Source organism: Synchiropus splendidus, chromosome 6 (assembly GCF_027744825.2).
Source record: "Synchiropus splendidus isolate RoL2022-P1 chromosome 6, RoL_Sspl_1.0, whole genome shotgun sequence".
Lineage (NCBI taxonomy): Eukaryota > Metazoa > Chordata > Actinopteri > Syngnathiformes > Callionymidae > Synchiropus > Synchiropus splendidus.
The window spans coordinates 4,826,548-4,930,995 of NC_071339.1; the positions used below are offsets into that span (position 1 = coordinate 4,826,548).

At 42.4% G+C, this 104,448-nt stretch overlaps 4 protein-coding genes across 5 annotated transcripts; 2 read left to right on the top strand and 2 right to left on the bottom strand.

The window, feature by feature from the left end:
• Window positions 1–14,283: 14,283 nt before the first annotated feature.
• On the top strand, window positions 14,284–29,624 carry mitfa (melanocyte inducing transcription factor a). Of its 2 annotated transcripts, none has more exons than XM_053868848.1 (9): window positions 14,284–14,424; window positions 26,325–26,537; window positions 26,606–26,701; window positions 26,779–26,881; window positions 27,031–27,108; window positions 27,344–27,400; window positions 27,492–27,567; window positions 27,727–27,874; window positions 28,751–29,624. In XM_053868848.1, the coding sequence occupies exons 1-9, from the start codon at window positions 14,410–14,412 to the stop codon at window positions 29,147–29,149; spliced, it is 1,185 nt and encodes a 394-aa protein (XP_053724823.1). In that variant the 5' UTR covers window positions 14,284–14,409; the 3' UTR covers window positions 29,150–29,624. The 2 variants fall into 2 exon arrangements, with proteins under 2 accessions (XP_053724823.1, XP_053724821.1); XM_053868846.1 differs by lacking the exon at window positions 14,284–14,424 and adding an exon at window positions 25,447–25,976.
• A 568-nt stretch (window positions 29,625–30,192) lies between these two features.
• Window positions 30,193–33,295, bottom strand: eevs (2-epi-5-epi-valiolone synthase). Its single transcript, XM_053867816.1, has 5 exons — window positions 33,150–33,295; window positions 31,594–32,227; window positions 31,229–31,468; window positions 30,899–31,151; window positions 30,193–30,284 (listed from the first exon to the last, which is right to left on the bottom strand). The coding sequence occupies exons 1-5, from the start codon at window positions 33,293–33,295 to the stop codon at window positions 30,193–30,195; spliced, it is 1,365 nt and encodes a 454-aa protein (XP_053723791.1).
• A 2,519-nt stretch (window positions 33,296–35,814) lies between these two features.
• zgc:113054 (uncharacterized protein LOC541322 homolog) lies at window positions 35,815–47,708 on the top strand. The gene is made up of 11 exons (XM_053868783.1): window positions 35,815–35,985; window positions 36,498–36,687; window positions 36,757–36,848; window positions 38,182–38,414; window positions 38,525–38,761; window positions 38,827–38,901; window positions 38,984–39,200; window positions 40,610–40,818; window positions 41,329–41,401; window positions 45,296–45,413; window positions 47,295–47,708. The coding sequence occupies exons 1-11, from the start codon at window positions 35,970–35,972 to the stop codon at window positions 47,488–47,490; spliced, it is 1,656 nt and encodes a 551-aa protein (XP_053724758.1). The 5' UTR covers window positions 35,815–35,969; the 3' UTR covers window positions 47,491–47,708.
• A 17,002-nt stretch (window positions 47,709–64,710) lies between these two features.
• mdfic2 (MyoD family inhibitor domain containing 2) lies at window positions 64,711–75,416 on the bottom strand. The gene is made up of 5 exons (XM_053867817.1): window positions 75,264–75,416; window positions 75,086–75,164; window positions 69,267–69,467; window positions 64,960–65,134; window positions 64,711–64,726 (listed from the first exon to the last, which is right to left on the bottom strand). Exons 1-5 carry the CDS (start codon window positions 75,345–75,347, stop codon window positions 64,711–64,713), a joined length of 555 nt encoding a protein of 184 aa, XP_053723792.1. The 5' UTR covers window positions 75,348–75,416.
• Between the last annotated feature and the right edge of the window lie 29,032 nt (window positions 75,417–104,448).

Genomic DNA, 104,448 nt, shown 5'->3' on the forward strand with positions numbered 1-104,448 from the left:
GTTTCAATGATACTTAACCTAATCTGGTTAGTCATTTTATGTTGCAAACAAAATAACCCATAAATTGATTCACGTCTGACTGACACTGAAACAAGGCACATGACCCGGACACAGATGTATTTTGGGTTACAACTTCTCCCTTTCATATATTCATAATGCGTCCTCGGCAAAAGAAAAAAAAATAGATATAATATGGAAAGCATTAGATGGAAATGTAGATGAAAAATGAAGAATGCAACAGTACATTTTGACATTGTATGAATTTCCAGAGTCTCTGTACTTGAAGGAAGGAAAGGAGTCGCCACCCTGTGTGTCTGTCACGGCTCAGCAACAATGGAAAAGCTCGCTCAGCCCAGAAAAAAAAAATGGTGAAGTGAGGAAATGGGAGGGATGAGACTGTACAGTCCGTTAAAAACATGTTTGACAGAGTGACAACCCGAAGAGCATGATCCCCACTTCCACATCATCATAACAACGAAAGCTTGTTGTTTCGCATGTGTTTTGACCAGAGCGGATTGCTTTCTATGAAACCTTAAAGACTCACTTGAGAGGGAGAGAGCCCCCTTCCCCCTTTCCCATTTGTGAGGATTTGTGTGAGCCTGTGATTAGGCTCGCCCCAGTGCCATGTGTGCACCAGGAGCCCCTCACACTCCCCCTGCTCACATCAAATCTGTGCTTGGCCTCCCACTGAGATTAGCCCTCGAGCTATTGTTCTAATGAAGCGTCATATAATCGATCGCTATTTAAATAGATTCCCTCATCTGGTGATGAGACATGGAAGTATTTACTGACTTTAATTTACAGTAAAACACATTTTACATTGACAAATAAAAATGTAATTTACATTGAAGAAATGTAATATTAGATTTAATAACAGTTTTTATGGTAAGACGCATAAAAATAAAATGAAGCAAAGGAGCTGATGGAAACCACTAGTCAAAACCTCAACAGAAATGAACAGAGGCTCATGAGTGTGAAATCCTCTTAACAGGCAGACAATAGAAAAGATCTCGTCCCTTTACCATGTGCTGGTGCATGAGTCAGTCACTCATTAAGCTGCTCAGTTATTCGCATATCACTAAGGTTTCTGGGGTACAGTCGTGAATTCAGAGAGCACACTATCAAATACATAAATGTAGAGCACAGTAATGTGATTGATAAGAATATCATCACAACAAATGCAGATGATTTATTACATCTAAAGTCCTCTTTAATCAGAAATCACCCCAATATGCCCATGAAGTGACAGGTCACTAAATCACATCATCGCCTTGAAATACAGTTTTTATGTTTACATTTTTTCTTTTCACTTGTAGTTGCAACTTTTTAGGACATTTCGACATATTATTTATAAATAATATCATAAGCATGCATAAGGTTCTATTACAAAATTCATTAAAAAACGTCCATGAAAAAGCAGAATAAATGAGAGTGTACTGACAGATGGAAAATGTAAGTCTAAAGACGGATGGAAGCACACAAATGTTCTGTATACTTCATGCCAAACAAAGAGTTCTCTGCTCACTGAGCAACTCCCACTAGATGTTTCAGCTAAACTTCAATGTGACCATACTTGTATCAAGTATTAAAACGTGATGAATGACAATAAAAAGAGATGCAAAAGATTTCTCACTATTTATTCCATCACTTAAACAGCGATGTAAAATCCTGCAGCACACCACTAGATGGCTCTGGGTTTCAAATAAAGGAAGCATGACCTGCACGGAGGAGGTGAACAGCTGACATGAGCAGAGCAGAGTCAGGGGAGGATATGAATTTGAGGTACAAAGGGATTAAGTCAGGCTCATATGACAGATGTTAACACAGATCTCTGCCCTCTGGAGACCATCCTCATGACTGAGCTGCCACCCCACACTCAACAGCAATGCTCCCCCCCCCTCCGCCTGGAATGTTAAGTCACATATTACCCCCTCCAGGCTGAATGACGCCCCACGTCCCCCTCCAGCTCTGACCTGGATGGACTTGTAATGTCATTTCCTTGTGTCCTCACATGGACCCCTGCCAACTTCCACGCTTCCATTTAAAGCAAACTTCATGCACTCATGAGCAGCCCGCCGTCGACAAAAGCCAGTTGACAATAAGTAGCATCAACAATGACAGAGGCTGACCCCCACGTGCCCTCCCCTCCCCATCTTTGGCTCGCGTCAGACCTGGAAGCAGGTCAGCTGTTGTGCCACCAGCCGCCTTTCTCTCTCAGAGACTTGGTCACTTCAGGGTTCCTTTATTGCTTTCTAGGTCAGGGCGAACCCCACTGCAGAGTGTTTCTCTGGGGGCTTACATCCACCCCCCCCCCTTTTGTTTACCCAAAGACTAAAGGCTTAATGACATGATATGACCAGAGAAATGAGTCCAGACTGACAGTATTCACCAGTTATAAGGCAAGGAAACGTCACTCTCAGCAGTGATAACTGAACTGAACAGATGGAACACAAAGTACAGTTGCTGCCCGGGTCACAGACATTACTGTTGTGTCTAAACACTTGGAACAAATGGGGTATGTTGTTATTTGAGTGATAAGATGTGTTGACCCTGCGGAACAAGCTGGTAAGATCATTGACACTGAATGTTCGAGCACACATTGAGGGACAGAGGTTATTCATTTCTGTATAAAGTGATTTTTATACAGATCATTCAACATAATTCAGAATGAAGAAGCTTCTTTCAAATAAACCTGTTAGTAGCCTTAAAATCTGCATTAATCTGAGACCTTGAATTATCATAAAGTCGGACTCTCCTGGACTCAACGACACACCGAAACATACCAGTTAAGTATGACGCAGCAACACAGATTGGAACTACAAATGAAAATGCCAAGCTGGGACACTCACATTCACTCATGGTTTCATGGGTTTTAGCCCAGGTTAAAAATGTGCGACTCATTATTTAAATCACCACTTAATGCACACAACACTCTCTGATGTCGCATGATAAATATTGACTTATGAATGACTCAAGTTGATGCATGACCACCATCAACTTCTCACGCACAACCAGCAGGCTGGGGCCATTTATGCAGCTCTGAATTGTTCCTGATAATAACATCTTTGAAATGACACATTGTAGTTTGAAAAAACAATGTGACTACATTTACAGGATCAAAAGTGGGGGTCCATCCAGCAATATCCAAAGTCTTTCACAGCAACTCAGGCAAGCTTCAACTCAGGCCTTTTCGGGTCCCCAGAGGATTAAAGTTCAGCACTATTCATGAAAAAGCAAAAACATTTTTATTCTTTGCCAATATATACTCCCTGTAAATATGGCAAGGCGTCTCAAAGTTTTTTATCATTATAAAAAGATCCGCCCCTCTGAAAGCAATAGGATGAAGGACTCGAAGCGTGGTTGTGCGATTCCTCGAGGAAACATGTCTTTCGACTCGCAGATTGGGCTAGTGATTAAAACCAGCCATGCTCTGGCACGACTGAAAATAATTTGATCATTTGTGTCTAGAAAAATAAAGGGAGGTTGTTCAGGCTGCCAGGTTCCAGTGTTGTGGCCGATAGGTCTTGTGTGTGAGTACAAATGCCTGAAGCATATCTTGTACTGCTCCTTTGTATCAATTAAACTATCTCACTGTTCATGGGAGCAAAAAAAAAGGTCAAGCAGGATGTGTGACAGAACTGCACACAGATTTCTCAAGCGTGTCTTTCTTCTTTGCCTCAGTTCACTGTCCTCACGTTATTCGAAAAGGTCTGTAACGTGATTTATTTTTTTTCTTCAGCAGAGCTGCTTGCAACATAAAAAGCATGACTGTTGGAAATCACAAAACTACGCTTATTATAACAATGAGTAAACCTCAAATTATGATACATTTATTTTTGTGGCTGGCTGAAAAAAAAAAAAAACAAGAGAAAACAAACATAAAAATAAAGAACTCCCGGCTCCAGCACTACCCCAACACTGAACAGGACTAAACGGTGGTTAACGGATCTTGGTAAATCTATCTTTCTATCATCTACAAAGAATTTGCAACAACCCCCCCGTGTGGTGTAAATGAGTCCTGCACTTGCACAGTTGCATATTAACACTTGACGACTCTGTTTAAGAGGTTATGTTTTCAACTGTTGGTGCTTCAGCCTGTCTGTCTCAGTTCAAAATAACGTGAAAGGTTATGGATGAATATGGATGCCATTTTCAGGAAATGTGTGAAAAGGGACGCGGAACAAATGACTGACCTTTCATCATTTCACGCCATCTATTCTGGCTGTTCAGTACACAAGGTACACACGCATTCAAGGTCTCCATACTACAGTGGCTTCATTCGCAGCTTCTCAGTCTAGTAGAATTATGATTTATTAAATGAGATGACCAGGATCACATTTGGCCACTCAATTTCTCAGTCAAAGCGGGAAAGCAACAACTGGAAAGACAAAGAAAGAAAGGGGGTAAATCGAGCAAACCAGTAGTCAGGTGCCTACGAGGCGTCATGAAACAGTGTCCTGATGCTTCATAGGTGGTATGAAAATGATGTGACGTGTCTCATGATAGCTGTTCAACTCCAAAGATTTTAGATTCCCTTCTCCTGGCCTCTGAAAGTGACACTGCTTCATAAAGCCTCCTAATGCCGTCACTATTTGCCAGTATAAAATGTGATTCCAGAGGATTCAATTGTGTCTCTGGACATTGTCCACTCCAGTGGATATCTCACCCTCACCTTGAAAAATGTATGGATAAAATATGTAACTGTTTTTTTTCATGCATTTAGAGGAATACCACTTTGGGACAAATTGAAGTAGGTCATCAAACATTTAAGTGTTAAAACCAGTGAGAGCAGAGGCAAACGTAATCATTGATCCGATCGCACCTAACATTCTGTGGAAGCAGTTGTTAGAAGCAGTGAAAGAACATTCACTGCCCTTGAGATCGACATAAAGCGGTGACTGAAGCATTTCATCTCACCTTTGAGTGCAGGCCTGTTTCCTCAGAATCTTGTTTTTAAGGCCATCTCAGGTTCGACTTGGCAAACACTGTTTTGCAATGTGTATAATGGTTCGGTTTGCGGAGATGAGCGAGATATTTAGATGCAAAAAAGAGGTCCAGTCGTGAAGCCCTGAGGGACACCCTGTTCCAATCACTAGCTCACCGTTTTTCAACTGTCACACACGGCTTCATACCTTAACAGTTAAACCATAACTATATGAATTGTACATTTGTATCATTTCTTGGTGATTGTAAATGTTTAAATAGTACATGGAATTGCTAAATTGAAATCATTGTTCGGTTGAAATTATGAAAGAGGACAGGATGTTTGGAGACCTTCAGCTCACATGATGAAGGTCTGTCAGTGTCTGTGACCTCCGCACTTTTCTTAGTGCTCCTGGCGCACAAGTAAGAAGAGAGAGAAGTACGTCTTAGTTGAGTGACTTAGTAGGAGGGGAGTATTCCACTCTTCACGCAGAACAAGTTTGCTGGAGTTGGTTGCCTATGATGGGACAGGATGATGCTCTGTTCTCTGAACCACATCCCTGTAACTGAGTGTTCTACTGAGACAAGGAAAGACTTGGAGCTACAGCTGCTCAGTTACAGACTAGAAAACAAACAAACAACACTGTTCTTTCTGTGTTTTAAAACATGCAAATGTAAAAGAAAACATTCTGAGGTCATAGTCACCGAAATCCTTCTCAGAGTCAAATTTTCCCTTGTTTTAGTATTTATTCTGATCTTAACAAAAGTCCCAGTGTCAACGCAATTTCCTTCCTTGGACTTGGAAATGATGCTGATTCTCGCCACCTAGCATTTCTTCTAGCAAGCCAGCATGCACGGTAGCCGGACAAGTGGCCCGTAAGAGCTAGAAATAACTATTGGTGATATCGAATTGAAAGGTAGTTCAGAGTTCACCAAACACAAGATCACCTCCAGCACACATCGTTTTGGGTTTTTCCCCAGTATTTGACTTGTCTAGTTTGGTTCTGTCCAGCACATATTTAAAGTAGAATATAGTTGCCCTCAAAATGTGATCGCCCTCCCCTTTGTTGGCTAGATATCAAATCTGGAATCCAAATGTCTGGATATTTGCTCGCCCTACAGCTGTTGGATTTTCTATTCTTGTCTGTCTGTTCCGAAAGCCGTGCAGCTACTGTGACCCGTAACCCAGTGGCTGAGACAACAACTGCCCCGAGGTGTTGCCCAAGAATAACTCCTTTTGTGATCTTTGAAACTGCACAAATCTGATATGAAACAGTCATGACTTCAAAGATGTTGGTGCGTGAGTACCACGTTTGTGAGTGAGGAGGACAGCACAAAGGAAAATGATGCAATGGAAAATGATAGGTTGTTCCTGTCGCCTCTTGTGTTACATTTACTTTACTCTTGAGTCGTGGACCATATGTATGTCGTAGCTTTGCAGCTTTGCTGCAAATCTGCTGCCTGTTTTAAAGGTGTTTCTTGATGTGCAGTACCAACCTCTTCAGTGATCAAGACTAAAGGCATTACCCTGCCGAGAGATCAGTTGACCACTTTGGTTTTGTCATCCAAAACTTCTAGACAGCATAGGCTGAATTGAGAAAGCCATCTCCTTTTCCAGCCAAAACACAGAGCAATTTTAGGCTTTAAAAATGATTGAGGGGAAAATTGGCATCTTTTCAAGTTAGTCAGGGATGTGAAGTCACTGACAATGAAGGCTTTTAAAGTGTGACATTTTCAACTTAATGTGGCGTTTCCGTGTCCTCACTCAACCTACATGGAGTCGGACAGGGCTGTAATGCTTGAACTAATTCGCATTACAGGATCCAAATCTAGCGCAAGAGGCTGCTACTCACAAACGGAATGGGATCTTCACTCAGAGCTTTTCCACAGAATTAAAAAAAAAAAAAGTACAACTGTATTTAAAGCTTAGCCAACAAATGCTATGAAAAAAATAAAACCTGCAAGACAGAAACTCATAAAGAACTTGTTTAAACAAAACGTTAATTTTACAGTGCAGCAATGAAAAAGAAAAAAAAACAAAAAAACAGACAATCATTCACTGTTCTCAGAGACGGAGATAAAGCCTCTGATACCACGCTCAAGTCTTGAGAGTCATCGGGAGTTGAAGTGGGCAGACAGAGGAACATAGCTGACGTGATAATCGCAAAAGAAATCTTGCCATGTAGTACGCTAAAAAGAATATCACCGCTATAAATAATCATTGCTGTTGCATGCAAAATATGAATGACCAAGCTTTCCACGACATGTCACGTGGTTCACGTTAAAAAGCGGATTTCAGGGAAAAACCGAGCCTGAAATCCACTTTTTAATAAAGGCATAAGAATTGATAATTGGTTTGTGTGGTAAATGGACGATTGAACAGTCATCAGTCCCCAAGACTTTGGCTCCCCTGCTAACCAACCTTGTCCGATCCATTTTTGGAAGGCTGGAATTGGGTTGGAGCTGTGAAGTGGACGAGGAAAATGCTTAATCTCATTAGCCTTGGCAGCATTTTATCAGGTTGCCCTGGAGCAAGGAGGTGACAAAATGACAAATTCAGCTTTTTTCTTTCAAGTCGACACTGCAAACACCACGTAAGCAAACAAACATGTCAAGCAAGGGACTGAGCATATCCTGCTTGTTCAACTGTGGAAAACTCTGATTTATGTCTGCTTTAGTGAGGCATGACAATGACAAAGACAAGGTTAAGGGGAGGCTGCTAGAGCTGAGTAAAGGTGGCCACACGCATAACCATCCTCTGGCTTTTTTGCTTTCCAATTGGACCCCACCAAGGATAAACATGCTCATTATTTGTGGCCAAAAAAGGAAGCACAGGGGGTTGTTTTGACATTTGCTGATTTGATGGCAATAAAAATGCTGTCCTCACAAGGTCCATTTCTTCACATATGAGGGTGGGGTACGTGCACTTTAGCTATGCATCATGTTCCAGTCGTTATGTTATGCTGTTTCTTTTGGGATTTTTACATTAAAAAAATGCACAAAATCACCATCATCCTCTGTGCGCTTCCTTGTTGCATGATGTGTTTTCAGCTTGTCGTGACGTCAAGTGGGATTTATGGCTTGGAGGACGACTTTCTCGATCAGTGCTGGGACAGAATGTTTTTTTAAACAGTGGCAGTGCAACACACAGCCAAACAAGAAGAAATCTCTTCTCTGCTCGCTCCTCTTTTTGGAAGCTTTGAAGTCAGATGTGCACGACGATATGACCCAGACAGTCCAAAACACAGCGCATGCCACTGATCTCCGGTCTCACGCAGCTGCCAGACAGCCTTCTTCGGACCAATGTGTGATAATGTGAGCAAAACTGGAAGCTGAACACATGGAAGAGCACTATGTTTAGCCATTAGAAATGAAGATGTCATGGAGAACAGTACTCTTACTGTTCATTTTGGAGTTGTGGGTCTCGAGTCCCTCAAAGTAAAAAATAAATAGATAAAAACCTGACATAGCAGACTATTTCATTCAGTGAGATATGATGAGTGATGTCCAGCTTCTTTACAGTCACAATAGGATCAGCAGGATCTATTAAACACTGACTGCATCAGCATCACAAATGGCCATTTAGGTGAGTTGTATGTGAGATGCGATAGCCCATGCCTGTCCCACCTGTGGCTCCCGAGCCACATGCCGGCTCTTTATCAACTAAAGGTATGGCTTGTGTTTCACATATTATTCATTGTCGATCGTCGGTGAAGTCTGTTTAATTCAGGGGAGAGAAGATCAGTCTGCAGTGTCGCTCACATTTAGAGGCCGGGGCGACGTCATCGGTGGCATGAGCCAAAAAATATACGTAAGTAAAATAAATGGTGCACACATTTTTATCTACACCGCTTGATATTTCGAAGCTGATCACGGTAAAATGAATGAATTTTAAAAATACATGCGGAAGAGACCTACGCCGGATGTGAACCAGCAACCTTGTGACACAGAGGGATGTGCTGTAACTGCCATACTGCCGCTAAGTCACGTGAGCAGCTGTTCAGGTGAGCCTTACATATTTGTTGGATGTGGCTCTTTTCAGCAACACAATAAAACAATGGGGCTCTTAGCCTCTGACTGCTGGGCCACCCATGCTATAGCCAGTTCAACAAAACATGCATTGTTTGTTAAGGAGGGAAAATGCTTGATGTTTCCTCATACTCCTAATATCAGTCGGTAACAGAAACACACATCAGGATTGGATGCATGATGATGATGTTTCAAATGGGCCACATATGCACTTCAAATGTGTACACATAAGCGTAGCCATCTGGTGGAAGTCCTCCTGTGTTGCTGTGATGAGCAAAGTCTTTGCCACGTCCACCACACAGAAGAATATTTTTTGGTACTTTGACCCTGTTTTTTTACATGTAGATTGTCTGTCCATCAGTGCAATCTCACAGAGTCTCCTTCATTGTGGATGTTTTGGTTATGACATCACATTGTATGATGTAATGCACCTGGAGTTTATGTTACAAAGAGTGTATATACGCAATCTACCTGTTATTTGCATCAATTCATTATTTCTGTCTGTAAGACATTAATTGACATTAATCTCTTTAAGGCCCAGTTGGACGGAAAACACCAACAATAACAAAAAAAGCCACACAAAAAACCTCAATAACTGATTGCAAAGGGTGAATCCCATAGGACACAGGACTTCCTGAGTTCATGTTACACAAATGGCTTGGTTGGAAGATACATCCTGACTTAGCCACTGGAGAAATCCATTTTACGCTCCATTCAGTTGTGGAACAGAGGCACATTGACATGGAGAGTCCCACCTTTTAGCAAACACTTGGGATGCAAAATGCGGCTAACGCTCTGTGGAACTATTTTGAGCTGTGCGACTCACGCAAAGAGAGGAAGGTGATGCAACAGCCTTCAAAGGCAAACATCAATTTACAGCAGTTTTAGTTTGGAAATTGCTGAATCACACACACATTGCTGAATCATAGTCAGTGGTTCCCAATTTTTGTCGCCGCAAAAAAAAAAAAAAAAAAGAGTCAAAGAATTACATTTTTTTCAAAGACCTTAGATAACACACTTATATATGTATATATATATATATATATATATATATATATATATATATATATATATATATATATATATATATATATATATATATATATATATATATATATATATATATATATATATATATATGGAAAGATAAAGATATTTGTCATCTCTTCAACACTGGAGTTCTTCCTTCCTTATTGCCACCCACAGAATGCATTGGGAACTATTTGTCATCACATAAACTCGGCATTGATTCACTTCCACTTCACACATCGGAAGCGTGGACACCATTTAAAAGCACAGCACAAACCTCTGTAGATATATAAAACCTTTCCTTTTGGATTTCTGTCAAGCGACTGCTGAACAGTAAGTTATTAACTCCTTTGATATTTGTATTATCAAGTGATTCTCTTTTATGACTATTTCATGCATGACTGCTGAAACACTTCCACATCTGAACAATTGGAAACACATCAAATGTGCATCTGGGCGACACATGCACAACGTTTCCCTGCATTTCATTTCTATTGAATGCTAACCAGAAAATCGTGACTGTCTGTTCAAATATTGTCCCTCTCCCATTTAAGGGGCAGATTGAGAAACACTTCACATGTAAAGAAATGCCTTTGTACACTCCTAAAATGTGATTTATCAAGACAAGCCAGAATGGTTTGCATCACTGAAGGGGGCAAAATAAGGTGTGTCAGTTCGTACTTTCACGGCAATGAATATGTAGGTATTTGGGGCGGAGGAAATTCAGATAAATCAAGTGAATACTGTATGCTTTTCACACGCCTCTGCACCAATGAATTCTGTCTTTATTTAGCTCGTTCTGAGGGTACTGTACAGGCAAGCTGTTAGTAAGCACAGCTGTGCACACATGGGTACTATGACTGTACTCCCACGTTGTCATCTAACATGTCACTGGAACCCTCGCTGTGTCTGCGTTTCGATGAGTCTTCAAATGAGCTTCTGGTTTAAATGACACGACTGACACTATTAGCAGCAGGTCAAAGGGATCACTAGGCTGCAACATGTGTGTTCTGGCTTATCAGTGGAAGCATGGAAAATCAACTAAGTCATGTGTATGATGCTTGACCCCAGATAATTCATCAGGTCTTCATTCAGCTCTGAAAAAAAAAACACAATGGGATTGAACTCAATCGTTCTTATTGAGAACTTCAATAAGAACTTCACAGAAAATGCAGTGCACTTACAAAAATACATTGTCTGGTGGACTGCCTTAGCACAGGAGGCGGCACGTCATCGACAATCATGCTATGACAAGGGACAAGCTCAATGAAAACTGTCTTAAAACAAAGATGGGCTTTTAACGTTCTTATACGATCGATAAACTATGATAGTAGTACAGTGGTACCTCGGTTCTCGACCACAATCCGTTCCAGAAGGCCGTTCGTGAAGCGATTTTTTTCCCATTACAATGAATGGAAAAAGAAATAATGTGTTCCAAGCCTTAAACTAGGCTTTTGTAGGAGTGAATGTAGAGTGTCTGCTGCAGGTGCGCTGTTCCTCTATGTGTGTGGCCGCTGCATGTGGGAGGGGTTGCCGAGTGAGTGACGTCTCTCCAGAAGTGAAGAGGTGCCCGGTGCGTGTCCAGCTCTGAATGTGCGCTTCTGTGCAGTTTGGCTGTGACAAAGTCATAAACCAAGTCACGCTCTGTCCCAGACTCGCCTCATCCCTGTCCCAGCTCCAGCCCACAACAGGACATCAAACCCTGGAGTGGAGGTGTGGAGAGCGAGCACCTCCCCTGTGACACTCTACCACGGTCCAGTGTGGAGACAGGAAAGGTTTTACACCTCAATATGAAGAAAAAACAGTCAGTAAATGTAGCTAACAGGACACGTCTGCATACAGAGGCTGCGTTATACACAATAACAAAGCGCGTCGTGGGTCAGCTGATCGGTCTGCGCACGTTATGTTTTTTCCAGCTTTTTTCAGGGGCGTTCGAGTTCTGGATTTTCATTCAAAATCCGAAGCAAAAAAATCTCAAAATTTTTGTTTGAATTCTGACAGGTTCGATACCCGAGGCACCACTGTAGTTAAAATAGTGAGGTAATTGTTAATCTAGAAGACTTCTGCAAACAGATTATATGAAACATCCAGATCCAAATGTGGACCATAAATCTTGATGAATGTCTCCACACAAACCTGAATAGAGACGACACAGTGTTGACCAGAGTTGATCCCTTCTGGGACACGCCACTGTTGAGACTACTTTATCCGTTGGGTCTGAACATGGATTTATGTATTTTTCTGATCACACTGACAGTATTCATGAACATGTACAGAATTGTATCTATGCTAGTTAGCTCCACATCATGATTCTTAACAGTTATTTCCGCTGTTTATTTTTTTTCTCCTCTGTATAAAGTTAACTTTATTTTCCGCTTTCCTGGATCAAGACAGATTTAACATGGCTGCTGTAGTTGTTCATCCATGGCTGGATAGGTATCCCTGTCAAAGCTTCACTTTGTCACCATTCAAAAACCATTTTAATGGGAGAGATGACGCAACCGTAAAGAGAAAAATGTTTACAGTGTACAGTAATTATGTACAGTGCTGGAGACTATTAAGGGCATACAATAATGCCGAGACATGAACCAAGGAGGGACAACGGATTTGCGTCAGAGACTCCGACTAAAGGGTTTAAATTTGGCTTTACAGTTCCTGTCATGGTCCGAGGCTGTGACCAATGCTCTGTGGTCAGCTGGATATGGGACATCAGCGCTAATGTTCTCCTTTAAATCCGATTATTACCCATTGTACAGAACCTTGGTCGATGGAGAACAAAAGGGTTCGAAACATTAAGGAGATTTTTTTTTCCTTTACAAGAAGCAAGGAAAAGAACGAATGAAAAGAAAAGAACAAAAGTCATCAATGACCACTGTGCTGAAAATGCAGATGTCGGAGCGCCGCCTCAGACCCAAGTCGAATTTGACATGCGAGCCTAATTAGTGCGATTATCAAACAGCTGCAGTGGCCAGAAGTATTTGAAGCGCTTTTATCAAAAGGATCATTTTGGCGTGGAATGCCTCATCCTGACAGCGTGTGCACTAAAATGATCCATCTTGGTTTGGGATGTGCCGGGGCTGTCAGCTCACATATGCTGAGGCTTGAAAGAGAAAGGTGAGACTCGGCTTGATAGTTGCCTTTTGGAAATGAGTGAAGCGCTGACCTGAGCGCATGGAATCTCCATATCCAGGCAGATCATTTGTCAGTCTGTACTTCACACAAGTTTGTCAGTATTCATCACACTTTGGAACATCAAACGCAAAGGTGGCTAAGGTACTTCAGGCAGGCATTATTTGCGCCTCAGTGAACAGGGTTTGGGCAAAGGCATCCCAACTGCAGCTTGCTCTGCACTGTTGATCACCCTTCCATTGTTGAATTATGAATGGCTCTAACATTTAGAACTCTAGCATTCAGCATATTGTTATGAATGCTGGTCAAGACAAATACATAGATTATATATATATATATATATATATATATATATATATATATATATATATATATATAGATATAGATAATATATATATACATATATGTATATATATATATAAATACATAGATAATATATATATATGCATATATGTATATATATATATAGAGAAAGAGAGAGAGATTGTATCTATATAGATTATATATAGATTATATCTCTATATATGTATATAGTCATAATCTATATAGATATAATCTCTCTCTCTCTCTCTATATATATATATATATATATATCTACATATATGTATATATATACACATATATAGAGAGAGATTATATCTATATAAATTATATCTCTATATATGTATATACACATAATCTATATAGATATAATCTCTCGCTCTCTCTCTATATATATACATATATATACATATATATTTATATATGATATATATATATACACATATATATTTCGAGAGTGAGGTTATATCTATATAGATTATATCTCTATATATGTATATAGACATAATCTATGTAGATATCACTTTATTCACAGATATAATCACTTTATTCATTGCTATCTACTATGCCGGTTATCTAGAATTTTTTGGGGATTGGCCAACACTGCACTTTTTCCTCTTCTCTCACAGAACAATATCCTATTCTCTGTGAAAGAATTCCAGGCTTTTTCCTCACCAATCGCTAAATTGTGCTCTACAACAATGCCCATCCCTGATCACCTAATGAGGTTGCCTACCAAAAATGCAACAGGCAGGGGATGAACACACGAGCAGGTTACTAAGTCTCTGCGCGCTTTGCTTCTCTTGCCCACTTTGGGTGGGCTGGGAACCTCAGCGCTCCCCTGGATTTGACGTCACTAGTCCAGCTTTGCCAGGAATTTCTTTTTCCTCACCAGGGTCAAGAGCACGGGGGACTGGGAAAATCTAAGTTCAACCATCTATGGCTCGACTCTCGACAGCTCACCTGTTCTGACCACTCATGGAAATCCTCAAGGTAAGAACACCTGCCTTCCGCACTGTACGTACAGTCAGTAACGTGGGGCACCTGGCTAAACAGCCATATTTTCAATCTATTTATTGATCAGGGGTGCAAGTAAATTCTCCCGAGTTGCATCATATATCAACTATAACCACTTACTATGGATATTAATGGGACACAAAACAAGTCTTCATGTAAACAAATAGCAAAAACGTCCACATGTGTGGTCATTACATTTTTGCTGTGAAGCACCATTGTACTTTGTTTTCTCAACTGTGATCTATTTGCAATATTCAGGGACGTTGTGTGCATCTCATAGTGGCGAACCACCAGCCATTTCAGTGAGGAAAAAGATGGATGGAATGTTAGCGCATACATACACAGAGGACTTGTGCAGCAACAGCAGCTTCATGTGACACGGGGATCTTGCATAGTTTGCAAGGTTCAGTTATAGTTATCTTTCTAGATAACTCCCATCCCAAATTGCAAAAAAACAAAACTCAACACACGCTGAGGTCTCAGGAGGTTAAGAGGTGTTTGCTCACTAGAACCAATGTGTTTCCTGTCGCTTAGTTAAATGACCTCATCGAGAGATGTAGTTAAGATAGCAGAAATGATTTTATCTGTTGTTTCAAATAGTTACAATAACTGAGGCCATGACAAATTGTAGTGACCTCAGCTGACTTCCAACATATTTATCGATTTAGAAAGCTTCAAAATTATTATTGAACGGCTGGATAAGACGCCAGACTGGACGAACCTGAGTGGAAAACTGGAGAAATTAGAACAGTCCTTTCAAAGCTGCCTGTGTTAAATCTGTAGGCAGATTACTTCTGGACAGAATTCCTGCTTCCAGACATTGGGCATTCATCACAGCTAATCCTGTTTGCTCCACTACACTGACAAATCCAATGGAATGGACGGCTGCTATGACTGAATGGAGCTGAAAAGAAAACAGAGTCTTGGTTTGCAGCAAATACAGTAGATGTGGTCACCTTGTCATAAACAATAGCATGATCACCTTCAGTGCAGTTTATCCATGTTGTGAAAGAGAATGGCAACTGTCAGATGCTTGATCGACCAGTAAGAGGTTTATCCATGAGCTCAGCTTGAGTCAAACAAATTTATCACAAATGCGCGTGCAACTGAACTTAGACCAGTGTGTCCTGCTGGGTGAATGAGACGCAGTTGTGTTCATTCCTGTGGAGTCATGAGTAATAGAGAAACACTGTGACATTGACGTTTTTGTCATTTAAAAAGCTTATCAAAAGAGAAGCAACATTTGGTCCCTGTTATTCTGGCATTAACCACACTGAAATATCAACACGTGAGCGTCCAGTCTCATGCGGATGCAAACTCTTTAACTGCCTGTAACTCATGACGAAGGTGCGCAAGCTTTTACGACTGAGATCCGATGCGCTTGTGTCGGAGTGTTTGGTCAGAGAGCAGTGAGAAATCCCACTCTTCCAGACAAACACGCTCTGACAGACTAGTCAAACCTCACTGTGGATTACCAAAGGCACCCCCCAAAAGCCAACGCACGCTCAGTAAAATTAGCTTAGAGGTTCCACTGAGAACTGCTGGACCGTGTCGGTGAAAACATAAAGCTCAGATGAGGTGATTCCAAAATGGATGGGTGGAGGGCTTAATTAGCAGCCTTACCTCTAACCCCGGTGAGAATTAAGTGGGAGAGCACAGAAAGGATTAACAAAAAAAAAAGGCAGATATCCTCAAACACTGAACCCTGACTGTCATCTTCATGTTCTCCTCACTGAAATGTAAGGTAAGGCAAAGGTAAAGTTTCATATATATATATATATATATATATATATATATATATATATATATATATATATATATATATATATACATATACATATATATATATATATATATATATATATATATATATATATATATATATATATATATATTAGGGCTGTCAATAGATTAAAAAAAATTAACTAATTAATCTCATTTTCCTTAATTAATTAATCGCGATTAATCGCGATTAAAGGTTGAAAGTCTGTGTATTCAGGCAAACACAAAACTATTAAGATATGTAGATTGAAAGAGATTAGTAAACCAGTCAAGTAATTTGTAATTTTTTTTATTTAGTTTTCTTTTATTAGGGCAAATACAAATCACAAGGGCTGTTAGCTTACAAACCAATGCTATGGCCAAAAAACATCAAAATAAAATTGAATAAATAAATAAATAAAACTAAAGAAAACCAAGAACAGACAAATCTGCTTCTTCTATGAAATGACGCAGCTTACCCATCACAACACATCCACTGGTATCTCAAACAATGAACAACTATATTGCCACAAAAAGACCATAAAGTGACCTAACAGTATATCAAGTGCCCAAAATGAACTTAAACATTCACATTGTTATTGGTATAGTGCAAAAACACTTTAACTTTAACACTTTAAACTAGGAAAATCTCTTTTGCTTTCTTCACTGAATTAGGCTTAACTTTGCTTCTCTTGCAGCCAGTTACTGAGACACACAAGCTTATTTACATCTTCTGGAGTCAATGCTGCTCTTTTCTTTTGGACAGTGTGGCCTGACAGTGAAACCTGCTGTCCGTGTGCAGTCTGTTGTGCTCTTAAATCACGAGCATTTGATGGGCTGTGTTTGAAATGTCCAACTATTTTCCGACTTTTAGCGAGGACGTTTTCAAAACCGCAGTCTTTTAGGGCGACGGTGACTGTCCGTTGCAAAATGTGAGCAGCGCAGGGTAGATCAGCATCCTCCACAATGTTAACTGGCCGACAATCGCGGCAACCCAAACCGCCAAAGCATTCGTGATTTTTTCTTTCACAGGTTTGGAGATTGACCGACTGTACTCGGGGAGCGTTGTCCGGCGGCTGGCAGAAGATGCGGTGCTTTCCGTTGGGTGTTTCGCTTTCGAATGATATCGTAGCGTGGACGTACTACGGTGGTAGCGGAACTCAGACTTACACATTGAGCACACAACTTCAGAGCGGTCTGTTGTTCCGTCACTCAGCGTTTTGAAAAAAAAAAACGTTCCATCCTCTTCCAACGTTCTCCATCGCATCCAATCTGGTGTTAGCGGCAGTAGATTAGACGCAAAACCAAGACCCGGATGTCCAAAAGTTTCCGGCTTCGGTGTCAGGAGTCGCGCATGCGCAGTGACATAAATTATGTTAACGCCGTCAAATTATTTTAATTAGTTAATCACAGTCACATTAATCTCGTAGATTAACGCGTTAACGTCGACAGCCCTAATATATATATATATATATATATATATATATATATATATGTCTGCAAATATGTGACAGAAGTGAGAGCCTGACTTTCACTACTTCTCAGCATGAAATGGCGTTACACCTGAGAGCTTGAGCCGTGTCTCTTTTGACGGTGTCAGCCAGCAGCACCCAGACCTGTTCCAAGCATTTAAAAATATTTGTTTCACTCACTGCCTAAAAACCTCTATTCTCCCGAGCCAGATGGCATATCCTTAATGCTCTGTACACAAATACACTGTTACTGACTTACTCTCAAGTTACTGCTCACAGACTGGTGATATTTGCTGGTGTTGTAGTCAAGACCACACCAACCAAGACTCAGACATTATCGAGACTGGCGCATATCAAGACAGAGGCATTTGGAGATCAAACAAAGACGAGACCAAGACATTTAGAGGTGAAAAAGCACAACAAAACTGAACCAAAAGCCAGTATCCTTGAGACCGAACTCAAGACCAAGACCAATCTTACACTAAAATGAGTACATTCATACTTTCTTACAATGAAATAATTGGAAATAAATTGTCCCGATAGACCAGACCTGGGCAAAGTGTGGCTCGGGGCCCTTTAAATCATCAGAATTGCAAATAGAAGAATTGGAAACATTGAGAATGTTCAAATGGAATGCATTTAAAAATGAAATGAAACACAACCAACCAACACATTTCGCATATATCTTCACCATATATCATCACCCGTTTTTTTTTTATACAGTTTTCCCATTGTGGCAACATTTTTCTTTTCTTGTTGCTTCCTGTCTTTGGGATTGATGGCTGCTCACATCAGTCACAGTATATAACCTGAGGAAATTTAACTGCCCAGCCTTGCAGTAGTCCGTTCATTTTGAATTATAAAACCCTCGACATCATCGCTCATCATCATGCCATTATTATGATGGATATACTTGGATACATACAAAAGCCTTCATGCATGGCACATTGGAGTGTCAAACACAAATAGCTACATTGCACTTGCAAAAGTTGCCAAATTTTTAAATATTGACGTCAAATAAAAGCAAGCCTCCGATGTCCAAAGTAATCAACAAAAAATCTACGCCAATAAAAACCACCGTGAGTCCAATGTTTACTGCTCACTCTATGAAAACGGGTACGACCTTTAAACGATCAGATTCAAGTGACGTGCAGACATCAGTGGTTAATAGTGACCTTTATTTTAAACTTCAGGCACATTTCGATGAATAATGCACCATTTTGTGCTCTTGGATTTTCAGGGTAGACTTTAAAGGTCTGAATGTTATCAGGGAGCAAGCAGAAGGAGTCTTTTGTCTTCGGACTTACTCAACCTGAGGTGATTTCCCTGTTTAAAAATGGGATGATGAGAATGATGAAGCGCTACAATAGCCTTTTTCAGAGTAGTACACCAGTCGTACTTTTTTTGTGGACGCCATCGCAGCGTGATTTTATGTGTCTGTTTCTGATATTGAAGCTCATATATTCAGCGAGGTCACACGGTTCTGATGCATGATGGAGAAAGACGAAACAAGAGCCAAAACTATTTGTTGCTCTCGTGGACGTTCATGTTTCTCACCATGCTTTCCATTTTATACTGTAAACAAAGGTGGCCTCTGTTGCAACTTCTTAAAACGAACCACAAAAAAAAAAAAACGAGTGTTAGATATTTAATCAATACGATCTGTCGTTTGAAGTTTGAGATGAAGGACTTATTTTTTGCTCCCCTCAACTGCATCAGACAAATTATAAGGGCCTTGATATTGATCAGGTACTAAATGCGTCCATGCTGCCGGGTGCCACATCCGGCAGTTGCGATCACATTCTTTATTACGCTTGAATGAGTTCATGGCACTTCAAATGAAGGATTCCATGGCACTTCCTTCTTTGCCGAAGCACTGGTCGGTTCTACATCCTGGTTCGATGATGCCGTTCATGTTTCTGTTGCTGTTTTAATTTGCCATTGCACAAAAACCAGAATCCTCCTACCTTCTGCGAAGACCTTTGCTTTGACATTCTTTAATCTAAAGTGAAAAATGTGCGTGAATGAACGAGCGTTTCATCCTTACGGAATCTGTCTGGGGTATTTCGCGATAACTGATCCCGACCCCCTGGTAGCACTCATCAGTGTTGGATCCAAATGCAAAAGATGTTGGAGATCAGGTCAGGTCAGATCAACGCCATAAGGGTGAAACACTTAATACTTGATGCACATTTTTCACTATTAATGAACATATTTTCCGTAGTGCGTTATTGCCCATTAAGAAGTCGATTCTGATTTTTGTGCATTGACAAATAAAAGCAAGAACGTGTACATGCCACAGACTTGGGAGTAGGACATATACTCGGCAAACAACTCGCCTTGGACTCGTATAACTGTTTCATGTGAGGTTCAAGTGTCATCGACTCCTTTATTGAAGTTTCATTTACTCATTCAAAGGTCTTTAAAAAACCTAATCACAACAGCCGTACGTGATGTCATCACCGATTGGCAGTCAGTCATGTGACCGGAAGTGACGGAAATGAATGGGGAAGTCTTTAAATTCTTAGTTAACAAACCCTAAACTCATTACTGTTCTAAGCAGTCGCGAGTTAAACAAGTCAATGACAAACCAAGTGGTGGTAGATTGTAAACCTTCTTTTTCTTTTTCATTTTTCAGCAGATCATTTACTAAGATCTCATTACATACCCTTTGCTATTTTAGTGTGGAGGCCTGTCAGACAGAAGATTGTGTCGTACAATGTGTAACAGGGGCGAAGTGTTTGACACACTCCGATGCAATTCACAGATTGTTTCCTGGTTAGCAATATGGCAAGGACCAAGGAACAGTTCAACAGTCCGAACAAGGGAAAATGAAATGAAACACAAAAAAACTCCTTGCTGCCTGTGGAATCTTTGAAGCCCAGCAATCCACACAATTGCATACAGATAATGTGTCAAGATATTTGCATGTAGCTCTAGAACATGGTAAAAAACAACCAAGTTAACAACAAGTTAGTTTCAGCAAAAACTGGGGCACACCTGCTGTTTTGCCTCTGCGGAAAACACAAACCATTCATGTGCTGTCTTGATAACTTTTTCAGCATGAGCGAAAAGGCTTGTGTTTTGGATAACAGTCTGAAGCAAATGGAGCCCAAGAGTAAAACATCCCCGCGCCTGAGACACAGTGTCCCTGAGGACATGATATAGTCAAAAATACACACATCATTGCATGTACAAGGTGTCAAATGGATGTTTAACATCACAATAAATGACCAAGAAACCAAGGCCAGTTAGTTAAGGGGATCTCTGTTTACCAGTCTTCTAATTTGAGCATTTTTTATTTAACACTTCAGTAACAGACGTGCACAGTCCGACACTGGGGCTGTGTCTATTTCTGAGAAAAGGACGCAAGATTCGAGCAAACATTACCCGGGGGAGACAGACGAAAGAGGAAAGATGTCTCTTTGTTCTCAGGCTCTCGTTCTCTCCGGAAAGGGCCTTATCTCTAAAGTGGCCCCTCCACTTGCTATATGACATGTTACTGAGGGCATCAGGAGAGCAGAAGCTTGAAGTTACCAAGACTTAAAATACTTTAATATTTACTCACAAAAATTGAGACTGAGAATGATTAAGCTTTTGGGGCTCACAAAGGTGAACAACCATGAATCAACAGGTAAATTTGAATGTTGTATGATGTTTCAACTGCTAAAAATACCACCAAGTAAATATATTTGCAAGAAAAATTCATACATTAAAGAAAAAAAAAGTGGTTCATTGAATTGAGATCTTGTGACTCGGAAGGCTATGAGAGAAAAGGGTTCATGAAGCTTCGTAACATGGTGTGTACTCATGTACAATGCGGTGTTTAAGCGTTTCTCAGTTGGTATTCCCCCAGACATATAACACTTCCACCAGCATCGACCGTTGACAAAAGATCCATGCTTTCATGTTGTTTATGCTGAATTCTGACCCTGCAATCTGAATTTCACAGCAGAAATCAGTTTTTTTTACAATATTCTATTGTTCAATTGTTGTGAGTATGTTCGAATTGTAGATTCTGTTTCCCTTTGTTAACTGCCAGGAATGGTCTTCTGCTCAGCCCCATCGCCTTAGGGTTTAAGGCATTGTGCTTTCAAAGGTGGTATCCAACCAATTTGGATCATGAGTGTTTGAGTGACGGCTGCTTTTCTATCAGCTTCGAACCCGACTGCCTACTCGCAGTCAACGAGACCAACTGCACCAACAAACATGCCACAAAGTCATTTAGTCAGAAAGTCACTTCATTCTGATGCTCACGTTCAACGTCACAGTTTCATTCTGCTGCCATGTGTAATTGTTTGATTTGGGTTATAAAGCCATTAAAGTGGTTGATATTCATGAAGTGATTCATCCTCAGTGCTTGTATTGTGTTTACGTTAGGAGTTTGCTGCTGTGACTCTGCCGAAATTAGCACAGTGGATGCACAGTGGTGTCCTTCCAGGCGGCTTGTGTGGTTTTGGAGTGAAGGGAGAAGAAAGAGTGGCGTTGAAGAAGTGAAATGAATGGATCTATTTCTTTCTAGGGGTCATGGTATGACGACGATCTCCGCAAATGTTTTTGGTCCTGCAGGCATTAGTCTAAAGCATGGCCCATGTGGTCTTCTTGAGAAGGTAATAAGCCTCTGTCTCACAAAGAATCCAGGAATAAAGAGGGGACTAACAGGATAATGAAACACTTCTTTTGTCAATAGTTGCCTCTTAACCAAAAGGTTTGGCTGAAGAACAGATCACCCTGATGGCAAGAGACAAAGAATGCTTTCACTGTTATATCTGACCAGACTGTCACGCCAGGGGCCACTTCCACTGCCGACGTGTTCTTGTCGTCCTTTATCGCTGTCTTTTTTTATAGACAACATTCGTTCACAACCGTTCTGAGAACTGCTTTTCGCTCATAAAATTATAATGTCAAGAATATTGTTTGCCTTGGAATCCACACGCAAGTGATGAGAAGCCACAGCAGTTTCCTATTCCTAAGACAGCTCTCACCACGGTGCATGGATTTGTAGTCATATTCAAAGAAGCAATATGCAGTATACAACATTTGAATTCATTAGAGGGAGAATATGTTTTCATGAATATTAAAACAACCAAGACTCTCCCTGATTTCCATGGAGCGAGGTACGATAAAAACTATTGCACATTACTAGCTGATGATAGTTCCTTCATATATGTTGGGAAAATACATGACACAAACTGCAGGCACATTCATCGAAAAGCTCTCCAAATGAAAGCAACTTGTACATATATTTTAGGTTTTTAAAAAAAAAATGTTTTAGTAGAACTGGACTGCTGTTTAGTACTACTTTACCTGGCACAATTCTCCACAGGTCAGACGACAGTGCCATTTACTGCGGGTGCCTCCATGGCTCTTCTCAGCAGGACAAGCTTGTAGAAGCCTGAACTCACAGCACAACAGACTCAACACGTGTCTAAGGCAGTTTAGATGTCACATTGCACATTGCACACATTATATTGCTAAAGGTCATCTATATTGGAGGCAGAACGAGTAGATGACAATGTTCTTATCAGGCAATACATAGTTTTCCTTCAAGTTATAGATAGCACACATCGATGATGAGATTTTCACGATGAAGTTTTTTGCTCATGTGCCTCCGTCGCCACTGTCGATTACTGATAAGACATCAAACACTGTTGTTCCACAAACAGCTCATTTATGATGCTGACCTAACTATTGTAGATAGTATGCAGGAGACAAGGGAAGATTCAGGACTCTAATATACAATATTTCTTGTCCACTGCTAGGACTCAATAGTATCTATTTTTCTGTTTTTCCCATTTTGTGTTTGATTTTCTAGTTTAAATTTGTGGGGACCCTTTTTTGTGAGCTTGTATTGCGTATTTTAGAGCCAAATAAAGTGTTTTTTTTGTGTGTGTAAACAACTAAAATGTATACACATTACAGAGAAATCAATCTAGATTTATTTGGATGAGAATACATTTCTCACTACTGTAACACACAGTACCATGCATCAAACAATAGCAAACACTGACAAAGAAATACAGCTGACTTTGTCTCCATGTGGCCAACAAGCGCATCGGTTTGAAAGCTCACACACACAATGGAGTGCTGCAGACATATTTTGGGACGTGGCCTCACAACCTTCACAAATACGCAGCCACAATGTCTATTGCAAACCCCGTTCATTCAAAGGGCTGTAGAGGAGACAAAAGGCAACACTGACACTGACAGCGCAGTGGCGACGGTGTGGCTTTGATACAACATAGATCCATGAAGCAAAATTGAAAATAGATCTAAATAGGATTGTGTCTGCGTCAAAGACTGTGTTACAGGGTTCATTTGGGTGAAAAAAATGTTTTGACTCAAAAGCAGTGCAGAATGTCTGGCTAGCAAAGTCAGCAGGGTTTCGATATTCCTGAACTTTACTTTTGCAGTTACGATGAACTTGCAGGGTTTTTTGGTGGCAGAATTTAAAAACATTCTATCAAGCCCATTGAACAAATATATATATTATTATTATTATAGATTATATATCTATTATAGCTAAATTATAGCCATATTAAAACTATTCATTGGTAGCATGACTTGTACAAGAGCAGCTCAGCCAACAGCAGTGTCTGAAAACCTGCTTGTCATCAACTATTTCCTCACCTGAAGTGCCTTCAAACCTTTGGGCTCTAAAAATAAGGCTATAGTCCGTAGCTGTGGTGGCAGTGTCTTAAATGAATTGGGATTTGTTTTTTTCCCCAAAGCCATTTTTAGCAACAGCTACTACGCTGTCACAATCTGTCAATGGCGCCAAGTTTATTGAAGCTTGTGTCTTGAGTTATCAAGAGAGATTCAGTTACAGTCTAGTAGCGACTAATATCCTGAAAGAGATTATCTGGTATTACATTTGAATCACAGTCACACGTGCCCATTTAACTGGGGGTAGGTGAGGTTTCGGACAGTTGCCGACACATGGACTTCCATAAATTGTGACGTCACAGATTCATGGGACGTGTGGAAGTCTTACCCTGTCTGACATATGAAATCCCATGAAGGACATGCCGGACCCAACAGCAACGGCACCCAGTGGGCAACATCAGTCCACCTTAATGTGCTTGTTTGAGCTAACACTGCAGGTCTTTCTTGACAGGGAAACGTATCTACAAATGTCCCACATTTGCATGGCTAGAGTAAGGACAGTAGTATGTGACTGCCTGTTAATAGGGAGACGATTTGTCATGGCAACCAAGAGAAATCAATTGTTTAAAGATCATTTTCACGGTGTAATTAAATTAAGACAAGCTACTGTCTATCACTGCAGATAGGACAGATGCTAATAATGATCCGTTATGTTGAACATTTTGATTTCTTTTAACTGATATTCAGACACATCCATGTGGTCTGTATTGGTTCATTTAGAGAATGGAGTGGGTTGCTAATGTTCAAGGTTCCGGTGTGTAAGGAATGGACACGCAATGCTCTTCGTGTTCCTATTGTTGGTCTACAGCACTAACATTTGGTGGATACCGTTCCTCCTCTTTGTGCTTGTATTTTGCAGTGCATGTGTAGCGTAGGCTCATTTGCTGTATGAAGCCATGAAGGCATCTTAAAGCCATTCAGATTTTTCTTGACCTTGGGATGTTAAACAGATAAATAATCTGGGTGTGGAAATGGTAGCCAGCCACTGTTAAATGGATGTAAAATACAACATTCTTTATTCTTTGTTGCTGCTGTATTAAAAACATATGGTGTAAGTCTTACAAAGTTTCTTTTCACGTTAATGCCACAATCTTAAAACTCATTTGCAACATAACAAATTCTCTTCAAACCGAATTTGTCTCTACGACTGGTGGAGTTGTTAAACACACCATACATTTTGGTGTCTGTATTGCTGAACAAAAGGTCAATTGTGCTCGTCCTACTCAAAACAAATGATGTTTTATACTGGCTGAGCATAACTAAAGCTGAAATTTTAGTTGGCCTTAAGCAAGCTTCAGTTTGCAGCCTTCTTCGCGAGTGAATGAAAGGACGTCTTTGTTCCATGAAAATGGTGACGTCAAAACGGCTCTATAAAGAAATAAATTCATACAGGACAAACACCAAAGTGGGTGGATGAGTTGAGTGTCATCCCCGGTCCTCCTTCCGCTTCATAATTTGCATAACTAATGAGCTAAAAGCCTTGATAAACGGCGATGGGCTAGCCCCTCTCTTCACATTTACACATGCTAACTTGCTGACTGGAAGGCAAAAGGGATTACACAGCGCTTGTAGGTACAGTGGCTACAAAAGCAGAACATGCTGGAGATGCTTGAATACAGCCACTATCAGGTAAGACCAGCGTCGCTTTTGCTCTCCTTTCTGTTAGATCACCAAATCACCATAGTTGTTCGGATCAAATTCCATATGTTCAAGTTGTCAACGACTCCTTATGAGCAAGTTGTCTTTTTGTCTCCACCTTTGCATAACGGAAGAATTTATGACTTGGTCATAAAGGCTTTCTTGTTGTCACTCGCAACTATTTTCCGAGCTTAAACTCAGTGACAGGAATTAAAAAGACATGACGCTGCAACTGTGTGGAACCACTGCTGGTATCGACAAGCTTTTTCCTTGAGATTTAAGGGTTTCATTTTGAAAAGCTTTTGCATGACATAATGTCCTTTACCTCATGATATCCAGGTGCAGTCCCACATTGAGAGTCCGTCCAAGTACCACGTCCAGCAGGCTCAGAGGCAACAGGTTAGGCAATATCTGTCCACCACACTGGGTGGCAAAGCCGGCAACCAGTGTCCAAGCCAGCCACCTGATCACGGCATGCCACCCGGTCCTGGCAGCAGCGCTCCCAATAGTCCCATGGCCCTCTTAACACTCACCTCCAACTGTGAAAAAGAAGTAAGCCTCATTTAGCGCCATCCAACCCATGTGTCCGTGTTTGGTGTGACACCGTTTTTCTCTTGCAGATGGACGATGTCATTGATGACATCATTAGTTTGGAGTCCAGCTACAATGAAGATGTGCTTGGGATTATGGATACAGGACTCCAAATAAACAACCCGGTAATTTCAATACAAAAATAATAAACCTACCAACAAGAAAAAAAAGGCCTGTTGTGTTGACCACGGAGTCTCTTTAGATTTCAGGGAACCTTCTCGAAGTGTACGGAAATCAAGGACTTCCACTCCCAGGCCTCACCATGAACAACTCCTGTCCCCCAAACATAAAAAGGGAATACACAGGTAAAGAGGAAAGTTGCAGCACTGTCTTCAGCTGCACTCTTTTCATACTTAATATGGCGATGAAAGCCGAATGTGAATAGCGTGTGCAATTTAGAAATGCACAAGATACTGTGAAGTCACTATTCACCAAATAATTACTGTAACTTCAGGCATGAAGAAAGTACTGGACAAGCCTGGATCCTGTGGCCAGTATGAAAACTATCAAAGGCCAGATGGCTTTCCAGTAGGTAAGCAAAGCAAAGAAACTCCACTTGAAATATTCCTACGCTCATGAGGGAACACAAACAAAACTAAGCGGCACACCACATCATTTTGTGTATTACTAAATTGCACACAATTAAAATGAAGATTTTCTCAATCCATTTACTTACATTGCAGACATTTTGTCAACTTCAAAGTGTGGTTCTATAGGAACAAAAATTATAACTACTCCTGAGCTGACGTGTTTGTTTTGACTTGTAGAAGCAGAAGTCCGTGCTCTTGCGAAGGAGCGCCAGAAAAAGGACAACCACAATCTGAGTGAGTAAGAAAATGACAAATAATGAGGTGTGTCATTTCAACTCTCTCGGTCGACGTATGTAACATATAGTTTTCGATTTCTTTATGGCAGTTGAGCGACGGCGAAGATTCAACATCAATGACCGCATTAAAGAGTTGGGCACCTTAATTCCCAAGTCGAATGATCCGTGAGTACATTCCATCTTATCAGTGCATTTTCAGTGAGCACTCGACCTCGCAGCATATAGCAAGTTGCTCCTTCAGAGGGGAAGCAGACAACTCTGTGCTGTTGTGGTCAGTCTATCAGCTGACGCTGACTTTAGACCTTTGTATTCTGTTTTCCCTAGAGACATGCGCTGGAATAAGGGCACTATTCTGAAAGCCTCAGTGGACTATATAAGGAAACTACAGAGGGAGCAGCAGAGAACCAAGGAGCTGGAGTGCAGGCAAAGAAAGCTGGAGCACACCAACAGGCACCTGATGCTGCGTATTCAGGTTGGTCCAAAGGCTGAAAGCTTCACAAGAAGTTCAAAAGTTTCACACAAACAACAGTGAAGTGCACACCAATAGCATTTAATGAACAGTTTTTTTTTATTTTTTACAACAATAAAGACTTAAAAATATACACAAAATATGAACACAATAATTTGTATGAACAAATAAAGAGACATCGTTGTCACTTAAAACAGTATATACTATTTACGTACTGTCATTTAAATTGGGCGAGAAACTAACTAACAGTCGTGGGTTTCTTTGCATCACACGCCACTTGCGTAGTTGTGTAGCTAACATTTCGATGAACGCTCGAAACGTTTTCAAAACGATGACCACGTTGGCAGCATTTACGCTTGGGACGATGCTAACCAAGCTGCTCGAATAGCCGCAACGCATTTTCAGCTTCATTTGGGGATGAAAATGCAGACGTCTGTGACGACATATGACGTTTCAACTGATATTTAAGAAATACTTCAACGATAAATAGTTCAACTACTATGTCCATGTCCATATTTGGACGCGTCGGAACCGAGCTTGCACGAAACCGTTTTACAAAAATAATGAAAATAATAATAGTAGGAACAAAGCTCATAGAAATTAGATTGGGAAATGATTTTGAAAATTAGCCATAAATATTTGCCCCAATTTAGGGGTGAAAAAAATGTATACATGTACATGTTGTACTTGTGTAAACACACATGCATTTACATCAGTAATACATTACAACAGTGTCATTCACGTTTTATCATGAAAGCCCAGGTAAAAGAAAAGTCTGTTTTCAATTTTTTCCTTCTAGCTATTGGTGGTATTATTATTACTCTTCATAACAATAATAATAATGTTATTATTGTTGTAATCATTTCTCTTCTCCAACAGGAATTAGAGATCCAAGCCAGGGCTCATGGCCTGACAGCAATGTCCTCCCCTTCCGTCTGCGCGTCAGAGTTAATGGCAAGGGCCATCAAACAGGAGCCCACCGTTCTTGGGGACTGTACTTCAGATCTCTACCACAGTTCGGCCCCCGACATGTCCCCTCCCACCACCCTTGACCTTAACAATGGCACCATTACATTTGGCCAGCGTCCCTCAGATTGTGGAGACTCTGGACTATATGTCAACGCCAGGAACTGCAAAATGAAGGAGCTGGTCAGAGACAACACCCTGTCACCGATCTCGCCGAGCGACCCGCTGCTCTCCTCACTGTCCCCTGATGGCTCCATCAGTGGCCACACCAGCTCTAATCCTTGTTCGGAAGAGAAGAAGCAAGGTTGTTAGCGTTTGCTCGGGCAGCGTCCCAAACCGGCATGTGACATCACATCCATGAGACATTTCACTGACTCACAACTGGGTCACAGACCTACATTGAAGGCTTTTAAAAGTAATGACATACTATTTAATTTCTGGTGTATAAATCTTTCTGTGATACGACATTTGGAGACAGCAAGTGAAACAAACCCATACATTTACAATTGAATTTGTATTCTATTATTACTCTTTTCCATTATCAACCGAGGATGACCAAAGAATAAATGTATTTTTAACTATTATTTAACTATTTTTATTTTTATTTATGATGTTTTTCTTTCCCTAAACCCTCTGTTGATTCCATGAGATCACCTTCTGTCCTGCTGATAGATACAAATAAATGTTTTTTTGTCATTGAGTGTTTCAGACTTGTAATATTAACACCACATGCATATGATTTGAAAGGTGGATTGGGTACGATCCCTGCATCAGAATTCGTACGGAGACGTATAGGAAAAATATTTATCACTGACATAACCTGAAACCAACAGAGATGTTCCTCATCGACGAAATCTTTCAACTAACCACTAGATGGAACTGTTCCACTCTGAACATGACAGACCACACGCGCAGTTCACACTAGTTACTGGCAAAAGCAAGAGTCTAGGTTGTCAAAGTTTATTACATTTCAGACCAAATGTAAAACAAAAAACACGCGTCCAAAAAAAAAAAAAAAGAAAAAGAAAGAAAACTATGACTGTTACATTTGCAAGTATCTACATAATTGCATTGTCGACTAAAAAGAACACAAATATGAACACGCATTTTTGTACATGTATCAACATCACTTCCCTCATAAGAACAAAACTTCAATAAAAAATGTGATTCAGGCCTTATAAAAAAGATAAGAAATATCAATCTTTACTCTTCAATCTTTAATTTTACTTTACAAAACGAGGCATAAAAAATGAAAAGTAAATATATGTGCATTAATTTTAAACTATGGCAAAAAAAAAACCAAAAAAAAAAACCAAACAAACAAAAAACAAAACAAATGTGACAGGAATGGCACATTATGCATCGACATCTTTGGACGTGCCAAGCTCCTCGCACCATTCTTTATAAGCGTTGTGCAGTGTCTCCTGAGAAATGCTGTTGAAGATTTCTGCATTGACAAAACATGAGGACAATATTAGAACAGCCTCATCAAATGTCCTCTCACCACCTTAGTTGCTTGAATAATGAAGTAAGGTATTAACTCTTGATGGTTTAAATTACTGATGGGTCATGAGGTTTCATGAAACAGTGTCCTGATTTTCAGAGGCCACCAGATGGTGCTGTCTGCTGTAAAATGTTTAGTTTGGAAGGACTAATTCAATGAAAGCTCATATCATTTCTAAACCAAAGGCGCCATCAAGTGGCCTCTGAAAATAAGGTCATTGTTTTGTCAACCCTCTGGAACACGGTTTCATCGACCCGTCACTAGTTTAAATCATGTCAGACTTGAGACTCTTCCATCCAGCCACACACTAACTATATACAGCCCTCAACATAATTTCACACTGTCAATAAATGGCGCTCAATGGTGATGTGCAAGCCCACTATAACATACTGCAGAGCCCATCATTCAGTGATAGGAAGATGAGGTATCATGAAACAGTATTGCGGGGTTGGTGAAATGTCCTAGATGACAGTGTGGCCTCTGAAAATCAGGACACAGTTTCCTCAACCCATCACTAGCTAGAGGGTTTTTCAAACATCCACAGCACAAATATGTACCTGCTTGTCCAAGACCGACAGGCAGCGGCATTCTCAGCAACCCCCCAGAATGCTTCAGTCGGTCCTGCAGGGACTTCTGAATGAGCTCCATGGTGCAGACTGGATGCCAGACAGGCAGCTCCAGACCCTCCATGCAGCTGATGATCCTCCTTTTTTCATCTTCTGTCAGCAGGCCACTCTCCTTTGACACGTAGACCATGTAAGACATGTCAATGTTCACAGCTTCGCCATGCAGCAGGGATGGCAGTATTTTCTGGAAATAAAAAAAACAAAGAAAAGCATGGTTGAAAACTGGTCAGTGCATTAGGAGGAGTCAAAACAGTGACTCACCATCTCCAGTTCTGGGCTAACTATGTGGCCAAAGTCAACAAGTCTGTTCAAGTCGTCTTCCCAGAGGTTTGGAGCCAACTCCTCCAGCATGGTGGTGATGGCAATGCGTGTTGCTTTTGAGCCCAACTGCTCTCGGTCGCAGTCATTCTGGTTGTTGTCTGCTTGGAACTTGGTGTCCAGTAGAAAAGGACCATGTCGCTCAAGAAGCTCAAACAGTCCCTTGTGCTTCATTAAGGCCATCTAGAAAGCAAGCAACAATATATATATTATTATAAAATGCATGCAATCCAATGGGTGTATCTGATGATATGTTAGTGGAACTCTCTCATGATAGACCAGTTTGATCGAATACACTTATGGATTACCTTCAGCATCTCAGCCAGGCCGTTGGATATGTGTCGCCTTGGAATGCTTTGTATGAAGCTCAGATCTAGAAAGGTGGCCACAGGTGGTATGTAGGAACCCAATTTATTCTTGCAGTTAGCAAAGTTGACCCCAGTCTTGGCCCCTACGCTGGCATCGATGTAGGACAGTAGCGTCGTGGGGACCCTGATATATGGAGTGCGGCGCCTGTAGAGCGAGGCCGCGAGGCCCACAATGTCTAGGCACACTCCCCCACCAATGGCGATGATCGGCTCTGTACGTCGATCAAGTGAGAACTTGTTAATCTCTTCTAGGATCTCTAAGACCATATCAATGGACTTGTTCTCCTCCACCGTGGGCAGAGCAAGTATCTTGTAAGTAACATTTTTGGCCTTTAAATATTCGTTTAACTTGGCGCCATAGATCCTGTGGACTTCAAGGTCAACCACCACAAAGCGTTTGAGAGGCTTCATGGACTCATAAATGTCCTCCAACTGCTGCGGGTTGCTGATGTGGCCATACAGGAGTGTGTCATTGCTCGGGTCCAGCAGTCCCATGGTTTCAGTGACTTTATAACTGAAGACAATTGGGCTGACCACCGTCCACGTGGTTCCAGTCTCCCTGCTGCTCTCAAGTCTGTCAACAGAAGAAAACAAAGGAAAAATATCTTAGAAATAGTACAACAAAATTGTTAAAATAGTTCCCAAATTGAGATGAAGATTAAAGTTCACGACAGGAAATAGGATTGGTATCCAACAAGAACTTCAAACTGGACATGACAATTCATTCTCTTCCACTGACTCCCGACTAGCTGGGGCATATCCTAGCTGCTGGAGTGAGAAGCAGAGGTCGCTCCGAATAGGTCAGCTGCAGGGCCACCCCGACTATTGAGTTGCCTCAAGCTAGAGTCAAACACACAACCCTCTTGCTGCCATGTGAATTATGAGATTTCATCTCCAATATGATTTTATGAATGAAAAACCTGAGTAGTTTAGTAGTAGTTAATAGTAGTTTTAACCGTTGAATAAAATTAAATTGCATGTTATGTACAGATTGATTTATATGACTGAGGATACTTCTCGAAAATTGCTGTCCTTCTTCATTCCCCAGGGCTAAAGACAGGAGACGACACCACACTTGTGTGGTAACCCAAATAAAGCAGCCGTGGTATTTTAAAAATGAAACACAGCCACCTGATCTCAGATAGAGAGAGAGAGCCTTAGTTTGGCAAAAGTTCATAAGAGCTATGAAAAGTGACCTTGTTCTCTCTAAACCAGATCAAGAAGTTTTCTTTTAAACTGAAAAAGAAATCAATAAAAGCATTGAAAGAACGAACAATTCAGTTGGAAATTAATGTTGTGTTCTGAAAAAAAGACTCAGTGAACTCCAAACCGAAACAGAATAAATATATAAATAAATCTTTTTCTCACTGAATAATATTGGAACAGATTGACATCTAAATGACACTATCAAAAGAGAAAGACTAGTTTAAAGGCTATCTACATTTTTATACCCAAATTGAATGAAATATTTGAGGGAATTACAGTTGTGCACTCACATTTTTGCAGCAGAGACATGTTGACATGTTGAGTCTTTATTGGTCATCCTTCCCACCTTGCGGATCCATGTGCCATTGACCCGGACCAAGCTAAACTCAGTGCTCTTTTCTTTGGTACCATTTGCGTCAGGCTGAATTGGTATCATGATGACTGCGGCGGAGTGTGAGCGGAGTCCTCAAACCTTTTTGAGAGAAGAGCAATCTTTATATACTGTTAAGGTTTCGAAGAATGCATCCTGCTGTAATGGGAGGAGCTTCAACTCCCACACACATGTGAAGACATGAGGACTGATGCTTACACAAGTTTGAAATGGCGTGAGGTAACACCTCCAACAGAGATGCAGTTGAAGGTGATCTATGTTATGTGATAAAAAAAGTAGAGGAAAAACTTGTTGAGTGTCTTATAAGCTTAATGTAAAGAAAAGATCACGTTGCCTCCAACAATAATGCAGGAAATCTAACAATTTCATTCATATAATTTCATTCACAATACGCACTCTGACTATTGTGTGGTCCATGTGAAGACTTTGTTGGACAATTTGAACTTCATATAGACAAATTTTGACAGGCTTTTATAACTTTAGTGGTAAAAATGTACACGCTAAATGTGGCTATTAAAATGAGAAAAGGTTTTGCCATCATGGACGAAGAGCAGCCAGTTCTTGGAGGGATTTGTCAGCAAGTGCAAGAGGCAATGATGATGTCATAAACATTTTAAAATGAACAATGTCATGACAAAATTATGAACATACTTCATGTTCTCATAACCTCTCTGTTGTATCTATCATCAGTTTGACATTGAGCGCTTGTGTCTTTTGCTCCCAGATAAGATGTGGTGTTTTACATTCTTCCTTGCCTCTTTATCGTCACTGCCAAAGAGCCTTGTTGAGATATAAAGTCCTTGTCTCATAACTGATTCAGCAAACTCCTGTCTCATTGCAACAAGTCCAATTCGCTGATGAGGCTCCACTCCAGTCAATATCCTGGTTCTAATCAACTGAGAGAGACGATACTCTTCACCTCCTCTATCTAGCATCCCAGTCCAGGCCAGCTCCCACCCTCAGTTTTGCTGGCGCCCTGTTTTAAGTCCACACCCGTCGGTAAACAGCCATTGGTGTCAACTCCACCCTGCGCAGACAAAGGTTTCCTGTGTCCAAGGCTTGTTTAGACAAACCCAAATTTGACAATGAACATGTCTTGGTCCAGCACCATGTCTTAGCCTTTCCTTGTGTAAAGTTAGAGGCGTTACTACGACCAAGCTATAGTCGATATGTCTATCTGTTGCTGGTTTCAGCATCATTGCCATACAGCAGAACAACCGGTGTCAATTTACCTCCTATTGTACTGAATTGTATGGACAGCACAAAGGGTAAATCGACACGAAGGAACTTGCAAAACACAATAGACATTCTTTGCATTTTATTGTGTCGTGCAAAGCCACATAGAGAAGGACTAAAGCTCAGCAATATACAGTCGACACATGCTTAACCTTTAAATATACATACACTGTATACATGTCTGCATTAGTATGTGTGGGCATATGCATATTAACTGTATATTGTTGGTGTTGCAAAATGTACATTTGGATATGTAAAACATGTGACAAGCTTTGAGAAGAAGGAACAAAATGCAGTTTGAGGTGCTTGAATGACTCTGTGTGCCTCTTTATTTTGCACTATGTGCAGCAAACTAGTGTTTTGGTTTTTCGGGAGCTTTGTAAATAAATATGGTAACGTTCTTTGTTCTGAAGACACAATACAAGACCAAACTCACTGTCTCTTTTATTCATTTCATTCGTATCTGGGGCAAATGAACAGGCCCGGTTCAATTGTCAGGAACACGTATTGATGGATTGATAAAAAGAGAGCTCCCACCACTGGTACTGCAACTCCCATGATGCACTGAAACAGCTGTAGTGACTGAACAGCCTTGATGAAACATGGTGATCTTTAATGAATTTAATGAGTTATGTTTGTTGTTTGTTTTTAACCGGTATGTGTCCACACCATTGTGCTCAAAATGCGGTCCAGGTTTTTGTGCCAATCCATCAAGCAAACAGAGGTGAACCAATCAGCTGTCGGCAGAAACCAGTGGCACCAGACTGTCAACCAATATTATTCTCCCCCCCCCCCCCCCCCCCCTTCAAATGAAGACAAGGCAACAGGAGGCATCTGCTGTAAAACAAAACATCCATCAATCTTCTACTGATAAAGTCAGGAGGCAAATGCAGCAGTGAAAAATAGATGGAGAATTTTCACACGCGCACCATTTTTTCACCTTCCCAAACTACGCCTTTAAACTGCCCTTTGGACACATTCCAATTACAGTTATTGACTGCCTGTCATGTTGAGCTCGGATCCCTCAGGTGACAGGCCTGTCACTGTGGTATTTCACACTCATCGATACTTTCTCACCCATTTACACCCACACACACGTGCATAGATTCATGATCTTTAGGTTTTTCTTCACATAACGGTGATGGTGGAACTCTGAGAAGTTGAAAACTTCAGCGCTTCCGAACTCATAAGGGGTCAAGATCACGTGACTTCAGTGAATCGCACGTTGGGAAACCGCTGCCTCTGATGAGATCACGTGGAAAACTGGAGTCCACGCAAACTTATGCAAATGCGCTTTCGTCGCCCGGTGTCACGCACGTGCAGCGCCAAACGTTGAATAACACCGGACCGTTGCTGTTGTGCAAGCGCTGGACCGTCGTCTTACTTAACGCATTTTACGTATTTGGGTAAGTGGGGGGGTGACATAACCATCGCTTCTTTTCTTCCCACCTCGCTGGTCCGTCACGCCCTGAAGACGCGCAACATGTCCGTGGATAAAGGTAAGACGAAAATATGAAACTATTTATTCCGATGACACGGTTCGAGTATCGGGTGACGGACAGCTGTATGTCCAAGTGTGCGTGTGTGCGCGCGCGTCTGTGGTCATTGGAGAGCTGTGTGTGTTTGAATGACCGGAGAATTCAGTCACGGACGACCATGCGTTAGTTTTTCTGACTTAAACACCTTCGTCAGTGTCAATGAAATTAGATTTTATTTTTTCTTTTATTTTATTTTCTGTCATTAAAGGTTGTGTATTCAAACTCATGCTCTACACACATTATATATATATATATATATATATATATATATATATATATATATATATATATATATAAACAATTGAGCTAATCTTTGAATGAAAAAATAATGATTTAATGTAGCGGTAGCAAATGCAGTTAATATCCAAAATGGCATTTGAAGATATTTATTATCTTCAAAGAGCAGACTAACTTCATCAAAAGTGGTGCAGTGTGTGGCAACACTGAAATGCTTCTTGTCCTACTTCCCTTAGTTCCTGACACTCCGGTGGAGGTGCTGGTGGATGTCCTGACTAGAGCAAAGTTCTTGGCTTCTGAAAATGGGAACGTGCCAGAAGAGTTGGCGTGCCACTTGCAGAGAGCTCTGGACATCGCCTCTGGTCTGGATCACTACTTGGAGATGATGACCACGAAGGAGAGTGAACCTTTGGCCGAGCTTTTCAAGTAAGATTATCGCTGTCGATCATCACATTTGTATTGATTGAATCAGAAATCAATGTGACTGACCTGCAGAGAAACCATGTCTCATGACTGGGACCAAGTGTACAAGGATGGCAAAACAATGTTCCGTCTTCCCAAAGAGTGCATCACTGGACATGTTGAAGGTTTGTTTAAAAAAAAAAAAATCCATCACTCACCATTAAAAACAATGCCCACTTACTAACAGCATGCCTCGATTTACTCTGCCGATAAATTTGACATGGGCTTAATCTGAGTCTCTTTTTATGCTTCAGTCCTAATGTCATGTTTGTTTTCTCGTCCTGCTATTTTACTTTTGACTGATGACGTTTGATACATTTATTTTTCTCTCTTTACAGTCAAATAACAGCAGAACACATCTGCTGCAACTCACTGTTGATGTCTGGGGAATAAGACACATGCTAAAACGTAGATAAAGTATTTGCTCACGTGGGGCTGCTTTTCCGGTGACGTCATGATAAACGGACAGTCATTTTACAAAAGTATTTAGATTTGTAGTGAATACGCAAATGAACAGCAAAGCATATTCAAATTAAAGTGTAATTCATGACAAATAGATAGCAGCATGTGAGGTGTCTGTTTTGCAAGTGAAAAATGTAAAGGGGAAAAGTTGTGTGCACATTTGCAGCATTAAATACAATATATGCAACTGATAAAGATACGGATACTACAATAAAAAAACAAATAAACAAAACAAAAAAAACAATATTCTAGAAGTTACATGCACTTGCGACTTTCCTGGTGATGTCACAGGAAAAGCAACTTCTAAATGTTCTATCTCCCTTTTTGCGTACGTTTCACTCCAAACATCAATAGTGAGTTGTATCAGATATGTTCTGCTGTGTGACTGTGAGTGGTAAAAAAAATCCAGTCGTCTTTGAAAGCCGAGAAAATATTTTCCGTTCACAGTCCCTTTTCCTTAAATGGTCAGATTTACAACACGGCGACCTCTGGTGGTCAGGGAGAAGAGGTGTATCCACGTGTTGGCGAATCCGTGTCCAACTGAGGAACAGGCCGGGATGATCGTACAATCGCCAAGTCGTACTCGCACAACAGCGTCGCTTCTATGATTTCTATACGCGTTCTGGTGACGTGAAAGCAGGATGCGATTTTTGCCGGGAACCATAGTGACGTGAAAATAACCGTCCAGTGCTTGGCCGATATTGAAGATTGACGAGAAATGTTCTCTGATCATGATCGTACGATCGCCAAGTCGTACTCGCACAACAGCGTCGCTTCTATTATTTCTATGCGCGTTCTGGTGACGTGAAAGCAGGATGCCATTTTTGCCGGGAACCATAGTAACGTGAAAATAACCGTCCAGTGCTTGGCCGATATTGAAGATTGACTAGAAATGTTCTCTGATCATGATCGTACGATCGCTCAGCCCTAGTCCAGGCTGAGAGCGTCTGCATGCATGTAGCAACGATGCAACTCTGTTTTGCTTTTTCCCGACAGGCCAGACGCTGAAGATGCTAATACATATGAGTCAGGCCAAGAGAGTTCTGGAAATCGGGATGTTCACAGGCTATGGAGCTCTGTCCATGGCGGAGGGGCTGCCAGAGGGTGGCTGCGTGGTTGCCTGTGAGCTTGAGCCTTACCTCAAAGAGTTTGCGCAACAGTTTTTTGACATGTCGCCTCACGGAAAGAAGATAAGTGTGAAGACTGGATCGGCGATGGACACCCTGAAGGTGTGAACCAAAGAGCACGTAACATCAATCACCACTGTTTTTTTAAAATTCTGACAGTTCGAATTCCACTGGTTTCAAGAGTGTCACAAGAGCAACCCATATTTTCACAGGCGCTGGCGGCGAAAGGCGAGATGTTTGACATGGTCTTCATCGATGCAGATAAAAATAACTACATCAACTATTACAACTTCATCCTGGACAACAATCTGCTGAGGCTGCAGGGCGTCATTTGTGTGGACAACACGCTGTTTAAAGCTAAAGTTTATTTGAAGGACGCCACTGATTCGAATGGACTGGCTCTCAGAGAGTTCAACCAGTTCGTGGCGAATGACCCTCGAGTGGAGCAGGTACAAGTTCAAGCCTCACATACTTTTAGTTTCCAAGCATTCCACTGAAAACGTTTATTTTGAAGGTCATTCTACCTCTCAGAGATGGCATCAGCGTGATCCGTCGCACGTCTGTTTCGGCTGAGCGTACAAGGACACAGGTATTGTGCCGGCGACCCTTTATAATCAGCATTGGGGCACGATAAAGTCTCTTGATTTGGTCTTCTCTGGCTGTGTGTTTAGGCTTGCGTGACCGATGATGATGTTTTCCGAGGGGTCAAAGGACACTCCATCCTCGATCGGATGAGACTTGATGGAAAGGTGGCCTATGTGACGGGTGCCGGCCAAGGCATCGGCCGCGGGTTTGCGCATGCTCTGGGTGAGGCGGGTGCCAAAGTGGCTGTCATCGACATGGACCAAGTGAAAGCAGAAACTGTGGCCCAGGAACTGTACCTTAAAGGTAGAAATCCAACGGCGTCTCTTCACTCTGTGTTTAGAAAATATAAAAACAAAACTGTCGGGAATGAACTTAACTCCAGAATTATTTTGACAGGTGTATTCTATTTAATTCATGTAGATCGTCCATGATATTTCCGTATAGACAGTACTGGTGACGGATGATGGTTAATACACAGTTGGACTCTCATTTTGAACTTCTAATAAGTAAATACTTATGATGGTACTGAGTTCTGAAAGATGGAGGTTTCATGAAACAGGTCCTGATTTTCAGAGGCCTGCTGTAAAATGTCATTTTTTGTGTTATGCATTTTGTGTAGCTTTGTTTACGTCATGTTGAACTGATAAAAAGGACTGTTTGGACCTAGTCTTCTGTCACATGACCTTCACTGGCGTCTGTAATATCAGCACATGGAAGTGTCCTATTTTAAATTTTGATCAAGGCTAGGATATTGTTGCAAGACGGTTATTAAAGTTAGCATGGCTATATTTCAGTATTCTAAACTGGGATAAAGCTTCATTTTGTGTGGAAAATTTAGCGAATCAACTTGTCTTTTCACTGAAAACAAAATGTAAATTCATAAATATGCTTCCCATAAAAGTCATAAATATACTAAATATACTATGTTCCCTTAAAACATGGCCTGGTTCATTGAGACACAGACCTCATTCATACTTCTGATGTCATGTGACGAGCCATTTCAAGAGGTCATTGGTTACTGCGGTGGCGATTTCTGTAAACTTGTAATCACACACAATTATTTAGGATTATTAAACACTAAATTGATAACACCATGTTATTGTAACATTATTTTTTATAGAACATATCGGAACTGATATGTTCCTCCTTTTCACATGATAACAAATCAACTTTCACAGTTTTTAATTTACTGTGACCCTAAGTCTGTTGAGTCTTTATTGAAGTAAATACTTACATTTTTATGCTTACATTGTTTCTTTAGACGAGCTGCTCATTTGCACTGGATGTATTCGCAAACTTGCCACAAGAGGGCAGCATGCTAAAGGACAAAACCAATACCTCTGTTCCACGTCGTACTTCCTGAGGTCAATAGACCAAGCTTCTTGAAGCACAAAACATGTTTCGTTCGATTGATCCATTTGCCTTGAGTGTTGATTTTTATATTAATTTATAGGTTTTAATATATTCACATGAAGCCGTTCATTTTCACACACACTGAATTTTTTATATACTTTTTGATATATTCATATTTCTGTCATATTCATATATAAAAAAATCATTAAAATTCGTAATCCAGATGATATTCAAGTGAATGTAAAATTACATTTTCTCGATTGTTTAATAATGTAGATGTTTATTGTAGAAAGAAAAATCTGTGGTATTGATTCCAGCTACATTTTTTGGTTGACAACGTGCCTTTTATTTGTGCACAGGCATCACTGCCATCTCCATCACGGCTGACATCAGCAAAGAAAGCGACGTCCAGAAGATGATCGACACCATCACGTCCAGGTGGGGGACCATCCATGTTGCCTGTAACAATGCCGGCATCAACATGAACTCGGCCAGTGAAGACACCAGTCTGGAAGAGTGGGACCAAACCTTCAATGTCAACTTGAGGGGGACATTTTTGTGCTGTCAGGTGTGTATCCACTCGATGTTTGGGCTGTGTTTGTCTCTGTCTGTGATGGCGGAATTAAGCATTAAATCTAAGCTTGAATGAGGCTACTGACAGTTCTTTAATGTGGACTTCCCACCTCACTATGAATATAAAAGGAAAGGAACTAAATGGGGTCTTGTTTAAGGGCAATAACCCATCATTTGTTGCCTCCATGTTTGAGGCATAGGTTTGATAAAAATGTAGTAAGGGTGTGCATTTAGCAAGTAGGACAGTTCTCTAAAACTATCAAAAGGTTTTTCTCCCTTTAGTTCCATTGGAAGTGGTGTGCGAACATCTTGTTGTGTGTACACACAAACACACACATTATGCTATCATCCCTTGTTGCTGCTTTGAAATCCAGTCAAGTCCATCGAATGCTGTTAACCTGCTCCCGGAGCGTAAACTACATGTGTTTGTGTTGATGTGCAGCCGGCATATCAGTGTGATAATAAGGTGTTTAATGCGCCTCTTTTCCCCGAATCTTCGCCTCAGGCTGCAGGTAGAGTGATGTTGAAGCAAGGGTACGGCAAGATTATCAACACTGCCTCCATGGCCAGTCTAATAGGTGAGTGATGATTCTATCCCCTGCGCTTTCTCTCTGGAGCCTTTCCACGTCTACCCTTAATCCCCTGTTTTGGCGTGGAGTCTGAGGCAGGGAGAAGGGGGAGTGAAATGTTCCTTATTGTGTGGAGACAGGCCGAAGAACAATCACATATGGCTTCATAAATAAGTTTGCAAAGCTACTCGCTGTGGTGTTTGAACGGGATTAGCATACAGTAGAGCAGGAAATTGCATCTCTCCGAGGCAGTTTTGCATCATAACAAACATTCCCGCTCCAGTGAGGATGTGGAAGTCGACCCGCGCTCAAACCTGGGAGGGTTCCTGCGCTGCGGCGACGTCTCAGCCTCCGCCGGGGGCCGGGTTCGAGCAGCGGAAGAGACTTCTGGAGCCTGTAATTCTGGTGCAGCGCTAGTCCGCCAACAGGTTCCTCCAGTGGAGCAGTGACACTTCATCAGCTGTGTCGTCCAATCGCCAGTAAACCGCCGCGCCATATGGACCTCGCTCCCAACTGCTGAGCCAATCTGTACAACCCGAGTGGATGCCGGTAAATAGAGGCCAGCGCTTTATAAAAAATGATCAATTACTCGCATTACGTACAGTCCTTCAGGAATTTACTTTATTGGTCTGGACATCTGTTATAATATTGTCATAATGTGTATTCAGATGGGACCTGTTGTAGCCAAGTGGAGGCATGAAAAGCCGCAATAAATGCCCAATTAAAATGCGCAATGACAGCTTTTTGTCCATCTGCTAAATGGAATGGAATAAGTGCGTTTATCTGCCCCTCAACACACACGTGGCAAAACGTAATCTCCGCTTCTTGAATGATAGCCAACAACGCAGAGGACAACCCACAGGAAATATCACAGTTGTGGCATTATAAAAGTTTGATTCTAACACTCCCAGTACACACATTTGGACACGGGAAACCAGTTATCCTCAGTGTTACTTTGACTTTTATGTTCACAAAATAACGCACAAGTTATGAACATATTTGAACGGCGGTGTCGGAAAATGTCAAACCGATGACAACATGTTCTTCCATGTGACTGTGCTGGTGAAATGTATTGCTTTTGTTCATTCACCATTTTCTTAAGACCGTTGTAAACTCAGGGTTATTAGCTCTGCTCGCATCTTTGGTGACCTCGTGATTAGCTTTGAGCCCTTTCACCCCAGAAACTCGCACTAGAACACCCATCAAGACATCTGTTTTTTCCAATGTGCCAACATGATTTTGTAGTTATGGGCAGGTGAGGTATCATGAAACAGTATTGCAGGGTTGATGATCCACATTTTCAGGGGCCACTAGATGGCGCTTTTGGTTTAGAAATAATGTGAGGCCTTTAAAAATGCGAACGCTGTTCCTTAAAATCTCATCTGCCCATCACGAGATTTCTCAGTCTTGCGCTCAGTAAAATAACGTCCATGTTTTCATGAGTTCATGTGAAGCTAGCTCCTCAGCGGAGGTATGCGCTTCACAGTGTACGCGGCAGTGATGGCACTTTAGGTCAGCTCTGTGGGCACACTGGTTACCACCAGCCCCATAATGCACTGCAGCACTTATAAAGGTTCACAGCCTGAAAGTTGAAATCTCCTTTTGCGTTCCTAATTTGCACAGTGCTTTCGGGTTTTTCGGTGCGCTCCCAAAGCTATACGATTTGAACCGTCAGTTCATGGGGTGACCTCACTGCGTGCTCGCCAGTGCCTCACTCAGATGTGAGCTCCGCATTACAACAGAAGCATTCTGGGAAATCAGCATTTGAACTCTTTATCCGCTCAGAAGAATATCAAATGTCTTTGTAAAGAGCATGTTGTCTTCCTCTTGATGCGGGCAATAAGAGGCCGGGCGAATGTTAAGGACGGCTTTGGAGAACGCTCTCCACTTCCCTTCTCTGGGGATTACTGCTCTTTAAGACGGAAAAACATCAATGCAGGTTTATTTAAAGGATGAAGGCATTTTCTCAATGGTATTTTGGGGCTGTATCATCAGGTCTTGAGTGAGGATTAGTGCTGTTAGGCGTTTTGAGCTGTGTTTCCTGTCCTGATAAGTCGGATTTTACCTTCAATCTGCGTGTAAGCCCTGGGCTCGGCTCCCCCTTCGCCCGCTCCTCTGAGGTCCGCAGCTCAACCTTACCGTTCTCCTCTATCTCTGCCAGCCTCCACACAATCTCACCCGACCTTACCTTCAGCTCTTCTATCCCTGCATTTCTTTTAGATATAAATAAATATTTAGCCGTGTGCAGGGCGCTGCGGCCTTCCTCCCCAGATCCCGGCTCTCCGCAGCTGCCTGGTATTTATCATCCCGGACTCACACTGAAGCCATTTGGCAGTCAGATCGGGGGGTGATGAGGTTAACTGCTAAAGTTGTATGCAACTTGGAGCCTTCCTTGTGATGATTAATCAAGCGGCCAAAAATGAGCCCCTGTCCCGCCATCCCATGCAGCGTGCAGCATCTGTGATGGTCAAAGCAAACAAATGGCCTCCCGCATTGTTTCTGAGGACAGAGCAAAACTGGACATTATAAGCCATTAATTTTACATGGCTTCAGCCACAGAGTGCCAGCCAGCTAATGGACTAGCTTAAAAAAAAAAAACTACATGGGATGCAATATAAGATGTTGGCAACTTTCCCTAAGCACTTACTCTTGTTTTTGCTCTGCTTAAATTTACTGTATACGATTCTTGTATTTCGAGATCTTCAGTTTCTGCTCCTGCGTCATAACGTCACATGAAACACTGTAAACACCGATAACAAGTTTCCTAACTGTCCTTGCCAAGATAAGGCATCAGGTATGCGCGACCTGACAGCGGTCTGTCCCCTCAGTCCATCCTCCTGGAGGTCTGTACCTTCCACTGCTAGGATGCAGGAAAGTCGACAGCGAGCAGCGCCTCCCTCTGGTGGCCTAGAACTAAGTGGAGAAAAGATGTCATCGGATTCTGGTGGAAGTGTCTCCCACGGTCTAATATTTGTCATTTAAAAAGAGAATCATAGCTTCATTTTTCATCTGGTCAATTCACTCTGCAGGCCTCAAACTCATGGCCCGGGGGCCAAATACATCTCATGAAATCATTTGATGCAGCCCACACAAGCTTTATAAACATTATTGGCCCAAAATTAAACTAGTAATTTAACATGGACATGAACTCACCACCAGTCCATTTTGGTAGTCAAGCGATGCTCTTTCTAGCCAGCATATCTCTTTAACTGATCTGGAAACTGACAAAAAAAATGGGGAAAAAAGGGAATTCGCTGAAAGAAATGGAAGCAGAAGCATGTTTATTGATGGTGGCGGAGGAGAATAAGAAACAGGATGCGTTTCGACATGAACCAGAATGGTGCGCTAGACAGGCTTATTACTCAATAGTTAGCTTCTAAGTGAACTTTCCTACCATGGCAGGGCGAATGTATGTGTATTTTTGTTCGACCCATGGACTGAACATTTCGGCCACCTTGCACACCCCCGATTTAGTCGTAGTGTTACTGTAGTAGTGATACTGCTGGTTGCTGGTTCAATTCAAACTAGAGGTTTACAGCCTTGGTATTTGGAGTTTGTATGTTCTTATGTGAGTCTCTTCCGGAGGTTCCGAACAACTTAGGCTCCCTCTGTCCTCATGGCCTCTGCAGCCGGGATAGGTTCCAAATCTGCCAGACCTCCTGATCGTTGAGTACATTGAGGTTTCAGAATTCTATTTTGGATCCAGGTTCATGTCTTCTATGGCCTCGTCTCCTGTTCTTCATGTGAAGCAAGTGTGAAGTCTGTGATGTGTCTTTTTTCACTTTTACTTTGAACTTGCGAAGTCATTCACTGGTGAAAAGATGTTTTGAGATAGATATGAATGATGACATTTTAAACGCTAATAATATGACACGTAACACGAAACGTTTTGTCGTTCTTCAGTCCCTCACCCACAGAAACAGCTTTCCTACAACACTTCCAAGGCAGGAGTGGTGAAACTGACTCAGACTCTGGGCACCGAGTGGATGGACAGAGGAGTGCGAGTCAACTGCATTTCACCGTGAGTGTTCCTATTCCCAGCCTCTCTCTTTTTCAGCCGCTGCCAGAAAGCGCACTCGTCCAGTTTGTGTGTGAGAACGAGCCACAAACGGATCAGCGTGTTTGCTTTCACACGACGGGCCTCATTTAGTCTCGTGATTTGAGTCCTCAAACAATGCATCAGTGCCTAATTAGATGACGTCTTTGGGGATGAGTCAACCAAACACTTGCGCTAATTGTTCTATTCAATTAGGAAATCAAATGTGCAAACTCATTTCGTGTGTCGGTGAAACAATGGCGCTTTGTTTGTATCTATTTGTCTGTGAAGCGGAGCAGAAAGGCGGCGAGCATCCCTCAGCCCCAACCCTCCCTGAGCAGATCCACCTGGTGGCACGGGGCCATCCGGGTGGGTGGGTGGGGGTTCGAGCCGCAACACGCCCGCTGTCCCCCGTTTTATTTATCAGCCGCGTGTTTGCTAATTTTCATTTGCGAGGAGACAATTCTTCGCTCACCAGGTGCCTCCGCAGGCGCGGATTTCTTTGAGATGACAGTCGGTAAATATGCATACAAAAAGGGGGGACACAATTAGCGCTCATGAGGTTGACTGGAGCCCGATTCCATTGGCAACTTGAACCGCACAGCGGTGATAAGCGGCATTATCTGGAAAATTGGCTGAGGGAAAACAGTGGCTCTGATTGCCAGGGAAGGTAGCAGATAACAGGGCGGATGAAGAGAAATATAATTGAGGTGGAATATGTTAACCAAGGTGTCACAGGCGTCTTGGAGGTAATTTAGCCAAATGTTACGTGGAGGCAGCGTTGGGACACATGAATACAGATTCACAAACATCTGATACAAAGGTACAAAGGCTTTTCTTAGATCTGAAATAAAGTTCGACTCCAGCTCCCGGTGCCATCCAGGTAATAAGTGCTCGATATGTTTCTTCATCAAAGGTGAGGTTTATACTAGTGGTGGGAGCTAATTACGATGAATAAATTACAACATTACTACGATTATTTTAATTTAATTTGCTGTCCAGACAAAACGGAGCCTTTGTGAGTGCACACGTGGCAGCTAGGATGAGAACAACGACAACAAACATGGAGGAATCCCTGAACAAAAGCAAACAAAAGCATCTGTTTGCTTTTGTTCGGGGAGGTTTTTCGCTACACCAATGACCTCATGGGGTTTCCACTGCTCTGAATGTACTTGAAATTCTTATAAAATTGAAATTCTTACACAAATATTTTCAAGACATTAAAAGAGCTTTAGTTTAAATAAGGTGATATAAAAACTTGAATATAGACACCATTGTGATTTATTGTGCTACTGTCAAACTGATGCAAAATAAACAATATTTTGTTATTTAAATGTATGTATGGGTTCATCATTTGATTCAGTAATACACCAAATTCGTTCAAATTGAAAAATGTGGCATCTTAATTGAATCCCATCCCTAGTTTATACTGTAGTAATACCTTAATACTAAAATAAAAATCAGACCAGTCAGTATCCCAACAGAAACTTGGAACTGAGAACAAAGATTTCTACACACTCAGACACTAAGGGCCGAATAGATACTGGCAGAGGGCCACATATGGCCCCTGAACCGCCCAGTTGAAGTTTGAAACAAAGAAAGAAAACACTACAATTTGAAGCAAATACTGACACATTTCTGTTCTGGGAGCTTGAGCAAAAACAAGGGTACATGTGTAATATAGCCAGTAACCCAAAGGCTGGGAGAAATCCCATTGGCTCTCCCTGATTTGCGCTTTTGATTGGCACATGAACCTCTGTGTCTGTTCCTCAAAAGATAATTGGGTTTATTTTTGACTCTGAAACAATGCTGTCACTCATCTCTGTGATGCCTTGATTTCATTCCGTCCTCTGTCTGTGCTTCCAGGGGGATCGTTGACACTCCTCTCATCCACTCGGAGGATCTGAGGCCTCTGGTGCAGCGCTGGCTGTCAGATATCCCTGCTGGTAGACTGGCTCAAGTGACAGACCTGCAAGCTGCAGTGGTCTACTTGGCATCTGACGCCTCTGACTACATGACAGGGCATAACTTAGTCATAGAGGGTGGGCAAAGTCTGTGGTAGAGGCTTTTCACTCCCCTGGGAGTAGTCCCAGAAATAGGTGGCATCCATATATCAGGATCACAGCGGAACACTGTCAGAGCCACCGCGGTTGTGGAAAGGAGGGTTGGCTCCTGTGCATTATCTTCTGGGGATGTTGGAACATGATCATCACGGCATTTGTACGGAGGTGTGACGCATCAATATCCCATGTTTTGTACCTTCCATTTTTGAAAAAAAGAATAAACGCAAATCTGAAGGAATTGTGAAATGAATCTATAAAAAGTCACATAAGAACTACTAAACCACAGACCCAAATCATATATAGGTTAGTGGTCTTCGTCTATAGTGGGGGGGGAATTACATTTCCTAAAGGGCCACATTAGAAACTGTAGCTGTTGTGAGGGGCCATCATCAAAAGAAAATATTACCGCAAAATATCCCAAATATAAACTTAAGTAACATGGACAAGATGAACCTAAAAATATTAAATGTAAGTAAGGATATTAAGACGTGTAAATATGTCTTATATACATTTAATTTGAATATAAATCAACATAACTATGGACCCGATGTTGTAGATAAAAAGGCAAAATATTTCAAAATATATTTTCAATATTCCTTCGGTGTATTTTGAGGAAAAATGGCCAATGAAAAAAATTATTTATATATTTACTGCTGAAGTGGCGGCGGTGGTGACTAAAAGAGAGAACAGAAAAAAAAATATTACATATCAGCCACGAAAATAGAGGCAGCATCAAGCTGCACATGGCCCTCAGGCCACACTATACCTAGGTCTGGTCTACAGTATTTACGTTGGATGACAGAATCATTCCAAGGAACATAAAAATTGGAAGTATTTCAAATTACTGCCATTTATTTTCGGCCATTGCACTGAAATTTTTTTAAGTGATGGCCCAAGCATTGTTCCCTGTGGTTCACCGTTTCCAAGTGGACACACCACAACCACATCATCTTAGGTTCTTCTCAGATGACGGCGCTTGCTCCCCAACATAAACGTCTGTCATTCTAAAGCACCTCATCTATGAGACACCCCTCATCTGGACCTGGTCCCTCCCACCAGTCCGGGACTCTTCTCTGCAGGGTGACAGCATCCCTCTACGCCTCTTCATTTCCGTCTTGCCAAATGGTCCCAACAAGTGGTGCTTGTGTGGACCATCTTCTTTGCAGCGTGAACTGTTTGTGCGCAGAAGAACAATACTTCACCAGGAGGTGAAGGCAGACTACGACCTCGGCCTCTGCAATTACACCAAAAGTAGCAGCCAATTAGCACTTTCTGTGCGTCGACATGACACTGTTGCTGTTTATGTGGGCAACTTCACCTTCCCGCTGCTAGTGACCGCTCTCTCATTTGCATAATTGGGGGATTGGCTGTGTTAATGGGAATGGCGTGTGAGAGGATCCCATTAAGATATGGAGTGAGATCTGATCGTGGCTGCTTGCTGTCTGCTGTTTATCTCCAGCTGCAGTGGCACATGAGAAACACCATGGTGATTTTCATCCTCACCTTTTATGGCCAAATATCAAAGTTTTGTTTGACTGGGAGTTCAGCACCAGAAGTCGACCCGACAAAAGCATGGCACTTCCTCATGCTGCCACTGAGAGGCAGTGTGAAGACAGGCAGCCAGGGCTTGCTGTCATCTCAAAGCAATAGCTTTTTAAAGAGTGAGGAGATAAAGCTCAAATACAAAAGATCTGCAATTCCAGTGCGCAAACAGCGTCTCATGACCAAGAGATGCTGAATAAATATATATTTTCAATTCAATTGAATGTGATCGCGGACACTCTGATTCAAATGCATTAAATTGTAGTCATGTTCATCAGCTAGTGGTGAAGAAGCAGCTCTGAGGCAATGGTGTGCGACATTGGTGCACGTTCAAGCACTATGCATCTGCTAGCCAATAGCCCTTTCCATCCCACTGAGTTACACAAGAACTGTTTTTTTATCAAGTTTTCACATTCAAATCTCTATTCAAGGTGTCAGAAAAACATCATTTTTCACATTTGTTTACATACGAAAACAAGCGTCATGAATTCCCAATATGTTCTTCAGTTAATACCAAAGGTTTTTTTTTTTTGTTTTTTTTACCTAAAACATATGATGACATATGGACGCTTTCATTCTGAAATTAGAGCTTGTGATTGAGGGGGCATTAATAATAATAACAATAATAATTTTTAAAAATCTCATAAAGGAAACCCTTAATGATATGAAAATTCGAATTAACATAAAATCATCCCCCTTGCGATTGCCATTTATTTGAAGCGAAAACTATTTAAAAACTATTTAAAAACTATACTGAATAAAAAAAAAAAAAAAAAAAAGACGTGCTTCACTTCATTGTATACTGTTTTTGGTGACTGTACTAGTGTCGTGAAACTGCTGAACTGAATTAATCACTTCTAAAGGAGCCCATTTCTAACCAATCCTGAGTTCCAAATGAACACACGTGACCCATAAAAAATACCTCTTACTAACCCTCTTTTGGTTGGTGGAAGAAAAAAGAGAATGTTAAAAAGAAGTTGTTTCAATGGTACAAATAGGTGATGGAATGAATGTCATATCCAGGGTTTCATCATTAACACGCAGCTGATAAAGAAGTAATGCTTCAAATGAAACAATAAATAGACGTGCTAATATAGAAATAACTCATTTATTGTTTGTTTGTTTTTTTTATTTGGGAATTTTGAGGATTTTTTTTTTTGTAAGCCATTCCCACAGATCTGTCAAAGGCTGGAGTGAGTAAACACTGGCTCCCTCTCACAAACAGCTCTCGCTGACAGTCCAAACTGTTGTTTTGCCGCACATTAAACTCTGTCCAGCCCTCTTGGAAAGGTCTTGTTGTCTTTGACAATTGCGGCTGAGAGAGCCAGATCTATAATTTGAGCAGCGGAACACGGTATCCCCTCAAACACTGTAGCCTGCTTCATGAAGTGTAAGTGATCTTCAATCCATTATTTATGACCTCCTTTTGCTGCCATTACGCGCAGAGGAGTGAGATGCTGTTGTACACACGAGCTGTTGTGCTAAACAGGTTTGCAGCAAGAAGAAAAAAGAGGCTTCTCGTGCGCCCTCACCCTTCAAATCAACTTTGATAAACGTTCTGGTCTGTCACGCCATGTAACCGTTTTACAGCGGCAGCCGTGGGGAGGTAGACTGAGGTCAGCGCTCGACAACAGCGCTGCTGATGCCGAGTGAGAAGAGGAGCTCAGGGTTTATGGAAGACGTATTAACATTTGACAATATCAATTGACTTTTATTGACGATCACGCTGCTAAAGCTGTTGGTGGTGTGTTGATCTTCAGATGATGACCCTTATAAACCGAACCAGGACTTGTAATCCTCTACTATGAAAATATGCTATTGAATACTAAGTACATAAATGTAACTACTATCGCAATATTTTAGCACCCGCAGCTTTCTTGACCGGGCTTGAATCAGGTCCGGATTCCTTCATAAATTTGCAATGACGCCCATTTCCACTCACACAAGGGACTTTGGCCCAACATGGTGTTAATGGGAAGACTGGTAAGGAGGTCATTTGCTCGGCTGGCTGAGGAGGCAACCGGGCTGGGAAGCTGGAGAAGCGTATTGACTCCAAACCGATGACTCTACAATGGCATTAGAGACTGAAGAAGGGAAAACAGCTTCTACACCTGAGGTTTTTCCTGACATGAATTACTGTAAAAGTAATTTTCAGTTTCAGCCTCAGCTTTCAAGACATTTTTTTTTATTTCAAGGTTAAACTCCACCATTTTGACCAACAAAAGCTCTCTTTTTTCAAGAGTTCAAGAGCGAGTACGTGCGCATGAAACACTTGGATCATTGTCGACCAATATTTGTTATCTCATGCGTTATTCATTGAAAAGCTGTTTTGCTGTTTGCTCTCTTCGGCCCTCCTGCTGACTTCACGTCAGGTCACTTTCACTGGCGGCTGTCGCCTCACATAGATTACCGATCAGCACAAGGACTTTTGTAAAACTACGAGATTTGGTCGGATTAGACATCAGCCATTTCATGCGCTGCTCAGTCATTTCACACGTGTATAGCCCCATGTGACAGTAGTGAGAGTTATATAATCTAGTGATGGTCTTCATGGAGCACCGCCTTCATTGTCTGATGTCTGTAGATGGCACTCTGCTCTAAAATCATTGGATTTGACCGCTCAGATCATTTTCAAACCGAGGGCGCCCCCTACTGAGCTCTGAAAATTAGGCCGCTGTTTCATGAAGCCTCGTCAGCACATTGCTAATTTCATCTTGAATGGAGTTGAAACTCTGTTTCTCAAGTCCTCATAGACCGTCCTTCCCTTATTTTATGTTTTTCCTTGCCATCTGTGGCCATTTCATTGTGTCCATATATATTTTAATGATGTTACCAGTGACGCTAAGAAATTAGTATGTCAATGAATTTGTTGTTGCACTGACTTTTTCCACACATTTGGGAGCATGGTCTCAAACGTCCGGCCAGTGAGCCAAGGGGGGCCTTCAAGGCAATGCTTCATGGCCCTTAACCTGACATGAAGTCAGTGCGGCTCACAAGTTTCTTTCATGCCCTAAAATACACAACGTTAGTCCTGGGCTCGGTCACGATGGTTTGGTCGGATGTTGAGAGAAGTGACTCCCAATTCTTCTATGCGGAGATCAAGCAGTACTTTTGGCATAGCATGTATCCAGAATACTTTCGGGGGAGGACACTACCTCAAGTGGTCCACCGGTCCAGATGAGTTTGAGTGTCCCACAGGAACAAGCACCTCCTCACTGTGATTCAAGCTAAATACATCCAAAGCAACAAATGCAACACGCAATTCCACTGAATGGCTTCAATGACAGGTTCAAATTTCAAACTGAAAATCGCATAAATGTCGCGAATGTGTTTTTCTGATGAAGGTCCTCTGGCACCAGATGATCCCTGTGCGCATTTTATTACATTTATTTTGATACAAACCCATCAACTTAACGCGATTTAGGAGCGTTTGCTGTCTAACAAACACGCGGCTCCTATGACAGTTAAGAGGTGTCACAAAAACAATCCTGATGTCCGCATCCTGAATGCATCAGGCTTTCGTTCCTCATTACTGTTCCAGGGAAAGACGGTACGCGGAGTTCTCTAATTACAATGCAGCTAATGTTTTATTTCCTCCCCACATGGGATTACTTTCATCCTTCCCATTAAGATGCACATTTTGTTTGGGTACTCAAATTACACTGGCCATATTAAATCTGAGTGTGCAAAAGGCATTGATCACAACCCGGGTTTTCTGCACTCCGACTTTGATTTAATTTGCTCTTCCATTAATATCTATGAGACGTCCGATTGTCGTCTTGGGCATATTGATGGTATTGTAAGCCCTGCCTTCATATAATGTTCCCCAGCGGCGCTGAAGAAATGTTACAGAGAATTAGGCCGGGAAGGTGGCGCGGAGGAACTGGCACCGCACTCGGAAATTCATCACCCTAATAAATAGAGAGGGATGTGGCGGATCTGAAGCGAAAATCCTCCCGGCCAGGAAAGACACGTGCACAAACCGCTCACTTTGGCCGCAGAGTGGCTGCACTTAGGTGCCTGTCATTGTTGCTGCCTACCATTCAGTGGGCGGCACTTGCTGACTGTCAGTCACATCTGGAATCTCTGTATCTTTAAAGGCTTCTACAGGCTCGCTCTTCCTAACTTCATCGACCAGTGGCAACTTTTTGTTTTGCATCAGTTTGTCTCGATAACCACAGAGGATCAAACAAACACAAATCACAACAGATGCCCAGTATATGGTGGACGGAACTGACACACAGAGTGTGGACCTTGCTGGAGGTTTGAAGACAATAAATGCATGGATGGTTGGAAGAACAGGCGGCTGGTTTACTGCTGGTACAACTGAACCTTGGTAAAGCAAATAATGGCGGATAGGTTGGAAGACTGGGCGGCTACAGGCCCATGTAAGCTCCATTTACATACAAAAATGTATCCCTCCTTTTCAAATGATGTTTTCCTTCACTGATCATACAGTTCCATGAGTTCTTCAATGCAATGCAGTTCACCAATACATCCACTCGGGGGCAGCCTAGAGTCAAAAGTTTATGAAACATCATGCTCCAAACCGAAAATACGGCAAGTGTGAAAGAAGTGTTGGTCAGTGAGTCCGTTAAATATATCGCAACTACTGTACTGCCAATGAGAGAAATTGACGACGAGTGTCCGCCAACGTTCTTTGTGTCTCATTAGAGCTGCGTATCAGGTAGTAACACCAACAGTTTCCGGTGGTATTGCATTGTTGAGCTCGTATCCGTAAGCTTTGTAGAAATGTGCAGAAATTTGGACGAAATGGACGCAGAGCACGGACAGAGGCTCCCTCCGTATCCATATGTTACGACGAGCATAAATGGGCCTTAAGACTCAGTGGTCGCTCCTTTCCCACCGGGGGTTGCCTCCTAGATTGTGACCTATCTTGCACATCCATTTTGCAAAAGTCATAACTGTCAGTCGTTGCCTTCTGTATGCCCCTTTCACAACACACAACCAAGGTTTGTTACAAATTGAATCTGACTTTGTTAGGATCAACTATGGACGGAGCAAGATTATAATATGATCAACCCTTTCGTCTTGACAGAAAGGATTGCTAGATAAAGGAGCTCAGTCAACAGTCTGAGATTCAAAGTAGATAAGATGCGCGTCTGTTTTTTCAAGGGGGGTAACTGCTTGAAGTGGGCTCGACAACACTGACGTTTTTCGCCATAGTGATTATGGTTACGCTCACACCAAGCAGGATGTAAGGGACAAAAGTGAGTTATTCACGTGAAGATGAAACGCAGGAGTGGAGGATGCAACATATTTTGGGTGACAAAGTTGCAGTCCGTAGGCATGTGAAACGCTTGTGAGTCAGCAGTCGACGCTGAAGGCTGCCTTTGGCGTCAATATAGGACTCGAAAGTCCACTTCCCATCAGCATCAATATAATACGGGAATGAATAAGGGAGTCAGGATGGGTTCAGGAAATGTCAGTTTGGTGGTTGGAAAGCAGCGACGAGTTTGCCAAATCGGAGTTAACGTACCCACAACCAACCACACGTTTTAAGCACCTTAGTTGTAAATGTCAAAATGAACTAGTTTATGAGGATGAGGTTCAGTTAGCAATCTGTTCCTCCTAGTGGTTCATCCTATCTGGGACACCCATGCCACGACGCAAAGAAGCACTCGTCCCATCCCTGCGCTTCTATATATATTCCTGCGTCATGTTGGACTATTGTATAATTTAGCCAGGAAGGGAACAAGAATAAACTCCGATACAATACAGCTCAGCAGTCGATTCAGTCCTGGTGTCAGGCCACGCCGATTCCCTCTGTTGATTAATGAAGTGCCAACTAAGTGTATGTACTGTTTTGTTCTTTTGTTGGAGCTCTGACATGCGGTTTTCTGTGGGGAAAACACCACGGGAGCCCAGAGACATGAGTTATGCTGTAATTAATGCAATCATGAAGATGAAAATAGCTGTTGTTGCAAGTAGAGAGCGACAACGAAGAGAATGTGAAATGAGAAGGATTCATTGTTCGGTGTTGTCCTGGGAGACGGCGTGTCAGTCAGCAGCATCTGTGAAACAAATATATTTTACCGCGTCTGAACTGAAGCTTTTCTTCACTGCGATTCCTTTAAGCACAATGTAACCTTTTTTTTTTTTTTTTCTGCCGTGAAAAAGAAGCAGGGCCTCGCTTCTGCGATTCCGCCGGAGTGATTCATTTGCAGGTCATTAAAAATACCCGTCTTTTGAAAGCGTGAGGCTGCTCAGGTGGCGAAGCCTGCGCTCCGGAGACGCGTCGTAAATAAAGGCAGCTACATTTCAAATGCCATAAATAGGGGACACCTAAGGACCTTGCATGATTGCAGACATCCAATCATTTAATTTATGCACGTCTAAAGGAGACCTCATTAACATTCAAGTAGCACTCATCTGTCTAGCGGGGAACATTGTGAAGGCTGCATCACTCTCAGATGGAACGTATCTATTTGGGCAACACAGCATGGCCACGCGCTCGGCAAGCACCTGTCTCGCCGCTTCCTTCAATGTCACCAGAGACACAGCATGTAACTCTCATAACTTGAGTGTGTGATTTGTGGTCCAGGAATTGTGTTGCCGTTAATGTGCAGAACCTTTGACAAAGTTAAAGTCATATCCTTGGAAGGTCACGGTACAATGTTTAGCATTATTACTTGTGACTGGGTTGCATGAATCATTTTATTCAGAGACGCAGACCTTTTACAGAAGGTTTTCAACACTGGTTCCAGTATTCAGGACAAACAATGAGGAAGGTGGTCCAGTAAATAAACCTGACATACGTCTTTTTGGACGGGAAATGATGCAAATGTGCTACTAGAGTAGCGTATGTGTCAAACCTAAGGCCCGGGGGCCACATCCGGCCTGCACAACGCACTTTATCTCATAATACTTACCAGGTTGTTTTGTTTTTAAACACAATTATAAATGATAACAATTGATCTGGGAGATTAATTTGTTAAGTAGTTCGTTGTTTGTGCTTCAAGAGAAGTGAAATGCAATTCATGACAATTAATGAATTAGAAAAACTTCAATTTTGTCAAGGCTGACTCACGTGTTTTTTTCTCACTAAACGCTAATTCCAAGTGTGTGCCATTCCTCTAGGGGGCGATGACACTGATACTGTACTGAGGTTGGAGAGGGAGTCCTAAATGCTGTGTTTGCTAGTGCTAGTATTGCTAATGCTAGCGTTAAAGTGGCAACTACTGAGGTGAACACAACATTTAACCACATCAAGACACCTGAAACAAGGCAACAGTAAATACATCTTCTGTTTGCTACATTACTTATATTGTAATTGAGTCAAAGCAGTAGGAAACACAACAGCATTGACTGGCATTTTTCATGAATGAAAATGGTTGTAGGCTGGGTAGACTTACGTCAGCATGTGACGCATGTCGGCACGTTCGGTCACAGCCCCTTCCAGATGCTTTTATTTTGTGTCACCACTTCCTGCTCCTGTGTGCTCTCTTGACAGTGTCGAGCACGATGGCCAGCTGCACCACATTTTGTTGACGAGAACCTCCACATGCTTAAGAAGTAGCTGCAGGTCGATGCAGCGTGATCGTTCCTAATTTATGGTATACAGTACTGATCAAATCTAACGTGAACTGTATGACTTTTTTTTTCATTTCTGGTTGCCCTGTTTTGTTTTTTTTTGCCCGGCGCCTGATGTTCCGTAAGTTGTTCTAATTTTGTTCTCTTGTTACTTGAGTTCTTGAGTCGTTGAATTTTTTTTCTCGCGCCCGACCTGTTGTGTGTATACTCCTGACTATTTGAACGACTTCTCTGGTTACTGCGTTGCTCCGTTGAAGACACTTGGGCAGCATCCCGTTTATGTTGGCTCTGCCTTTTTGAAATCAACCTACTTGTGTGTGTGAATTCCGTGTTTGCATCTGTCTACTTCCTGCACCTGGTTCTCCTCTATAATCTGAACCATCACATGTTCACTATGCTAATTTGTATTTTCACCATTCAAACGTCTTGGGACTGTAACCAGCTGATGTTCAGTCTGGTGTTGCATGTTGCAGCTACAACCTCATTGGTTGAACTGCGTGCTTGACTGTTGCACCGACCCTTCCAGACCCAGTTGGAGTCTGTTCATTCACAAGAGGCAAAATCAGACTTGACTATAATTTAAAAAGACGATAGTGATGATGCGCCGGCGTCTTAACAAGGAAGCGCATCTTTCAACAGGATGGAACAATCTGATCTCACGGTTCCTTGTGAATGACTCTGTGGATCTAGGGGGCAGCTCCAAGGGAAACCCAAGTTCTCTGCCGTGTGGGACCATCTTGACCTCCTATCAGAGAATAATGTATTTATTTCAGTCTTTACTGAGTTTGTCTCAGATTTTCGACTTGTCTTGATCCATTCTAATTCAAATTAATTTCAGGGTATAATTTAACTTAGAAAAATGAAAATATTGTAAAAACATTTTTTTTATTTAAATTTGTAAAAACAGAGTCCACAAGCATCCTCATTCACATTGTTTTTCACATGATGATACATGGTTACATTATTTAGATATGGAATAATAATGAATGCAAAGACTAAAATTATATTATTATATACAGTAGGTCATCAAAACCAGTGTCAATTCAGTCTGTCAGGTCGGTTGCATGCAGGGATTTTTAATGTCCAACAGGTGTCAGTATTCAGCGACACAGTATCGGCACAGTGTGTCATTGCGTCGAAACGCTTCATGATGCCTCATTTAGCCATCACTAAAAGATGAGTGGAAGTGTGACTTGCAATTCAGAATTTGAGAAAGGTGCTAATGGCAGCCAGCATTCCAACAGGCTACCTTAGTGGAAACTGTGACAAAACCTTTTTTTTTTTTGTAGTGTGAGAAAACTATCACACTCACACTATTATTACAAGTCAATTGAATCTTGAAAAAGTTATTCCAGTTCCAAAGTCAGGCAAGTCGTCGTACTTCTCCAAAACGGCTCCGATATTTGGATGGAAAACAGACTGAGTGAATGAACACAAAAATTAGACTTGGACTTAGACTTTCTTTATTGTCATTGCACAAAAACATATCACTGTATTATGGCAACGAAATTTCAGTCTGAGGCCTCCGGTTTCCAAAAACAAAAACTATATGTCCAAAATAAATAAATATCAGATAAATACTTATACGGCTTATATATATATATATATATATATATATAAACAGTATTGCAGCTATTGTCCAACGTTCAGCAACCAGGAACGAAACTGTTCCTGAATCTGGTGGTTCTGTATTGGATGCTACGGAACCGTCTGCCGGATGGCAGGAGGGAGAACAGTGCATACTGGGGATGAGTAGAGTCCGAGATGATCCTTTGTGCCAAAAAAAAAAAAGAAGAAAAAAAAAAAAGTCTCTCAGTAAAGTCAACTTGTGACATTCTAAATTATTGAGATGGATAACCATGTTTTTGATCATGATCTGATTCATGGACATTATATCCAGTGTGAATGATGTTTTGAGACGCTGAAGTCAAAGTCAGTGATGGAGCTGACTACATAACTGACACGGACAAGTGGACTCTTCGGCTGGCGGTGGGCTAATGCTCCACTGTTATCACGGTTACGTCTCAGTTTAGCTGCTGCTCATTAAAAGAAGCTCAACACTGGCCTCAGCATCAGGAGAGACTGATCCTCGGCTGAAGCAAGTCTCATTAAGTTTGAGAATGAGAGTGGAAGTATGTGAGGCGACATGATCAGTCCGCTCCTTGGCTCCGAGTAGCTTGGCTCAGAGTGTGTAACTGCTGCAGAAGGACTGAGCGCGAGCCCCGCTCTTCCTCACTGGATGAATCTTGCAGCATTTTTTGATGTCTCTAACAAGAACACAATAAATTGTTCCTCATTATTCAGTAATTAACTCCAATGCGCCGGGTCCCCATCCCCGTGCGCCACGCTCTAAATCACACCCCGCCTCCCCACTACACAGCTCTTTAATTTCCTTTCTGCTGTGGGGGGTTGGGGCCAAAGGAGGTGGGACGGAGGGGCACGGCGGGATGCACTCCATCATCCCCGTGCCATCCTCTTGTCACCCCGGCGCCCTGCGATCGCCACACCTTTTGTCTGTCTCCTCTCTGCCCTGATGGCTAATATGAGGTCTGTTGAAATATTTGAATATTTCTGACGCGATTTAACCGCCGGCTGTAGCTTACCATGATTCAAACCGCAGAATAGCTGCTGGATCGACAAGTATGGCTTCTGTCCATTTGCTCCTTTTATGTCACAAGAGTTTGTCCACACGTTTGATTTGAAACATATTTTCCCCAGTAACGTCTGAAAGTTAACATTGCCATCTATCATGAAACATAGAATTTCATAATCAATCATCTGCTTATGTTTACATTAAGATGTGTAACACGTTTTAGACATGTTACAGTGAGAAGTTCATAACTTAAAAAACATGCACATAAACTGTATATATCACAAATTGTCCCTGTCTTTCAAATTTTGCATGTTCATGTTGATATTTTTGTTTATTTCGGTGTATTATTCTATAGCTTTCTTTTCCTTTCATATTTCAGAATATTTGACGAGGTTGAATTTTTGAGAAAAATAGTATCTTGTGCTCTTTTGTGTTTTTATAACCCCTCAAAGTGTTTAGCTTTGCATCCCAATATATTATTCAAAAATTTCTTGATTTTTTTAATCTTTATTTATTCTCTCACTCTTTCTTCGGTCGACCCCTCGGTCTCCTCCGACCTGGGTGCATCCTCCTATCTCGCCAAAAACTCCTCACCATGTTCTTATCTCTTGTATCCGAGATCTTCCGTCCATCATGACCTAAAGCTTATGACCATGAAGATTAATAAAAGGTAAATGCGAAGCTTCGCCTTTTTGCTCAGCTCGCTTTGAACAATATGGCAGAGCGACTGCAATACAGCTTGGCAGACCAATATACGACTCCCCTCCCTCACTCAAGAACAAGACCAAGACAAGACAAGTTACTTATACTTCCCCACTTGAGGCAAAGCCTCAACCCGGAAGGAGAAATCCATCCTGTTTTTCCTGGTCTTCTTATGTAATTTATTCATGAATATTTTTACCCATATGGATTAGAGTGCTGAAGTATATCCCAGCTACTAAGGGCAAGAGGCGGGGTACACCCTCGACAAGACACACAGAAAGGCAACAAGACACACACTCACATACATCGCTTTCTGTCAACAACCTCTGTTGTATTTTTTTTCCCCACTGAGAGGAAACCAGAGTGCCATGTGGACACCCACACCTGTGCACAACGTGCCCCAACAAGCTCCCACCTCAGAGACTCTGACAGAGCGGCTGTTTACGTACACGGCGGCGGCGCCGCGTTCTGTCTTCATTAGTGCACCTAACAATGAATGATGAAATCTCTCGGCATCGGTGATGATCACGACCCAGTCAATAGTGCGTTCTAAAAATCACTGAAGGATCGATCACAACTTCATCAATCTTCATTGCTCTTCTAATGACGACTTTGTGAGCGCACCATCAGTCGTGTCCCTGTTAGATGTTCAACCGAACATCTTTCTTCTGGATGAGAATCGGACCAGACTGGCGAGATATGAAGAGCCGGTCCTGTCATTCAACTCATTCTATCAAAGCGTCAAACCTGACCCCCCGGCACTTTCCCCAGTGTTTGATGGGGCTTTTCCTCCTCTGCTCTTAATTGTTAAAATGAGGCCATTAATTGGAGGCTGAGTCAAATCACCTGTCATTTCAGCTGGGACTCGTGGGCTGATTGAAAGGTTTCATAAAAACCAGTCAAAGAGCAGGTTTGTGCGGCGCCTCTGGGACTTACCTTATGTTCCTTTACAATCTCTGCCCACGGGCGCCGCGCTCGCTTTACTACCGCCGGCGGAGGACGGGCGTGTTGGTGACACACATCCACACACTTGGCCCAAATATAGATTCAAGAGAGTCAGAAGTGTCAGGCGCAATTCCTGGAGGATGCAGTGGGAGTGTTCGTCTGCCACTATTAAAGCCCCTGACCTAATTGAGGATGATGCTCGCACACCCCACGTCCCTGTATGGGAGTAAGGTCAGGTTCATTTGAGGGGGGTAATTGTGAAATTGGCATGTAAACTAGGACGGGAGAACAAGTCAGGAAAAATTAGGACAGAAGACAAATTTCCGAGATGTAGATATTTCCGACCATGTGAACTAAATTAGCGTGTTTTGTCGCTCTTCTCTCGTCCTGGTAACGTCCCCGTATCATCGCGATGTCTTCCTCCGCGGGGTCGCAGCCGCTCAAAAAGGGCTTACCGTGGCGAACACTGTGCGTGAGGTGAGGTGAAGCGGAAAGCACCCAAACATTCCTCACCTTGCGAACGCCGTGGCGCTGAGAGCGAGCTACAGAGAGCACTACTCCCACACACTTAAAAATGCTCCATAAGGAAATCACAGAGAAAGTGTCGGCCATATTAACACAGAAAGACCATTAGAAAAACAGCTCTAAATTATTCCGGAGGCAGGATGCTACATAAAGCCCTGGGACCCCATTTTCCTCACGGACTTAATCGTGAGGAACACTACATAAGATGCTGACAAACCCACTGTTTGAAACAAAAACCCTCTAAACACATGGCATTAATATTTAATGGCGCTGCTTCCTCGGGAGGCCACTCCGGGCCGCAGCCGCGTGTCTGAAGGGAGATGGTATTAGTACTGTGTGCTCTGGAGGAAGAGCGGCTCCACACTAATGAAGCGGTCGGGGCCTGAACTCTCCCCCAACCTCGTATCCGATTAGTGAGCAGGGACGCATGTAAACACGCGGAGGCAGCAGCGTGGCACGAGTTAATGCACGTCTTATGTCACTAAACAACAGTGGGGCATTTTGGAGCGATTTGCCGGAAACAACAAATCATTTCGTTAAAAGCGCTGCAGCACAAGTGTCGGCAGTCGGGCGGAGGACTATAATCGCGGCCTTGCGGCGGGTAACGGCGCCATTACGCAGCGGACGGAGCAAAACCACCTGACCTTGGCCACGTCCGTCTGGCTGGCCGTTTGAACCTGGCTGTCGAAGGATTTGGCTGTTGTTAAAAAACATTAGCGCTCAGTAAAACCCCCGCCGCTCCCCGAGCCATCAGGCGCTTCGAGAGGGAACCGGCGAATTTAAGATGTGCAGATGTTTTTTGCTTTAAAACTGGCATCTGTTTATGCAGACAGGCTTTATGTTCCTAGAGCCCACAGAGGACCTCCAATAGGGTTTTATGGAGCACTATCAGGCCGAGCACTCAGCGTTGTAATTGTGCAGCGGCAGGTAATGAGAAAATTGGTCACAAGCAGTGTTCCCTGTAGACGTAACCCCAACACACAATTCTGCGCAGCATGTGTTGTTTCTACGAGCCACTGTTGGCGAGGTGAAACATGGCAGCAGTTTAGAAGCCAATTCATGTCTGAGGACTAATTCTACCTCAAATTATGTTGATGTCTTGCAGTCTGTGTAGCTGTGTGGAGCTGCAACAAAACTGGAGGCATCACAGGACAGAAGTCAACCCTCCACTGTAGAATATCTGCAATATTCCACGCCGTGTAGGTTCATGGTTAAATAGCAGGATGCTGTTACCTTGTTGTTTGGATCCAAATATAAGGCACATATCGCCCTCTTTCTGTTCCCGCACAGCCCTATTCACCGGTTCAGCCAGTCAATTCTTCAGCAGATCCACTTGAAAATGAGGCGAGTTTCCATGAAAAATGTTCACCATCAAAGATGATGGAAGTGAGAGCCATTAGAAAACAACTTTATTATTAGCCACAGCTGACCACACATCCATGTCATTGCAGAGATGTTTGGGCCAGGTTTACTGGTGAATGATAGTTGATGAGGTTTCATGAAACGGTGTCCTGCTTTTCAGAGGCCACTAGATGGCACTGTCTGCTGTAAATCAAGAGCGCCACCTACTGTTTCATGACACCTCATGACTAATAAACTGCAACAAATGTATTGGCATCCTGGTGATCCAGTTCCACATGAACAGGTGTCAGTCCGAAAATTTTCAGTCCGAGATTTGCAGTCAGAAAGGAAGCGTTGTACCTGTACTGCGGCTGAGTGCCGCCTCCTCTGACACTACACGTCGCGACTCCCTGTATCAGAAGGTATGAAACGAGGTATTGCCACAGAGTACAGTTTGCCTTCTTGCACATTCCCCATTATGTGACAAGGACACGTTTTGGGCTGAAGTGATCCAAACAGCCATCGGCCACTTGAGAGAACAGTCTTTGAGGACACAGGTTGAGGGGAGGGACAAGGACGAGTGTCCTACAAATGCCAGCATCTTCTGTGTTTCCAGTGGCACTTGAGCTGAAATGAGTGCGCTCAAACCTGGGGAGAGGCTTCAAGATTCTTTTTTTTTCCTTCCACCGCGCGTCTGAGAGACAGAGGAGCTGGGGCTTGAGTGCATGTTGCACCACCTCCTGTTAGTCTATCAACAGTGAAGGGCTGGAATTCCTGAACCTCAAAGTGAGTATGTATGTGTGCCAGCACCACCACTGTACTATCAAGAGGAGATGTCACTTCATCATTTCGAATCACTTCAGACTGTGTGGCATTATAGTGGCATATTTCATTGCTGTTGTCTTGATGAATTCACTGCAATCTCATGTCAAACTTAAAGTGCATTAATCCTTGGGACCTCCACCCAGTATCACCTTGAATAATATGTCTCTTAAAGCTCGGTTTTCCTTGACTGATTTTAAGAATCCTTGGCCTGAGGAACCTTTTATAAACCTTATATAAAAAATAAAACGAGGACAAAATAACCAGGTGAAGGTGCAAGAAAGCAGACGGCACACTGCAGATGATGTGGTTCTTAACAGGATAAAAGCAATTTCTGTTGTTTGACATCTCGCTAAAATCTTATCTCAAGCATAACCTAGTCTTTTTTGTCAATAACTGATCAAATATATTTGTCCCATCAGAATAAAACTTGTTTGCTTTTATTTCACGCACATTGAGCCACAGTCATATCACAACCCAGTCATTTATTTTACCATCTTAAAACCAGATGTTGTCTGGTATTTAATGCCCAAATTTGGTTCATTCTAGTGATCCAGGCTGCCTCAGGAGCAAAGGATTATGGGAGTGGTGTAGCAGTGTAATTATGTGAGTTATCTAGCTTGTTGTTAGTTGGGGTGTTTATGTAGAGCGTTCATGTTTCCCGTTATTACAAATACAGTCAGCACTGTAAGTTTGTAGGACATGTGAGGAGAGGACCTGTGTTCTCTTTCTTCATGCAGCAAGTAAGGAAACTGGTTTATGCCTACCGTATCTTGCTTATTTGATGTCCTTAATTTGCAGAAAAATACTAATTTTATGGTGAGGAAACTTGCTACAGATTTACTTTATTTAAACCTGGCATTTCCCCTTGATTCATGTTTCTACTGTTGATACAGAGACTAGTTTTAACATATAATTTCACTAAAATCAAGCACTTTTATGCTTGAATATAGTGTTATTGTTGTTTGTTTTCGATGCCATCCTTGATACTACGTGAAGGTTTCTGGGTATACCTCAATACTCCTCAAGATTTTTCCTCAATCCTCAGAATTGGGACAGTCCTTACTCCTCGCAAGAACATGCATTTCTGAGAATTGGAAGGAATTGGAATGCACCCATAGCCTTGTCGGTTTCAGCCATTGGACATTTACGTTCACTTGACATGTGACATGTGACAGAACAGATAAATGGGGTCTCAAGGGCGGTGACCCCTGCAGACCAGGGAAGCGTTTCATCGAATGCCAGTTGTTTGTTGTGAGTGAGCAATACAGTCATTGACTCGGTAGGTGCCTGCGCTCCTCAGCTTGACATTGACGTGAGACTTATTCCTTCCACGGTGACCGTCCTCAAAATTCACCAGAGCTAATGGTAACATAATTGCGAAATCTCCATAGCCAGCTCCAAGCAGTCACCAGCTTCATGACAGGAATCACAAAAATCGCACCCCAAGTCCACGAAAGAGTCATCGTCGGTGCTGGACAAGGAGTCCACGGTTGCTATGACGTGCATGTTGCAGGGGCAGCAATGAGTGACGGCTCGCTTGCAGGAGTCGGGAAACATCTGGATGATGTCGTAGAAGCGGCAGAAGAGACACTTGAGGACGAACTCGGCGCAGTCAACTGGGGGACAGACAAACACACCAGGTTAGATGAGAGCGATCCACCTGAAGTGACTTTTGATGAATGACGTTTAAATCAAATCTTAGATCATAAATCATCTCATTCATTAGCCACTTGGACTTTTCAACTTGCAACGCTTTAAAAGCCTCTTTCCTTCCGTCACACATGCATAATTTAAAGAGCCTGTGCTCCTTCCAGAGCAAGAGAGCTGTTTGGAGACATAATCAATTACCAGAAGTCTCTTCTGTGTCTCTGCCAGCAAAGATTCCAGTCTTCTTGTGGTGACACTGGAAGAAAGCATCTTGCCAGCTGCTACTGCCAAGTGGCGCCCTCTTGGGTACGATGAAGCATGAGATCATCAATGACACTGACCAGGCGCAACATATTTCTAAATATTGCTGCGGATCAAATGTAGTTTTTAAGTGTTTTATTCTTGTATTTTTGGCTGGCATTCAAGTCAACAACTGAATTGTTCGACCAGTGTGTCCTCATTTCTGTCATGCCAGGACCAGTTACGGTGCATGAGCTGACATCAGTTACTGCCCAAGGTGGGAAGTAGGATAAAATGTTTCCTGAGGAAAAGCAAAAACAGCTAAATTAATGTGTCACTTAGGCTACTGTATTTTCACCTTAAGTATATACAGTGGGACCTCGGTTCTCGACCACAATCCGTTCCAGACGGCCGTTCAAGAAGTGTATTGTTCGAAATCTAAATTGATTTTTACCATTACAATGAATAGAAAAAGAAATAATGTCTTTTGTAGGAGTGAATGTAGAGTGTCTGCTGCAGGTGGCTGTTCCTCTATGTGTGTGGCCGCTGCATGTGGGAGGGGTTGCCGAGTGAGTGACGTCTCTCCAGAAGTGAAGAGGTGCCCGGTGCGTGTCCAGCTCTGAATGTGCGCTTCTGTGCAGTTTGGCTGTGACAAAGTCATAAACCAAGTCACGCTCTGTCCCAGACTCGCCTCATCCCTGTCCCAGCTCCAGCCCACAACAGGACATCAAACCCTGGAGTGGAGGTGTGGAGAGCGAGCACCTCCCCTGTGACACTCTACCACGGTCCAGTGTGGAGACAGGAAAGGTTTTACTCCTCAATATGAAGAAAAAACAGTCAGTAAATGTAGCTAATGGGACACGTCTGCATACAGAGGCTGCGTTATACACAATAACAGAGCGCGTCGTGGGTCAGCTGATCGGTCCGTGCACGATATGTTTTTTCCGGCTTTTTTTGGGGGGCGTTCGAGTTCTGGATTTTCGTTCCAAATCTGAAGCCAAAAAAAAAAATCTAGAAATTTTTGTTCGAATTCCGAGACGTTCGAATTCCAGGACGTTCGAAAACCAAGGCACCACTGTATATATTACAGTGTATATGGGTCGAACGCCGGCGCCATCTTGTGACATCTCTGGAAATGCCAAACACTGGTGCGCAGTGGAAATAGCAGCTATATCAGAAAAAGATGAGGGATTTGTCAACGGTTTTAAAGGAAGAAGAGCAGGTTCATGTGTGTTTTTGTGAGAGAATTTAGCCTGAATGGATCAGAGATGGACGGACGACAACGGCAACACTGAGCAGTAATGGAAATGTAGCGTAAAAGAAGAAGGGTCAGCAGTAGATATCATAGAATAACTTTGGGTAAACAGACGGACTGACTCGCTCTTTTACCGACGAGAATTGCCACCTCCTCACCAATGTTTTTGGTGGCTTCTCTGTGCTGTTTTGATACGTTGATATCATGGCTTGCCGTTATTTTCAAAACCCGCAAAGTTCCAGGGCAAAATAATGCAGCGAAGCAGCGAAATGAAGATGGATGCCATTCGTCCCTCATTCTTAAAACTTGTTTCACCTGATACTGCTGACGCTCCTCATCTTTGACCATCCATCTGTCATGCAACTGGTCTGCATTTCTCCTGTGATACTGAAGCCGAAGAGCTTTTTTACATGGATTCTAATGGTGCACCGACAGGATCCACCTCCAGCAACGTCACAAAGGCTTGTTTCCAGTTCTTCCGTCTTGCATTCTGGTTCTGGCTTTGGTCCACTTAGAACTTGATTTACACTTTAGTGTTGTAATTGAGCAGAAATGCTAGTTACCTGTGGGTAACTCCAGTTCTATGAGTGCATGCATAGACCTTTAATGGACTTCGCAGTTGGTTTATAATGACCTTTGTGGACCGTATACTATCATTCATATTACATGTTTATGCTTATTCCAGAGGTGTGTCACTGACACTTAAATGCTTAAATTTTTTATTACACACATCCCATTACTTTGTATTTGTAGCTTTTGCAAGCCTGGTGATCAAATGCACAAGTCAGATTATAATAAGACAAACAACCGCTTTAATATATTGACTGAAAATTTTGGTGTAAAAAAGTCACTGCTCAATTGAAGAAGAAGTGTTTGAAATGTAATGGACCTATTTTGATGAAAAGAGCAGAAGAAAAGCTAATATTCTAGTGTTGTGATGACCATATGTGGAATTTCATGCCACGAAAATGCAACTCAAACTCTAGAGTCAAGCTCAAAAATAACATGACTTAACCTTACAGCTATCAGGGAAAAACCTGCCAACATCAACGTCAGCCTGAATAAGCCACTGAGCTCCTGCACGGCTGAGTCTAAGTGCTGTCAGATGCAGTCATGTCATTATTTGTGAGTTTCTGAGTTTTTATTTTTTTCAAGTCCCCTGAGTGAAAACAGAGGCGTCCCCAGGACAAAGGAAAAACGCAGTCTCTTCCGATGTGTCCCAGATATACCCCGAGGCTTCCTTTTTCCTGGAACACCTCACCACTCTCACAGGTCAGTGGCAGCTGGCCAATAGGGGTCGCTGTGGCACTGCCCACACCCAGGCTTTTTTTTCTTTGCTAGAGGGTGGTCTGCTTCTCCTGGGGATGCTCTAAACTGACCAACAGGAGAAATTAGACGTCCGTTGGTTTCAGCAGGACGCCCTAAATTTCCGATAGTTAATGCCTGTATAGTGGTTTTGTAGTGGCGTGTCAGTGGTCGTCGTGCACTACATGTCAACTAAGTATAAATTATAAATCATTATATTTTGGAGGAAACAACGCCCTGTTCATTACATACTTACATACATTACATGCTTGTGAGTCGTTGGGAAAAAAGTGCCCATTCAGCACAACAGCCCAAGGTACCAGAACTTCATCTAATCTGCAGCCTAGAGTCCTACAGTGGCTGGAACTGTGCTGGGAGGGGAACTATTGAATCGGTTTTCAGAGCCTTATTGTTGAAGTATGAAGAAGAATACTTTCAGTTTTGTGATGACTGATGAGCAAACCATCCGCTGTGAACTCCCTGACCTGGGTACTAATCCGGGATGAGAGAAACGCTTCCCAAAGTTCAAAAAGTTCCTCACTGTATATGGTGCCACCTCAAATGCTTTCTGTCATCGGTTTGGACAGCAGAGCTCCTCCCTCTAGCTCCCTGAGACAGTCCGGACAAACAAGTTGGGCAACTCTTTTCTGCCTTTGACCGAAGGACAATAGCGTAGTAAGACAAGAGCTTTCCCTTTGATCTCAAATTGGCTCCATCCACATCAGTATAGACCCATGCATATCAGTCTTGACACTTGGACTCCTGTTCAAGTCGGAAATATGATCCATTTTTCAAGTGGACCACCCTTTTAAGACATAACTGTAAAAGCTTAGCGTTTCAATTATGTGAACAGATTTGAATAGATGCTGCTACAATTTCAAAAATGTGCTTTTATTTCATTTTTTTTTTTATCATAAACAGAATATTTATGACAGAAGAATTAAACATTTAATAGAAACATGTTCAGTACCCAGCAGACGCTTAGCATCCCTCTCAATTAGTCATTTTTATAATTATTTATAGTGTATTCAACAGTACATTAAAACCAATGAATTCACTGCGGAATCTTCTGTGATTTTCCCATTAGCCCATTTTCGTTCCTGCTGCACTTTCATTGTTTTTAATTATTAAGCGCATTTTTATAATTTCATAATCAATAATTAATTGCTACATTTTCGCGGTAATGTAAAGAAAAAAAAAGGCTATTTATCATTTTTATGTGTGCTTCTTTAATTCTGCATGATAATCATTAACGTTATCAGTACAAAGGGGGCGGTGGAGGGAAGGGTGATGTCACCGACCCGCTGAGCTGCTCTGCTGAGATGTCAGAGAGTCTGCACTTGTGGTTGATGATGACTTCCTCAAGTACATTTTCAAAGAGAAGAGAGGAGCCGTGGAGTTGTCACATTCCCTCTCCTGCTCTTGGTCCGCCTCTCCAGACTCTGCTTCCGTCGTAGCGTCACGCCGGCAGCTACTGGCCTGGCTTTTGTTTTGCATCCTGTCTGAACACGAGAAGATACATATCAGACACAGGAAAAAATGTACAATTTTACAGTCAATGCAAATGACAATGGAAATATGACCGCCTCCAACACTGGTGTCACTGGTTGTCTTCTATGGAAAGAATGTTATTTCCCAAATTTCCTGGGGCTATCCACTCAGCACAGACTTAGGAATCTGAGACATCCCCACAGTGATGTCGGGGAACCATCCATCCTCACAGGTCCGATACTTAGACCCATACAACAACCCTTACTGGTATAAGAGCAGCAGATTTGTTTCTACTCTTTACCCCAGTCTTCTAGGAGAGACCCTAAGATGAAAGTTATCGATGGGACAACATGGCACCTGAGACCAAGCGACTGACTCCTATCTGGTCTTACCGTGCTGGGTTGTCTTTCTGTTACACTCAAACTTTGTCACTCGGCCTCCAGAACCAGACTAAACAGCAGCATAGTCCTCTAGATGTTCTCCAGCCAGTGATGAGGTTCAGACATATTTAGAAAACTCATGCTTTATGGACTCACATCAGATGCATGAGAGCCAAAGCAAGTGACCTGAGCAATAACAACGCTCCCGTCCAACTGGAGTTGTTCAGTAACATTTTCATTTTTGACAGTTATGACTTTGGCCCGTTTCTTATTTTTAGCATTCGACTGCCAACGACTGATCACTGCAACGATGTTGACAGAAACGTGAGGAGTTGCTATAAAAATGTTAATAAAAAAATAATAATAAACCCTGAGAAACCCTACTTAATGTGAAGGAGAACTTGGACAACCTGAGCTTGCTGTCTGGAAGACACCCAAAATCACCTAGATCTGGGTTGTCAAACTCAAGCACGAAATGGGCCAAAATTTTGAACACCGTCTCAGTTGTGGACCGAACAAAATTACATTTACTGAAGAGAGCGTAACTGACACCCCAACGTAATGACATCACTCGTCCGTGGTACAGTTCCGTATCCATAAATTATGCTTTGTTAAAGCGTACGGCACGGGACTGCTGCCACTTATAGCGGGAGAATTGCAACCTCAGTCCCCTCTGTGTGGCTTTACTCCAGGCACTCCGGTTTCCTCCCATGGACATAAAGAGATTGATTGATTTCTCTAAACTGTCCCCAGGTGTGAGCGTGTGCATGAGTGGTTCTCCATGTGCTGGGGTGGGCCCCTTGCCCAAAGTAGCTGGGATTGGCTCCAGCACCAGCGACCCCCTCAGCCTCATCGCAGTGATCCACTGAATTTAATTTTGTGCAAATGTTGGATGGAACACTGGTAATTTAGTCTTCTATTATGTGAACAAGACTATGAGCGATTGAGGCTTTGGATTTTGATTGATGGACAAACCCATACTCACTCCCAGGGCACAAGATATTGATGTTGGGAAGCGTTTAAATGGAGTAAAAACAAGGCTTTCCTAAGCGCGGATTGCGTGTTGCATGGGAGAGGATTGGTAGTAGTAGGGGTTTTAATGCTGATGGTGCCATCAGGGGCTTTTCCTAAAAACCAACCTCCATCTTTATTTTTACGTCACGCACTGGCCACAGCGCCAGGGAAGGCCTAGCATGTGCTTCAATTGAAAGCCAGCATGCATCGGTGAAGGCTGCCTTCGTCGTCAGTAAAGGGCACAAAAGTCCACATCGATATATTACGGCACGGGGGTCAGGACAGGGAGGAGGTTGCAAGGTTTTGTCCATGAACAAATTTCGCACAATTGGATGAAAGATGATCAATGTCTTTCCTGTACCAACAAGTTTGGAACCTGTTGTCATGGACCAAGTTATTAGGGATTGATTTGTCCAGGGGGTTTATGTTACATAAGCAAACATATCAGTGAAATCCCTTTTCCTGTAATAACATGTCATGAACCTATTTTTAAATACAGTGGTACCTCGGTTTTCGAACGTCTTGGACTTCGGAAACTCGGAATTCGAACAAAAATATTGAGGTTTTTTTTGCTTCGAATTTCGAACAAAATCCAGAACTCGAACTCCCCCGAAAAAAGCCGGAAAAAAACACAAAGTACGTGGACCGATCAGCTGACCCACGACGCACTTTGTTATTGTGTATAACGCAGCCTCTGTATGCAGACGTGTCCTGTTAGCTACTCCGCAGCTGTCTCCGCACTGGACCGTGGCACAGTGTCACAGGGGAGGTGCTCGCTCAGACAGACAGAGCGTGACTTGGTTTATGACTTTGTCACAGCCAAACTGCACAGAAGCGCACATTCAGAGCTGGACACGCACCGGGCACCTCTTCACTTCTGGAGAGACCTCACTCACTCGGCAACCCCTCCCACATGCAGCGGCCACACACATAGAGGAACAGCCACCTGCAGCAGACACTCTACATTCACTCCTACAAAAGACTATTTTAAGACGCATTATTTCTTTTTCCATTCATTGTAATGGGAAAAATCGATTCAGATTTCAAACAAATGGCTTCTCGAACGGCCGTCTGGAACGGATTGTGGTCCAGAACCGAGGTACCACTGTATTGTGTTTATGGTTACAATAACTGGGATTCGTGCATTAAGAGTTGGGTTTAGTGGACGAAGGCTGCCACCTTGTTTCATCCGTCTTCAGACGTGAAAGTTGCTAAAGAAATATTTCAGCAGCTTTACACCGTTCATCAACGCCCACTTTAAGGAGCTATTAATGAATGACTGCACTGGCTACAGCCTGTTTACTCTTTCTCCCTTCCACATATTTGAAATAAATTATTCACCCTTCCTTTCTCTGTTTTATTTAACATTTCATGCCTGATGATTTATTCACATTTCTGGACACATTTCTGAAAGCGGAATAAAAATGCATTTGTCTTACCCTTAAATTGTTGAGAGCGAGTTATGAAAGGACATTGCTCTGGGCTGTTTTGGCCATTCTGAAGTTTTTATTAGCAATTTATTTTACCATGAATCCAGAGTTAAGAATAGCCAGCAGTTTCGTTAGGATTAGATCGGGCTTCACTGATGGGTGACTGTTTCCTTCTGAGCATGGATGGAATTTCATTAATTCAATTTTGGATATTTACAAGCAATGGGTGTTTGGTTTAAAAGACATACAAATAAACCTGACTGACAATGTTAAGACATTTAGTCATTGCTTTTAACAGCATATCTGGTGGTACGTTTCCTGATAGAGTCCGTCTTTAATTCTCAGCATGATGTCACCCCTTCATCTGAGTCGTGCTCCTCCCCTGGGAGACTGGAGTCTCTTCCCAGAAGACCCCTGAGAGGGTGTGACCAGGTCACCTCTTATAAAGGAGCAGCATCTCTTCTCTCAGTGAAATGGACAGTTTCCCATTTAGTTCCATTTTCTTTTCCCTTCACAAACTTCTTGTTCTTCAAAACCCAAACCAAAAGACCATATTGCTACTAGGAAAGTGTTTTAGAATAAAGTGCTGACAGAAAAAAATAAAATAAAATAAAATAAAAAATGGTTTGGCTCCACCTGACTTAAAACCTGATGTCACAGCAGGCACTTTTTTCTTCTTGATGTGTCACACTGGACAAAAATGCCCCTCTAAAAACAAGACATTTCCATGCACTTTTACCTTGAAATAAGCTTAAAAAAACCCTGCCAACAGAAGAAGTGAGAGAACAAGATATTGAATATCGCTTTAAAACAAGTCCTTCCACGTTGAAGAAATGTCACTGGTATTGTCAATTTATGTTAAATAAATCAAACATTTTGACTCAAAATATAAACCATTCCACTTTTTGCAGCGCAGAACAGCCAAACTTTCAACATCTTGACTCAATCTCACTTCCCTCACGTCGCAAATCTGTTTGTCAACTACCTTAGGAACCAAACTGTCTGCCTCCTTTGAACAGATGAGTCCTCACGCAGCCTGATGTTCCGGGGTTGGCTAATGAATTCGGTGAGAGGAGCAGCTGCTCTGTGCCCATGACCATTAGCTGATAGAGAAATAAGGCCTCCAGGCAAAGCATGCATTTTTCAGGTTTAGTTCCAGTGTTACTCTGAACTGCCCTCTCCCATCAGTCTGAGCAGAGGATTTAAAGAAGATGAACTTCCAGGTTGGTGCTCGAAGCACAAACCTAATTCACATTATTATAGTTTAGGTTTTTAGTTTAGCTTATTTCTGGTGTTTGGCTTTCCACTAAAATCTTAAATCAAGCTGAACCTTGTCTTTTACGTGTATAACAGATACACACAACACATAAAATATAATGTTTTACTGACTCATCAGAAGTGTTTATTATTGCTCTTATTTCATGCATGCTGAGGTACAGGCATATTAGATGTCCTTTATTTGCCCACAACTCACTAAATAGTAATTTATTGAACCTTTTTTGGGGCTGTTCAAAGCTACTATCTCAGTAAAACAAGATATTTTCCTGATTTTTTTGCTGAAATTTAGTATATTATCTTTGTTGTATTATGTTTACGGGGAGTCAAAAGTTACAATTTAAGTAATGCCACCTTAAAACGCACATTTTTCACGACCCCCTGGATACATCACATTCCTCGATTCAAGAAATCTTCAGTCTTTCAAGTACATGTACGCTGAATGAGTGTTTTTGTCTTGTTCATTTTTTTGCACTGTTCATACCAGAAAATGCACTTTTTTATGTCTTTATTTTCAAGGCAATGGAGGGTGGAAAATAAGAAATGAGAATGCTGATGACATATGCAGGAGCATATATCATTTTCATCTCACGTCCCACTGTTCCTGCTCTGGATATTTGCATCGATGTACCACCTGACCCAGGTGCACAGGCAACACACTACTAAGTGGATCTGGAGAAACCGGGCAGTTGTTGAGCCCTTTGTCCGTTCACACAAACACAACATTTGGTCTGAAAACAGAAGCAAAACCAAGAAAAGAAATCGAATAGACCAGGTGAGCGATGGTGGAGATTATTTATGCCGAGAAAATGAGTCGTGCAAATGAAATCCAATGGCTAACAATGCTAATCCATCAGGAGTGTGATTATTATTCATCATGGTCAAGCAACAGATGAGCACAGCTTGATATGATGAAAATAATTATTGAGCACCAGGCAGCCGCCATGCAGGAGAAATGGTGTGCTGCAGAATAACATGTTTCAAACACACTGGTGCAACAAACTACACCCAGAGGGTCACGTCAGAATAGGACATTTTCAGTCTGAAGAAAGACCTTTTTTTTTTATTGCCCATATGGAGCATTTCAAGTCAAGTTCAAAACTCAAAATCCATCAGTTGTTGCTTCATGGTTTTTCAAAAGCACAAGTCATACCAATGAAATATTATAATTTCTACCCCAGAAGAAGAGTGTTTCAAAAAGTGGAATAAAATTTTATACACACACACATATATATATATATATATATATATATATATATATATATATATATATATATATATATATATATATATATTTCAATGTAAGTGTATTATTTCAAATTATATTTCCAGGTTCATTTTGTTTTATTTTTCCGTATTTATCTCCTCATTTTGACACTCCTATTGTTCCATACCATTCGAGTTGGTAAATAAAATTTTATATACTGTTTCACACCCTATAAATATACAGATTCCAACTATTCCATCGCCTTTGATACAATGATGTCAACATAGTTGCTGTCAAATTCTCTGATAGTTATGCGTATTTACCTCGTCTTTCTCTTCCAGGACGTTCCTCCATCGAGCTTGTTTTCCCTTCCTCGACTTCCAGAATCATTTCATCCGCCATCTAGTCACAACATGGCAAATAAGAAATCCGACCAGTGTGACAAACCTGCCAGGTCAGAGATGAAAAAGTGCGACTGACGAAAGCTTGTTGTCTTCATACCTTTCTCACGCCGCTGACTCCAACATTCTCCTGACTCCTGAGAGCATCCAGGGCGGTTTCTCTTTTACGTTTCAAAGGGTCCATTTGGCCTGCTGCCTGCTGTAAAGCCTCCACAATGTTCCAGTGACGTTGGCAAAAATGTTGGATACCCCTCCTATCGAAACATCAGCGAGACCAAGTCAGCAGCGTTTTATGAGTTTCCCCTCAAGAGGTGAAATGAGGGCAGAACCTTGTTTTGCAACAACCCTTACAGTTTAGAGCACGACACAGAATATAAATAAATGAATCTAAGGTAAATGGGCTCTAACTCAAACCTTTGTCAGTAGCTGAATATATATATATAGAATATAATATATGGAGATAGGAATCTATAGGGGAAACCTCTGCTGACCGCAGTCATTGCCACAAACTATCAAATCTAATGCAAAGGCACAGCCAAGTCAGTCCAGGCAGCTGAACATATGCAGGAGGCAGCCAGCTCCCGTTTGTTTATCGGGGTGAAACAAGCGGTGAAACATGGAAAGTGAGCTGAATTCCAATGTCTCCCAACACAAGCCAACCAATTTACTCTAATTAGGCTCAACAGTACAGATGCATTTTAATAGGTGCCCCGCTGTGTTTGCATATGTTTAGAGAACAAGAGCCATGCTAATTGAAAAATTAAGATGTGAGCGTATTTGTCTGCTGGGCTCCCACTTGGCTGCGCTCAGAGTAAACACCGCTCCTGACGGGAACTTCCACTGAGACTCTCTCGTGGTGTTTTTCTTCCTCCGCCCCTCTTGCCTTCATTTCTTTGTGCGCTGACGATGATACGACGTGATGGATGAAAGGAAGAGTCGGGGTTCCACTCGTGTTCTTCACCAAAGCCCGCAGTGATGATGCAACTGCTGTGTTTTATCCTGCCGCGGACGTGTTCGCCAACAGGCTTTGTGCTCGCTGGTCAGTGTCAGTCATGTTGTCGGGGTGTACGCCGCGCTCACTTCTCGTGGAAATGTCCTTCCTGGGGAGACGTGCGCTGCCTGCACTGGCAAACATGCAGAAAATGTTCGGCAGGGTAACAACTTGAGGACCAGACGACGAAGAAGTTACTCGCCCATTTTTGACTTCCCTTGTTTGATCTTTCTTTTTAAACTCAGCCGTCATTTCCTGAAAGCAAATACTCTATCTATCTATCTATCTATCTATCTATCTATCTATCTATCTATCTATCTATCTATCTATCTATCTATCTATCTATCTATCTATCTATCTATCTATCTATCTATCTATCTATCTATCTATCTATCATCCATCCATTCATCTATCTACAGTATCTATCCATCATCTATCATCCCTCCATTTATGTACAGTATGTATCTCTCTATCCATCATCCATCCATCCCTCCATCTATCTACAGTATCTATCTATCCATCATCCATCCATCCCTCATCGATCTACAGTATCTATCTATCCATCCATCCCTCCATCTATCTACAGTATCTATCTACAATCCATCCATCCCTCCATCTATGTACAGTATCTATCTATCCATCATCCATCCATCTATCTACAGTATCTATCTATCCATCATCCATCCCTCCATCTATCTACAGTATCTATCTACAATCCATCCACCCCTCCATCTAGCTACAGTGCCTATCTATCCATCCACCCCTCCATCTATCTACAGTATCTATCCATCCCTCCATTTATGTACAGTATGTATCTATCTATCATCATCCATCCATCCCTCCATCTATCTACAGTATCTATCTACCATCCGTCCATCCATCCCTCCATCTATCTACAGTATCTATCCATCCATCCATCCCTCCATCTATGTACATTATCTATCTATCCATCATCCATCCATCCCTCATCGATCTACAGTAGCTATCTATCCATCCATTCCTCCATCTATCTACAGTATCTATCATCATCTATCCATCCCTCCATTTATGTACAGTATGTATCTATCTATCCATCATCCATCCATCCCTCCATCTATCTACAGTATCTATCTGCCATCCATCCATTCATCCCTCCATCTATGTACAGTATCTATCCATCCATCCATCCCTCCATCTATCTACAGTATCTATCCATCCATCCATCCCTCCATCTATGTACAGTATCTATCAATCCATCATCCATCCATCCCTCATCGATCTACAGTAGCTATCTATCCATCCATCCCTCCATCTATGTACAGTATCTATCTACAATCCCTCCATCCCTCCATCTAGCTACAGTGTCTATCTATCCATCCATCTCTCCCTCTATCTACAGTATCTATCTATCCATCATCCATCCATCCCTCATTGATCTACAGTATCTATCCATCCATCCATCCCTCCATCTATGTACAGTATCTATCTATCCATCATCCATCCATCCCTCATTGATCTACAGTATCTATCCATCCATCCATCCCTCCATCTATGTACAGTATCTATCTATCCATCATCCATCCATCCCTCATTGATCTACAGTACCTATCTATCCATCCATCCCTCCATCCATCCATCAATTTACTGCATATATACTCCATCCGTGAGGAGTTACACACTTCCTGTTTAACTTTTGTCTTTTCCAGTGGCCTTTTCCTTCTTTTTAAAAAATATTTTAGTATTTATTTTTCATTTTTGGACTTTGGGCATGGTTTCCCAGACAATTCCTTATGACTGCCTTCCAGATTAGGAAGCACGAGTCTCAACGCACAGTCAGAATATCTTGCTTCCATGCTTGGTGCTTGCGTTTTCTTAGTTGTTTTGTGGTCCTTGAGGCTCATTGTGTGCTTCCTTTTGATAGTCTATGGCGGTTTTCTCCTGGCACTTTGTGTATAGCTCAGTTGTCCACTGTCTGTTCCACGGTAGCTTTGCATCAAAATAAAAAAATGTAATGTTTCAAAGTTATATCTCGTTCAAGTATTTAGAAAAGCTCTGTTTGACTTTGACGATATAGTTACAGGTAGATCAGGTATCAGTGTCAGAAACAGTGTCCTACAGTATCCTAATGTTCAGCTCTCTGTCCTACAAAGCTCTCTTGTTCCTTCTTGCTGATACCCTCATGTCACTGTTGCCTCTATCAACACCCTGCCTGCATTCTCTTCTTCACCTGCCCAAATTTCTGTCCATTACTCAGGACGATTAAAAAAAAAGAAGGTATCAATATCTTGTTCGTCCATTTCGACTTCCATGTCATGATAGGTAGGTGAGGTGTCATGAAACAGTGTTACAGAGTTGGTGAAACACTGCCCTGATTTTCAGAGGCCACTAGATGGCGCTCTTGGTTTAGAAATGATGTGAGGTTTTATTGAATTAGTTGTTCAAGTCTAAACATTTTACAGCAGACAGTGCCATCTGGTGGCCACTGGAAACCAGGACACTGTTTCATGAAACCTCATCTACCCGTTACATAAGGACTACAAGAACCAGAACAAGAACCAGCTCCAATGAAGTTGGATTCACAGATGCTGTGAATGAAGTTTTGATGCAAGAGGAGTCTACATGTTCCTCTCCCTCACAGCCAAAACCCCACTGCTTCATCTTTCAAGACAATAGTTATCCACAAGGGTGGAGTCCATCAGAATGTTGCGATCCCGTACTCCTTTGTGGGCTACGTGAACAAGCTTTCGTAACAGCAGTTCTTATCATGTCATGAGAACTGTAGACAAAAAAAAGAATTCTATAACACTTGGAAAAACATTTTAATTAAATTAAATATATTTAATGTTTATTTGATTTAAAAAAAATCACAAAAATGACAGCGAGTCAATGAATCCTAATATAATGGTGAGGAAAATGTCATGATATTATTATTGCTTCATCTGTTCTCAGACATCTGAAGTAAGTCACCCTACTTGAATAAAGTTCACTCTTTATTAATAATAATAATCAATAAAATCCCAGATACTACAGGCTTGTGTTTCCCTTCCACTGACTTTTCAGTCACCGTTGTGCTTTTTTTAAGAAAGTACCGGCAGACTGAGATCACCTTGAGAGGACGACCTAACATTTAAGCCCTGCATATGTGACGGCACTGAGCAGGTGTTTCACGCAGCTGAACAGAATTTGTGATTTCCTCTCCGTTTTAGGGTTTCTTGCGAAATGTCTTCGTTTACTGAACATGCTGCCGGTGCAGGGCTCGCCTTTAGCCTCTAATGAGCTCCACCGAGATTAAGTGTCACGTCGGCCGCGGTGATGAGCGCGCAGTCCCATGTCACCTTGGGCTCAGCCGAGACAAAAGAACAATGACACTTGACGTCATATCCACTTTCTCCTTCCATAGACGCCGGCGATTCTCTCTGGCCCAGAGAGGAAGCCAACATCCGCCTGGTTTGAACAACAACTGTGGATCATTCAAGCGTGAGGGATTAATCCGGTCCAGGTCATGTGAAAGTACATTCATGACCTATACTCACCATGACAGATCCAGCTGTCTGGTTAGACACACAGTCTCTATATGGGGTCTGAAATATATTCTTTATGTTCATCAATGAGTGGCTCATTAAACTCGATACGTGAATCCGTCACACCACACAATAGATCAGAGGTCGGGTCCAAAAGTGGGTCGTGGGCCTTTTATATATCGTGTCACATCTGTGCTTCAAACCGCATATTTCCTTCTGTATTGCATTTGTGATGAAGAGTTCAACTTATTTCTAGCTTTTGGGTCACGACGTGTCCAGACCAGCGTTTCCATACCTTCCAAAACAGACTGCACTTCACAAGCAAAGTAAAGCAGAGTTCACCTGCCCTCTATTAATAAGAAGACACTTCATTTTCCAGATCATCCTGCTGTAATTGGACCCTTCCCAGTGTCTTTAAGGACACCTGTCTACCTTCATGACGGCTGAGCAGGATGAGTGGTGGTGGTGAGGGGGAGAGGGGCGGGGGGCTCTCGGGCTGCTTGTCACTGAGGGAGGAAATCATAGTTTCCAAATTAAGCCTGTAGATAAATGACCTTACAAAGCAAAGGAAATCAAAGAAGTATGGGAACGGGCTAAATTGGATTCCTTGCCATCAAACAGTATATGACTTAAACCAACAGGGGATAGTCTGCACCGCAGTGGAGGAAGTCAGAGTTTCCTAAGGCAAATGTCCCACCTGGGACTCCCCCCCGATGATCCATGGGGTGTTCAGAATAAGCCTTGAAGTTATTCAACCCACTAAAAGGCTAAATAGATTTTTTTTTTCTATTAACATTTCGGCTTTATTGCTCTGATTTCAGAGATATTGCTGTGGTTTCAGGCAATCTACAGTATATTTGTTAATATCCTTTATTGAATTTACTGTCTGCAGGTCTTTCGTGTCTTACTGGACACTGGAGATGATCTGTGTATGCAGAGATATGGAAATGAATAAAGAGAAATTGTGTACGTATACACCTCTAACTTTGTTGGGGGAAAGAAAAAATACATAGATGAAGGAATAGAATAAAAAACAATATTGTAGGTATAAAAATGAGCATGAATGCCCATATTTTTGTGTTTCTTTTTTAGGTCTGATTCATGTTGTCATACTTTGTTTGAATCTATTGAAGCATTCTGCATTGCATGAAATTCTATTTAAATTCTTCAGATTCAGAGGCATTGCATCCCCTAATTCAAGTACAGACATCAACCAGTCAGACATTCGTCTCCATCGTGGCAGCAGAATCTACTTGATGTCGACTGCACAACGGATGGTGTCACTGGCTGTTACATATTAATATGGCGGTAATTGATTTTCGGGCCGCCTGTGGGCAGCGTAACAAGTCGGGAACACAAAAACATGTTATCACCTCATTAGATTTCCACCACTTTAAACACACACCAACAGCCACATCAGTTAGAGCTCAACATTTCCGGACAACGCCGCACGTCGGCTGTGATTCTCCTCCGCTCGGCCTCCCACCCCTCACTTGATTCACCGTGTCCAACTCATTGTTTGTCAGTTTACACTCAGCAGTTTCAAGCTGCTGAAAATCTGACTAATGAGAGGAATGGGAGTGAAAACAACTGTAAACTCATTTCGTGTGATTAGAATGAAGAGATGTTTATGATGCTGGCGAGGATTTGATCACCTGCTGATACGAAAAAATATTGATACTCAGAGCTTCAACAAAAACTGAATAAATGAGCTGCTTTTTAATGTGGTCAATATTTTGAAGCATCATTTATTTAATTTAGCACGTGGTGGAACCCTGGTGGGTGAGATATATTCAGATATGAATCCTTAGTGCTGGGTTGAAGAGTCAATGAGGTTTCATGAAACAGTGTCCTGGTTTTCAGAGGCCACCAGATGGCGCTGTCTGCTGTAAAATGTTTGGAGTTGAACAGCGAATTCAATGAAAACTCACATCATTTCTAAACCAAGAGCGCCATCTAGTGGCCTCTGAGAATTAGGGCACTGTTTCACCAATGCTGCAATACTGTTTCATGATACCTCCTCTACCCATCATGACATGGAACTTAACTAAAGTTCGGCCCACAGTCGAAATGGATGAGTAAGATATTGATACCTTCGTTTGTTTTTTAATCGTCCTGAGTAATGGACAGACATTTGGGCAGGTGAAGAAGAGAATGCAGGCAGGGCGTTGATAGAGGCAACAGTGACATGAGAAGGAACAAGAGAGCTTTGTAGGACAGAGAGCTGAGAGCTGGTGTGGTTTCAACGTAAAGAGACAGAGGGCTGAGTTGCAAGTGACAGAGATTCAACTTGTTACTGAGAGTGACTAAAAAAAGATGAGTGTCAGAGGGACAGCTCAAGTGGACACAACAGGAGATAAAGTTGAAACACTCAAGAAAATGGTTTGGCTTTCTTGTAAACAACAACAACAACAAATAGCATTTGTATTTGTGTCTGTAAAATGCAGATCATATTATTCATCCATCCATCCATCCTCATCCGCTTATCCATTGCCGGGTCGTGGGGGCAGCTGCTTCATTTTTGTTTTGAATTTTGTATTTTGGTCTGTGTTCTCTTTACAATAATATACAATAAAAACACACACAAACAGAGATATATAATTGTGTTGAAGCATCAGAAAACTGATATAAATATCCATTCATTCATTCATTCAAAGCATATACACCAAGATAAAAAATTTAAAAAAACGATTTTATCCCGATGCTTCAGTGAAGTCTGGCTCTTCATCATGCCGCCGCTGGCACCTTATGAACGGCCCTCGCAGGTTCACGCAGGCGTCATGAGAAATCCCCATTATTACAGAGCAATTTGCACCTCCAGATAATCAATGCTGGCACCGAGTCAAGCGCCGCGGTCTTAATGCTTGAATTGATCATTGACGCTCTCGCACCAATACGCAGTTTCAGATGACTAATCGGGTGGGGCTAAGAGTTGCCTGGGCTATTAGCGTAATGATGATATGACAGCAGGCGGTTTTCAGTGAAGCATTGTCTTGTTGTTATTGGGCAAGACAGATTATGATTGGGTCTAAGGCAGCGCACATTATGAGATGCTCCTTAAGTAGCATTCATAAAGCCCAGCTCCTCGCAGTGTCACAGTGATCATAAGTGCTGTGATTCATATATACTTTAGCGGCCGAAGGGGCCACTGCCTGTGACCCGCATTTTCTGTTATTTGTCCTTGCTGGTGGGGGATCGCGGCTCACGCACCTCCTTTGTCCCTGGAAGCATGACAGAGCGAGGACGGGTCATTGATATGCCAACATTGTATTTTTATCTTTCTCATTACTGTCATTACCAGCGACTCAGATACATCTCATTACAGGGGTAATTGGCAAAAACATTACATTCATGCCCTCTCGCTTTAAGGTGGATCTCTTTCAAATGCTCACAGAAGATAAGCGCTGTGTTGGGTCCACAACAGATGATCCTGTTTCAGGATAATTCCAGCTCATTTCCACTGATATCTCTGGGATGCTGTGTTTTTGATCCTGTGTGCGAATGAGGAAGGAATTGCAATGTGTCCACTTCAGCCACCAGCACTTACTGGTGCCGTCCCTGCTCCTTTATCCAGTCTCTGGAAAAAAGACCGGGCTCACAGAGAGTGCTAACATGCCCTCGGATAAAAGTTGCATTTCCAGACTGCAATTACGCGACTTGAAAGGACACTACAAGCAAAGGGGAGCCAGCAAAAAGGCGCAGTTGAAGTGTTTATTAAAGAGGGTTTAATGAGCACTTCACAAACCAAACTAGACAAACTTAAGGGAGCAAATGGAGACGAACGATTTCACCGAGGTGTTGAGGATAATAACAGCAGAAGTCAGATGTGTGCGGCGCGGATGAAACACTTTGTAAGATGGAGAAACAAGACGATACTGAGAGTCAATAAAACCAATTGAAACCTATTGTAAGTTTCATCTCAGATAAAGCTGAGCAGCTGAGTCAGCACCTGGAGCTATCGTCCAGTATGTGAACTGGTCCTGGCACTGACACCAGTTATGTTTGTATATAGTGGGAGGTTTAAATTTTTCATCAATATCAATCCAACCCATCTCAAGCATTGAGGACCACATTACTGAAGTGTTTTCAATCTATTCAGTACAGCCAGGTTCCTTCATGTTCTTCGTGCCTAGAACACCTCACCTGGGAGGCAGGAAACATCTGGAAAACAGGCATCTCATGATGGAGAGGAGCATCTGTTCTACGTCTAAACTCCATTTCCCACGATCTTGGTCTGTTGGTCACCACCAGAAGCTCATGAATTCAGCTGTTTGGTCTTCAACCTGGCTTCTTGTCAAGATTCTTCATGAATGGAAAGCGATCCATGTCTTCCCTCGCCCTCAACAAAACCTCCAGCTAGAGAAGGATTTCATCTGAAACCTGGTCATGACACACTGAAGAGCCTGATCTCAGAATTAAAACAAAAAAATAACATATTATACCGTCGGCATGACCCAGACCATTGCCCAGGGGCCAAATCCAGCACTTGTCTGTATTATCACAGCCTTCTTGAGGTCAGACAAAAACTACACAGCTGATATAACGTCATTTTTTCTGTCCTGTTTCTACTTTAGCAGTGTTCTAAAATTTTCATTTGCCTTTTTGTGTGTGTACGTCTTTGTCAAAATATTTCTATTCAAATAAAATGCATATAAAGTTAAACATTGTTATCCGCTATATATACACTTCTTAAGATCCAGACATGCATCTAATCTTTCTAAAAAAATTCTGTCCTTGCTATTTAAGTGCATATTGTGGTGTGGATATTTTTGCCATTTTTCTTTGGGCATGATGACCCCTCACAACAGTCACAGTTAACAATTCAATGGATATTGAATTGTCCATCTCTGGAGTACTCAAGGTTGTGTTATATCAACTTAATTTTTTTGTTTGTTTTCACTAAACACTAAATTTAAAGAGAATAACAGAATATTTTCTTTGACACTCACACACAAAAAAAAACAAATCGGTGGCACAACCTCCACCAATAATTGTAGAGAATCTCTTGGTTTGTCTATCGCAAAACATCACTCAAACACTTCCAAAAAATTTTTATTATCATTAGTATTTTTTAATCCAGTTTGATAGGAATATTTGAAGCAGGTTTACCAAGCCAGTGCTATGCTGCCATCCAATATTTAAGACCATTCGCCAGTTCATTGTTGGATGATTTAAAGCAGCTCTTCTGAAGTGAAATGACTTCATTCAGACTTCAACTTACATCCCCAACTCTTGCACACGCTCCCATACGGTATCTCCAAAGCCATAGTGCCACGCTGGAGAGGCACGCCTCCCGCGTCCTCGCTCTGCCGTCATTCCACGTCTCCGCCTTGATGTCTGAGCCCCGCGAAGTCTCTCTCAATCTTTGACTCAGTTCCCAGCCAAATATTGACTTTCTGATTATTAAGCAATTTCCACCCAACTTTAAATGACTATCTGAACAATTATTTTAAAGACATTAGTGGACCCAGCGGACCCCCAAGGTCCTGGAACTGATTATGCAAAGAGATAATTGCTATGAAGATTTAAAGAGAATGAAATTGCTTTGACAAACCTATAAGTTGTTAACTACTGCTCAGTGCAAAAGAATACATTTGCTGACGAGGCCACAAAGACACAGAGGAGCGGGAGCTTCTCCCCTGAGTCCAGGTGGGCGGGAGGTGTCGCTCCCTTTATTATCGCAGCTAATGGCGTTCCAGATCTGTCCTCAATTATACAGCATGAGATGAACTGTTCATTAATGATTTCCTGATGGATAAATAGCGCCACATTCAGCACGTGTGCTCCTCTCAGTGGTGAGTGGAGGCGCGGATTGAGGCTATTGACCAAACTTGGCCTCTTTCAGTCGCCGTGGATGTGCGAGCTTTGTCTCCGCTTGACACATTGCTATGCTCTTCTCCCCTCTTTAACTGCTCGCGTATCACCACCAATGTTGTGCTGACTTCCTGAGTGTGAAGCCCATGTTGCACAATTTGCGTTTCCAGAAAAGATATTCATCCGTCCCCACACGCAGGTTAAATGTGGAGCAGCTGAAGAATGACACATCACCCCAGGACTTTTGAGCGAAGGCTGACTTGTATAATTTTCCCATAAGCACGGAGCATTTAAGTGTAGAAGGGAGGAATTATATGGCTTCCTTAAGAGTGATGCCACTTCCTGGAACAAAAGGAGGCGGCTCGCCAATGAAGCGGGGAGTGCGGACGCCGGCTCGATTGGCCATTTCCGCGGCGTCCATTAGGGTCATGCACCGCGCCGCTGTGCCGGAGAGTGCATGAGTGACAACACGGCCAAGACGAATGGAGCACTCTCCCGAAGAGTGAAATCGAAAAAAAAAAAATAATAGTTATTAAATTAATTGCACTCATAATCTCGTAAAATATGTGTCAAAATATTATATGTGGTTCGATTAACACATAACATGAGTGTCAAGTCCGTAATAAAACCCTGATCAATAAAACAATAACCATGTTGTTAAAAGCAGTCATTGAAAGGTGTTGCTGGCTGTGGGCTCCAGGGGTGAGCAACCCTTTTAATATAAACGGATTTCATCTTTCCACCGTGTCACCTAAATCACCTCAATGTTTGTGTATACAATTAAAATAAGACCATAAATCGCAGCAATGGATGGATGAGGAGCCGCGGCGCCGACCCCATACGTCAGGCTTTGTCAGCGGCCCGGGAAACGCATGTCTAACAGTCTGTTGATGAGCGTGTGGTGTGAACACACAGCCCTTCCAGGGAGGGAGACGACTGTTACCGGATACATTATTTTAACATATTGTTATGCCTAAATCGATAAGTTTTAAACGGGCGCTAACGACTGCTATTAATTAAACTTTCCCAGTCTTTTATTGGAAAAGTTACCACTTGTGCGCTTGATTTAATGAATGGTTTATTATTTCATTTTGTTGGCGGCGAGCATTACGCCCAAACGACTGCTCTTTTATCTTGAAAAGAAATGAGGCGTAGTTTATTTGCGGAGCTCTGGCGACGATAGCGCCGCACTTGAAGGGCATATTTGCTTTAAAGCCTTGGAGCAGCCACTGCCAGCGCCTCTCCATACCACGTCTCCGCCTGGAAAACAGGCTGAAATAATATGCTCATTCTTCACATTAGGCCCCGAAGATGTTATTATTTCTTTTTGTCGGTGTGTTTATATGAGTTCATTTGAGCGCTGACGTCAATTTGGAAATGAAATTGTCTGTGGAAGGGAATTATTCTGAGTGGAAATTAATGGCGGCCCAATTAAAACTTGGAAGCCACAGTGTTTGGTAACAATCACGATAATGACTCTTGCTGGAGGTGTGATTTTCACTGGTGGAAGCAGTGTTGTGTTGAAAAGCAATAGGCCGTCACCACGACTGACCAGCAATTCTTTCTGTTATGCAACAACTGTCTGACGTTTCGCAGCGAGTTTAGCAAGTGTTTAGCCCAATAGTCCATATAAATCTTTGGCAATGACACCATTTATTTTAGTCCAGATGGAGTCTAAGTAGGTGTTCTGCTGGAGTGAGATGACGCTCTCAGTAAGCAACCTGTTCATGACTATAACCTGGGCCTGGCCCATCGATGACTTGGTCCCACAGTCAGACCTTCAAAGAGGGAGTTTCAGTTGTCTATATAGCTGCATGGAACAAAATCATGAGCAAACACATGACTCCTAAAGGTTGCTGTTGTATCTAGTAAGAGACTTTTTATGGTCAGACTGAGCCGTTTCGGAAGGCTTAGTTTTGCCTTTGTACTTCATGGTCGCAGCGTGCCGTTATTTTCAGTAAATCTGAGGGTCAACTCCATGTGTCTTCCAGACATGCTCAATAGGCAGCGTGACCTTGGCGGGAAATAAAAAGCCGTTGCAAAAACTTGCCATTGATAAAACGTTTAGGAATCACACTTTTTTCATCTTTTAATATATATAATGACTTATGACTAACATACAATTCTCCAAGGATAAATAGCCCCAATTAGATGCATTTCAGTCACATTTTTTAGCTTTATTTAGTTATTTAAACAATAAAAAAAACATTGTCAGAGGCAAAATTTTGCAGAATGATCTGTAATTTACCTTTTTATTATGTTCAAAAAACTAGATTTGGAAGTTACTGTATAATTCTTAGCTTAAATGCTGGGTCTTTCACAGGTCAGGAAGTTAACATGAACATAAATCTGGCTGGCCACATGAAAGGAACTGGGGGGCAGACTTTGGCCCCCAGGCCTTGCCATTGACATGTAATTTACAAGCTTAAAAAAGAATGTGTCACTGCTACGATGAATAACTCTCTAGCATCTCTTTTCTTTTGTCACTTTTCCCTTTTTTTTCTTTGTTATTGAGCTCCATTGCTCTTCAGTCCATCCATAGAAAAGTCACATCTATTTTATCAGCATTTACAAACCAAAACAAATTTTTCAGCTGTTTTCTTTACTCCCAACTTTGATGTTTTCAAGTGACAAAGTATGTTTGAAGTTTGTAGTGCAGTATTCGTACATATACGTCCTGAGCAAAGTGGTTACAGAGCTCTTCAAATGAGGCGCAACAGCCACCTCTGAAAGCAAAGATGCTGAAACTCGACCTTCATTCTCTTCTATTGCATTAGTCTGGAAAAGAGAAGTCACTTTCTCCGACTGAGCTTCAGGTGGAACCTCCACAAAAAAGCGAGACCCAGTTTTCCCCAGCCGGCCAAACAATTTGACTTGCCGTAGTAAACCTCATCCCTGACTATTTACACTGATGTGCATCCTGATCGGGTCGGCCCTGAAGGTCCTGCCACAGGACCGCAGCTTCCTGTCATGCTCCGTCTGAAGAATCTTCCAGAGAAAAACAGCTTCCGCTTTGAAGAAATTGTGTTTTTCCATTACAGAACACAGATAAACTTCCTATTGTGATGTTGCTGCAGGAAACGCTCCTCTCGCCGGCTGCCATTGACAGTGTGTGTCCTACATTGTGCTGTTGTAATAGAGTGGTTTATCAGCTCATGTTGAGAGTTGCTATAGGCTAAGTGTGGTCGAGAGTCACAATTACCCACCGACACAACACGCTGTTTGTCTGTTGATGATTAATGTGCTGGATCCACCGTGCTGCTGCAAAGGAGTCGGGTTGATGGAAGATTCCAGCCCCCCTTCGCCCCCGCCGCATCGCTTCCTTTTCCTCCGCGCACTGCTATCAGCCAAATTGGATGATCAGTAGGGGAATTCTCCCTCTCTCTCTTGGGGTTTTTTCCAGTGTGGTTTGTAGATTTTGCCTTCAGGTTTGAAATTCACTCAAAGTGGAGAAACCCTTTATCCAGAGACTGATGTTTTTCAATTGAGCATAAAGTGGGGGTCCGCAAAAAGGAGGGGCTATTCCCCATCTTTCGGAAGTTTGTTTACTCTGCAGTGCTCAGTCCGGAACACTGTTCAAGATCATCATTGCTTTGTTAGTTTAAGTGAGCCAGCGTCGAATTCTCCTCCTTCGGTCATCCATTTTATTGGCTTCTTTAAAAACCAGAAGTAAAGATCTTGCACATGTCTTCAAAACCCCAGCGACTGATCTACTACTGCTGCCGCTACTACTTCCATCAGGCAACGTGAGAGAGTAAAAGTATACATCATACCGTAGAGTTACATCTCAAACTCGAAAACATTCCGGGTACATCATGCATTTCCTCTAGTAGCATTCTCAAAAGTTACTTTTACTGAAGTCATTTGGAGGATACTTGTACTTTCACTTAAATTTTGTGTCAGGTAATTTATAGGCAGTAAAAAACAACAAGACGGAGGCCTAAACTGTTGTCAGTCAGAGACGTGTATGTCAGGAAACTTATTTACAAACAGATTTATTAATCCTGGCAAGTCAAGGTTGCTGCAAAACCGAGGAATGAGAGCATTACTGCTTTTCCACTTTGGTCATTTGTCCAAATGAGCCAAATGATAATCTCTTGTTTCCCGCGGGAGTGAGGCCAGGAAAGTTGTTAAAATGCAAAGCAAACCAAACTGACTGCTGCCTCGACGCGGCCAAGAGAATCGCATCAATCTTGTCATCATGTGCTCAGTCAGACCACCACAACCGTTCATTATCAACATTTTAATGTCATTCCAGTGGAAAGTTCTGCACACAGCTGGATGGGGCAGCCAGACCCAGACCATTACGACATGACTTTCACTCACTCGACTCGGATATCAATGACTTTCAAACAAAGCCGATCACTCAGCGCGTTCGGCCGCCACTTAAAACAGCAGTCTGCGGTTTTAATGCAAATCCCAGTCCTGCTGATTTTCAGAGGAATTTATGGGCCTGTCATGAGACATTTTGATCCAAACCTGTTCATGGTTCCCCTGATTCACTGTGAGTATTCGGGCTTTTCCGAACAGCATTTGAACAAGAGGGAAGCCGTCGGGTCGATGGCGACCCTCGGCCCTGCAGCTGCAGCTGAGGGTGAGAGTGGCCCATCAACGTGCGAGCAGATTCACCGGTCAGTAATTGAATGAAGGAGTCCTATTGTCCAATTACCCGCATTATCTGTGGATACCCCTCTCATGAAAAGGCCTGGAAGGAAGGGGACTAATTAAAAAGATTTGCAGCAGGGACATTTAATGATCATGCTGCTTTTGCCTGATATACTCTGTGCCACTGACATCATGTGGGATAAACCACCTCCCCACCCCCAGCCTTCAGCCCTTCCACCCAAAGTCCCCGCATCCATGTTTTCTTAGTTAAGACTTCTTCCTCTCTGCAGTTGCCAGAGTAAGTCATACACCTCCACCTCCACCAAACTTGCCCATCCTTCCTACTCACACACCGCGTGTTGTCGCCTTTGACTGCACCCATGGAACGACAAATCTTCCTCCTCCGGCTTTTCTTGCTTCATATTCGCACCGGGGAAAAAGAAAAATGAAATCCAGTAGTACCTCTGTTTTCCAACGTCCTGGACTTCGAACAAATCGGAGTTCGAACAAAAATTTCGATTTTGCTTTGGATTTCGAACAAAAATCCAGAACTTGAACAGCCCCGAAAAAAGCTGGAAAAAAGCATAACGTGCGTGGACCGATCAGCTGACCCACAACGCGCTTTGTTATTGTGTATAATGCAGCCTCTGTATGCAGATGTGTCCCGTTAGCTACATTTACTGACTGTTTTTTCTTCATATTGAGGTGTAAAACCTTTCCTGTCTCCACACTGGACCGTGGTAGAGTGTCACAGGGGAGGTGCTCGCTCTCCACACCTCCACTCCAGGGTTTGATGTCCTGTTGTGGGCTGGAGCTGGGACAGGGATGAGGCGAGTCTGGGACAGAGCGTGACTTGGTTTATGACTTTGTCGCAGCCAAACTGCACAGAAGCGCACATTCAGAGCTGGACACGCACCGGGCACCTCTTCACTTCTGGAGAGACGTCACTCACTCGGCAACCCCTCCCACATGCAGCGGCCACACACATAGAGGAACAGCCACCTGCAGCAGACACTCTACATTCACTCCTACAAAAGACTATTTTAAGGCTTGGAACGCATTATTGCTTTTTCCATTCATTGTAATTGGAAAAATTGATTCAGATTTCGAACAATTCGCTTCTCAAACGGCCGTCTGGAACGGATTGTGGTCGAGAACCGAGGTCCCACTGTACGTCAATAAAATAAAAAATACATTTTAAATAATAAATAATTCAAAGGGTCACCTGGGCCCTGGAATCGTCTCAGAGAGGCAGGATAGAGACGCCCTTCACTTCTACTTACTACCCATATTCCCATCACTGTGACACTTGTCCTTTAAAATCCTTATTTAGATGCAGATATTTCCCTTTAGTTTGTGTCTAGCTTTTGAAATGGAGCCCCTTTCTGGAGGGAAACTTTGAATCTAACAGATTGTACCAGGAAATTGATGCTATTTATTGTCTCTTTAAATCAACGCATTCGCACATACAGATTAAGTACTGGCGACATTTCAACCTTGTGGTAGTGAGTTTATTCAAAGTTGTTTGATGCTAACCCTTAACCCCAACCTACGGAAGCCGGAGCATGCGCCTGAAAAGAAAATGACCTCGGTGTCAGCACAGGATGCAAAACTCCACTTTCCCAGTAAATGAGGCTGTGGGTGTGTGACTGTGTTGCTAGTTCTAGGTAGGACAGGCCTGTCGTCCTCAATAGAAAGATCACTTTTAGGCTCTGTAGCCTCTGCTTTTAGAAACTGGGTCCCAGAGAGGATACCTTTGAAAACATTGGTTTTATGCCATTTTCTGAATTACCAAAACACAGCTTTTTAAAAACAATGATGTCGTCGCTTCCCTTTTGTCCAAGTGCTTTAACTGACATGATTCCTTGTCGACATTTGGTGTCAAGTGTAGCCATAATATCGGCGCCACCTTGCCGCGGTAGTTTTTATTTTGCACGCCGTATCTGTGTTGCTGTTCCTCCATGTTCAACACCCACTCTTCCATGCTACTGTGTTGTGTCTAAACACATTAAATGACTTTTTAAAATTTAGAGAGAAAGAAGACAAAGCATAAGATTTCAAAAATGTCTATGACTATAAATGATGTATTTTAATGGAAATAAATTCACCATTTTGTCAGTTTTTAAATAAAAGATGCTCAACCACAAAAGAAAGCAAAAATGATCCTCATGTGTAACGTTGTTTCCAGGATCAGACTTTTTTTTATTGTGCCTTGGCTAAGCTCCGCTTTTGTTTCCCTTGTACTTGGAGTAGTGAGTGGGCTTGGAACACACATCTCTGAGGACCAGCATACACGGTGGTCCACAAGTACAAACACTCTCGTCTCACTCTTGACTTGCAAATTTCTAAATTCACTCTGTTGTTGTAAATACAGACATTTATAAGCCAAAGTACAGTGTAAACACTCACCGCTGAGTGTTAAATGGGTGTTTGGCACAAGTGGCACATTCCTGCGGCAGGAATGCTCTCGTCAGGTACAAACTCTGCACCATTAAGCCCGTAAGTGCTCTGAGCAACACAACCTCTTCCACCTCTTCATCCGTGGCTTTAATTAGCACAATCTCAATGAATAACACCAGTGTAATTTGGCGGTTGGTTTCATTGCAACAACCCGCTGAGTTCAAGATGTTTGATCACTGGGTCAAGTGCGCACTTGCGTGGTGTGTCTGAAGAAAAGCCTGTGCTGTGAAAGAGTTCGGAGCGCGTCAGGAAGCAGCCGAGCCCAGTGTTTGTGTAAAAGCTGTCCAGAAATCCTGACTCACCCAGGTGATGCTTCATTTCAGTCACGTCGCTGCTGATATTTTTAAACAGTGTTTGTAGAACTTTGTGATCAAAGTAAATATTAGTGCAAAAGTTTCCAGGCAACCTTGAAAACAGTGTGCTTATGTTTATGATGGTTCAGGGGCAACGACAAGTTTGACTGGTGAAGGAGCTTCCAGTTCACGCAGATTTCACTTCATTGAGCAAAGATTAAGATCAAGATGCATGCGCTGGTTTATTGGCTTAAACTTTCGAATGCAAAGCAAACTGAATGAACATTTGCTTATTTTCTTCTTTCCCTGAAAAAGTGGTGTCCACGATGAAGGTATCAGAGCGCAATCACAATATTGGGCGAACAGTTAGCATCATTCGCATAGTCACAGAACAATTAAAAAATGGAAAGACAAAAGAAAAAGCACTCGAAAGAGTTTGTAAAGTACAGTGGTACCTCGGTTCTCAACTACAATCTGTTCTAGAAGGCCGTTCTAGAAGCGATTTGTCCGAAATCTCAATCGATTTTTCCCATTACAATGAATGGAAAAAGAAGTAATGCGTTCCAAGCCTTAAACTAGGCTTTTGTAGGAGTGAATGTAGAGTGTCTGCTGCAAGTGGCTGTTCCTCTATGTGTGTGGCCGCTGCATGTGGGAGGGGTTGCCGAGCGAGTGACGTCTCTCCAGAAGTGAAGAGGTGCCCGGTGCGTGTCCAGCTCTGAATGTGCGCTTCTGTGCAGTTTGGCTGTGACAAAGTCATAAACCAAGTCACGCTCTGTCCCAGACTGGCCTCATCCCTGTCCCAGCTCCAGCCCACAACAGGACATCAAACCCTGGATCAAACCCTACACAATAACAAAGCGCGTCGTGGGTCAGCTGATCGGTCCGCGCATGTTATGTTTTTTTCCTCTCTTTTTCAGGGCCGTTTGAGTTCTGGATTTTCGTTCGAAATCCGAAGCAAAAAAATCTAAAAGAAATTGTGCGAACTCCGATTTGTTCGAATTCCAAGACGTTCGAAAACCGAGGTACCACTGTATATGGTTCCACCAGCCATATTCTTGAGGGACCATCATTCATCATTCTCATTCATCTCTCTCTCGAACTCTTAATGGTGACATTACATGAAAAAAAAAACTGTAAATAAACACCATAATGCCCAATCTTTAATCTGGAATCTCGCAGTGTAGCTGCTTATTGAACACAATGCAAACATTCATTCATCTGCCTCTAAAGAGAACTAGAAACATTCCTGGGTGACCACAGAAAATAGCTCAGGCACTCGTATTCATGAGGTAAACTGTGTTGTTTCCCCACATCTGGGGGGCTGCATAGCCTCAAGATGACACACTCGGCAACCTGAGCCATAAGAATGTCAGTGCATATTAATCACATTATTCCCTGATGTGCACTGGCACGGCTGACCCGGTCGCTGCTAAGAAAACGACAACTAAAATGGAGAACTGAAACAGTCTGACCCAATCTCCTCATCGGCTGCTTTCCCAAACAGTGGCTCATTCCAACAGCTCCAATGTCGGGTTAGGTGTGGACCACATTTCACATTTGTTATTTACTTGTTTACAGACAGAGCCTATCATTGTGCCAACTGTACTGACTGTAAAAGCAGTATTTTGAGTTTGGCTTTCTGAAACAATACTTCGGATTGAGCTCATGTAGTGTTGCTATATTTATTTATTTATTTATTTATAAGTTACACTTTTAACATGCTTTGGATCTCAACTGCTCCATCTTGAAATCAATACAAAAAAAAAACTTCAATTATTCATATATTTTCAAGAAAAGCCTGACTTGAATAATCACAAAAGTACTGCATTGCTACTCAAATGGCGCATCCAGACAACCATTTACCAAGGTGCGCTGGCTGTACTTAAAGAAATTAAAACATCATCCCAAGTCTCCTGAAGCTTTATAGATATTTGGGATTTTTTTTTGTTTATTTGCAGTGACAAAACAATTGACTAATTGATTGTACATCTGAAGGACTGTTTTTCACGTTGATAAAAATGCTTTTGTGTACTGTGTGATTTGTGTGACATTGAAAATGGTATCATATATCAAATGTCCTCCTGGATATTTCCAAGGATGCCTGGCCGAATTGTCTGGCCACGCAGTCCCCCGTTCACAGCTGCAATGTGGTAGAAATCTGGCAACAAACTACACCACCTCATGTCTTGCCGGCAAATTTGCTTTGGCTATGTTGTGCATTTTTGTATTTGGAAAAATGTTCATTTATATCTGCTTCTCGGCCAAATTATTTGGTGCATCGCTAACAAGTCAAGTCACTCCCCTAAGTTGAGTAGAACAATATACATTAAATGCAAAACATTTGTTTTCCTCTGGAAATGATCCACTGAAAGCAGTATCGTGACTCACTTTTGGCTCACGGGCCACCAGTTGGGAACCACTGGTTTCACCTCAAAAACTGAATTATTAATTATTAAGGCAGGAAGAACATCATAAACGTTGGATTTCTGCTCCACTGACCCTCACCGTGACAGCAGCAATTCATCGTCATCTTTATGAACCCTTTTGTTTGAGTTATGTTATAGACAAAAAGGTCCACTGCAGTTCAACAGAGAGCCCAGCAGTGAGACCTGGAAGTCAGTCGGCCCAAGGTTGCGGCCTTTTGCTGTGCTCTTTTCAGACTTCTTAACTTTCCAAAGAACCAAGTTTAGTCACAAAGTGGAGCTGCGTAGGCCAAGGTTCTTCCCTAACCTCTTTTGAAAAACGGACCGCAGGGTGAATTCATAAAAGAGCAGTCTGTTGAACAATTTGTCTTTTGACAGGAGGGAACATTGCAAGCCACGAGAGGGTGGTCAGCGGTGAGTGGCACCGGCCTGCCTGGGGCGGTACCTGCAGGAAATCCCTGCTCGTGATTTGTCCTGGATCAGGTGAGGAGGGAGCTGCAACAGGGGCCGCCATCTGGCCTCGGACAGGGAATTGGGTGTTGAGGTGCGGGTGGCGGGTGAACGGTTTGTGTCACGACGGCTCTATCAGGGCTGTTTGTGAACAGATGTTCTGTGGTGTGTTTGCTCCCGCGCAACTCAGGAGGGAAGGTGTGTCTATTGGTGGTTAGAGACTCTCGGCCGAGCTCCAGACTGTGACCTTGAGGCTGCTACGTGTCAATCCAAGTCACTTAAAGCCCGCAGAGACCTCTACTCTGCTTTGTTTGATTTAAAAAAAAAGTGAGAGGTTTTTAAATTAAGGAAGTTTGAAAAATCTTAAGTTAAAATAAAGCAGCTGTCAGGATATTTTTGACCGGCTGCCTTGCTCTTCACAAGTTCGTCCTGATACATATGTACATATATATAAAAAAAAGATTGTGAAAAATGCAAGGGCAGACGTATTCGTACCCTCAGCCTCCATCATCAAGACTTGGCCAGTCAATAAGCGTTTAATCAGTCAATGATATGGCGGTAGTTTAACAGCCTGCAGGTGGAGCCATCTCAGAGCACTTCCCCGTGAAAATGGGAGCTGGAGGAAATTTATCTTTCGGAAAATGTCACAGCAGGAAATGAACTTTTCATGGGAGAGACGCCGAAGTCCGCGACATGACGTTTATGTTGGGAGATAGGAAACGGCGGTCGGAAGCGGGGAAAGGGTTAAAGTGGAGATTACATTTATCTGGCGCGCCGTGTTCTTGCCCCTTGGTCCATTTCTGATCAGCAAATAATCATTCTGCCGAGACGATGTGAGATCAGAGGCAAGTGGATTCAGTCGAGTTTGACTCCATTTGTGAGTCTTTCTAAACTACTGGGTGACAGTGTTCCAGATGGGGTACACGTGAGAGATGCCAGGGCAAACCTCTAGAGGGCACCGTTGTTATCTTGACCACTATCTGACACAGAGGTTACAATTCTGAAGGGCCCAGGTTATATATCGTGTATATAGTGTATTGTTGAGAGGGGCCCGTCAAGCCCAAAAAAAGGAGGGTGACAGAAAAATCAAGTGATGAGATCATGTGTGATTATGAAACTACACTTTAGGAATGCACAGAAAATTTTGGTTTGTTGTGTTTTACTTCATTGAAACCACATTCCATTTAAAGATATGTCCCATAGATTTCAAAATCTACTTTATATTCTGATGTATTTTAAGGGACAAGAATTACTCCTAAAATAGCCAAAGGAAAAGACGTACAATTAAGAAAAATAGTCAAAGTTATGTTTCAATTGCATCATAATGAACAAAAAAACAATGCACAAGACGAAAATGTCAGACAACAACAATGTCAGCTTTATAGTTTTACTCTGACTCCAGGAGGGCCTCATAAATACAGTCCAAGGGCCACATTTGGCCCCCGGACCACACTTTGACCAGGTCTGATCTAACAGCTTAACATCATCGTAGGATTGAAAATACTGTTAATGTGAATCTACATATCGCATTTATAAACCCAGAAGTCACGCAATAAGCCTTCCTGGAGTTGTTTGGTTTCGAGGCTCAACACAAACAGATCCAAGTGTTTGTGAGATGATTAATGGTGCCATTTTGTCCCAGTCATCTTCTGCGGCTGATTCTTTGGAGGCAAGGGAGCATGTTGCATGAGCTTGTCCTGTCGGTCCCAGCCAGCCAATCTGTGTTTCAAAGGGAACGGAAACATTTGAAAAAGCAGTCGCTGCAGATCCAGCCAAGCGCTGTAAAACACGCTTCTGGCTTGTGCAGCTGCTGCTTATTTCAAAAGAGCCGCTTTGTTGAGAACGACGTGTCACCACTGCCAAGAGCAGCGGAGAACAAATGGATCCTATGTGTGATCTGCAACTGACGTATAAACACCCAGGTAGGAAACACTCCAAGTCTCCGAGGTGCTTTTAATCCAGCTTCAATCATTAACCTTTGCATTTGCAAATATAAAAGTCAGACGGAGCGCTTAAGAAGTGGACGGAATGATACTTCTTGGTGTCTCTAGATCTGAAAAGTAGGAACCATCCGGGCATTGACATAGTCAAGGGAACTATCTCAAGAACTGTTCGAGTCCTAGTCTTAATTTTTGTGCTCCACAAGTCATTTGGCATCTGCCAAGTAAAGCCCTACTCTGCTACTGCTCCGTCTACATCTCCATGATGGAGACTCAACTTTTGGTAGTACTCCGTCAAGCTCAGAGCTCAGTGCTGGGAAGTGCAGATGTGAAAAATCTCTTTGTTAAACTGCAGACAGCAACACAGCGTCATCAGAAGGTGGCAGCGTGTAGTGTCAAAGTGTTGCACTATGCCATTTCAGGGGTGATTTATTTATTTAACTCTCAGATGGATTTTCCTCTCACAGTCACCGACTCCTTGAATATCTTCAAAGGTTTCAGAAAACACAGCACAGGGGTGTCCGACTGGCTCTGGATTTGGGGATCATGAGTGTATAGCGCCCTCTTGGTCAGGCGTGTTAATGGGGAGCATGTTCTGCAATCTGAGATCAATTTTTTATTTTATGTTTTTCATTTTGAAATTTAAATTTCCGTACTGTGCATTGGCTGAACTTCTGAAGGAACGGCTGCAAATATCTTTAGAGCTTCTGGTGCAACGCGATTTCTTCTCAGCTGGCAAAATAATTAAAGCAAGAACAAAAAAAACAGCATTTTTGACTAATATCAGAAGACAGAATGCTTTTAATTCCATGGCTAAAATGTCCTCATCGTCCAGGTTTTAATTCCCACCCTGAGATACTCTCCTAATATTGCTCATACTCTAAGCACCAACAATGACACTTGGCTGCAGTAATATCAAAGCCTCATTAAACGGCTCATAATTGCTTCGCCGTCTCCTTCGTCCTGGCCGGTGCGGATGTTGAAACTGTTGAGGGAAGTGTTATGGTCGCAGGCTGGAGTGGGGAGTTCAGTCCTGCCCCTCACCTATAAAAACTGACATCTGTTGAGGCATACATTAAGTTTAAAAATAACTGTACGGAGATCACCAGCTGTAGTACAGTCATGCAGATGTCGCGCGAAAAGTGCCAGATGGAACAATGAGAGCGGCTTGGAAATGAGAAAAAGTGCTGTGAAAGGTCAGATCAATTAAGAGAGCTGCCATATGACAATAAAGGCAAGTTTAAAGGACTGGTGTGAGGCTCTGTTGCAGGGCGGAACTTCTCGGGGGCACGCGTGCGCTGAGCCTCCTGGACTGAAGTGTGTTTGCACCAGGTCAAGGTTAATGACCCGTTCAGATAAGCCTGATAGAAGGCCTCACAGCGCCACTCACAACCTTTGTCCATCACTGCCGAGGAGCCAATAAATTACGGCTCTGACTTTAAGTGACATTGAAGCGCATCCTGCTCTAATGAGAAAGAGGGAGGCGACTGAACAGGATGAAGAGTTTACTCAGTTCCTTTTATGAAATCTAGACAGTGACGGCAGAGAGCCTTTCTCGAGGCTCCCTGCTGTTCCACATGGCTTCCACTCAACACCCTTGAGCGCACACTGAACCACAAGGTGGCAATATTTGCATTGTTTGCAATCACCTCCACTTTTCATGTGTATCAAGCTCCATCTATTCATCTACAGGGCTTGGACAAAATAATGGAAACACCTGAAAGCTAAAAAAGCTTTCAGGTGTTTCCATTATTTAGTCCAACCCCTGCACTTTGTTTGAACAGAACTAGCAAATTTAGTTTCCCGTTGTTAAAAGCGCACACAAGCCAACTAACAAGAGCACCTGCTCTTTGAGTTCACACAATTCTCATCTTTGGCAGCATCTGTCTTCTGCTCTCTTGCCCTTTGAACTGGGATCAACAAGCCTTGTTCTCAACGGCCGAGCGAGCGACACATAAAGGAAGCCTTCTGCCCAGCAGACAGCCTGAAATAAAGCCACCACAACTTGCCTCCACCAAAGCTCCGTTGTAAGCGTTTTGCAAGTGCGCAAACAGAATTATTCATCACATTAAAGGATAAAATAAATGCAGCGGTGACAAAATTTCATGCTCCCATGGTGAATACCTTTATTTACTCATGAAAAAAGACATTGAACTACTTTTTCCCAGAGTGGTGTCTCTGCAAAATGATTCTTTTGAACTCAGCACAATGCGAAGGGTATATGTTAGGTCTGCTAATATCTCAATTTGCATGTCTTTAGAATATAGTTTTAATTATAGATAAGCCTAAACTGTGATAGGAGCAGACTGGTACAGATGAAAATGGCCCGCCTCTGCATGTTCGTGAGGACGACTCCCGTTTTAACCAAGGGTGAAGTCCACCGGTGTCAAGATAGAGCCCGACTTGACAGCAAAAACAATGGACTCAAACTGCACTATGTCGAAATGTGTGGCCAATACAATTGGAGATCTTGACCAAACCACTAAATCTGTAGGTTTTTATTCATGTTTTTTGTGAATCATGAAGTGGGGCAAAGATTTTAACATGCATAATTGAAAAAAATGTTGAGGCTACGACTTTCATATCAGGGCAGCTCAGCACACGAGCTGCATGTACAATATATTAGATTGGGTCCATCATGTAAAAAAAAAAAAGTCACTGATGCTACAAGTGATGGGTAGATGAGGTATCATGAAACACTGTTGCAGGGTTGGTGAAACAGTGTCTTCATTTTTAGAGGCCACTAGATGGCGCTCTTGGTTCGGAAATGATGTGAGGTTTCATTGAATTAGCTGTTCAACATTTTGCAGAAGACAGCGCCATCTGGTGGCCTCTGAAATTCAGGACACTGCTTCATGAAACCTCATCAACCCATCGGTAGATCTTTGAAAGAACTGCATGTGGATTTGAAATTATACTCTACATGTATTATATTCTATTTCCTCAGATGACTTTCATAAGTCAGACTTTTTTAGCCTTTGTAAAACTAGTGATAAGTCTGCCATAGCCAGAATTTGAAAAAGTTCAAGTGAAAATCTACCCACTTTTAGTTGCAGTTGCATTTTTTCATATTTATTTCCCCCCTTTAGTCCTAAATGTTGGCACTTCTAGCATTCCGTGTACCACACACTGCATCGATAAATTGGAAGTTCAACCCACTGAAGCCAAAAAATCTGGTTCCACTTCAGGGTTCTGGTCTTGGTTGGCATTTAGAATGGGGGTAGCTGAATTGGAGTTACTGAATCGGGGTTGTTGAATCGAGGTCACTGAATCGGGTTAGGTGTTTCACTGTAGCTGAATCACTGTAGCTGAATCATTTCACATTTTGACATCAACATTGAATACCTGTCTAACCCTCTGGGAGCCAGTGTTACTGGACCACCACGGCTCCTTTGAGCTCACATCCTCCTGTTTGTCTCCAGCGGTTGTTGCGCCACTCTGCTGGAATGTGGAAATTAATTAGACGATTTGTATAATGGGCTTAGGTGCAGGAGGACATGCGGGGCTCGACAGAGTGGTGGCATCCCGCGGTTGCTATTGTCCTTGAGGAGCTCTCGCCCAGATGTTCAGACGGATTGGAGGCTGACCTCTCACCTGCTCCTAATTATCATCTGAATGACAACATGGCCGACAGATCAATAGCGCCCAGTCGCAGTTTGAAGATCACAGATAAGGAGGCGCCACGCTGTCAGACAGAAAATGCTAATGTAATTAATGTGCAATAATCCTCTGGCAACAGATCTTTGTGAGACACTAACGCTGGATATTTACTCTAAACAAAGGGAAAACACGGATTTGCAGCCATTCGCGACGGTTGCCATGTTGATACTCTTCGAATGCTATCGTTTGCGGTGGCGTACAACAACCAGGCTTAATGAGAACCCACACAATTATTCACTCTGTTATGACACATGCTGTTGAGTGACTGAAACAGATGAATCACAACAGCAAACTGATATGATACTAGGCATATGATTTTGCTGTATATCGTGGGTAATTCTCCAATTCCCAGATACCTCAAAACTAAGGGTTAAGGAAAATTGTGCTCCTTAGAAATGGGACACTCCTTGAAGCAGGTACGCCCTGAGCCTGTTGGGGGCAGCATTATGCCAAAGCAGTCTTCTGTCTGTCTGAAGAAGAAGAAGAAGAAATTTAGTTTCCACTTTCCTTCGTTGCTTTCGACACCAAGGTTGAGGATTATGGAAGGCATCGGAATGCAGCTCTAGATTTACATTGGCAATGGCTTCTGTATTCAGTCTGGTCTTGGTCTTGACTTGGTCTAGCTCCCTCAAAGTGTTGGTCTTGACTCAGTTTCAGGTTAAGTGGTCTCGACGACGACGCTAGTTTCATTTGAAGTGTGGACTCCAGAGGAAACTTGACTGGTCAAATATACAAAGGAAAATGTCGTTTTTATTAAGGCAGGTGTGTAAATAATTTCACGATAAACTGTTATTTCTTAAAATTAGTGATGGGCTTATGAGGCTTCATGAAGCACTGTCTTCCTGTTCAGGGGCCAGTAGATAGCACTCTCTGATAAAAACGACTAAAAAAAGATACGGCGCCTCCCATGACTGGCCATGATGACCATGGAATGAGCAGAATAAAATACACACATTGTATATTTTCAAATTCACATGCAGCTCCTTCTAAGATCTACTGAGGTTGATGAGGCTTCATGAAACAGTGTCCTGATTTTCAGAGGCCACCAGATGGCGCTGTGTGCAGTACAATGACTAATTCAATGAAACTTCACATCATTTTCCAACCAAGAGCGCCACCTACTGAAAATCAGGACACTGTTTCATGAAGCCCCATCAGTCTATCGCTTCTTAAAATGTGACTCTTCTTACTGTCAAGATCAGAGCAGCTCATGTCCGGCACTGACCTTGCGATGACTCCTTCTCCCCTCACATGCAGCACCCCCCCCCCAAACCTTCACCACTCTGACTCATGCGCGTGATAAGCCAAGTATTTCCCAGCGTTACCCACTGAGAAGTTAAGCCCATGTCATGATGCGGGATCGTAAAAAACAGCATGTGAATCCCGCACCTGATGTCTGAGGGAATCAAGGCAGGCAAGCACAATTAAAGAAACGGTTATTGTGGAGAACATCATCCAGCTTCTGCTTCAGCAACTCTCCTACTGCAGATTAAATGAGCAGTGAAGAGGTAAGGGATGTTGATATGTGTGCGAGAAGGTGTGTTCGCCGCAAGATGGAGCGAGATGGAGCCGTGCAATTTATTCCTCAAGTGAGGCAAAGGCCATATTGCCTGCCATTAACAGAGCAGAACGTCGGCACGGCCTTATAATTAAGTAATCCATGCGAGCATGAGCAATATAGGACGATCACCAACATCCTCTGCCGCTCTGCAGGTTTTTTCTCCCCAACATCATTTTAGATTATGCTGGAAAATATTATTGCAGAGTGCTGCTGTGCGGGAAACTCTTCCAAACAAATGATTCCAGCCAGATGAAGCCATTACAAAGACGCCCGTCACACTTCTCTGCTTTGCTCCATTTGAAAAGTTTGGGTTGCATGTTTGGAACGGACGTGTCATGGTGACAGCTTGTTTTATTTTCAAAACCCTGCGCGTTCGTTGGGCTGTCAGACGGAGACAGGGGATAATGGAATGGTTTTTTTTTCTTGATCTGACTGTAAATCCACTGTGCAATAATCAGTCCAAATGACGGTGAAGTTTTGATTTGATTTTCTCGAGCGGGATCATTATATATGACTTTGCTAAAAGGGAACAGAAAGTCCCTCTTGTGGTTCTGGGGATTGAGATGAATGTTAAATTAAAATTCAGTTGCATACAAACAAGACATTTGTTTGACTCCTCAATCTACAGTGTTTTTTTGGTCTTTGGGCTTCAGCTCAAGCTGGACGTTACCTAGGTTTAAACTCAACACAGCTGGGAGTTCCATCCCTGTCTGGCTCAACTACACAGTGATTTTACTGCGTTGTAATAGCCTTCACTTTCACCTTCTTCTGCCGCTTATCCGGGGTCGGGTCGCGGAGGCAGCATTCGGAGCAGGGAAGCCCAAACTTCCCGATCCGCACAAACCTCCTCCAGCTCCTCCCGGGGGATCCCGAGGTGTTCCCAGGCCAGACCGGAGACATCATCTCTCCAGCGAGTCCTGGGTCTTCCCCGGGGTCTCCTCCCGGTAGGACATGCCCGGAACACCTCCCCAGGGAGGCGTCCAGGGGGCATCTGGGTCAGATGCCTGAGCCACCTCAACTGGTTCCTCTCGATGTGGAGGAGCAGCGGCTCCACCCCGAGCTCCTCCCGGATGACCGAACTCCTCACCCTATCTTTAAGGGTGCGCCCAGCCACCCTGCGGAGGAAACTCATCTCAGCTGCTTGTATCCGCGATCTCACCCTTTCGGTCATTACCCAAAGCTCATCCTTCATAAATTTTAAATTTATGTTAAACTGAATGTCAGGATGTTAGCGTTCTTGAAAAGGCAACAATATTTTGTAGCATTTTAACCGTGTAAAAGCCAAATTCATCCACTGTTGCTAATGGAAAAAATGCATGAATATTCGCTATGAAATGTATTTTGTATTATTTTATCGGTGAGTCAATGATTTTTCAAGATATTTGGAGTGAAAAGTGTTTTAGATTTTGAGTTCTACTCAAGGTGTGGGGACCAACTCACTCAGGTCATTTTATGTGGTCCACAAGAGCGTGATTCTGTATGAGCATAAAGATAATTGTTATTATATAATTGCCGACAAAGCATCACATCTGAGTGGTCAAGCTTCATCACTCAACAGGATGTTTTCCTGCACTCAGTTTAGACTGAT

Coding starts and splice junctions, on each gene's coding strand:
- mitfa (XM_053868846.1), top strand. CDS start 25,944: ATGCTGGAGATGCTTGAATACAGCCACTATCAG. Junction 26,882..27,030: donor CATAAAAAGGGAATACACAG/GTAAAGAGGAAA, acceptor CTGTAACTTCAG/GCATGAAGAAAGTACTGGAC. Junction 27,109..27,343: donor GCCAGATGGCTTTCCAGTAG/GTAAGCAAAGCA, acceptor TTTGACTTGTAG/AAGCAGAAGTCCGTGCTCTT.
- eevs (XM_053867816.1), bottom strand. CDS start 33,295: ATGATACCAATTCAGCCTGACGCAAATGGTACCAAAGAAAAGAGCACT. Junction 31,469..31,593: donor GCCTGGCTGAGATGCTGAAG/GTAATCCATAAG, acceptor CTTGCTTTCTAG/ATGGCCTTAATGAAGCACAA. Junction 31,152..31,228: donor TTAGCCCAGAACTGGAGATG/GTGAGTCACTGT, acceptor TTTTATTTCCAG/AAAATACTGCCATCCCTGCT.
- zgc:113054 (XM_053868783.1), top strand. Junction 36,688..36,756: donor CCTTTGGCCGAGCTTTTCAA/GTAAGATTATCG, acceptor ACTGACCTGCAG/AGAAACCATGTCTCATGACT. Junction 36,849..38,181: donor CATCACTGGACATGTTGAAG/GTTTGTTTAAAA, acceptor TTTTCCCGACAG/GCCAGACGCTGAAGATGCTA.
- mdfic2 (XM_053867817.1), bottom strand. CDS start 75,347: ATGGACCCTTTGAAACGTAAAAGAGAAACCGCCCTGGATGCTCTCAGG. Junction 75,165..75,263: donor GAGTCAGCGGCGTGAGAAAG/GTATGAAGACAA, acceptor TGTTGTGACTAG/ATGGCGGATGAAATGATTCT. Junction 65,135..69,266: donor TCAGCAGAGCAGCTCAGCGG/GTCGGTGACATC, acceptor TCTGTCCCCCAG/TTGACTGCGCCGAGTTCGTC.